At 43.3% G+C, this 144,179-nt stretch overlaps 3 protein-coding genes and 1 pseudogene across 6 annotated transcripts; 3 read left to right on the plus strand and 1 right to left on the minus strand.

The window, feature by feature from the left end:
* Positions 1 to 834: 834 nt before the first annotated feature.
* Positions 835 to 16,439, minus strand: Rad51ap1 (RAD51 associated protein 1). Of its 2 annotated transcripts, none has more exons than XM_041638691.1 (9): positions 16,291 to 16,439; positions 13,606 to 13,661; positions 12,274 to 12,412; positions 9,539 to 9,648; positions 7,639 to 7,725; positions 6,859 to 6,999; positions 5,622 to 5,783; positions 3,195 to 3,332; positions 835 to 2,592 (listed from the first exon to the last, which is right to left on the minus strand). In XM_041638691.1, exons 1-9 carry the CDS (start codon positions 16,305 to 16,307, stop codon positions 2,447 to 2,449), a joined length of 996 nt encoding a protein of 331 aa, XP_041494625.1. In that variant the 5' UTR covers positions 16,308 to 16,439; the 3' UTR covers positions 835 to 2,446. The 2 variants fall into 2 exon arrangements, with proteins under 2 accessions (XP_041494625.1, XP_041494616.1); XM_041638682.1 differs by having other exon boundaries at positions 3,195 to 3,335.
* Positions 1,737 to 2,200, plus strand: LOC121438379 (annotated as a pseudogene).
* A 319-nt stretch (positions 16,440 to 16,758) lies between the features above and the next one.
* CUNH12orf4 (chromosome unknown C12orf4 homolog) lies at positions 16,759 to 61,143 on the plus strand. Of its 3 annotated transcripts, none has more exons than XM_041644175.1 (14): positions 16,759 to 16,898; positions 18,911 to 19,105; positions 22,751 to 22,896; positions 24,454 to 24,635; positions 28,579 to 28,678; positions 28,772 to 28,893; positions 32,563 to 32,669; positions 33,002 to 33,199; positions 34,288 to 34,416; positions 38,667 to 38,741; positions 44,596 to 44,798; positions 56,249 to 56,306; positions 57,143 to 57,210; positions 57,936 to 61,142. In XM_041644175.1, exons 2-14 carry the CDS (start codon positions 18,928 to 18,930, stop codon positions 58,026 to 58,028), a joined length of 1,659 nt encoding a protein of 552 aa, XP_041500109.1. In that variant the 5' UTR covers positions 16,759 to 16,898; positions 18,911 to 18,927; the 3' UTR covers positions 58,029 to 61,142. The 3 variants fall into 3 exon arrangements, with proteins under 3 accessions (XP_041500109.1, XP_041500100.1, XP_041500116.1); XM_041644166.1 differs by having other exon boundaries at positions 16,760 to 16,973; XM_041644182.1 differs by having other exon boundaries at positions 16,762 to 16,919; positions 57,936 to 61,143.
* Positions 61,144 to 101,047: 39,904 nt separating this feature from the next.
* Positions 101,048 to 110,596, plus strand: Fgf6 (fibroblast growth factor 6). The gene is made up of 3 exons (XM_041645314.1): positions 101,048 to 101,393; positions 102,428 to 102,531; positions 110,420 to 110,596. Exons 1-3 carry the CDS (start codon positions 101,048 to 101,050, stop codon positions 110,594 to 110,596), a joined length of 627 nt encoding a protein of 208 aa, XP_041501248.1.
* Positions 110,597 to 144,179: the final 33,583 nt, after the last annotated feature.

Genomic DNA, 144,179 nt, shown 5'->3' on the forward strand with positions numbered 1-144,179 from the left:
CCAAAGGAGAAAAATGTTTGAGGTAGGTTAAGATTGGGTGAGGAAAAGGTAAGACGAGGCTGACAACTGATGGTTATCAATGCTTGTAGCTAGGCAAGTTTTAACACACTGAGGGAGATTTCTATTTGCTGTGTGTCTGAGTGTATGTATGTAAGTGTATGTACCACTGGGATGCAGGTGTCCATGGAGTCCAGAAGAAGATGTTATATCTGCTGGAGCCAGAGTTCCAGGCAGGTTTTGTTTCGAGACAGGGTTTCTCTGTGTAACTTTGGAGTCTGTCCTGGAACTCACTCTGTAGACCAGGCCTGCCTATGCCTCCCAAGTGCTGGGATTAAAGGCATTCACCACCACCATCCAGCTTGTTCCAGGCCGTTTTAAACCACTGGATGTGGACGCTGGAACTCTAGCCTGAGTCCTCTGCAAGAGCAGCAAGTGCTCTTAGGCACTGAGCTGTCTCTCCAGCCTCTGAGGTAACTTTAATTACAAAGTAATAATATGACTCACAAGAAATACCAAGTCCCTCAAGCGAGGGCCAGTAAGTAGTTAATATCACTTAAGAGCTGTTAGTGCTCAAAGCTTACAAATTAACTCGGTATCAGGCAACTCAGTGGGTATGTAGGAGCACCACTGGGGAGGCTGTGGCAGGATGACCTCGAGTTCAGAAACAGCTTGGGCTACATCAGGAAGCCCTGTCTCAAAACCCAGAACCCAAATCATAAGAACACTAACTGAAAACTGAGATTTTAAGGGGGACAGGGGAGCAGATAACGTGGTGAATGATAGTGTTAGTACATATAAGATGTGAGAGGAAAATATACAAAAGCAATAGGCAAATACTCACTTTAATCACAATTCAAAACCGCTTCTGCTTGTGGTAACACTGAGAACTAGGGAAGGCATTGAACATTTTGTGATAAACATTACATTTTTTATTAAAAAGTGATCAGGAACAGTTGATATTCTCACCATAAAAACAATTTACTTTATTGACAATGAATCTCAGCTTCCTGAAAAGCTGCACTGGCTAATACAGGGGTGACAAGTTGACAGCCAGTCTTCCGGGCTCCGGCTAATCTGCAGTGATGAAGACACTGCATTCCCTGGCTTACATTGACCATGGAAAACTCATTTTACCAAAAACGCAGATAGACAGATACATAGTATCAAAGAACACACTTTTAACATTTCCATTTTTATTTAAATTTTGACAATGAAAGTTCATAAAGTGTTTTTAAATTCTATCTGCTGTAGATAACCATCTGTTCCCATGTAGGGGACACATGCTACAGTATAGTCATCATTTTAGTATGTACACAAGAATTCTTACAAAGGAAGACCTGGATAAACAGCAAGCTAGTAACAACCTAAAGAAACATGGAGGTGAGAAAAATTTTAGAAATCCTTCCTGAAGGAGCCCAGATGCCCACTTGCCAGACGCTCTGAACAATTCAGTTAGGGTGCTGTACACCAGACAGAGCTGGGAGACATACCATGAAACTACAGATGTGCCAGGAGTGGCATGAGGAGCCTCAAGAACCCTTTGCTAAAAGACAGAAAAGCTTTGAGACCAGAATCACAAACAGGGCATTGTTCCCGGTCCTGCTCGGCGCCCGCTGCAGCCGCCTTTGTGGCCCACCTCCTCCTCCTCCATGGAGGACTCTGGCAACTCTGTCACCAGAGTCCTCAAACTCGATTCCTCTTGCCCTCGTTGCAGCGGATCACCAGAGTACCCCACCATGTCAGATGTGGCTGTGGATACCAGTTCCGAGACCACCACAAAGAACTTGAAGGAGAAGAAAGAAGTTGTGGAGGAGGCAGAGAATGGAAGAGATGCACCTGCCAATGGCAATGCTAAGGAGGAAAATGGGGGGCAGGAGGCCGACAATGAGGTAGATGAAGAAGAGGAAGAAGGTAGGGAGGAAGAGGAGGAAGAGGAGGAAGAGGTGATGGTGAGGAGGAAGATGAAGATGAAGATGAGGAAGCTGAGGCTCCTACGGGCAGCAGGTAGCTGAAGACGATGAGGATGATGATGCTGACACCAAGAAGCAGAAGACTGACGAGGATGACTAGACAGCAAAGGAAAAGCTAAACTAAGGCCGCCGCCATCTGTTCACCCTCCACTTCCCGTCTCAGAATTTAAACGTGGTCACCTTCGAGTAGAGGAGCAGGCCCCGCCCGCCCACAGCGGGCAGTGCCACCCACAGACGACATGCACTCTTCATCAACCCACCAAAACCACCACAACAGGAATTTGCAACAGGGGAGGAAAAAAACCAAAACTTCCAAGGCCCTGCCTTTTTTTTCTTAAAAATACTTTAAAAGGAAAAAAAAAAGAATCACAAAACAGGCAGAGATCCTTTGTTGGACTCAATAAAGGGCTCCTCCACATACAAGTTGAACACAACAACCGGCTTGCAGGACCAAGGGTCCCATGGGTTCTTTCCTGCTACCGCACTTGGCTACTTGTGGCATTTGGGTGCAAACACTTAACTGGTGCTAGTCTGGAGAGGCCCAAGCGGAGGCTCTGACTTGGGGACTTGGTGGGTGCTCCTGCCAGTGGGCTACTGTTGGAGTTTCTGCTTCCGGAGGCGGCTGCAAGAAAACAGAGGCAAACAAGTGGCTAAGTATTGTTCTGGTCTACAGAGCCCGTCAGGCGCAGCAGCAGATGAGAGAATGCCCACACTGGAGCTCAGGAAGAGCATAGGGCAGCTAAACATCAGAATCCAAAACCCCAACTCCAAAACCTTCAGTCTTCAACTTTTCTGGCTGTGCAGCAAAACAAACATAAAGCTAAAGACAAGTTTGCCAAGGCATTTATATTTGATACATGTTACAATGCTCAAATGTCCCAGGCTTGAGAACTCAGTGAAACTGTGGACCTCAGCAGATCTTGAGGCAAAACTTTGTTGCCAGGGGGAAAAAAAAATCTTCGCTAATGCCCCTTGACTCTGATAGTCAGGGATGTATCTGCAGACTTTTGAAATAAGAATGTCTGTTTACTGCATAGTAAGGAAAACAAATCATACTCAACCTTGATGCCTAATAAATAGTAAGACGATAAGCCGAAACACTAAGACACTGGTTCGGAGAACATGAAATAACATGGGACCCTCTCACACACAACGCCTACGATTAGGAAAGAGTTGCCAATGGCAGCTTTCTAAGCTGATGTCCTCGATAACAAGTTACCATACCTGGGGGGACCCACTTGGGCCTCTTGCCTTCAGCTGAAGGGCTGCACATCTTTGCTGGTTTCCTAACGGCCTCTGAAGAAAGTCCAACTGCCTCGGGTAAGGATGGAGATCGTGACTTGATGGCAGCTGGAGCCACACCTACTAAAGTCATTGAAAAACATAAAAAAAAATTGTCATACAGGAAGATAATATTCAAGTCTAACATATATGTATAAAAATCATCTCATACCTTTCAAAAATTCAAAAGGCACAGATTACAAAAAAAAAAAAATCATTTACTATCAAGTTGAGGCCGTACCTGCCTGAATTCCCAGTCAGTACTCCAGAGGCTGAGGTAGGAGGCAACATGGACTATAAAGTGAGATGGTCTCAAAAGCCCAAACACCACTTACGGCAAGTCTAAGGACATGGTTTTGGATTAGCATTTCTGTGCCAGGCAGTGTGCCAGACATCTTTCACCCTTTATGACAATGCCCACCTCAGGATTACTACCCCGTGAGATAAGGGTTAACAGAGGTTAAGCAGTTGGACAGCTATTGTTGGCGCCCAAATCAGAAATCAGGTTTGACTTCAAAGGTCATTTTCAAATATTGACTCTTCTGCCTGTGTTAGAGACAGTGTTGGAGACAGTGTTGAAGACCTTAGGGTTACAAAGAACACACTACATGGCCAGATTTTTCTCAAGAAACTTATTGTCCTGCACTGCACATCAGTGGGAAGAGGCAAAATGTGAAGAGCTATGTCTACTGCACTGTGCTGAGATCCCAGGAATGCTCAGTAGGAAGGGACCTTGGAATCTTGTGTGTTTATGTGTAGAGGAGATTATCGTAGCGGAATCATGACTGAAGGGGAAGATTAGTGAAGGGACACTTTCTCAACAGAAGAGAGTAGAACACACAGCGCCAGAGCACAAGCTCCTGCACTGGTTTAATGCGGGTGGAGTGGGAGTCAGAAGGGTGGAGAGGTGAGGAGTACAATCAGGGTGTGGTCATGTACCTGTGGAGACCGAAAAATGCAGGCCCATTTCCAAACCTTGTCTGCAGGTCAGAGTTTGGAGACTGACTAACATAGCTGTGTGTCCCAACTCAGGATGTGATTGCTTGGCTCTTTTGAAATTAAGACAGGTGGTCAGGATATGCAAATGTACTTCTGCTCCTCCTTTTGTAACTATGAGGTCACTTGGGGACGGACCTAGAGCAGCTCTTCTACCTAGACTACAGAATGCTAATGATCTGGTGTCTTAAAGTGATAAAGCAACTGTGTGAGTTATCCTTTGTATCATCTCAATAAAGTCTTTTGTTACTCCCCCCCTCCCCAGTTTACACTGGGTATAAAAGAAGCTGTGGAAAAATAAACAAGGATGAATTTCAGTCCCTGGAATGCCCTTGTGATACTTTCTATGTTTTCTGTCTTATTATTTTTATGCATCATATTCTTTACATATATGTCTTCAATTCTTGCGCCCCTACTGTGGTAAGAAGTATTTTTGTCGAGGCTGGTCCTCAACAGTACCCACAGTCATGTAAAAGGAGTCTGGCTGTTCACAATATTAAGTTTTCTCAGAAGTGACTTTCAAATTAAAAACAACTTACTGGGTCATGATGATAAGACACCTGCCAGAAGACTGAGGCAGGAGGATTGAGAAAGTAAGGCAAAAAACTGGTATGAATAAGTAAAACTAATTTTATTAATAAAAGTTTCATTTTGTAATAATCTATTATATAGTACAGGTTCAAAAATAGTCTAACTTTTGAATATAATGAACAGGTGTTCCAGCCAGGCAGTGGTGGTGCATGCCTTTAATCCCAAAATCTGGGAGGCAGCAGCAGGCACATCTTTGTGAGTTCGGGGTCAGCCTGGTCTACAAGAGCTAGTTCCAGGACAGGCTCCAAAGCTACAGAGAAACCGGTCTTGAAAAACAAACAAACAAACAAACAAGCAGGTGTTCCATGTCCAAGCTGTCACAAATTCTCACTGTAAAATAACACTAAGATGTTACAAATGAGTCCTCAAAACAGAGATCATCGTGTCACGCAGAAAAGCAAGGACTTAAGCTCATGCAGGCCTCACTGTTTAAACACCCAAACAGCATGGCCCAGCCTCTGAATGAACAAACTTGGGATTGAGCTCCTGGCCCTCACTGATGTGCAGGTGCCAACATATACTGAGATGTTCTGAATGTCAGTGTTGAGGATCGATGTGGGTGCAGGGTGTTGGCAGGGATGACTGTGTGCTAACAGTGGAGGGCCCACACTCATCGCTCCTGTGGCTACTAGAGCTCTCAACCTTCTCAGCTTTTCTCCCCACCCACAATTCCTTTTAACTAGAGACGAGCATTAGCAAAATATTGCAGGGGACAAAGGCGAAGATCTGGAAACACAACGAACAGGACTCAACAAAACAGGACAAGTTTGGGAGAAGGCTTACCTGAGGTCTCCTTTTTTTGTTTTGATTGCTTTTCTTTCTCTACCACGGGTTTTCTCTGCACTGCTTTCTTCTTCTTTTCTCTGGCTTTACCTTTCCTCACTGCAAAGTCCTCATCACTTCCTTCACTCTCCTCAAAATTAGAATCATTTTCTGAATCTTCACCTAAAACAGACAATTACATATTCTGTCTTTGTCCTAAAAACGGAGACTTCTGTTGCCTCATCTGCAATGGCCTCACCGTCACTCGACACACAAGCATGCTCTTGCCTCTGAAAAAAAAAAAAACCACTACACATCCCACCTCATTCCCACCAGCCTTTTATAAGCCCACTCTTCCTTCTCCTTTGTAGTGCTTTATTTTCTACAGTTCCAGGTCTCAAACCCTTGAATCCATACTTGCTAGACAAGTGCCCTACCACTGAGCTGCCCGAGGCCCCTCAGCTTGCATACCATCGCTCTAAAAACATTACCTGTGTGTTTACCGCCTGTAACCCCTCATTAGAATTTGAGCAGTTTTGCTCCTTACTATCTGCCTCGCAACTAGATTACAGCAAACATCATAAGCACCAATCATTGTTCTATGAGTGTTGATGAACAGGTCTGTTATTTGTTGACAGAAGGTTAAAATCTAAAATACTGTATCTGACTGGTATTAACATATAGAGTTATTCTTTTAAATTTACAATATTATCAAAGTCACCATATTTTCCCTTCACCCTAATTTCTACTAAGTCTGAAAATAACTGATAATAAAATCGTTCCATACCACTTTCAACTCAAAATACTTCCTAAGTTTCTATTAGTTATAGAAAAGCTGAAACCTGTTAGAACCGCCTAAGAGTTGCTTCACAGCCAGTAGCAGCCCAGGCTGCCTCTCCAGCCTCTTCACCAAGATCCCACTGACTGCTTTTCTGTCCTACTGCTCATGCCTTTCCCTCAGTCAGAAGTGTGACTTCATTCCTTGGTTTTTCTAATGTTGCTTGTTTGTCCAGACATGGCTTAAAGGTTAACCCCAGACAGTTTCTCCCTCTGTGGCCGAGCTCAATTTAACTGTTCTATATGAATTTACAGACTTTAAGGTTAACCCTAGACAGTTTCTCCCTCTGTGGCCGAGCTCAATTGAACTGTTCTATATGAGTTTACAGACTTTAAGGCTCAACAGAGTGCTTTGCATACATCCTGTTCTCAAGTTTTTACTGAATTCCCACTGAATTAACTTGAAGCAGGCGTAACTTACCAGTGGCGCTGTCCAGCTCAGTGTCACGAGCACTACTGTTTTCCGAAGGCACCCTACTCCGCTGAGCCTCAGATTTTGATGTTTTCCTTTCCCCTTCAACACTGCCAGAGTCCCCCTCCTCCATCATCTTGTCTAAATCTTCTGCAGACAAAAACAGCAGTGAGAACTCTGGGCAGACTCTATTATCTCTGTTGCCCTTCTCTGCTCCCAATACGACACTACACAGGCCACTGGGATGAAGATCATCAGTCTCTCGGCAATAGACTGGTTTTTCTTTTCTTTTCTTTCTTTCTTTTCTTTTCTTTTCTTTCTTTTTTTTTTTTTTTTTTGAGACAGGATTTCTCTGTGTAACTTTGGAGTCTGTCCTGGCATTAGCTCTGTAGACTACACTGGCCTTGAACTCACAGAGATCTACCTGCTTCAGCCTCTCAAATGCTGGGATTAAAGGTGTGTCATCACTGCCCGGCTTACACTTAGGTTTTAAAAGGGTTATTCTGAGATCTTAAAGAGTCACTGCCAAAGAACTTTGCAGATGGTACTAGAGACACAGCCCTTGAGTGGTCACTTACTATAGATGAAGGGCCTGAGTAGTCATGACTGCCCAGCGGGGAAGAAAGTAGATCTGCAGTCAGAGTAAGACCAAAGTACAGAGAAACAAAGGCCAGGAGACAGAGCCTTGGGACATGGGAAGACTTGTTCTAGCTACAGGCGCAATAATTTAAACAAGTTAGAAAAATAGCACTGTGAATAAAATGAACTGCTATTAACATCAAAACTTACCTGAATTACCACTGGTTACACTGCAGTTAGAGACAGGAGGAGACTTATCCGTCATTTCTGTTTTCCTATCACCTTGCTTGTCAGTGCCTAGCACAGGAAGTAAGCAAAGAACTTCAGATGCATCCTAATCAGTCAGAGTCTAAAAAGGAGGACAATGACCACTGAAACATACGGACACAGACTGGGATGGACCAGCCCAGCGGTTTTACTTGGAGGAGCTAGCACATATCACGAATCTGGGCTCTAACATCAGACTCAGGTTCATAGTCAGATTCCATATATAAACTTGCTTATCACCTTTAGATTTAATTTCCCTATCTATAATTGTGTAAGATTAAATTCAAGTGGCGACTGCTTATTATATGACCACATACAGTCAATAAGTATCACTTGTGTATGGACAAATCCATGCTCATGCTAACTTAAGCTCTGTGGTGCGTGACTGAGAACTGTTCCCATAAGCTCACACATTTGACACTTGAGCCTCACTGGCAGCACCGTTTGGGGTGTGGAGCCTTGCTGAAGGAAGGAAGTCAATGGAGGCCTAGAGACTCTATAGGCTCAGTCCCCTTCCAGGTCACTCTCTCAGCTTCTTGGGTGTAAACAGAAAGGTGATCAGCCAGCTTTCTGCTCCTGCACCTGCTGCCATGTTCCCCCTGCCATTATAAACTCTTAAGGCTCTGGAACCCCAAGCCGAAATAAACCGTCTTCTATAAACTGCTCTCGGTCATGGCGTTACATCACAACAGAAAAACTGTTGATACAAACTCTTTCCAATCATTACAGCCTAAAGACAATGCATTACACAGTAGGTGTGACACCCTGGGTTTCAGCCTTAGCACCATAAAACAAATCAACTCAAGCATGTAGGGGACCTTTAAATGATGATATTGATATGACATTAAGTCCTTATGCTGTGAAGAGCATTATTCAGTGAGTGCTACTTCCAAGAAAAATTCCTGTTATACATTCCAGAGTCTTCTGAGATGACTCCTTGTCCTCTAATTTTAGATATAGTACATGACAATTCATGATTAATAGTCTTCCTAATCAAAATGGTTGATTTTTGAAGAGGTAACTAACAAAGTAAAAGCCACACCCAGATCATCATATTCTACAAGGTTACAGAAAAAAATATTCAAAGGTGAAAAATCACAGAGAAATTAAGAAGTCATACTCTGAAGTCTAGTGAGCGTTTATGAAGGTTAGTGCCTCTAATCTTAATAGATCACACAAATTATCACCATTAGGTCATGGTCAAGAAATTTAGATGTAAAAGATAAGGGATTGGACTGTTAGGATCACCCAGAGCATTTGATCAGACTGGACTCTACAGCATAGCACCATGGGACTGGACTGTTAGGATCACCCAGAGCATTTGATCAGACTGGACTCTACAGGGTAGCACCATGGAATTGGACTGTTAGGATCACCCAGAGCATTTGATCAGATTGGACTCTACAGGGTAGCACCATGGAATTGGACTGTTAGGATCACCCAGAGCATTTGATCAGACTGGACTCTACAGGGTAGCACCATGGGACTGGACTGTTAGGATCACCCAGAGCATTTGATCAGACTGGACTCTACAGGGTAGCACCATGGGACTGGACTGTTAGGATCAAACAGAGCATTTGATCAGACTGGACTCTTACGGTGCAGCACCAAGCTGCCAAGCAGCCCACCTCACAGTCTAAGTCCTAGGCTCCTCTGTGTCAAACAAAGAAATAAACTTGTGGGACACTGATATAATAAAAAATTCAACTCACAGGGGTCCTCTGTCGAGTGTTCTTTTTATAGCTCAAATTGTGTTCTTTTCTCTGTGAAGGCCTACCCTAAAAAAATGATTACAAAAACCATAAGATGCTTTTAAAGATAGTCACACAGAAAATAGACTCACGTTTTTCTTGAGAGTTCTGCACTTGGTTGCTGACTGTTGGAAGTTCCTTCACAGATAAAGCCAGGGCAACTTCTAGGCCTCGCTGGAAGACCTTGTCATCTAAAGCCATCCTAAAATAGATGCAGAAATAACAATGGGGTTTTAATTTCAATTAGAGTACTAATACCATTAAATCTACAAAGTTTCAGATTTTCCTATATTAGTACTTAAGAGAAGCTACTATCCAAAAATGTGACTCGAGACTCCTAAAATGTAGCGAGGCTGTGTTACAGAGTACAGGTGTGGCCGAAGTAGCCCGCTCCTCTGGTGACTACTGTTCCTACCACAGTCCTCTCTTCACTATCAGTTCTGCCTACAAAGCTCCGGTTTAACCTAAGACAGACTCAGTTCAAACATCACTCCCTCCCAGAGAGCTCTTCATCTCATCCATTGATGTGGCAGATGTAATTTTACCTCTGTTCTCCCAATCTAGATTTTAACAAATATTTTGCTACATACTGTGTAAAGACACTATCTGGCTGGAATACTAAAAATACCCTCAAGGAGTCTTCAAGGTGAATTAGGAAGGAGGAGGAATAAGCCATACCAATAATTAGCCCCCAAATGCAGGCTGTAAAGCCTTCCTGCTCAAGTTGACCAACAGTTCTAATGAGTATAACAGGAAAACACAAAGACAGATGAGGAAAAGTCACAAAAGGGAAGAAAACTGAAATGGACCTTAAAGAACTTATTATTTTTTAACTAAGTTATACTGGTGGGGATGAATATGGTCTTAATAATTCTATGCTTGTATGAAACTGTAAAAAGGTTTTATTGAGGTATAATTCGTGTATTATAAAAGTTTTCTTCCTCCTCCTCTTCTCTTGAGATAAAGCACCATGTACCATAAATTACCCTCAAAACTTAGCAAAAACATAACCTTAAATTTCTGGTCTTCCTGCTGAATAAAATTTAAGAATTCTTGCACATAAGGCAGGAACTAGTCCACCGAAGCCACATCCACAACATCCTTTTAAAGACAGTTCAGCAGTTATCTTCAGAGTTTTGAAAGCATCATCACCATCTAATTTTAGAACCTTTCATTATTCACACTCATCAGCAGCCATTCCCGATTACCCTCTACAGTCATTTTGGAAGAGAGAACCTCAATTAAGAAAATGCCCCAACAGAAGGACCTATGAGTAAACCTGTGATTTTTCTTGATGTGGGAGGGTTTAGCTCACTGCGGTGTCATGTCTGGGCTGGTGGTCCTGGGTACTAGAAGAAAGCAGGCTGAGTAAGTCATGAAGAGCAAGCCGGTAAGCAGCATTTTTCCATGGCCTCTGTATCAGCTCCTACCACCAGGTTCCTGCCTTAACTTCTCCCAGTGAGGGACCATGCTGTGCAACTCTAAGCTGAAACCCTTTCCTCCCCATTTCGCTTTGGGCTGTTGTGTTTTATCATGTTAGGAGAGACCCTACCTGGGACATCGTCACCCTTCTCTCAGGCCCACACAACCAGTAATCCATCTTCTATTTGCATAGATTAGTTTATTCTGAATACCTCATCAAATGGGATAATATATAATATGTGGCTTTGTGTCTGGTGTAGAAATAATGAAATTTTTCAGGCTCACTCACATTTCAGCATGTATCTGCAGGTCATTTTTTTGTCTGTGCCCATAACAGAGAACTCATTTATCTAACAATCACTGGCTGACAGACATCCAGTTGTTTACCTATGAACATGTTTTCCTATGAACATGCTATGAACACTGACATGATGGACAAATTTTCAGTTTCCTTGAGTACTACCTAAGCCATGCATAGAACAGGTCTATGTTTAACATAATGAAGAATGCTGATCTATTTTCTTGAGTACCTGCACCATTTTACAATCCCACCAGCAGCAATGGATTCAGATTCCTATTTTGCCACATCTTCATTAACACTTATTAACACCACCTAGTGGGTGAGAATTGTCACACCGCCATTTCTACTTTTGTTTATCTGGCAGCTAATGATGGCATGCATCTTCTTGTTTGTTTGCGGATTACTTCTGTACCTTTGGAGAAATGCTTATTCAGATTTTATACATCGAAATTGGACTTTAGCCTTTTTACTATAGAGCTCAAGTGTTCTTTATATACTTTGGATCCAAGTTACTTAAGTTGTATCTGCAAATATCGTCTCCCACTTATGGGCTGAGTTTGTCTTATATTTAAAATCCCATTCATGACATTTAAAAGTAGAAACAAACAGCATGACATTCTCAATGCTAACTAACTTTTCACAGAGGACCCACGACAGTAAAACATTACCCATCCCCTACTCATATCCTTTCTGTACTATAATTTGGGGGTCCCTTGGGACGGTCTTCTCCTTCTTGGCACCAAATGATGAGATGTCAGGGTTAGTCTAGACACTATAGGGCATTGTTTTGGTTTAAAATGCTTGTCTTAAAATTGCCCTTACTCTTTCTTTTAGCAAAGAATCTTTGTGAGATCTGAAGGGGCAGAAATAGGTGCAGGGTTAGTAACATCATTATTTAATGTTACAAAATGTTATTAATAAAACAAAAAAAAACCCCAGGTTTTCTCTTTTATGTTTGTGATTTATTTTTCAAGCCAGAGAAAGCACTTAATGGCACCTTCCTGTGCCACAAACGGCAGCCCGCCCGCTCAAATTCCCATTTAAGCTGAGGTACTGAATGAACAAAGCTGACGGACCATGTGTTTCCTGTGTCTTACCTCTCACCTTTTTTTAGGGGCTTTCGCTGGTAGGATGTCTTCTTTCTGGGGAGTCTTCAAGTTAGGTTTTGGTTTGTCTTGCTTTAACTCCTTTGGCAAAGTTTTGGATTTTTTGTTTCTAGGCATGGTTGCCTCAATAAAATCATCTATTTTTGTATAAATTTAAAAGAAGAAATATTATTTTCTTGGCAACTAAAATTCATTTACCTACATTTTATGCACAATATATTCAGTTTCTACACCTTAAAAATCAAAACAATTTGTCTCTACTTTTACCATCCACCTCAAGATGAACGGTGCCTGTCTTTAAAAATATCAACTCATCAAAATCCAATTCACTAAAAACTACAAAGATAAATTAAGAAAGTTCATAAGTGTCAGCTCTAACAATTAACTAAAATGCCATAGAACAATTAGGAAATCGTAAGAGTCACCTCACTGAGTGGGAGGAAATGGTTTTAAACTACACAGTGTAGCCCAGGATGTTTACAAAGGTTCATCTCTAGCAAAAAGCCAAGCCCAAGAAAACAGGAAGCACTTCGGCGAGGCGAAGTGGCTCTGCATTAGCAGCGAACATCTGTTGGACACCACGGGCCAACTATGATCTGCTGAATTCTCCCAACCCACTGCTGATTCTCAGCCGTTTCAGTCCGATAAATCCTCAAAACTCTTGCGGTTCTTCTAGGAATATTCAAAAATACCCATGTATGGCACATGAATGTACCTGCAGGATCACATACTTTTTAAAAGAATTTGTTAACATTTATTTCTTTCATATTTCCACATACAGAAATATAACTTCCTGCACATTCTACTTCACCTGATATCATGAACACAACTGGTAATCTATAAGTACCTGGTCACATACCTTTGACAATAACAGAAAGTTAAAAGTTATCTTCTATATTATTTTTTCTCAAATTGCAGACACATTTAATGCAAGAGCTATCTCTGAACAGAGAAATTACTAAAGTGTCTGACTTAAAGGAAACTATGCTGATCTGAGGAAATATATGACTTACTTCTAGGATGAGATTATAGTTTGGTGGCAGAATATCAGTCAGCATGTGGGAGGCCCTAGGACTGGTCCCCAGCGTGAGCACATATGCACATGTGCACACCAACCATACACAGAGGAAAAAAGCATCCTACTAATACACTGTAATTTAAAGAAATGTTTCTCAAACATTGGTCAAAGTTCTAACAGAAACAAACGTAATACAGCAAAGCTTAAGTCTAAGCTTTCAGGTTTTAGTTTCTCTGTATCTAACCCATGAATAATAAACTCTGAGGAAATACATTTCTCAATGTGTGAAGCAAAGTAAAAAGCTCTGCTTACCATCAGAGTCACCACCAGAGTCCTCAAACTGTGAGTAATTGACTGGTTTTTTATTTCTATGATCAAGACAGAAAATTTTCATTAATAATTATACCTTCACCTTAAAGTTATTAATAGTCTTGAGGAAAGGAAAATGTCTTTGGAGTCTCTTAAAAGTACCTCAACCCAAAATATTATCTGCATTTAACACTAAGAACCTTGTTATTAGCTAAAAAGCCAAATAGACATGATGGAAAATAAATAAGTGAGGAAACTCCCAACATAAGGAGAATACAAATAATTTTCAACTAAGACTTATATTCGAATGGCTAGTGGGCATTTATAAATCCCTTTGTGCTCGTTCTTTGCTTACATTATAAAGTATTGCTTCAGTTTTAACCACATTAAAAAAATCTCTCAGAGATGAGTCATGGTGGTTAAGAGTATGTACTGCTCCTTCAGAGGGTCTGAATCTGGTTCCCAGCACCCACGCCAGGAGCCCACAACCCCCTGGAACTCCAGCTCTAGGGGATAACAACCCTTTGGCTTCTTCAGGCATTTGCACTCATGTACATATACTCCCTCACACCCCTAACAATAAAATGAGTATTTAAGAGAAATACCAAATGCTTTTTTTAAATGGGATAAACACTTTAAAATAGTTCGTCCCTACTGTCTTTGTAGGAACTAAGTAGGCAGAAGAAGAGAATATTCAATGTGAAAAGGTTAATTTCCCTCCTCTAGGAAAGAAATGTAAAGCTCTCCAGTTTTCTTTTCTGTTGTTTATGAAATGCACCGTGTCAATGAGGTCATTTATCAGCTGCCTGCTCTTTCAAGCAAAAATAGTTTTGTGAGAGGCTTGTCCTGCTCAGACTTCACATCTGCAAGTGTTTCCTTTGGAGAGGCACTGGGTGTGCCTTCCTGTAGCCTCACACACGTGAAAGGGAGGGTGTGCACGTCACTCTCCCACTCTTCAGAGCTTAAGAATTTGACAGCTGCACGAGATATGACAACATCTTTAAAAACGCTGGGATTGAAAATGAGTAAATAAAACCGAAAGTCTACTAAAAAGATAAGTACACTGAGGTTGAGTTACAACACATGTGTTCATTCTAATTGGTTCACAGAACACAAACTACCTGTCAGAAAACCATTATTTTTTAAAATGGTTTTTAATTATGTGTACATGTGTGTGCCTGTGTACATGTATTGTATGTGAAGGCCGGAAGAGGCACTGATCCCCTGGAGCTGTCTGAAGCGGGTGCAGCAAACTGAGCACTCTTTCAACCAATGAGCCATCGTTCCTGCCCAAAAATGCTCTTTTTAAAAGTCTGTGTATGTGGCAATAGAAACTGCAGTAACTACGGCCATCACAGTGTGCTGCCAGGGCCTCAATTTGCGGTGCCAACAGTCCTATCACCATGGCAGTGCCAAGGACAGAAGCGAGTGTAACAAAAGTGACGGGCTAGCTTGGCTGGTAAAGTTCACTGCTGTGCCGTCCAGATGACCTAACTTCAACTCCTGCAATCAGTGACAAGGTGGAAGGAGAGAGATGACTCCACAGCCATCCACTGACCTCCACAGTCAAAACATGGAATGTGTACCATCATCCCACCCCTGTCACGTACAACACACACACACACACACACACCCCACAGCCACGATCTCACAGGCCTGAGGATTTGGGGCACCCTGGAGGCCTGCAGATCACACTCTGCTACTATCCCAAACAACAGCCTTATGTCTTCGCTATCTGCATGCCTATCCCCTTTCAACTCCACCATGTAAGACACGGGAAATCTGGTCCCACCTTCTAAACATCATTACCATCGCCTCCCCCGTCTCGGTCAACACAGAGGTCATCCACTATGCCGCTCAGGCCATAGTCCACCTGGATTCTTTCCCTGGTTCCTCATCTCCATCCCCACTTGTCAGAAGTACCCAGACTCACCTGTTCCAGCTCCACACGCACACACCACGCCAAATCACAATCTGGTGATCCATCGGCCTTCCTACCACAGCTTCAATGTGTCTCTCAATCCCGGTCAAGCTCAGGGCCTTCGCTTCTATTTCCTCTCACGTTTCCCTAGGGGACTCTCTCACTCTTTTTAACGTAAGGCTTTCCCCCTTCCTACTATGTTACACTGAGGTGGTTTTTCTGCCCCCGCCCCATCTTCCACTAAAGTGTAGCCTCCAGTTCTTAGGACAGGGCAGGACCAGGTGAATCCAGTCAGTTTATTTTTGCTTGGCTGTGCAGTACTGGGTATTGAACCTAGAGCCTCTCATCACTCCACCAGTGGGCCATAGCCTCAGCTAGACTCAGTAATTCTACTAAACGGATGGGCGGCCTGGCACCCCAGCTGCGATCACGGAGTAGATGCCAACGTGACATCCACTACTACCTAGGAGCTGGAAGGTCTAGTTAAACGGGCCTTTCTGCCTGGGGTTTTGGGGGCCAGGTCTCTCTGAACTAGGGCGGGCCAGCGGGCGACAGCTGCAAAGCGACGCCACGCCGAGGGGCGGGAAGCGGGGTCGAGGCCGGCCTCTGAGAGAAGCGGGGGGGGGGGGGGGGGGCTCGCCCCAGACACGGGCATCCCGTCGAGCCGCTGCTCTCCAGCCGACCCGGCCGTCTCCTTCAGCCTTGGGTGACACTGGCCGCCAGCGTCTCCCGCCGCCCCGAGGGACGTCACCAAACCAACTACTCACCTGCTAGGGCGCACCATGGTGCCCTTCCTCACCCTAGACCTGTAGCGTCCGGGCGCAGACGAGCGGCGCTGGCCGTTTCAATTCCCGCCCAAAACCAGACATCGCGCCCCACGCCCCGCGGCTGCAGTCCGCCAATCAGCGCTCGCCTGCCCGAGGCGGCGCCCGCGTGTTGGGAAAAGTGCGCCTGCGCTCACACACCTTTTCCTGTGCCCGCCTTTCCGGATCCCGTCGGCCCGGACCCAGGGTTGGTTTCGCCGCTGCACTTTCGACACAGCGGCGATTTGGTACCGACTCTAAAGTAGAGTATAAAACTAGTAACACTCTTCAAACTTTTATAACGACTAAAGAGTAATGGAATAAAGGAGCTATTGTATAGGAGTTTTTCTTGGGGCTTGAGGAAAGGGGAGCAGAGGATAGCGAATCTGCTGAAGAGAATCCACTGGCTGTAAAAACAAGCAAGAAGTCAGCTGATTTATTGGGCAGTTCGTCGTTGACAGCTCCAGGTGCGCTTTGGCTTCTGAGGAAAGGGGTGAGCCCATGCCAACCGCGAAGAAGCCCCTTCACCGTGGAGGTCCCAGTGAAATTGCAGGCTTAAAGAATCCGAGGAGGTTTGCTGGCGACTGTCTAAAGTGCGGGAGTGCAGCTTGGCGTTGACAGTTCAGTCTGTGCGGAAAACTAACTTTGTAGGTTGCATATTGGTGTGGCAGGATGTAGGCACACCCAGAGAAGGATCCAGAGATGGAAACTGGGTTAAGATTAATTTATCCCGAGAGCAATGGACTCTCACAGGCAAATTAATAACATGAAGCTATGTATTTTTATCGTTTGTGTTCTGTACTTTCCCTCACCTTCCCATACCCACCTCCCACCCCTACTAACTTTCCCATCCCTTTTAACCACCACATCCATACCGGTGCAGTTTCCAGATTCATGGAACTTTTGGTTTGGTTTTGTGACCCCTTTGACTTAACCAGACCAGCTGTGTGAGCATTGGGATGCAACTACTCGTTGGAGCCGGGTGGGGGCACCAGTGGACACAACTGAAGAGGCTGTCTCCCAATTCCCCGAATCTGTCCTTAGTAAGGCGCGCGGGGCAGGGGTGGCGGGGGGGGGGGGGCTCTGAGTCCTCCCTTAGCTGCTGAGGGGCCTGTTCTTATGCAGACCCAGGGCAGGCATCTGAAGCCGAAGTGAGCTTATCACCGCAATGGCAGGGTCTTGCCCAGACATTGGCTCTTTGTCGTCCCTCCTTCTACCTTCTGACTCTTCTATTTTTCCACTCCCTCTGCTAGTGTTTTCCTTGAGCCTTCAGAACGGGTGCTATAAATGTCTTGTTTGGGGCTGAGCGCTCATCCATCACTTCTCAGCACCATGAGTCTCTGCATTCACTGGAAAGAGACCATTCTCTGTTTTTAAGGCCGAGAGTAGCATTATCTACGGGTATCAGTATTTAGACGGTGGTTTGCCACGGCCAATTTTAGTGAACAATGGCATTTAGGTTCCTTCTAGGGCCTATGATCTGTGGGCTTTTGACCAGGATTTCCTCCTATGGAGCCGACCTCAAATCCAGTCAGAGCAAATTGGGTACTCTCACGACAGGTGGGCACATATCACCTGGCAGGTTAAGATAGTCCACAGCTGGATAAGACCATTAATAACATTTCTGCACAGCCTGCACCGTATCTTCCAGGACTGACTGACTCTCTCTCTCTCTCTCTCTCTCACACACACACACACACTTTTTTTTTTAAAAGCAAGGGTACATGATTTAGATAGAGCACACTGTTAGAAGTGCTTTCCTAGCAGTGGGAAGCATAGCTGGGAGGCTGGTCAGTACATCTTTAAGGTATGTTTATTCTTACTCTCTTTACTACGCTTCCTCTGAATAGTGTCCAGCCTGCCTTGTGGCCGACACGGTGTATGGTCTATTCTCCTGTACGTGTGCTTCCTACCTGGAGATTTTTCCCGTGTTCTCCTCCCCCTTTTCCTGTCGCACCTCACAACCGTCATACCTAACATCTTCAAGATTCTACCGGGTCGCTGTTGTGTTTGGCTCCTTTGCCAGTTCCATAAGCTCCACACCTGCACCCCCACCCTGTATCTCTTCCTAAGGATCCTCTTGCTCCCATCTCTGTGCCTTCCCGTGGATTAAGTATTTTTTATTCCTGCCTAGGAATAAAAGTACTTGCCGAGCATATTGGTGCCCTGAAAATAACTTTAAAATAACTTTTCATTTTAAAAGAGGAAGAAGAAGCATTTTATTTTTGTCATGAAGAATCAGTGTGCAGAAATAACAAGAATAACTAGAATAGTCTGCTTGTGGTGGTGCGCACCTATAATCTCAGCACTTGGGGGTTAGGGGCCACTGAGGCAGGAAGATTAAGTGTTTGAAGTTTGCCTGGGCTACATAGTGAGTCCTAAGCTATCCTGGGCTGCACAGTGAGAGCGTGTCTAAAATGAAATGGAAGTTACGTAGAAATTGGAATACTTCCTAATCGCATGGTCTACGTGCTGCTGGGCTGTGTCTTACAGTAGTGGGGCAGCAACCTAACTACTTCAAGATTCACAGTGAAACGTGTTTCCTGTGGACGTTGGCTCATGGCTTTTTTTGTTCATTCTATAGAAATCCCACTGAAGAATATGAAGAAAAACCGAGAAAGATTCTACAACAAGGAAAGGGAATTCGCGTACAAATTCAAGGTGGGAAATGAGCGCTTCGAACTGAGAGTGCCCCTCAGGTTTCCCGTGGACGAGAATGTCAGCCATTTGCACGGACGTCTGATGTTGCTGCACAATCTGCCCTGCTTCATAGAGAATGGTGAGGCCTGGTCTTCTGTGCTCCTTAGTCGCTGCCCTTGGAAGTTTCTTGATAGATCACAGGTTCTTGAACTTGGGATGGGACCTGTAGGATTGCACAACTGAATGTTAGGATCCTGAAAGATAAGGCAACAGGGGGAGGCTCTCAAACACAAGGGACTGAAAGTCCATTCAAACTCAGATGTATAGTGGACTCATGGTGCATACAGCATGCACACTGTGCTGCTGATGCCACCGTGGTCTGCTTCTCTGGTGACTGCTGCCCACAGCATCCTGGCTCCGAGCTGAGACTGTTGTGAGGAACTGCAGTATGTTTGCAGTATGTACAGTTTTCTGTTCTTATATAAATAATGGTTTAATTGTGGAAAGCTTAGAGTTTAGGATTTTCCTCTCTTCATTCCTAACACCGAAGCTTTAAATTATTATGTCTTTAGATTGTATTGTGCTGGAATCTTTGAGGGATTTTTGTTTTGTTTTGATTTGGTTTTGGTTTTTTGAGACAGGGTTTCTCTGTAACAGTCCTGGCTGTCCCAGAACTCGCTTTGTAGACCAGGCTGGCCTCGAACTGAAAGAGATCCATCTGCCTCCAGAGTGCTGGGATTAAACGCTTGCACTACCATTGCCTAGCTAGAATTTTTGAGTTTTGAAACAATTTTTATTGCATTTGCTTATTATTTATTGTGGATGCAGAGCAATGTGTGCCCCAAAGCCTGTGAAGATAGACCATTTGCAGAGTTGGTTCTTTTGTTCCATCGTGTGGGTTCTGGGATCTAAAGCTTCTTTACCTGCTGAGTCATTTCCTTGGCTCCTGAATATTTAATTTTCAAAATTGCTGCTTTAGTTGCTGACTTTAGTTTTATAAAAATTTGTTTAATAAATTTTGATATGAAATTAAGACAGAATTGCAGTTTCTGAAATGCCCTTAAACATGTGTTTGCCATTTTATACTACATGTTCATGAAAAACAGCCTTCTTGTTATTGACAAGTCTAAAATTAAGATAAAAAATATTAAAGATACTCTAAATCCTGTAGTTTAACTCTTCAGCCAAGATTTAATTGTTTGTGTAAAAATGAACAAGCCCATCCATTTCATTAGTACACATCTTTGTTTTAGTCTTCGTGTGTATGTATGTGGGGTGTGTGTATGTGTGTGGGGTGTGTGTATGTGTGTGGGGTGTGTGTATGTGTGTGGGGTGTGTGGGTGTGTATGTGTGGGAGTGTGTAAGTGGGGGGGTGTATGTGTGTGGGAGTGTGTATGTCTGGGGGATGTGGGGAGTTATTGGGTGTAGGATATGGGTGTGTAGGGGTGTGTGTATGTATATGGGGGTATTGGGTGTGGGGTATAGGTGTGTAGGTGGATGTGGGAATATGTGTGGCTGTATGTGTGTGAGGTGTGTGGATATGTGTGTGTGTGTGAGGTGTGTGTGTATGTGTGTGAGGTGTGTATGTGTGTGAGGTGTGTATGTGTGGCTGTATGTGAGGTGTGTGGGTATGTGTGTGTGTGTGAGGTGTGTGTGTATGTGTGTGAGGTGTGTGTGTGTGTGTGTGTGTGTATGTTGAGGTGGACAGTTGTGTCAGGTCTTCCTCTATTGTTGTCCACCTTTTCATTTTTTTTTTTTGATGAAGGGTCTTTCACTGGCCTAGGACTAACCAATTCAGTAAGATTTGCTGGTTAGTGAGCCCTAGGGATCCAGCCCTCCAGTCTCTCCTCCCCAGCACAGGAATTATAGGCTCACACTGCTGTGCCCAACATTTTCCATAGGCCCTTGAGATTGAAATCATACTTAGATGGCAAGCACTTTATTCACTGAGCCATTTCCTCAGCCTTTAATCTGCAATGAAAAGTGGATTTATATACACCACAGTAACAAATTTCTTTATGGTTTTAAACAGTAAGTGTTTGATTTGTGTACCTATTGTCTTAGTTAGGTCTATACTGCTGTGGTAAAGATCATGACCAAAGGGCTACAGTAGCCGTCGTCCATCATCAGGGAAGTCAGGGCAGGAATTCAAGGCAAGAACCTGGAGTGAGGAAGTAAAGCTGAGGTCATGGAGGAACACTGCTTGCTGGCTTGTTCTCCATGACTTGCACAGCCTGCTTTCTTACAGTACCCAGGACCACCAGCCCAGGGGTCATACTGTGCATAGTGGGCTAGGCCCTCGCACATCGGTCATTAATCACGAAAATGCTTCACAGGCCTATCTACATCCAATCTTATGGAGACATTTTCTCATTTGAGAGTCTCTCTTGGATGACTGATATGTCAAGTTAGCAAATCCAACCAGGAATCTAAATATGTGATTCATATAAAACTTGCTGTGGTGAGTAGTGAGTTAGGAGTGAAAAAGTTTAAGAAGCCCTGTGTAGAACACACAACGGAAAATACAAGTTAAGCTTCAAGAAGAAAAACTGTTTGCCAGCACTTTTGGAACTTTTGTTTGTACTGTAATTGTTTATGAAGTAATGTAGTATCTGAATTAGTTGGCATAATAAAAATTAGCTACAGTGCTTAACCTCTGAGTTTGGTTGTGGAGGTTTGCCGGATGTCTCAGCATCGCTTGCATGGTGGAGCTTTGGTTCTAAACTAGTCTCTCTTTTCCTTTGCTCATGGTTTTGAGGCACTAAGGAACAGAAGGGCACCTGCTGCTGAACAACCTTTGTCTGTCTAGCTTACATAGTCATCTGTTTGAAGTTATTTTTAAAGGGCCATGACCTTTTTCACAACTGGGGAACTTTCAAATAGAGGACTGTTGGGTCCTCTAATAGGGTCGTTGGGTGCTTGGATTGTTGTTAAAATGCAGTTCCTAAATGAAGCTGTGTGGAAAATTCTGAAACCTTGTGAGAAAACGCCAAGAAAACAATAATCGTGTGACCCCAGTTTCTTCAAAACACAGAACTGTTCCTAGAATGTGTTTTGTGCTCCTCCCAGGTGTGGCAGATAGGAGTGAGTTTACTTCGGCTCTTGATATCGTACACATCTTTTAGCAAGCACGTTTTCATTACGTGTGGCTCATCTTGTGATTGTACACTTTACTCAGGCGACTCTTCTTAATCCTCAGCGTATAAACTGTCTGATGCTCTGAATAAGTTGACTATTGCATGAGACTTTAATCTGCCCCATTTTTAGGCCCCGTTGTCCCAGGGTCACCTAGACTGGTAAACAGCTAGGTGCATTCTATCACTGTCATCATATAAACTATCAACCAGGACACAGAAAGGGCAGATACTTACCCCATTGGTAGTTCTCAGAAGGTTGTCCCATCCTAGACAAAAGGTATCACTGGGAACTTGTAAGCTTGGAAGAAATGTGAATTATGACTTTTTAAGTTTTTAAAAAAATTACATATTTATTTGTAGATGGTCCCACAGGAACCAAAGAAACACACAGAGGTTTATATTAATTATAAACTGGAACTGGGTGGGACAGAAACTTCTGTCTACATTTATTCACTTTGTTTATATGCATCTCTGTGTTTGTGTGTGCTCATACCATGGCACATGTGTGGCAGTCCGAAGACAGCTTTCAGGAGAGTCAGCTCCCTGCATCCATCATATGAGCCCAGGGACCAAACTCCATTCATTTGGATGTTTGTCCCCTACTGTGTACATCTTGCTGAAGATGGCATTTGTTATCCCTTGAACAGACTTAAAAGAAGCTCTGAGCCAATTTGTAGAAGAAGAATCCCTCAGAGACCATGACAGAGAGGCTGAAGCGTCCTTGGATGCTGTTAAATCAGGTGAAGTAGATCTGCACCAGCTGGCAAGTGCATGGGCCAAAGCTTACGCTGAGGTAAGACAGAGGTCACAGTATATATTTCAAAACTATTACAGACTTTAGGAGGATGTTTTAATTGCTGAAGTCATATGAAACAAAGTGTAGAACCCATTTTTTTTGTAAACCAGTAATACACATCATATGTTCTTGTTTCTGTGCTTACATGCTGTTGTCAATATGTGTCCTGAGGCAGAGTATTTGTGTGTGTGTGTGTGTGTGTGTGTGTGTGTGTGTGTGTGTTGATTGTGCCATCAAGCACTTGTGGAAGTCAGAGAACAATTTAAGGGAATTGGTTCTCTCCTTCCACCATGTAGGTCCCAGAGATTGAACCCAGATAGTTATACTTGATGACAAGAGCCTTTACCCGATGAATTATTTCTCGGTCCCAACACCATTTTTTTTAATGAAATGAAATTTTTTAATGAAATATGTTTGTAATAGTACCTTTGGAAACATGAAGCAACTTTATCCTACATATTTATTGGAGCATATTTACATTCCTTTACAATGTTTGCATGTTTACATTACTCTTTTTGAAGTTCCAGTTGAGCTGATGCCTTGAATCTCATCTGATAGCCTAAGCGAGCCATCCAAGCTCATGTCATTCTCAGCTCTGGGTGCTCCTCTTTTCTCCTTTGTCTTTGTCATTGTTTCTCTGTAGGGTTGCAACTAATATGGCCTATTTCATGAAGTCCAAGATGTCATACACATTATTATTTTATTTACTAACTGTGAATCTTTTTAGAGTATGTTTTCTTCTGATTATAGATTAATTTACACAAATTATATTTATTGTGCTGGATAGTTTTATGTCCACTTGATTTATAAGCTAAAGTCATCTGAGAAGAGGGAACCTCAATTAAGAAAAGGCCTCCATAATATCTGGCTATAGACAAGGCATTTTCTTTGATGGGAGAATCCAGCCCCTTGTGAGTGGTGCCTTTCCTGGTATTGTGGTAATGGGGTCTATAAGAAAGCAGGCTGAGCAAGCAAGCCATGAGGAGCAAGCCAGTAAGCAGCACCCCTCCTCCAGTAAGCATCAGCCCCTGCCTCCAGGTTCCTGCCCTCAGTTCTTTTGATAATGAACTGTTTTTATGGAACTGTAAGTGAAATAAACCCTTTCCTGCCCAAGTTGCTTAGCTCTTGGTGTTTCATCACAGCCTTAGTAAACCTAAGACATTTATAATACATTCAAATACAGCTTAAGGTAGTAGTTGTGAGAAGTTCCTCTGTCCTGGCATAGCTACCATTAGTTTTGTTGCTCATCCCTTTGTGCAGGCACACGTGTGCGTTGTGTGTGGAAATGGAGTCATGGCATACTGACTTTCTTTACTATTGTGGGCACTTCTGTCCCTTGCTCTGTAGGAATATCTCATTCATCCCCCTAGATTCCATCTCTCTGTATTCTTTTTTGTATTCAGACAATCCTACAGTAACATCTACATGTGTGTAAATGCGGCTCTCTGTGTCCCTGTCTGGTGTGCAAAACAACAGTCATAAAATCCATTCTTCTCTAGTAGCATGTTGAGCAGAGATGCCCTGGTGTGACTGAATGTGTGTGTTATCTCACAGACCACCTTAGAGCATGCGAGGCCTGAGGAGCCTAACTGGGATGAAGACTTTGCAGATGTGTACCATGACCTGATCCATTCCCCAGCCTCGGAAACGCTCCTGAATCTGGAACATAATTACTTTGTTAGCATCTCAGAACTGATTGGTGAAAGAGATGTGGAGCTGAAAAAATTGCGAGAGAGGTACTGCTCGTTTCTCGTATTATTATAATTAAATGCTACATTGTGAAATATAATAGCCTGTAGCACAGCCTGCTTGCACTATCATAAAATTGAAATACCAAGCAAAGTGCGTGGAATGAGCTGTCTGCTTTGATCTTTACCACAGCTCTACAATTAGTATCTCCATTTTGCAGGTGAGAAAACCCAGGTGATGTGGGAGTGTCATATATCAATCTGTTGATTTCATTGGTTAAGCAATAAAGAAACTGCTTGGCCCTGATAGGTTAAAACATAGGTGGGAGGAGTAAACAGAACAGAATGTTGGGAGGAAGAGGAAGTGAGCTCAGACTCGACAGCTCTGCTCTCTGGAGCCCCCTCTCCCGGACAGAGGTGATAGCTCTGCTCTCTGAGGCAGACGCATGAAGCTCAGACCCAGGATGGACGTAGGCTAGAATCTTTCCCAGTAAGACTGATGCTACACAGATTATTAGAAATGGGCTAGTCCAGGTGCAAGAGCTAACCGAGAAGAGGATAGATATAATGGGCCAAGCAGTGTTTAAATGAATACAATTTGTGTGTTGTTATTTCGGGGCATAAGCTAGCCAGGCAGCCGGGGTGCTGGGGATGCAGCCCCGCCGCTCCTATACAACAACCATTAGCCGCTCCCCCTGTTCTGTCTCTGCTCAGCCTCCTCTGGTTGCCTTTCTCTGGGTTGTGGTGTCTTTCAATTATCTTGCAAGCTTCCCACCTTAGGAAAAAAATAGAAATAGCCATAGCATTGCCCCAGGATATTTTAATCAGATTTGAATTCTTCTGTATAGTCTTCCTAATACAGCACACAAACCGTGCTTTCTGGGATGCACGTTCCAGAGTGAGTAAAAAGCTGCCAGCATCTTTATGTTAACATGTGGCTTTCCAGGCTGCACCCTCCTGTCCTGTAGACTGTGGTGTAAATCAGCATGTCCTCCTACGTAGTCCATTTTGATTTAGCACATTATTTATTACCTTAAGAGCATTTATTTAAGACTATGGGTATACATGACACCAAGATGAATTTTAGTATTAGTGGTGTACAGTGGTTCTTGTTGTGGAAGCTTAAGACCAAATCACACTTGATTTTTGTGACTGGTTTAATATTAATACTAAAGAAGTCAACTTAAAACGAGATGCTATGTGCTCCTGTCTCTCATTAGCCTCACAGTAGCAAACATTAAGACTACAGTATGTAAACAGTATTTTTTTTTGCTTTGTTTTGTTTTGTTTTTCGAAATAAGGTTTCTCTGTAGCTTTGGAGCCTGCTCTGGAACTAGCTCTTGTAGACCAGGTTGGCCTCGAACTCCTAGAGATCCACGTGAATAATATTTTTTATTTTAAGGGTTATTATAGTTAAGAGAAATTGAAATACAAAATAATTAAAGATGGATTTCTTTTCTTTCATGATGATGAACAATGAACCCAGGCTTTGAGCCTCGTTTGTCTAAGGATTCAGCCAACTGTCAATCAAAAACATGCAAGAAAAAAAGAGTCATGCATATTCTGAGCATTCTTGGGCTTTAAATCTTGTAATTATTCCTAAGAAACAATATAACACCTATTTGCATTGCACTATTGTTGTAAGTGGTCTAGAGATGATTGAACACATGCCAGAGGGTGCACATAGGTTGTATGCGCATGCTCTGCCTGGGACCAGTGCCCAGAGTTATCATACCTGGTATTCTGACAGTCTATAGTTAGCATTTATCTGAAGCAGGAAGACTTTCCTTTCAACTTAATCTAGGCAGTCTCTTAAGTCATTAATTATATGACAAACTCCTTGCATTTTGGATACATTCAAGGTAACATAAATGTACATGAAATTTTCTTTGTTTAATTCTTTGCTTTTTTTATTATGAGAAATTTGCTGCTTTTGGGAACCATATTCTAGATAGTTCTTTAAACTTTAGAAGAAATGGCAATAATACTTTTTATCCACTTGAGGGAACACTTGTAAAATATTAACGCAAATATGTATCTAAGTTTTTAGTAGACATTTTTGTTTCTAAATTAAAAAACTCTTTTATAAGCATAATCTTCACCTGGTGCCTTGTGCTTTCTAATATTAAAGACCAGGAGTGTGGGTGCACACCTGTAATCCCAGTTCTCAAGAGGCAGAGGCACAAGGCCACCAGGACTGCATAGTGAAACCTTGTCTCAAAAAATCAAACAAAAAAGTTTATGAAATCATCTGCATTGTGTATAGTGAAGTGGGAGCTGAACGATAATGAATGAATGATACAGAAGAGGTTGAAGTATTCATATGTATACATTGTATGAGTTTCATTTTTTACATGCATCTGTCCTCCTTAATGTTATGACTAATAATAAACTCAATTTTAAGAACAATTTACTTAACTAGAATGACAGTAAAACTTAGTTTGTGTTCTACTCTATTATATGTTTAAATTTTCTGTATTAACTGTGTATGTATGTGTGTGGGTATGTACATGTTCATATGGATGTGTTCATGTGTGTAGGTAGGTGCAATGCATGTGTGTGTGTGGTATCTGTAAAGGCCAGAGGTCACTATTGGTCACTATTGAGTGTCTTCCTCTGTCTTTGTTCTCCACAATTTTGAGACAGGGTCTCACCAAACCTGAAGCTTATCTATTTGGCCAGACTGCAGGGGTCTGACTTTCTGCCTCCCCAGCACTAGGGTTGTATATGCGCACCACCATCCCTAGCTTTTCTGTGAATACCGGGCATCCAGCTGAGCTGTCTCCCAACCCCTCAAAATACCTCTTAGAGCAAACTTTGCATGTGTTTGTGTTAGAAGATAAGTTTTAGTTTGAGATATTATATAGTCAGAACAGATGATAAACTGTGAAAGTACAGCTCAGTACAGTACAGCTGACCCCTATAACCACCACCCAACCAAGAAATAGGATGTTTACGGCAGTAAAGAAGCCTCCCTCCTGCCTTCCTGGTCACGTTTACTTTCCCCTGTAAACGACTGCTGTCTGTCCTTCCAACACCACTGATTCACTTCTTCCGTATGGAGGCCATTCTGTACATTGTTTCTTTGGGTAAATGAAGATAGTAGCAGTATGTTGTGATGAGGCAAGCAGGCCTGCTTTTTGTTCCCCATGGCTACCGCACGGCTAGCTTAGCCCCGGAAATAATAACACGGAAACTGTATTTATTTTAACACTGCCTGGCCCATTATTTCTAGCCTCTTATTAGCTAACTCTCACATCTTGATTAACCCATTTCCATTAAATCTGTGTAACAGCACAAGGCTGTGGCCTACCGGGAAAGATCCTAACCTACGTCCGTCTGGGGCCAGAGATTCATGGCTTCTGCCTGTCTCTGCTTTCTTCCTTCCAGAATTCTGTTCTGTCTACTCCACCCACCTCAGGGCTGGCCTATCAAAAGGCCAAGACAGTTTCTTTATTAACCAATGAAAGTAACACATAGACAGATGAACCTCCTACATCAGCAGTAGGCTAAAAAAAAAAAAAAAAAAAACAAACAAGTTGTATTGTACATTGCTCTTTAAAAGTAATTGTGTGATTTAACAGTTTGTCTTTTCAAACTTAAATGACAGTTTCTGGGTAGACTGACTTTCAGCATCGAGCTCAAGTCAGTTATCATACACTTACATGGGAAATCTGCTTAGGCTGGGATTAGACAAGTGTTTCCTTTGAGGATATCTGCAAATGAGAAAGGGTTGGGAGTATTAAACAGTCACTGAGAGTGCTTCCGTGTATGCCTGAGCTCAGACCATGATCTGGCTGCATATGTGGTGCAGTTGACACCAATATTTACATATTCATTTTCAACGACTCGGTATTTTCAAGGTATGCAGTTTTAATTCCTGGATATAGTATCTATTATAAAATAAAAATTATATTTTCATTTTATTCAGTGAACTAAAGGGCTGTATACCCTAAAAGCTGATAACTGTGTCTAATTGGTTAATTTTTAGACAAGGTATTGAAATGGAAAAGGTGATGCAGGAATTGGGGAAATCACTCACAGATCAAGATGTTAATTCACTGGCTGCCCAGCATTTTGAATCCCAGCAAGTAAGTGAAATGAAGTATAATGGCTTTAGATACATAATTACGTCTTCTTTCCCTTGTGAAAAAAATTGACCAGTTGGCATGCTCTCTATTTAGGACTTAGAGAATAAATGGTCAAATGAACTGAAACAATCAACAGCTATCCAGAAGCAAGAGTATCAGGAATGGGTGATAAAACTTCATCAGGACTTGAAGAACCCCAACAACAGCTCCCTCAGGTATTGACCATCAGTTGTTCTTACTCATGTATATGATCATCACTATACATATTTATTCTAAAATTGCACGCAGTTGTTTCTGTATGTTGGCATGAAAATTCAAGATTTTATACTTTTTATTTTTTTGAGACAGAATCTCATATAGTTTTGCTAACCTCAAACTTGGCATTTAACTTAGCTTGGCCTTGAATTCGGAGAAATTCAGCCTCGGCATCCCAAGTGGTAGACTTACAGGCAATTTCTTTCATTTCATTAAATGGTATTTCACTTGCTATGACTGGATGAATGCCAGACACTCACTAAGTAGAAAGAGAAAAAAAATCAAGTACAGTAGACCTATTTCCAGAACATGCTCACACATGCTGTAAGCACTGGTGTACAGCCCTGGGCTGGCTTTGGATACGGGCTAAGGGCTGTCTTTATGTAATGTCAGTCTCCCAATAGTCTTGCCTCAAGGGTAAGTCTGTTCCTTTTTCCCTCCCTTCCTCCCTTCCTCCCTCCCTCCCTTCCTCCCTCCCTTCCTTTTGTTCCTATTTGTTTGTCTTGTATACCCACACAGCTCCTTGCCAAGTGCTCTTGACTCTGGCACACGTGAAGTGTTCAGTAAGTATTGGGATGAATGGATGCAGAAAGGCAGGCTGGGAAGTAGCACAGTTGGTAAAGTGAAGATCTAAGTTTGTCCCCCGAGCTCCATACCTGTGCACAGCTTTGTCTGCATGCACACCACACACACACAAGAATAGTTGGTACCATCTTCCCATGGCAGTTTCATTACCTCTTTCCTGCATATGATGGTCTCATTTGCTTCGCTGTGTTTCCAAACTGCTCCTGTCTTCTAGAGACAGCCTAGCTACATTACTTCCTGGCCAGCATTTTGAGAGCGGTGGGGTTCAGGGGTCAGAGCATGCCATGCCCTGGGCTTTCCGTGTATGAATGTATGCACTGATCCAAATGTAGAGCGTGTTGCAGGCAGTGGGTTTAAGGGAACTGAAAAGTTCCTTGCTACAAAAGCCACCTATTCCTTTGCTGCTGTGCTTTCAGGTTCCACGTGTAGGTCAAGTCACTCTAAATCCTGGCCTTTAGTTGCTCTTTAAGTCATTATACCATGGGCAAAATACTTTTACTATTACTATCCTTGGTAGGTGTTTCCTCAAGCAACAGAAATTCTGTTTTCAGCTCATGGAAAACTAGGTTTGTTGAGGGATAAATGACATGAAGTAAAGTCTGCCTATTTTAATGGTGCACAGATTAAGGAATTGAGACTGTCATATAACTGTCACTGCAGTCAAGCTATGACATCTTCCGCTTTGCCTTCATACTCAGCACTATCCCCTCTTGCCATCCCCTGTCAACGGTTCTGTGTCTGTGCTGCAGCTCACTAGCTCTTCCGGTGGGCATTGCCGTGAGCTCTCATTCCAAGTTCATGTTCCCCGATGGCTAATATGATGAACAGTGTTCTTGTGACAACTTTGTATTCATGACTCTCCTTTATGTTTTCTTACTGTCAAGCTGTGAAAGCTATGTTTGTACTCTGGATGCATGTTTAGCATCAGATGTTTGTTTTGTGGATGGGGGCTGCTGCTCTGTGGCTTATCTTTTCATTTTAGTACTCTTGTCTTTAAAAGCAGACTTTGTCATTCAGGTAGACCAGCCTGGCTTGAGCTAGCTTGACCGTCCGTCTTGTGCCTTCTCTGTGCTTCAGTTATAGGTATGTACTGCCATAGCCAGCTCTTCTTCCTCCTGCTTCATATTGTAGACTGGCTGTGCATACCTTTAATCCCAGCACTCAAAGCAGAGACAGATGGGTCTCTGAGTTTTGAGGCCTGGTCTACACAGTGAGTTGCTATGTCAAGAATTAGCTCAATACAGGAAATAACCAGGCCAGCTTAAAGATAACGATTATATTTTTTAATGGTTATAAGGGGAAACTCACGCCACAAGAATGGGAAGTCCGACTTCCTCTGTGTCTGGCGGGAATCACCCAGAGAGAGAGAGAGCGCGTGCACACCTGGTCCCTCCCAGTTTTTCTTCCTGGGCTCCAGGTAGCCACGCCTTAACTAGGTGTGATTGGTTAACAGAGCTTCCCCATCATTGCTACCCAATAAAGACCCTGTCTTGAACGGAGGATATTTAGCTAAGTAGTAATTGTGTGCAGGAGTTAACAGGCAGTCACGACCGAGGCTGTTCATATCTTGTCAGCAGGGCAGCAGACCTTTGAATTTTGTCATCTAGACTCAGTGCCCAGTTGGCTTCATTTTCTGTGGTAGAATTGGATGCTGTTTGTGGTAGCTTGGGCTGTAACTCGGTCTTGGAGGATGTCTCCTCTGCGCACTGCTGCACCATCAGCACCCAGCAGTCTTTGCACACTTGTGCCGTGGAGCAGGTCCTTCCATGCTATTGCTCTTCTCTCAGCAATGGAATCTTGTTTCTTGTCACCTGGTACTAGGCTTACTGTGGGTCAAGTCATCTATCATGGACCTACATCCCCACCCTTGTCTCTCTGTTGTCTGTCCAACACCAGCCTTGTGATCAGCTCTCAGATGTCAGTCGTTCAGAGAGGCTTCTCTTTTTGCCAGTCCCCATGTTTCCTTGGACACATTTAGTGAAGACTAATGGAAGGAGCTCAGGTGTACGAGTTTGTGGCTCCTAACTGTTCTAAAGTGACCCTGCACGTGACCTTTCAGAACTCTGATGTCATTTTCAGATTGATTTCTGTTGATTTTCTTATATGACAGCACCCTTTGTCAAGCACTCATTGATGCAAACAGGCTGTCCTTATCCTCGGAGGACCATGCCACACTTTGCCATTCAGTTTCCTTCATTGCCTTGTGCCGTGGACTTGACCTGAGTAGTTATTATGTGCTCATAGCTCCTCTTGGGGAAACTTTTCCAGTAGTGAGCAGAGCAAAGAAGGAGCTTGTCTAGTGAGAGGAGAGGGCTGGCGGAAATGCAGCCACAGGACACATCAACATGAACCTCACAGTTTCTATTACTTATATGTCCTTTTAATTTTAAAAACTAAAACATGATTTATGACTGCTGTACCCTTACAATCATCATCACTGTGTGTGTAAAAGGTGTAAGTGAGCAAGCATCTGGAAACTAAAGGACAACTTTCAGAAGCTGGTTTTCTCCTCCCATAATGAGTGTGGATATAGAACTTAATGTCATCAGACCTGTGAAGCAAGGCCTCTTACCTGCTGAGCCATCTCTACAGCCCAGTTTTTAATTTTTAATCTTCATTGCTGCCACCTCATCTATTTTATTATTTTTTTAGAATCAGCCTTGGCATGAGAACTAGTATGTATTTTTAAATATGTTCAATATGACTTTTAAAGGTATTAATATTAGTCATCAGTTGATCCCTGAGCCATTTTTAAGCCGCTAGGAAATATTAAGTGGTGATGTGTTAGCTGATATTGTAATGACTGAAGAGAGTAATCTGCATTGCTTACTGTGAGGAAATGCAAGGACAAGTGGGGCTTTTAGAACCTGTTGCTGCTTATGGTCTTACTTGTCACCATGGATTAAGGATGAGTTTAGGAATAAATTAAGCTCTGCTGCCAGCTGTTCAGTTCTCTCCCATTTCATGGTGAACTTATTTTCCTCTAAGAAAAACATTCTTATGAATATGCAATGATACAATCACAATAATTGTATTAATTTCAGTGAAGAAATTAAAGTTCAGCCAAGCCAGTTCAGAGAATCTACAGATGCCATTGGAAGGATTTACGAGGAGCAGAGGAAGCTGGAAGAAAGCTTCACCATTCATTTGGGTATGGAAGCTCTTTTACTAGCTATAAGGAACTTCTGAACTTTTCCTCAGGAGTGCAAATTCCTGCATGTGAGCAGAATATACCCATTATTTCTAATCTCAAGTTATGTCCCTCTCCACGAAAGCCTAGCGTTTGTGTGCTATGTGTTTTGTATTTTAGCTTCTATATTTGCAGATGAATTATGACATCTATTAAGATGGGAAGTTAAAGGGCCCATTTTTAGTTATTATTTGGAACATGGATTTATCTAGAGTCCTGCCACAGAAGTTTGCATCTGTTATAGGATTTTTGTAGCGTTTCAGGATCTCTCTGTGACTGTTGTTCATCCCCAGGAGCCCAACTGAAGACCATGCACAATCTGCGATTGCTGAGAGCAGATATGCTTGACTTCTGCAAGCATAAAAGAACTCATGGAAGTGGTGTGAAACTCCATCGGCTCCAGACAGCCCTGTCTCTTTATTCCACATCTCTCTGTGGCCTAGTTTTACTAGTAGATAATCGAATTAATTCATATAGTGGCATCAAAAGAGGTAAGTCGATGTTGAAATACTTATCCCATTCGGTTTCTCTTTGTAATGACATTTTTGTAGAGGACTCTCACACTGTAGCCCATGCTGATATTGAGCTCAAAGAAGTCTTCCTGCCTCTGCTTTCTAAGTGCTGGTATAACAGATATGATCCACTGTACCCAGTTTTCAAATACAATAATCTTTATGAAGGAATTTTTGGCAGTTTTAAATGGCTGCAGTATTTAAATCCATTGAGTCTCACACATACCCCATCCTGGCCATTTCAGATAAAGTGAACAGCAAACAAAATATGCAGCCCTGACGTAGACAGGAGATTCTGTCCTACCTGTTCCTGCAGCCATTCTGTCCCAAATAAACATACAAAAGCTTATGTTAACTATAAACGGTTTGGCCTATTACTCAGGCTTATTATTAACTAACTCTTACAACTTAAATTAACCCGTAATTCTTATCTATGTTTAGCCACATGGCTTGATACCTTTTCCAGTAATCATACTCATTTTGCTTCCTCTGCATCTGGCTGGTGACTGCATGTCTGCCTTTCCTCTTCCCAGCATTCTCCTGTTGTGATCACTCTACCTATTCTTCCTCACTGGCTACTGGCCAGTCAGCATTTTACTAAACCAATACAAGTAACAAATCTTTAGAGGGGACAAAAGCATTACCCCACAGCATTACTACTTCGACATTCATAAACAGTTCAGGGATGTTAGTCTTTCTAAAGTATCATGTATGGATGCCTATAGAAGATTCCTATTTCAGCCTGAAGTAAAAATAATAATTCAGCTATAAATGCACTTTTCATTTTAGAAGCAAGTTCTGCTGAGCGATCTTAGTTTACCCAGTGTCTCCTGATCCTTCCAACTTAAATGGAACCACCCTTGTTATCATTTACAGAGGTTAGGGATAGATTTTAATCAAAGTGTCTGTTCTTTACTGATTATTGATTCCTATGAGTAAAGTGTTGATGAAAGTTTTGTACTCTAGCTGAATGTGCGATTATTACAAAACAACTCATATTTACAACCTTAACTCTCTCAGATCTGTTTTTCTATACATAATTGATAAATATTTGATGAATCCCTTAGATTTTGCCACAGTTTGCCAAGAATGCACAGACTTCCACTTCCCTCGGATTGAAGAGCAGCTGGAGGTTGTCCAGCAGGTGGCGCTGTACGCAAGAACCCAGCGCAGGAGCAAGTGCAAAGAGGCCCGGGGTCAGTAAGGCTTGCTCTAGTACTAGGGCCACACTGCTGGCCCAGAGATGACCACAGAAGTTCGTAGTGGTGGGACTTGGGAGAGAAAATCTAAGAACAAAACTTAACATCTTTTTTTTTTTTTGGTTGATTTTCTTTCAGGGTCCTTAGTAAAATCCATTTTAATATTTCATTGCCAGAGTTAAAATAAGAGCTTTCAAAAAGTTGTTCTTCTGAGCCAAGCATTCTCAAATGTACAGAATCATTACTACAAAGGGCACTGAATCAAAGTTAAAGTAGAACAAAACAAACTTCTTTGTTCTTATTTTCCTGCCATTCTAGGGATTGCTGCACATATGCCGTTCTGCTGGGTATTCCCCAACCCTGGTCCCCCTTTGAATTTTTGACTTCAGAGTCATTTTGGTTCTAAAAGAAAAAGAAGAAAACCGATGTCTTTGAATGAGTTTCCCCGCTATATTTATGCACAATATAGTATTTTTTCAAATTACTTAGAAATCTTATTGGAAATGTTTTTAAATTTATTGAAGTATACTTAAAAGTCATCCTACTTCCTCCACCTCTGCCCCAACTTCTGAATTTCTAGAACCTTCCAAAATAGTGCCACCATTGAGAAGGCAGCATTTAAATCATGATCCAGTGAGGGATATTTTGTCTTCAAGTCATAGCAACACTAGTTACCTCAAACTAAGCAACATGCCTATCACCTGATAAGCTGCTGCTTGGTTACCTGTGGTGGGAACACGTGGGTGTCTTGATAAGTTCCTCACATATATGGTTCATAGTCGTATCACAACAGTATGCATCAGCTTTCCGAAACTTACTCAACTTGTGGAACAAACTTCATTTCCCTTGACCAGTATCTCCCCATTCTTCCTTTCCTTGTTTTGTGTTAGCTGTTACTCTGTTCTGTTAGCTCAGCTTTTCTAGACTGTCGACTCCTCCTTCTGGACGGTGATGCTGCGAACCATGGGCAGTACTTGCACACTATAGTTTTTCCTACTCATACATAACCTGTACGTTTTCGCCTTTCACCCAAGGGAAGCACTCCAGTGACTTCTCTTTGGCACATCTGAATTGTCCCTTCACTGGTCTCAAACTTTTAGGCTACTGTTAAGCAAAGCAAAAGCTATTTGAGCATGCTGTGTTTCTGACATTTGATCTGACAGGGAAACTACCAGCTGACCCATGGGCAGGTTGAATGCCCACTGAATACACTGGTCAAGGGGGCAAGTCATGTCCTAAATGGAACAGTATATTATGGCGTGACACTTCATCTTGTCACTTTGAATGACAGGCTACTGAAAACTTGTGGATTATTTATCTCTGGAATTTTCTGTTTGATGTTTCTAGACCACAGTTGATGGTGGGTAACTGAAAGCACAGAAAGGACAACTGCAGATGAAAGTGGACGCTGCCCACCTTTCTGTGCTGTCCTGCCTGTGCCTTCCAGACACATTCATGTGTACAGAAGCATGTTGTAGCGAGTTCTCGTTTTTATACACAGACACTTTCCATGCACACTGTTCCATATGCGGCTTTTGCACTAGGACTGCCCAAGAGGTCATCTATCAGTCTAGAAAGCCCCTTTGTGTCTTTGCTGTTGTGTAGTGATGCATTGCAGGTTCTCGTCCCTCTCCTAGTAGCAGGTATTTCTTCTTCTTTTCATTGTTAGTAGCATGAATAACACTGTGCATGAATCATGGAGTAAGCATGTCTGTGGTCGCAGGGCACATGTACTCCACTCATTATTCACAATGCCAGCTCCTGCTCCCTGATTGATCGCTTTACCAACGGTAATTGGGGCTCTGCTGTGGCGACATGTATTACATTTCAGAGCCATGCCAAGGATCAGGAGGAAATCACAAGAAAGCAATCCTAACAAAGGGCTTCGCAGAGAAGTTCAGTGTGGCCTCCCATCCTGTTACCCTCTCCCTCCACCATACTCAGCTTTCCCTTCTCTTTCCCCCTTTGGCTGCTCCTTCCATGAATATTTTTAATGTCATTGTTAGCAGTGACCACACACATGAAGATTGATATAAGTGTGGGAGAAGAGGAGGATTTTGAGTCTTTAGATGAGAGATAATGTGCTGTACATAGCAGGAAGTTTTTAGACCACCTGTAGTTAAGGCAGCCTGCATGCGGCATGGTGTTTTGTTCTTGTTATAGCAGCTACATTGTGATTTAAATGAGTCAGTAGAATGAGTCATTTTTATAAAAGACAGCTCTTTTTTTTTGTTGTTGTTTGTTCATTTGCTTTGAGATGGATCTCAGTATAGCCCCAGCTTTCCCAGGACTCACTTTGTAGCCCAGGCTAGCCTTGAATTGGGGATCTTCCTCCCTCAGACTCATAAAGGCACTTGTATGCTATAGTACAGTCTTGTGAAAAACACTTGCTGAGTATTCTTTTTCTGCACATGTCTACATATTTGTTCATCATACTTGTGACATGATATACAAGTACTTGTTTATTCTATTTCATTCATTTTTTTTCTACTGTGGTTGTTACATTCATTATATTTCTACAGTCCATGATAAAAGCCAAAGATTGTCTTATGAATATTATATATGTGTGTGTGTGTGTGTGTGTGTGTGTGTATATATATATTTAAATAAAAGTCACCTCTCTGTGTTACCATGAAAGACATTATTCATTAAAACATGGACAGGAGAGTGGACTGTGAACTGTTCTGTTTCTTTTTTTTTTCCTTTTTTTGAGATTGTATTTTAATTAAGTTCCCCCCCCCCAAATGCTCCTATATATCCCTCCATGCTTTCCTTCAAATTCAAGGTCTTTTTCCATGAGTTGTTATTGTATGCGTATATGTATTTGTATACATATATATCCCCAAATATAACCTGTTGAGTACATATAATGTTACTTGTATGTAGGCTTTCGGGGCTAACTTTTAGCATTGGACAAACAATTGGTGTGTGTTCCTGGGTCTTGTTTTTTGAAAGGGAGTATTTGTTCATCCTTGGACGGTCAGAATTAGAGCATTTGTTCCTTGCAGTCTTTGCTGTGACCCACTGCTTATCTGAAGCATGCCCATTGCCAGACTCTGCTCTCTTACACAAAATATTTGTTCAGACATTTCAGAGTCTTCTTCTACTTACTCTGCTCACACATTCTCTACTAGTTCTTAAAAATGTGTATGTGGTTATAAGACACAGTGGTGTACGTCACTTTGTTAGCATAGTACTAGGTCACTCTATTAAGTTAGGTGTGTTCAGATAATGTTTTAGAGTTGATGTTTTGGTATATACTGTTTAGTTATTTGAAGGTCTTACTGTTTTCTAATATGGAATGCCATTTCAAAAATAGATTATAAAATAGTTTTAAATTCAATCTGAATAAGTAGATAGCCTCTAAAAGACAACTACATTGAAAGATAGTACTCTTTTTGTATTTGTAAGAGAATTCTCATAAAATCCAGGAGTATCTTTTGTTAAAGTATGTAAATAATGTGTTCAGTCTTAATAATGGATGTTCAGTCAAAATGTCTCTCAACCAACATTTATCCTTCTAAGAAAAATATCATGCCTCAAAAAAAAAAAAAAGAAAAAAAACTACTATTGATTGAAAAAGTCCTGCTTGAAACACTATCACACATCTGCTTGAGATCAGTTGTATATAATATCAGATGAGTGTGCTGGATATAAAATGATTCTTGATTTTGCTAGCTGTCTATCTGGTCCAGAGCAGGTTATATCAGCAACAGTGAGTCAGAATCTAAAAATAAAAATGGCCACACCATAGCTATCTAATGAAGTTATTTTATGTGCAGCTAACTTAGTGCCCTGAACTCTCACAAGGAAGCTAGAGTGTTGGCAAGTCTAATGTGGTTGAGACCATGTGGGGTCAAGGCTGGTCCCACCTCTTATCTGTGTCGCCCAGCTTATGTAACAAGTTACCGAAGCCTTTCTTCTCTTGTATATAAAATGAGGAGATGTGCTCAGTTTCAGTGCACATGCTTAGCATTTGCACGCCCCCGAGCCTAACCATGGGTAGGAAAAAAGGAAGTGAGGGGGAAGAGAGCAGAGGAGGGAAGGAAGGAGAGCACCGTTCCCCACATCCACATCTGCTCACGGAGCTTATGGATTCCTAGGTTGCATGTGAAGCACGGAGCAGAATGCCTGGCACGTGGAGGCACACAGCCCACTTTTGCTATTGTGGTTGTCCTGAAGGAGTAGGGCTAATATATTTTCATATGTGGCAATAATCCTTTGTGTTATATTTTCTTTATGAATAGATTCTGGAAACCAAAATGGAGGAAGCGATGATAAATCCAAGAATTCTGAGAGAAACTATTTAAATATTTTACCTGGTAAGTATTATTTTGTTTTAAATCATTGCTTTCTTATAGTCATACGCATTAAAATAGTAGATTTGAAACATTTATTCTTACGGTGTGCATTTATAAAATGTTTGGCCATATATCCCTTTGAAACAGCACTTGTATCTGTATAATATACTTTCACAGACGTTCTCCAATGTAAACCTCATTTTTATACTAGAAATTACTTACTTCTAGATCCCCAAAATGTTAGTTTCACTTAAGTTTCATGATTTTATATTTCTAATGCATTGTTTCTTAGTTACTAAGGAATGAGCTGAGAGATGTTTTTAGCTCTAAAATATAAGCAGTAGTGAGCAGATATGAACGTGGTTGATCTTGTAGCGAGACCATTTGACGTGGAGTCTAGTTCGCATCTCCCCTCATGTCTTTCTGCCTGTGTCTGTCTTTCCTTCCCTTATTGCTATTGGGCGTACTTAACAGCTGGAGCTCAAGCTCTCCATCTTCCTGCCGGTTCTTAAAGCCATTCACCTACCAAGGCACCACGTGACCCCTTGTGAGCTCTTAAACACAGTGGTGGGTTTTACAGTCTTAAAAATAGCCCTTCCTTGATAGTTTCTGCCCTGTTTTAAGGCAGTTTCTCACATTTCCTTCCTCAGATCTTGAACATGCAGGCCATGTCGCTAATTTAAGAAAGTCATTCCCTTTTCTGCATTCATCAGACTGTGGTCATCGGCCTCCGTTTCCTCCCACCTTCGCATCTCCTGCCCTCGCGGATAATAGTTAGAGTCACCACAAGCTGTTCCACCCCTTTGTGGGGCAGGAGACCATTCATCCATTACTCTTCGTAGGCCCTGAGTCATCACACTGTGGCTTTCTAGGAGTGTGTTGGCTGGTACTGTTTTGGAAGTGCCTGTATCTTTCTTTCCTTCCTTTCAAAAAAGCCTATGAGTTAGTATCGTTATTACCAATAAGCAAGGGGTGGTACGCCTCACATCTGAATTAGGAAAGGAGTTTTAAACCACCCACCACTGACAGCTTCTATATTTCCAGCATAGCCAAATTATTGACAGGAGATGAAAAGTATCTCATCAAAACTTATTATTATCATGAAGAAAACCAGTTGTGTTCATATACTTTTTTCAAAATTTAATTTTTAATTTAAAAATTTTTCATATAGCATGTGTTTACTCCTACTCCTCTTCCCTTAACCCAGGAACAGTTGTTTCTTTGTTATGAACTAGGTCCTTAGCAGCTGATGTCATCTAATTTTCACAACAGTTTTGTAAAATAGCAGTTTGGCCTTATTTCCACATTTTCTGCACAAAGCACCAGGTGAGTAAGTTAAGTGGGTTTGCTGTCTCACCTGGCCAGAGTGCTGGAGAGCAGCAGATTTCCCTCGCTTCCAACCTAGAACCCTTCCTACAGTATCTCAGTCATTTTTACCACTGCCAGCGCCTGGACTGACCCCATTTTATTAACGGGTAAAATGAGACCAGAGGCAAGTCATTTGAGGTCAGACAAAGCAGTGCCAGGTTAGGGATTAGGAACACCTGACTGGCTCACTAAGCCATTCCCCCCTCCCCCTGCTGGCCCACAGCCCAAACCCAGAGTTGGGAGTCCCTCCCACTGCACTAGCAGACACAGCACAGGACCCAGAAGATCACTGCCTATATGGTGACTCCTTGCTGACAAGCAGTCCCTGTCTCTCATAGCATCTCCACATGGTTTCCTTTTTACTTTCTCTTTGACTAGCTCTTTTTATATCTCTATCCCTATCCTTTGTTCGTGTTCTTTTTCTAGTTCATTTGTTTGTAAAGAAGAGATTTTGCCCGGGTCCTATGAAAGGCATCTTGAGGTACCCCTTATATACACTAGTAACTAAAGATGTTAAAGTGCAAAACCATATTATGTACTTTATATTTTATTACATTTATTTAGATGTGTGTGTGTATGTGTGTGTCTATATTCATGTGTGTGCACATATAAAGATCAGAGGATGTAGTAATATTTTATTTGTAATCTAACAGATAAAATTTGCCTAAAGATCAGAGTGCAGAGCTAAGCCACTAATTAGCCACAGAGGCCAGGCCGTGGTGGAGCACACCTTTAATCCCAGCACTCCCAGGGAGACAATACCAGGGAGACAGAGACAGACGGATCTCTGGAGTTCAAGGCTACCCTGGGCTACATGAGAATGAATCTATCTAAAAGAGAAACAGAATTTACACAAAGGTGATCCCAGCTCTTAGAATTGCATGCCTTTAATCCCAGCACTAGGGAGGTGGAGACAGGAGTGATATGGCTGGGCGGAGAGAGGAATATAAGGTAGGAGAAGTCACAAGCCCAGAGCAGTCTGAGGATTCGTAGAGATAGATGGATGTGGTCTGAGGTTTTGTAGAGACAGCAGCAGTCTGAGGATTCAGTCTGAGTATGCAATCTAAAGTTTTGTAAAGACGCATTGAGATGTCGTAGAGGGAGATGCCATCTGAGGTGTCATAGAGACAGCATTCAGTCTAAGGTTCGTAGGGACAGGATTGACCCTCTTGCTCTGAGCATTGGTAGAGGTAAGAACTCTAGTTGCCCGTGGCTCTGCTTCTCTGATCTTTCAGCATTAATCGCTATATCTGACTCTGGGCTTTTATTATTAAGACCAATTAGAATTCTTGCTACAGGAGGACAACTGTGGGTATTAGTTCTTTCTTTCCTCTACCATGCGGGTCCTGGGGACCAAGCTCAGGTCATCGGTGTTGGCAGCAAATGCCTTTGTCTACTGAGCGTCTAACCTGGCCAAAGTACTTCTATAAAATATGTTTTCTCAAACACATTTACTGTCTCATATAAATACTGAAAATAAGTACATATATCTTACCTTTCTGTATTCCTAGATTGATTTATTTTAGATTCTAATAAACAAAATACCATAAGTATTCATAAAAGGAAAATGAATTTTATTTTTTAATGATTTATTTATTTTTATTTTATGTGCGTTGATGTTTTGTCTGCATGTATATCTATGTGAGGGTGTCAGATCCCCTGGAACTGGAGTTACAGACAGTTGTAAGTTGCTATGTGGGTGCTGGGAATTGAACCTAGGTCTCCTGGAAGAGCGGCCAGTGCTCTTAACCACTGAGCCATCTCTCCAGCCTCAGGAAAATGAATTTTAAAGCATAAAGAGGTTAGTAAGTAGCCAGATAGATGAACCTATTTTGTAATATTAAGCCACTGAGTTGTTATTAAGCTTTTAAAGTTATTAAGTTTAATTTCATCTATATAAGGTAATTTATAACATATTCTCAACTGTTTTGATAGTTGAATTTTTTATTAAATTAATTTATTTTTTAAAACGATCTTTTCTCATTTTATATACCTATCCCACTCGAATTTTTATACACTTTAAAATTGTCAAATTTCAATGAAAAGACAAATGAAACATTTATATATGAGTTTTTTTTAAAAAAATTCTACCAACTTCACAAGTAAATAATGACTACTCATCAGTTTCGTGTATTAGTGCTGTGCACCAGAATATACTTACCTTCACATATTTTAAACCGTGTTTCCCTCTAGCACGAGTCCCAATGGGAGGTCGTATACAATTTGTTCTTGATAACACAGTACTAATGTCTGGATAGATGTAACAAAGCCAGCAAGATATTTCTCCTGTGCCTGAATTATCAATCAACTGTAAAGCAGTGGCGGCATCCACAGTACAGTAGGATATTGCCCAAGGTGAATTTCTGTCCTGCAAGGTAGACTATCTTAATGTTGTGAATTAAGATCTCTCTCTATTGGTGTGTCCATCTGCTCAAGTGGTCCTGTATCCCAGCCATTACTAACTGCTGCTTTTCCTTCTGTGGTGTCCAGTGTGACGGCTCCATGTGGGCTTATGGGTTGCTGTAGTGGTCAGTCCTGTAAGGCCTGGGCCACTGTTTATTTGGAAGATTGTTATCTGTCATGTTGTGGGTTGTTTTTTACTCTTTTGACTTTTATGTCTTTTAACTCTTTGGGGGGGGGGCACCACCCAGCTCCCAAATAAAACACATGGAGTCTTATTCTTTCTTATAGTTGCCCAGCCTTAGCTTGGCCTGTTTCTTGCCAGATTTTCTTAACTTAAATGATCCCGACTACCTTTTGCCTCTGAGCTTTTTCTTTTCTTACTTCTGAATATCTTACTTTCACTCTGACTCTGGGTGGCTGGCCCCTGACTTCCTCCTCCCCTTGTTCTTTCATTCTCTTCCTCATTTTTCCTTCTATTTATACTCTGTTGGCCAGCCCCGTTTACCGTTGCTCCTGCCTTGCTATTGGCCATTCAGTTCTTTATTAGACCATCAGGCGGTTTAGACAGGCAGAGAATCACAGCTTCACAGAGTTAAACAAATGCAGCAGAAACAAAAGTCACACACCTTACAATTATATTCCGTAACACTGTCACTTGCCCTGAGCTCTCTGTGTGTCCCCTCTTCAATTTAGGGACTTCTCCAGCAGGTTTGACTTCATAGCTGTGCCATTGTTCTTCCCTGGCTGCTGGTAGGGCCTACTAATATTTTTAAATACAAGTATATTAGGTTTTAAAATAAAATTCTAATATAATTAGAGGCAAAGATGAGGAAATTAGCAAGGGCTAATTGTAGAAGAGTGAAATAAACTTCTGGGCAGACAGGGCACAATTTCCACTGAGATGTGCATATATATATATATATATATATATATATATATACACACACACACACATGGATTTACATGGATTTGTTATGTTACTCATTGACAGAATAAAAGCTGTTGAGATTTTCTTGGCTATTAAGCTATATAAGAAAAATAATGATTGTAAGAAGCCTGGATTTTACAGTTAAGAAACATGATTCCAGAAGTCCATTTGAAACACTCATCTATGCAGTCAACAGATCTTTATGGAGAACTTTTCTATGTGCTGGAGATGGATTATTAAGATAAGGAAGGTTCTCATTAACTGTGAGCCATAAACAATACTCTGTTTAATATAATCTGTGTAAATAGTAGGATGTCATTGTTAAGAAAAAATAAAGCAGAATGGTAGCAAAAAATGTGACAGGTGGAGGGGTCCTGTGTTGGAGAGGATAGTCAAGGAAGGCCTTTCTAAGAAGGTGGCATTTGATCTGAGATGTGACCGGTGGAGTCCACCATATGAAAAAACATCGGAGAAAAGCCTTTTAGCATCAGCCTGGATTGGGAAAAAGCTCCACGGGTTTTTAGGGTTGAACACAGGCTGTGTGGCTTGAGCAAAGAAGAGAGATGAGGCGAAGGGGTGTCAAAGAGAAAGGCCTTGTCTGTGCTGTGTCGGCCTTGTGGGTCATAGTAAAGAGCTGGCTGTTCCCAGCTGCTGAGTGTGTAAGTAAGAGAGTGACCCAGTGTCTTGGAATCATTTTGGACCAGTAAAAGAAGTAGGTTTGTAGTCAGGCAGAAATGGGAACAAAGAGATCAGTGGATGGGGATAGATGATGGAGAAATGGAAGCAAATGCAGTTTCTGTATTTCTGGTCTGAGAGGCTGATAAACAGATTGGCAGTCAAATTAGTTGAGGCATGAGAGAGCAGACTTAGGCTGCAGGGAGGCAGGTAGCCAAGCCACACATTTTCACATGTTAGACTCAACAGTTTATGTTGAGTAAAGATTGTAAACACTCATATACCTATTATCCAAGGGCTTACTTCATACCACTTTGTGACCCTCTTGACACACCGGCTATTATCTCTTATTTTAATTGTTTTCTCTGAGAATAAGAAGCAGTGATTGTATTTGCTTCCTGATACAAAGTCAACACTTTGGCTTCCCCCATGGTTATTTATAAAACTGTGGACGAGTGTGACCCAGGCTTTTGAAATCATGGCTGTGTTTGTTGTTTACAGGAGAATTTTATATTACACGTCATTCGAATCTCTCGGAAATCCACGTTGCTTTCCATCTCTGTGTGGATGACAATGTGAAGTCGGGAAATATCACTGCTCGGGATCCTGCTATCATGGGACTCCGAAATATTCTCAAGGTTTGCTGTACCCATGACATCACAACAATGAGCATCCCTCTCTTGCTGGTGCATGACATGTCAGAGGTGAGCGGAAACCGTGGCCTTCCCGAGCGGCCCACATAGCAGTCCTGTTAACATCTACAGGGTTCCTTCTAATGGGTGGACTTTTGTATCTCCTGTCGGGTCAGCTGAATTCAGTGACTTATAAAACAATGAACAATGCTCCGAAGACTATAGTTTGCTTGATGTTAGTAAGCTTGGAATTCTAGAGAATCTTTAGCTTTCAATAAGAAATGTGTCCTCCAGCCTTTCTTCTACCACCCTTCCCCTCCACTTCCTCTTCCATCTCTGGTTTTGCTTTAAGAAGCAGTGGATTTACCTTCACAGTTACTGTGGGGTGAGTCACAGGTGACTCAGTGGGAGTGGGGTGAGGGAGATGGAGTCATGACGAATTTTCCAGGAAGCAGACTCCAGAGACCAGCATCTGGTCCAGAGGCGCAGATCTGGTTTAGTGTGTATGTTCACTGGCATATATGCATACATTGTCTAGTCAGCTAAGGTCATATTAAGTTACTGTCCAGTGAGTCCAAAGGGCATGTAACCCACGTTATGTGAGGGTATACAGCCAGGAGGGCAGCATGTCGAGGTAGTGTGTCTGTGGACAAAGGGCATGAAGCAGGCAACATCCTGGGCTTTAGCACCAAATTAAAGGGTCTCCAGTTAACTGAGACTGCATTATGAGTCATCTAGTGTTCCAGACTCAGGTCTGCTCAGACAGCCACAGGAGGTGTTGGTGCTTCTCATGTTCCTTATCTCTTAGTGACACCACCTGAACAGAGACTGACCCCTCAATTTACACTTGCCATTGGTCAATGCTAAGATAAGTTTGCATTTTCTGAGTATGCATTAGTAGGCAATGGAAAGAAACTTTAAAGAGCAGAAAGAAGCCGTTTTCTCAAGGATATGTCTTTTTGACAGTACAGATATTACCTTATACAGTTGAGATGGGGCAAAATCGCTTACCTGTCTTATTAGGTGCTGTGATTTACTTGGCATTTTTAGTTGCCCGGAGTTTCTGTTGTTGCTTCCCTTTGGCTGTCTTCCCTCACTCATGTGAAAACTAAGTATAGGGAAGAAGTTGTAGAAATTAAAGTCTGAGATTCAACCTCAAATAAACTAAAGGAACATATGAGCTGCAATCCATGTGTATGCAGATAAGTCCTTTTGTGGGAGTCCACTCTGTAAGCAAATGAGCCTTCTTCAGGACAAGCAGACACAGAGCTGCCAAGCAGGCATGGGCATGGTTTTTGTTTTATTTGGGTGAGGAATGAAGGAAGTGTGGGTATTTTATATATATATTTCATTTATTCATTTGATATAGTCTTGCTCTGTAGCCTTGGCTGACCTGGTACTCATTATGTTGCCCAGGCTAGCCTCAAACTCATGATGAGATCACAAACCTCTTACCTCTGCCTCCACAGTACCAAGATTACTGGGGTTTGAGCCCCTGCACTAACCAGAGGGATTAGTAAAAGTTGTATGCTGTGAAGATTTAGTAAAGGAAGCTTGGTTATTTGATGACTGTTTTGGTTAGGGTTACTATTGCTGTGATAAAACACCATGACCAAAAGCATCTTGGGGTAGAAAGGGTTTATTTGGCTTACACTTCAACATCACTGTTCATCATTGAAGGAAGTCAGAACAGGAGCTCAAACAGGGCAGGAACCTGGAGGCAGAAACTGATGCAGAGGTCATGGATAGGTCAGTACTGACTCTTTCCCCCTGGTTTCTTATGAAACCCAGGACCAGCAGCCCAGGAATGGTACTGCCCACAATGGACTGGGTCCTCCTCCATCAATCACAAACTAAGAAAATACCCTACAGGTTTGCATACAACCAGTTCTAGTGGAGGCAGCTTTTTAAATTGAGGTTCCCTGCACTCAGATGACCTTAGTTAGCTTGTGTCAAGTTGACATAAAACTATCCAGCACAAGACCACAAGTTATTACTAAAATAAAAAATAGTGCAAATATTTTATTATAGAAGGGATTATAGGGAACTAAGCCCCCATTCAGACTGATTGTATTTCAGAAGGCCTCATTTTAACCTTGTAACCTGTATAAACACTGTAATAATCAGTTCCATCTAAGTGAGGATGCTGGGTGATTTCCATCTTACACTCTGGTCTGGGGTCTTTGCTCAGTGAGCACATTGTGGTTTTAGTCCAAAGGATTGTTTTCCTATCCTGCGGTGGCAGCCCCACACTTCCCTATTCTCACTCCCCTGTGTGGCATCAGGAAGATGGACGGTGCTTTGTAAAGCTTCATTCTATGGAGACAGTTTCAGAGATCCTCACCAACTAGTCATCTCCAAAAGGTCCCTAGGGAGTGACACTGCAGTGGACTCCTGCCACAAGGAAACATCCACACATTCCTGCAGCTGGATTCCTGGTTAACCAGCTTATAAAAATGGTTGTACGTAGGTGGGAAACAACCTCAAAAACAGTTTCCAAAAGTCACTCAGTTCAGATTGACTTCCAGACATTTGATACGACAAGGTTCCCTCTCCCACAGTATTACAAAAGCTGCCCTTCAAGCTGGGACAGCCAGCTGCAGAACATTAACTTTGTTTCGGAAGTGTCCAATTTAATTCACAAAAGTAGATTGAGCCACAGGCCTCCCATCTGCTGTATTTAAACATCCTTCAAGGTCGGGAAGTTTATTCGACAAACTCAGATGGCACAGCCCAGGATATAGAGGTGTGGGGTAGGTTTTGTGCAGGGATCCCAAAGTGTTCTCAGATGGTGTTTCTCTTCCTCCGGCAACCAGGATTTCTGGATGTGGGTGCCACACATTAAGGTGTCAGAGTGATGGTGAGGTCTGAAATAGCCCCTGATAGCCCTGACAGACAAGAAAGCTGTGGAATTATTTGCAGCTTAAAAAGAAAGAGAAAATGGAAAACAAGCCAGCTTGGGGTGGGACATGTTGCTTTTATCTATCTGTGATCTAAAGACACTGTCCTGTTGGAGTCAGGCTAACCTAAAGCGGTTGGGTCTGCAAGTCTGGAACCCTGTGTTCCCTACTTTGTTCACTGTTGACTGCTGGAATCCTTTGGGGTTGTGGCTTTTGTAATTGCATTAGAAATGAAGTGGTTTTGAGTACAGCTACATGGTGTATACAAGCATTATGTTCACAGACTCAGCACCTCTGTAACTCATACCCAACTCATACGCAGAACAGAACGTTTCCTGTACCCTGGAAGCTGCTTATGAACTCACAGCTACTTAAGCCCTTTTCCATGTAAAAATATCCCTGATTTTCACTTAAAAGTGGGGTCTAAAGACTGGGGAGATGGCTCACTGAATAAAGGTGCCTCCTACTGAGCCTGACAGCTCTAGAGTGACCTCCAGAACCACATTAGTGGCAAGAAAGAACTGATTCTTGATAAACAGATGAGGGGGAGCATTGAGGAGAGAAGAGTTGACACCTGTCTGAAATGTGGGTCATCAGGTCCATGTCTGGAGTGTTTGGCTCTTGTTCCTCTCATTCAACACTAAGTTTGTGAGGCAAGACCTTGTCTTTGTGTTGTGCTTGTGGGTTCTTCTTTCTCATTGTTATATAGAACATGATGTGGTTCAGCTGTAATAAGTTAGCCTTTTTTCTGCTTAAGGACATTTGGGTGTTTTCTAGATTTTCCTTTTGTTAAATTTAAACCTCCAGTCAAAGTCAAGAAGTTTATTGTACAAACTCAGATGGCATAGCCTAGGATATAGAGGTACAGGTTGTACAGGGTCCCGAATCACTGTTATTGCTGTAATGCTCCTGTGAACACCTTCTACGTCTCTTTTGGCAATTCTGTCATAAATAAACTTAGAGATGTGACTATTAGTTAATGGATATGTTTATGATTACCTTAGACAGCTATGGCCAAATTGTCTTCCAAAGTGTTTGTAAAGCCATGCTGTATTTTAATGTGAAAAGTAAGAAACAAGCTGGGTATGATGGCTCAAGACCTTTAATCCCAGCACTTCGTAGACAAAGGCAGATGGATCTTTGCGAGTTCAAGGCCTGCTAGGCCTACACAGTGAGATCCTATCCACCTCCCCAAAAGAATCAAAGCTGTGTGTTCACCCTCTGCAATGGCTATAAAATTTATTTATAAGAATGAAGTAATAAGGGTGGCGGGGCTGCGTCCCTGGCACCCCAGCCGCCTGCTCGGCTAGCTTATGCCCGAAATAACAACACACAAACTGTATTCATTTAAACACTGCTTGGCCCTTTAGCTCTAGCACTTACAGGCTAATTCTCACATCCCCATCAACCCATCTCTAATAATCTGTGAGAACCGGTCTTACCGGGAAGATTCTAGCCTAGTCCATCCTGGGTCGGAGCTTCATGCCGGGAGTGGGGCATGGCGTCTCTCTCAGGCGTCTGCTCCGGAGAGGAGAGATGTCGAGACTCTGACCTCACTTCCTCTTCCTCCCAGCATTTTGTTCTGTTTACTCCACCCACAGGGCCAAGCAGTTTCTTTATTGGCCAATGACCTTCCTCCATCATTTCCCCTTTTTCGGTTTAAACAAAAAAAAGGCTTTAACTTTAACATAGCAAAATTACATATAACAAAACAGTTATCAAGTAAAAGTTACAATAATCTTTATCATAACTAAGGAAAACTATAACTATAACTAACTATTCTTAACTCCATCAAAGACTCCAGAAAGATATAATATTACCTAAGTAAACAAGAACTAAGAAACTTCAAACTCTAGAAATGACAAAGACATCTCGCTGCCTGGACAGTCACCCAAGGTTCTTTTGTACCGTTGGGGCATCCATCTTCAGCCTTCAGGCCCATGGTATCCAGCAGACATTTCCATAAAGCAGGAAAATTCAAAGTCAGTTCAGTCACTATCTGTTGTGTCCTGCAGAATGTCTCGCAGACTCTTTCATGAATCAGGAACCCCGAAAGATCATCTCACCTTAGGCAAGTTCAGTAGTCCTCTCTCTGCGGGTTCTCTGTGTCCAGTTTATGCAGTAGTCCAGGCAAGAGCAGTTTCTTGCCCAAATGGCTATCAAACTCCATAAGGTGCCTCTTCGATGCCCATCTTCCTCTTGAAGTAGATTGGTGCTGCCAGGAGCAGAGTGTCTCATTGTCATGAAAAGTCCTCAGTTATTAAAACATTAAATGTCCTATTCTGTAATCTTTGAAAGACATGAAGAATGTCTATCTAAAATATATCTCTATATATCTAGAAAATCTAACTAACATGACTACAAGCTTTACTATTATCGATGATTATTCATTAACAACCTATATTTCTTAATTATACAGTACATATTTAAATGAACTACACAATCACAATACCTTAATCAAAATCAGAAACACTTATACATATAACAAAATTGACCTTAAATCTCTATCAATATAGCAAAATCTATACTAATGTAAATTATTCATATCTATATCATATCCCCCTTTAAATGTAAAAGAACATTTATAAACCATATTTGGGAACATGGGCGCAATTTTTTCTCTCCAAACTGCTTCCTGCTGAATGGGGGCGTCGTTAATTAGGTCTTTCATGGTATAACCTGTGTGCTAGTTTCATCTCAGTTGGCAGTTGAGCAAAGCAATTTTCTGAAGGTGTTCACACCAACCCTTCAGGAGGGCGTGGTTCGTCATACCAAATCGGAATAGAAGAAATGAACAGTGTCTCATCCTCTGTGAAAACAAAATAAGAAACTCCTTTCCAAAGTATCATATCCGTAGATCCCAATTCAAAATATCTATGTTGGATTAGTTCAGCATTATTTATAAATAAATATCTTTTAGTAGCTTTTGCTCTTTCCTCAGCATTTAAATAATTTAAAGAAAGCATAATAGCATACAGTATCAAAATTCTCTGTCTATTTTCCATCTTTGTGCAGCTTTGTTTTAACCTCTATTTTGCTTATTTTTACTTTTAACTTTTTGCTTTTTGAGACAGGTTCTCTGTATCTTTGACCTGAAGTAACTCTGTAGACCAGGATGTCTTTGAACTCTCAGAGATCCGCCTGTCTCTGCCTCCCAGGCATTCGGGCTTAAAGGTGTACACTGCTACACCTTGAACTCACAGAGATCTGTTTGTCTCTGCCTTCTAGGCACTGGGATTAAAGGTGTGTGCTACCACACACAACAACTCTCTTCCTTTTTTTTGTTACTTTAAGAACTTTAAATTTTAGTCTGCATATATTTTTAACACACTTCAAACCATTTAGAAATTTTCTCTGTCTTTGAATCTCTCTTTACTGTGTATCTCTCTTTTTCTGACCACATGAATCTTTAATTTACCAAGCAATCTCAGTAGGACTAAAGGCGTGGCTTTGCCAGCTAGATCCAGTCCATTCCTTAGCTTTCCAGCCTCATGGCAGATATACAGGCTGTAGCCATGTTTACTGCAATAACTGTATGGCATTTCAAGGTCCCTGCCAGCAGGTGAGCTACAACAGACAACACTCAAGTCCTCTCTTGGTAGCCGGCCCTCCTGCCTCAAACAGTCAGAGTTTGCCCTGGCAGGATGGGCCAGAAAGCCGGCATTTTTAAAAGGCGCAGCTTTTTCCTGCTATGGCTGAAACCCGAAAAGCATGCGTTCAGCTTTTCGTCAACATTGTTTAAGTGTTTCGTGGCTGGAACTCTTAATGAGCTGCAGGGTTTTGCAGCTAAAGCTGAGTCAGGAAGCCTCTCTTAGATGAGGCGCTTGCTTGCCTCTAGCAAGCAGAGTAGAACCAAGAAATTGCTACCAAGAAACCAGGCACAATGCTTTCATTTTGTTCTAGAATTACTTGCCAAGCTGTCTCAGGCTTCATGTGGAAGCAGTTGTCCACGTGGGCGCCATATGTAGTAATAGGGGCGGCGGGGCTGCGTCCCTGGCACCCCAGCCGCCTGCTCGGCTAGCTTATGCCCGAAATAACAACACACAAACTGTATTCATTTAAACACTGCTTGGCCCTTTAGCTCTAGCACTTACAGGCTAATTCTCACATCCCCATCAACCCATCTCTAATAATCCGTGAGAACCGGTCTTACCGGGAAGATTCTAGCCTAGTCCATCCTGGGTCGGAGCTTCATGCCGGGAGTGGGGCATGGCGTCTCTCTCAGGCGTCTGCTCCGGAGAGGAGAGATGTCGAGACTCTGACCTCACTTCCTCTTCCTCCCAGCATTTTGTTCTGTTTACTCCACCCACAGGGCCAAGCAGTTTCTTTATTGGCCAATGACCTTCCTCCATCATAAGAATGTTTCAAATATCTCAGGGGCACATACATGAGAAGAAAAGAATCTTGTATTCCTTTACACTGGTGCGTGAACTTATATCTCGCTTCGAAGACGTGGAGTGGAACCTAACATGACACATTGAGGCTTAGGCTTGCTTTCATACCTGTAATCTTAACCTTCAATAGGCTGAGACAGGAGGATTGCCAAGAGTTTGAGACCAGCCTGGAATGTGTAGCAAGATACTGTCTCAAAAAGTAAAAAAGAAGCCGGGTGGTGATGGTGCAGGCCTTTAATCCCAGCACTCGGGAGACAGAGGCAAGTGGATCTCTGTGAGTTCGAGGCCAGCCTGGTCTACAAGAGCTAGTTCCAGGACAGGCACCAAAGCTACAGAGAAACCTTGTCTCAAAAAACAAAAAAGAAAACAAAAAGTAAAAAAGAATACAAACAAAAACTCCAGTACTTCAACTTTAACCCTAATCCAAAGATTCAGGTGTCCATGTATGGGCATTACTTTTAGATAGAGGATATTTTTCTTATTAAAATCACAATTGAGAATTAATTTCAGTTTTAACTCTTTAGAATCTATTCTGAGTACAATGCCTATTTATGATACATAGTATAATAGCGTGGCCCAGTTTTCTGCCTTGGTTCCAAATTCCAAAGTGTGTCATTTGATCTGTTAGCTTTTGGTGGATTTCTTTTTTTTTTTTTTCTTTTTTTTTTTGATTTTTCGAGACAGGGTTTCTCCGTCGCTTTTGGTTCCTGTCCTGGAACTAGCTCTTGTAGACCAGGCTGGCCTCGAACTCACAGAGATCCGCCTGCCTCTGCCTCCCGAGTGCTGGGATTAAAGGCGTGCGCCACCACCGCCCGGCTTGGTGGATTTCCAACACTGTGCATTCACTAAGGCATTTTGCCAAGACTTAGTCACTTTGCCAGTATATAGGACTTACATTCCAAATTCTGTTGCTGCTGCCTATCCCACTAGGTCTCTATCCCATCTACAACAATATATTAAAGTTTGTTTCTGGGAGTGAGCTTGTGTAACCACTGGCCACATCCCATGGTAACAAGCAGTGAGTCATGTCTTCTCATGGCCTTCTGAACTTCTGAAGGCTCTTCTTTTAGGCTAAGGGCTTTTTGAGGGGAGTATTTAGTCTTTTAAATTTTGTTTTGCATGTGAGTGTTTGGCCTGCATGTGTGTCTGTGCATCATGTGCATGCCTGATACCCGGGGAGGTCAGAAGCAGGTCACCTGCAGCTGGAGGTTCAGATGGTTGTAAGCTGCCCTGTCAGTGCTGGGAGTTGAACCTGGGTCCTATGCTAGAACAACGGGTGATCTTAACTGCTGAGTCATCTCTCCAGCCCACTTAGGCACTAGTTTTTTTTTTTTTTTATATTAATTTTTTTTTATTAAGAAAAGAAGAAAAAAAACATAAACAAAAAACAAGTTTCCACCTCCTCCCAGCCTCCCATTTCCCTCCCCCTCCTCCCACCCTTCTCCCCCTCCTCCCACCCTTCTACCCCTCCCCCCACTCCTCTCCCCCTCCCTCTCCAGTCCACAGAGCAGACCAGGTTCCCTGCCCTGTGGTAAGTCCTAGGTCCTCCCCCCTCCGTCCATATCTAGGAAGGTGAACATCCAAACTGGCTAGGCTTCCACAAAGCCAGCACATTAAGTAGGATCAAAACCCCGTGCCATTGTCCTTGGCGTCTCATCAGCCCTCATTGTTCGCCATGTTCAGAGAGTCCGGTTTTATCCCATGCTTTTTCGGTCACAGTCCAGCTGGCCTTGGTGAGCTCCCAGTAGATCAGCTCCACTGTCTCAGTGGGTGGGTGCACGCCTCGTGGTCCCGACTTCTTTGCTCATGTTCTCCCTCCTTCTGCTCCTCATTGGGACCTTGGGAGCTCAGTCCAGTGCTCCAGTGTGGGTCTCTGTCTCTGTCTCCATCCATCACCAGATGAAGGTTCTATGATGATATGCAAGATATTCGTCAGTATTGCTCTCGGATAGGGTCATTTCAGGTTCCCAATCCTCAGCTACCCAAGGAACTAACTGGGAACCTCATGTTGGGCACTTGGGAGCCCCTCTAGGGTCAAATCTCTTGCTCACCCTAAAGTGGTTCCCTTAACTAAGAATTGTGGTTCCGTGCTCCCCTATCCACCTTTCCTTTATCCCAATTCTCCTGATTCCCCAAATCCCCCCTCCTTCCCTTCTACCTTTTCTCTCCCCATCTCCCCTTACCCCCATCCCACCCCACCCCCAAGATCCTAAGTGACAGAATAAGAAAACTGGCAAACATCCAACTTATTTATGAGATGGAATTGCTATGTAGATAGATACATGAGAGATTTGGGGAAAACGTTTAGCTGTCTAGCATTTCTTTTCAGACTTATAGTAATGAGCAAGAGCCAGTTAAAAGTATATTGTAATGACAGTGTGACTTGTCAGTACATTAGATTGTGTTGAGATGATAGCCTGCACCTCATAGCTCTGCTGGGATCATGAATTCTTCTAAGTAAGCATCAATGACGTTGTCAGTTCACGCCATTCTGAAGAGTTCAAAGTTCCTAATTTATCTCACAGATATTTGTTTTAGGCAATATATTAATTAATCATGTATATAAGCAGTAAGGAAACATGATGTAAATGGATAAAATGTGATGCTTTTTGGACAAGACGGGCAGGGAAAAGATATGATCGCTTTTCCTTTATACTCATTGGATTCTCTCAGCTCCAGATGCACTGCAGTCTCCCATCCATCGTTACCACTGTTACCCTGATGATCATGTGTCTGGACAGCTTGTGCTCTATATGTTGGTGTCAGCTGGCCATTCAGAAGCCCTCTACTCCCAACTCACAATTAGTCTTTTTCCTGACCTTTACGTGGTGTTGATAAGTTCTTTAAGTTGTAAAACAAAATACAGTCTGGTGGTGCATTTATATATGTAAAACAAGTGCTTCATTAAAATCGTGATGATTCATTCAGACTTTTGCTGTGGGGTTTCAAAAATATTGTTTGCAGTAATAGTTTACGGTAATGCAAAAACTCAGTTATACCTTTGATCCATTCATACATGTGATTTTTTGTAGATTGAATAATCTATTTGATAATATAACTTTAATTTTTTTTAAATTTCATTTTACATTCCAACCACAGTTCTCCCTCCCACCCCTCCTCCCACCCCTCCTCCCACCTCATGGGAGCTGAAGAGAGGGGTCAGCAGTTAAGAGCACTACCTACTTGTGATTTTTAGTAAACATTTATCATCATAAGTATAAGCCCTCGAGGCATGTAAGTGGCCAGGCCTTCCCCTGGGCCCTCCAACTGCCAGGTTCCACCCACAAAACACTCTAACTATCCTAAGGGGGCTGGAGTAGAAAGTTCAAGTTCAGGACTTGAAATCCTATCAGTCCCTACCTTGGAAATCTACACCTTGGAAAGCTCCCCCCTCCTCCCCCCGAGAAACCTTATATAAAATAAACCTTGCCTTCTGCTCAATTCTCTGCTGCTTCTAGCAGAGGTAGCCACACACTACCTTTCAATAAATCTTTTCTCCCAATAAATCTCTTGTGTGAGGTTTATTGTAAGGTGTGACTAAGTATAAAATATTCTGAATTCCAAAAGTTTAAAAAACACCATAATTAAATAGCAAACAAATTTATAATTATGAAAAGATTTGCAGAATGGGAAGATAATTCTGGTAGCAGTGCAAAAAAATAGAATGTAAAGTGTTATGCTCACTAACTTGCTATGGAAAATCACAAGGTATTGGCATAGCCTGGTGTATCCATGTGCATATTGGCTAAAGAGTAAAAATCAAAATGAAGAAAATGTGTACATCTCACTCATTAGGTGTCTATAAGCTACTTGCTTATTGCCATTACTTCAGTGATAATGTATGATACGGTAAATTAAACATTTTAGTTCACTTGCAGTTATTAGACAACTTAACAGAATTATCCATGCTAACCTTAAATGTTTATTTGGTGCAGGAACTATGTCACTAGCTGACTTTAAAATTAATTACCTAGGAACTTTCAAGAATGTGTTCATCTTTAAGTCCTGTTTGCTAGGCTCATTAAGCCAACTTGCATTCCATAAGTATAGTTTATTGGGTAGAAGCTGTATGTCTAAAAACCAAAGAAATAGAGTTGGGTTGATTATCATGTTAGCCTGGATTTATCTGAAACAGGAACACTCCACATTACAAATAAAGATCTGATGATATGGGTTTTGGTTTTTTATAAAAATTTTGCTGAAAGCATATTTTTGTGTGTGTTTTTAGGAAATGACTATACCCTGGTGCTTAAGAAGAGCAGAACTGGTATTTAAGTGTGTCAAAGGTGAGCATAGCCCATGCTCAGCAGTTACTATGTAAACCTCATCCTCTTATTGAAAGAAGAGCAAGCCAAAGGAATGACTCAAAAGTTGCCTCTATTCCTGGTCCTTCAGAAGATGTTTAATCAGTCAAATATTTCATAATAGACTGTGTAATTTTATCTTTATCAGTTACAAAATAAACAGATGTCTAGCCAATCGAAACAGAAGGATATCTGGGTACTGTATTAGTATTTCACGTGGTGCTGAAACAAAATGCCTGACAAAGTCAAATTCAGAAGGGTTGTATTTTGGCTCAGACTTTGAGGTTGCAGTCCATCCCGCAGGGAAGACTGGCTGCAGCAGTACATTTCATCTGAGTCAAGAAAGAGGTGCATGCTGGTGCTCGGGTAGCTTTCTCCTACTTCTGTAGTCTAGGAGCCCAGCCCATAGAGTGGTCCACCCCACAGACATGCAGAGAGCATCCAGGGTGATTCTGGATCTCATCAAGAGGATGGTTCATATAAACTACCACAGATGCTGTTTACACTTTGCTGGTTCTGACTGCTCTTGGTTGCCTTTTATTTTCTTAAAAAAATAGAGTCAAATACTATACTAACTTTTCATAATCTGTTTTATCTTCATTCTGTGAAGGTCATGTAGATCTTTGAGCATGTTGACAAAACTGCTAATCCTCTCTGGCATAGAGAATTGGAGAGTGTGGGTCTTTATCTGTCCTAGAGGCTTAGCCTTTCCTTTGGCCAGTGGCTCCCTGAGAGGTCAAGACATGAGGCCCCACAGCGAAAACCTCTCTCATCTTAGTAAAGGAGTTCTTAACACAGCAACCTGTTGTCTGTTTTAGGTTTCATGATGGAGATGGCTTCATGGGATGGAGGAATTTCTAGGACAGTGCAATTTCTGGTACCACAGGTGTGTTATCTGAACAAATCCCACCCCAGTCCATAGCAGTATCATCTGAGTAACTTCCATTCCAAACTAAGGTCTTCTAAGATATTCCTTAAAGACACAGCCAAGTACCTCCTTAATCCCTTCCATATACATAAAGCATAGCTTCCTTACTTTAAGGGGAGAAGTATATTTGGATGCCACGCGACACTTAGTGTACTCTCAAAGACGTGAGCACCTACCTCCTGCTATGAAGATTGTAGAGGGACACAAGGAAGATCATTAGGAGATGATTCTGAACTCTGTTTTTCAAGACTGAGTCTCACCCTTGCTGACCTGGAACTCACTCTGTAGACCAGACTGGCCTTGACATCACAGAGATTTACCCACCTCTGCCTCCCAAGTGCTGGGATTGAGCCATTGATACCACTGATACCTGTAACTGTTGATACCTTCAACAGTTCTGAATTCTGTTTAGAACTTAGCAAAGCTAGTGGAAAACTAGTGCTGTTGATTAGGAGTTTTTCTAGTAATCAGAATCTTTACTTGATATGTCTGTATGTTGCCAGAGGGTTGGAACTAGAAAAATACACCAATCTATGATTACTAAATCAGTCATGAAAGAATAATTTTCACATAATTTATATCCCTATCTAGATTGAGACCCACATTTTAAATACTTAGAAAAAATGGAAATGTCAGTGATGACCTAACAAGTGCGAACTTTTTCTCTTGTTTTCCTCTTACAGAGCATTTCTGAAGAAATGTTTTATCAGCTGAGTAACATGCTCCCCCAGATCTTCCGGGTCTCCTCAACTCTCACTCTGACATCTAAGCACTAAACCCTAATGTGCTAAACCCTAATGAGAGCGTTTCTCACCTCTCTGGGAGCAAGAACTCTGCTGGAATCCTGTCAAGCAGAAGGTGCCCATTGGAACCTGCAACTCAACCACCTGTTAAGTTATGATGGAAGATATCAAATATTCCAAAAATGTGTGTATTTTGCAGACTAGAGATCAGCTCCCAATTGAAGCATTTTCTCAGAAAACCCTTCATAAAATAATATCTTTTTTTTACTTATAAGTCCTCTCTGTGAATGATAATGTTAAAATGTTTATCAAACATGGACACTTACCAGCATGTTCATTATAATTCCATGGAGCCCTCTTGACTTTCTAAGGCAAGAGTCATATCAAATACAAGCATAATTAGTCATACATTGTCAAATCAGAATTTGAATATACATTGCAAGTATATGTTTCTTTGAAAATGTTTTTGTAGTAATATAAATACACCAGACAAATGTACTTGTTTTAAATTCTCCTGTTTCAAACCCTGGCTTTTAATCTACTCTTTCTAAGGTTGTATAAATTAGAGTCGGAGAAGGCTTTGAATTCTTTACCGCTGTCTCACCTTCCTTCTGTGACCTTACCCCATCTATTAATAACATTTCGTGGGCTGGGAAACTGTTCTTCTTAGCCAGCCTGATGTAAGTTAGTCTAAACCTGCACCTGGCAGCATTACAGTGTTCAGTAACATTGACACCCGGGGTCATTTTCATGGCTCCATTTTCCCTAGCTTCTGTTCTGTATCCATTCTTCTACACCTGCTTCGGTTGCAGAAACTGCATTCAAATTTCTGTCCCCGGTGTTTAGCCTCCTTTATCACAATTGGCTTTTGGTGCACTCTTCCCTCAGAGGCGCTTGTCATGTGTCCCATGTGTAGATTATTTACTGAGAGCCGTGAGTGCACTTTTACAAGGCATCCCAGTAGCACAGACCTTTATAAAGGCAGAAGCTTCTTCACGTCCAGGGCAGCAGGATGAAGTGGAGTCTTTGGGTCAGATGAAGTGGTATTTCTTGACTTCAAGAAAACAAACCAGCCTTCTCTTAAGTATGCCAGAGTATTAGAACTATGGCAGACATTCTCTTGTAGACAGAGTGCTTTCCCATGGAGGGATGTCTCATAGTTTGCCACTCAAGGAAAAGATGTAACACCCAGTCCACACTATGACCATCAGACACTAATTTTTCCAAGTTCTTTGCCAAGGGGCCTGGCACTACTTATGGAGATTCTCCATTTCCTTGAAGAAATGGTCTTTCGAGCACTATTGTTCTTGTTGGGATTAATTCTGATGCAGCGGATAGACAGAAAGCAGAGATGCAGAGGTCAGGATCAGAGACTGTTTCTGTTCATAAGCTGGCAGGTCTAGCTGGGGTAGGTATCGTGGGGCCAGAGGTGCAGCTCTGTGGTAGGACACGTTTAGCATGTGTGAACCCCAACCAGGAGTGGTACCATTCAGAAAGGCCTTAGGATCTTTCTACAGATGCTGTGGGACTTAAGATCTTTAAGGATCCACCAGCTTGAAGGGTGGCACATCCAGCTGTCGGGGTGCTGGAGCTGTTCCATCCACAGAAGTTTGAGGAATGCTACTGACCAGATTTTTTTTTTTAATAACCTCAAGGCTGTTTTACTAAGTCACTTGTAACTTGGGGCCTTCACTTCATGGCAATATAAAGTACAACTTGACCTATAAAACCAAGGCAAATTCATCAAGTATCCATTTTTCAGTTGGTGCTGTAATATATAGTATAGATCAGCCATAAGGTTGGGGGAAAAATCCTACAATGTTATATATCACTGAAGAAAGCACACCCAAAACCAAGCCAGTATTAATACGATTGCTTGCAGTTAAATGGTGAGGATTTTAATTATGCTATAATTAAGGGAACCTGGAAATTTATGTTTGAGCTAAGAACACTAAGGTTATAGCCTTTTCCCAGTCTTCTATCCACTTCTTGGACCCCCGGGGAGCACTTCATGAAGGAGTGTTACTCTGTCACTGTGACAGGATACTGAGATAATCAGCTTACTAAGGGCTCAGCCAGTGGTTACTATTGCTTTGGTTTTGTGGACACACAGTACATTCTGGTGGGAGAGTGTTGTCACAGAGGCCTGTTCACTTCATGGTAGATGAGGAGCAATGGAAGGAAAACCTTCCTTTGACTAGATCACACCTCTTAGCGGTTCTTCCAGTCCCAACTGTACCGCATTCCAGATTCAGATCATCCCAGATGAATAGATCTGCAGCACTTCTAATGACAGCAAGGACACAAACATTCTAGGTGGAGCTGCAGCCAGAGCGATAGTGACCAGTGTGCGGACAGAAGTGACTTCAGGGCTTGTGTCGGAGTGGTGCTGGTGTGCTCAACATGACCCGGGTAGGGAATGTCCGGTGAACATAGTTTTCTGTTTGTATAAACAGTCCACTGTTCCTAAGATAGATGACTGACCGTGAGGTCCTCAAGGCCTTCAAACCGTGCTTTGGAGCTGAGGCCAGATGCCGAGCCCGGGACCTCCATTCCTCACTGCTCCTCCCTGCCCTCCCCACCTGTTCCCGAGTAAAGGGTAGGGAGGCTATAACCTTTCCATTGATCTGCAAGTGTGGCGCCAGCTGGGTCTCAGCACGACACTAGGACCAAAAATGGAAGAAACACATGGAAAAGGAATTCCAGCAGAAGAATCTCGCTGGCCCAGGAGTGAGCAGTTCTCATGTTGACACGGCACAGCCCGTCATTTATGTCACTTCAGTGGCACCCCACTCCTCACTAGAAAACTCCTCAGCACAGACACATTTGCATTCTTGTCTCCGCAGGAGTGGGGGCGGGTGTGTGTGTGTGTGTGTGTGTGTGTGTGTGTGTGTGTGTCAGTGGGGCAGAGAGACAGTCTAGAGACGGCAGCTACTCCAGAGATTCCACTGAAATGGTTGTGTCTCTGTGACTTCTCTCCTGTTCAGCTGTACATCTTTGCCCCCAAAGTACCCACAGCAATGTACCACTCATTTTCGTAAATGTGAAACAATAAAACGATTGTTTTTGCAACACCTACATTCAAAAAATTCCCACTGTCTTCAGAACCATTTAAAAAAATGATTTTTCCGCCCTTGCACCAGCAACCTTCCTAGTGTCCCCATGTATCTGAAATGAGAAACCTTAGCACACAGTTGAAATGCCTAAGCAATCACTTGTTTGAAGGCTTGTCTGTGAGGGTCACGTTCTGATTCCCAGGTGACACATAGTCTTATTGTGTAGGGTTTTTTTGTGTGTGTAATTGTCATGTACTATTATAAAATGGATTTGTCATTGTAGAATTCCAGGAAATTTTGCAAAATCAAAACCAGAACTTTGGCATTTGGTATAAGCTATGGGTTCTTGTCCAAGAGAAATATGTGTTTTGAAGAATATCTCAGTAGTACCCTAAAGCACAGCTAATACATAGAGCTCCAAACAGGCACCACAGCTACAGACAGAAGGATTGGGAAACATAAGTGCCTTCTCTTTTGAGGTTCCCCACAGATCCAGCCTTGGCTTGTGGCTTCATGTTCATAGACACAGCTCAGGTTATTACTGCACACTTGGGATTTTTCTTGCTGTGCTTTTCCTGTTTTGCCATAGGAAAACACTTCCTGGTACTTCGTGGTAAAAGTTGACTGAACTCCATGCCACATACAGTCAATTCTTGTTAATCACGGGTTCTACATCTGTGAACCCACCTACTCACGAGAGTGTAGTGTACCTGCAAAAGTCACCAACAATAGGGACTGGGGGGGAGCCCAGTGGGCAGGAGCACTTGCCATGCAGGCGTGAGGACCTGAGTTTGAAGCTGGTGGCTGTGCGTGGACCCGTAACCCCACTGCTATGAGGAGCAGAGACAGGTTCAGTGAGAGACCCTGTCTCAGCAGAACAGTGCAGAGAATGACAAAGCAGTGTGCCCAGTGCATCAGCATCTGTATGCATACATGAACATGCACAAGCACATACACACGCACACACATGCACAGGGGCAGGGAAAGCCAACAAAGGCAGTAGTTTCATCAAATCTAGATCATGTTTTGTTCTGGTTAGGTCTTTTGTCAAGTTGACATAGATTAGGGTCCTCTGAGAATAGTGAACCTCAACTGAAAAAATGTCTCCATCTGTTGGGCAAGTCTGTGGGCTGTGGGAAGGCTCAGCCTTCTGTGGTGGTGTCACCCCTGTGTGTGTGGTCCTGGGTTGTATAAGAAAGTAGTCTGAGCAAGCCACAGAAAACAAGTCAATAAACAACTTTCCTCTGTGGCTTCTATGTCAGTTCCTGCCTCCAGGTTCCTGTCTTGAGTTCCTACCTTGACTTCCCTTCTTGATAGCCTTGCTTTTGGCCACGAAGTTTTATCAGCAATAGAAACGTAACTAACAAATGTTTAGTAAACTCCCAGTGTGTAGTGAAGATGAGCGGAGGGCCGTTTTTCATCCCACCCAGCTCCCGCAAGGTTAGCTTTACACCTAAAATAACAACACACAAATTGTATTCATTTAAACACTGTCTGGCCCATTATATCTAGCCTCTTCTTGGCTAATTTTCACATCTTGCTTTAACCCATATCTAGTAATCTGTATAGCACCACAAAGTGGTGGCTTACTGGAAAGATTCTAACCTACGTTCATCTCTGGCCGGAGCTTCATGATGTCTTCCTGACTCTGCTTTCTTCCTCCCACAATTCTGTTCTGTCTTCCCTGCCTACCTATGTTCTGACCTATCAGGCCAAGCAGTTTTCTGTATTAATTAACCAATGAAAGCAACAGATAGATAGAAGACCCTCCTACATCACCAGTGGAGTGAAATACAAGGCCTTTGGCAGCACTTTCAATCACTTTGAAGATCCCTAAAGTAGCAAACAAATTGAGTTGGTTAATCCACAATGACACACTTCCTCCAACAATGCCATACCTTCTAATCCTTACAGAGAGTGTCATTTCCTGACCACTCAAATATATGAACCTATGAAGGTCATTCTTACTCAGACCACCACACTGATCATACAGAAACTGAGAGTTAGAAGTCATTAGCAAAACAACAAACAGGTGCTCTCTAGAGACAATTAGCTATCCAGCAGGAATGGTATTGTCATGGATTAGGTGTGACCCATGAGGAAAATGTGTCGATTGGTATCTCTCTGTGTTTTCTCCCATGCTTTCTAGATTTCTCTCATTTTTCCTTTTATACTGAATCCTGTTTTTTCTGTTAGCTCATCATATTCAGAAGTCTCTAATCCAAGCAACAGTATAGCCTTAGAAATCAGGAACACTGCCTGAAGAGTTACATAAACCTGGTTCAAATGCTGGCTCCAGTTTACGCACGGTGGCTTGTTACATTAGGCGTATTACCTACCCTTCTTAAGCATGCTCTTTCATCGGTAAGCTGGATGGAAATTAATAATAGTATCTACCTCACTGAGTAGTTGGAAGGGTCAAATATGAGCAGACTACCTGGCATATAGTCATTCTATAAATGTGTGCTATTATCCTTCCTTCCTGCCTGTTCTTCCAATCTTCCTGCCTGACCTTTCTTCTTTCCTTCCTTCCTCTCATTAGATAGTAGGGATGCTAAGTCACTTAAAACACGATGTCCTCAAGGAGTTGGTGAAAGAACACATGGTAACTCAAAGCACCAGCCAGTGTATGACGAGGATAGACAACCAGTGCAGAATCAGACGTAAGTGCTGTGGGGGTCAAAATAGAAGCATTAGCACTACATGGTCCAAAAGGGATGTCAAATCCATTAAGAGCAGTGGGCTTAGCCCTGTCTTTCTCTGGCACTGAGCATGCCATCTTCCGAAAGCCCTTGTTATTCTCAGTGGGTCAAGCCCAAATCCTCTTGGCAGGCACAGAGGGCACCACCTGTGTCAGGGATGGAAAGTTTCAGATACAAAGGGTTGGGCAGGTTAGAGTGTCAGGAGGAAGTCACAGGGTAAGTGACTAACTTTGGACTTGAGTGGGGCAGGAAGGACTGGCATATTTTTATCAGGTGAACCTCAATTTTAGGCATAACAATAGGATGAAGCAGTTGGGGAATTTAAAGTCTGCCCACATCACCACTACAGCGGCGAAGCAGCTGCCCTGCTTCACAGCCCTGGTTATCTCCAGAGTTCCCTTGTGGGTGATCTGATTAGATGCTTCCTGATTTTCAGATGAGCAACTGAGACAAGAGGATTAAAAGCTAGGAAGGAAGAGAGCAGGCGTCCTGGGGTGAGAGTAGAGAACTAACAGTCAGAATTCACGGTCAACTTGGGCTGCTTTGGGGGCAGCAGTGAGCAGAGAGAAGTGGGATAAAGTGTTTGCTGTTCTTTCCCAGAAGCATCTGGAGAATCTTGACTAGTCTAAGATTTTCTAATTGAATCCCCTTTATTATAAAATACTTCCAAAGTGTAGAAAAGTTCATCAAATTTATGAGCCTACCTACCTACCTATGGACATACTTGTACGCCTAGTCTCTCCATTTGTTAAACCATGCTGTGCTGTGTTTGTGTAAAGGTTCTCTTTTGTTTGGTAAGGGTCTCACTGTGTAGCCTAGGCTTGCCTGGAACTCATAATTCTCCTGCTGAACCTCACAAGTGCTAGGTTTACAGATGTGCACCACAGCCCTTGACTTTGGACTCCTTTTATAAGTGCCATAGATACAGGCCAACCCACTTCCTTTCTTCTTCTTTCTTGCATCAGCTGCTGATAGGCTTTTGTGTTTCATTGTTCTGTGGGTCACATTAGTAGCTTTTCTGGGCTCTTTTTGGCTTGTTTGTGAATATCTAGTCAGCCATAGATTCAGCGGACAACTGATGACCTTGGCTTGGCATCTGGGGCTGGCTGGCAGGAACAGATGACTGACTTTCTGAAATAGATGGCTATCTTTCAGTAGGTCTTATCCTCCAGGTCCATCCTGTAGTGGAAGTTGGGGTGGGAAAGAGACAACTGACACATGATTGCTTCCTACGTTGATTAAAGCAGGTTCAAAAGGTAGGCTAACAGACCCCAAATTTGAATAATCACACGAGAAAAAAACAAGGGCATGGGAAAGAGAGAGGAATCAGAAACAGTTTATATCATTGGCTCAGGCATCTCTCTCCTCAGCACTCAGCACTATATCGATTTTTTGCTTTCTTCATATTCATGGGTGTATCATAGTCTCAATGGAACATTAATGGATGTTGCTGTAAGAAGGGTGGTTGAAAGTTTTGTTTTCTCCATACGACTCAGCTTGCTTTAAGATCCAATGTATACTTAGGTATAACATCTTTTTTTCATCTTGACTGCAGCTTTTTGGGGTGAGGAGTAATGTGGGAGTCCCCTCTGTGTGCTGTGATTACCATTGATGAATAAAGAAACTGCTTTGGACCTATAGCAAGGCAGAACTTAGGTAGGCAGGGAAAGCTATGCTGAATGCTGGGAGAAAGAAGAGCAGAGTCAGGGGGAAGCCATGGAGCCACCGCCAGAGTCAGACATGCCAAAACTTTGCTGGTAAGCCACTGCCACTTGGCGATACACAGACTAATGGAGATGGGTTAAACTAATAAGAGATAGCCATTAAGAAGCCAGAGCTAATGGGCCAAGCAGTGATTTAAATAATACAGTTTCTGTGTAATTATTTCATGGCTAAGTGGCTGGGAACTAACTAGTGGCCTCCCTCCAACAGAGGAGGATACTGGTGATGAAAGCCAGGGCCTCACACATGCTAGACAAGCAAGCACTTTCTTATGGAGGTACCTCCTTAGCCTAACACAGTAGCTTTGAGTACTCTGTGTTATAGGCCCATGGCCCAACTGACTTATTCAATTATTCTATAAGGAAATCTTTATGGATTGTAAAATATAGACATCTTCAAATTTAGTAAATGTGTTCTAAATTTAACTCAAGGGATTACAGCAAGTCTCTCTTCTAAGAAATGCACATCTCCCTTTCACAAATCTTTGCATAAAGCAGGTAGAGGTTTTGAGTTTTACTATTCTGAGGATTCAAAATCAGATTCCCAGCAACCTTGCACTTCCCTGGGTCCTGGTGACCCCACACAGCACTGGAGAGGCTTTGTTGGACACTTGGATATCTTCACTTCTAAGGATCGGTGAGTGAGCCTTTAGTGCTTATTTTCTCTTGGATGATGATGTTCAAATTGCTTTTGCCGTCACTTTCCTATTTTTGGAAGGCTAAGCTTTTGTAAATCGTCCTTGAAAGTCCCTTCATAGGCTATGTGTTGTCCTTCCACATTATGTAATGTTTTGTTTTTCAAAAAGATTTAAGTTTTAATGGGATATATTTTACCATTTCCTTACAATTTAAACTCTGTGTCTTAGTTGAGATGTGTTCTATTATACCCAAGATCATAGAGACATGCTCTCATGAGTTTTCCTTTATGACTTTCAACATCTTTCTTTTTATTGAGTTGGCTCGAATCCATCTGATATTCCCTATTACATATTGTGAGTTATGCACCGCATTATTTTTGGGTCCAGGAAGAAGACTTAGACAAGCTATTGTGGTTAAATATCTTCTAGAACTGATGGGCATAAGTCTTTATGTTCAGAAAAAAAGATAGAAACCTGAACAGAAAATAAAAATGAAATATCTCTAAAAGTTTTATTAAATTAAACAAAATATGGCAATTCCTAAGTACATAGACTTCTGAATAATAATAGCATCTTCTCAGTAGACATCAGAAAATGACCAGTTCTAAGACAGCTGACAGCTGACTTTTTTTCCTAGTGAGGCAGTCATTCTGTCCTTCCCCATCAGTTTGGTTACTAGCCAACTATGACCTTGGGCAAATATGTTATCTCTTTGTGTCTTAGTTGGGGCTTCTGTGACAGAATACCATCACCAAAAAGCAAGTTGGGGAGAAAAGAGTTTATTTGGCTTAAACTTCCACATTGCTGTTTATCACTGAAGGAAGTCGGAGCAAAAACTCACACAGGGAAGGATCCTGGAGGCAGGAACTGATGGAGAGGCCATGAGGTGGTGGGGGAGGCATGAATGCTTACTGCTTCCTTCCCATGACCTGCTCAGCCTACTTTTTTTATAGAACCCAGGACCACCAGCCCAGGGCTGGGACCACCCACAGTGAGTTGGGCCCTCCCCCATTGATCATTAAATGAGAAAATGCCTTACAGCTTGATCTCATGGAGGCATTTCCTCCATTGAAGCTTCTTCCTCTCTGATGACTCTAGCTTGTGTCAAGTTGACACACAAACCAGTCAGTACACTTTGAATCTCAGTTCATGAGTTTACAAGGTAGGATTTCTATCTTTTCCTGTTCTCTATTTCATAGAACCACGCAAGGACAAAATAGATACAAGAATACGTTACAAATATAAAGTTATAAAAATAGGTTTGACTCTTCAGAGCAGAGGTATATTGTAATCTATAGATTTCCACATCTTTGTGGAGGATAAGTTAAAATGCAGATGTGTGAGTTGAGGAAAGAATAGAATTATGCAGTAAATAAATATCATTGTATCTATAGTGTACTGTTTAAGAAAATTACATAATGATAAGGCAGAATGAAAAAATACAGATATTTTACTTCCGTCAAGTAGAAGAGACATATTAAGTTAATAAATATGAATGTGGCTATAAGTTATGATCTGTCACATGAGAAAATAACAGCAGTAATGTAATTGATATGAAGATATGAGCAAATGACATTTAATCTAAGACCTAAAAAAATCTGTAGTGACTACTCAAAGAATAGAAGATGCTTTCTCATTGCCAAGGAATCAAAATGAAAAAAAAAAACAAAACAGAAAAACAAGAAAATAGCTGTAACATGATTAATAAGAACCCAGAGAAGATTTTGAGGTTCAACCTGATGGTCAGAAAATCAAAACAGCCAGTCACTGACTCTTCCCTCTACCTTAGTTCAAAATGGTAATCCTGCCTCCAAGAATCCTTAGAATGAGACTGAGCCTGAGAGCTGTCTCCTCCTGTTTTATATTCCTCTCTAGTGCTAGGATTAAAGATGTGTGCCACTACTGCCCAGTTGTTTTTTTTAAATTAATTTATTTATTAATTAAAGATTTCTGCCTCCTCCCCGCCACCGCCTCCCATTTCCCTCCCCCTCCCCCGATCAAGTCCCCCTCCCTCATCAGCTCGAAGAGCAATCAGGGTTCCCTGCCCTGTGGGAAGTCCAAGGACCACCCACCTCCATCCAGGTCTAGTAAGGTGAGCATCCAAACTGCCTAGGCTCCCACAAAGCCAGTATGTGCAGTAGGATCAAAAACCCATTGCCATTGTTCTTAAGTTCTCAGTAGACCTCATTGTCTGCTATGTTCAGCAAGTCCGGTTTTATCCCATGCTTTTTCAGACCCAGGCCAGCTGGCCTTAGTGGGTTCCCGATAGAACATCCTCATTGACTTAGTGTGTGGGTGCACCCCTCGCGATCCTGAGTTCCTTGCTCGTGCTCTCTCTCCTTCTGCTCCTGATTTGGACCTTGACTGCCCAGTTGTTATGGCAAACTAGTGTAGCTACTGGGATCAAATGTGTTTGTCACCACTGCCTGGTCTGTAAGACTGACCAGGAAAGCTGTTTAACTCTCTGATCTTCAGGCAAGCTTTATTTATCAAAATACAAATGAAATATCACTATATTTCCTCTTTTATCTAAAATAAAAAGAAGGCTATAATTAATATAAGAAAAGCTATATACAATAAGTACAATGACCAAATACAATATATATAGACAATAAATATATCAACAATGTCTAGTCCATTTGCATTTGACAAATTCAGAGAAAATACTTCATATTTATCCTATCTTGGTGAGTCCAAAGTCTTGTACCTACTTTACTTTCTATCATAACTTGCTTTCTGCATCAGGTAAGCAAGGAAAATATAACTATCTAATCTTCAACTCCCTCAGAGACCCAAGAAGGAAATAATAGTAACTGAGTAAGCAGGATGTGCATGCAAGTGACTTCCAAAAAAAAGTGAGAAATGACAGAAACAGCTGGCTGTCTGAACAGTCACCCAAAGTTCCTCTGCAATGTTGGGGGATCTATCTTCAACCTACAGGCCCAGGATTTCCAACAGACTTTTCTGTGAAGCAGGATATTCTGAAGGGCTGTCCCTCCTTGTCTTGACAATGTTTGACAGTCATTTTCTTTTGTGTCCTCCTTGTCCAATTAGGACAGGATACTGTCAGCAGTTGAGGCAAGGGCATTTTTTTCTTGCCCAGTGACTTACGTTTGCCACAAAGAAAGCAAACTCTGTATGGAGTTTCTTTGATGCTCATTCTCTTCTCTAAAGTCAAATGGTGGTGCCAGGAGCATACATGTCTCATTGTCATAAAAAAGAACCTATGTTATTAAAACATCTTAAATGCCATATTCTGTAGATCTCTTAAGTGTTTGAAGATTACCCATCTATCTAAAATATATCTTTGTTTGACCTTGAAAACATACCTAATATGACTACAAGTTCGATTATAATAGATGACTAGTTACTAACCTGCATTTTTTATTATCCTAAACATTTAGTGATAATAACTTTCAAAGATTAGAAATTTTCATTACATTGTTAAATGAGCTGTATACGTACAATACCTTGAACAAGATTAGAAACATATGTACAGTATGTTTTAACAAAATTAATCTCAAATTTGTATCAATATACAAAATTTGTATACAGTATACATAAGTCCAATCCAATGCAAAACTAAAACTAGTAGTTGCTTTTTAAAAGTAGACTCAATAATCTACCTTTTTATCTGATCATATCTATATCCTCCATTTTTTTCTTTTCAGAGTAGATTCAGTAATCTATCCTTTTATCCTATCAAACAGCAGCCACAGAAAAGATACAACTGGGTAGGGATAGACCCCTGGTGTCTGGCCAGAAGTCTGAAAGTGGAGACTCAAGCAAAGAGCCAAGAAATTCTCAGAAAGGAGCCATTGTATAAAAACCCTTATGCTGTTTACGAATTTTTTACATATGCCAAGGTTGCACCTACATGAATCTTCCTAAGCACCCTGCCACTGATGCTCAGAACTGAGCCATGGGATAGGCCACCACCAGACTCCAAACTCTACTGGGTTGCACATATGCGAGATACATTCTAGTGATTTCTGGGAAATCATTGAAAATTCCAGCATTGAAACCATAACCCCCCCCAAAGGTGTGTCTGAATGCATAAGAAAAGGTCACTGTTCCCCAGTAGACTAAAAAACAACCTATAGTCTCATAAAATGATAATGAAACTCTGGACCAGTTGTTTTTAACAAATGCTATTGGGAAAACAGGATCTCTACACACAGATAGAGTATAAAATCAATTCCAAATAGATCAAAGGCACAAAATGTTGGAGGTTAAATTCTGAAATTTCTCATAAAGGGCAGGGAGTTCACTTCAGGATGTAGGGTTATGTAAGGACTTCTTGAATAGGACTCTGGTTGCCCAGGAAACAGGACTAGCAATCAACAAATGGAACTTTGTGATATTAAAAAGCATCCGTACTGCAAAGGGAACTGTTAAGTGACAGAAACAGCCTACAGAATAGGAAACCAAGCTTTGCCAGATGCCCATCTGACAGAGGAGCAGTGTCTTCAATATTAAAACAACTCAAAGAACTAAACGCTAAGGAAACAGACATCCCAGTTAAATAGCATGCTGCAGAACTGAATGGAAAGTTCACAGATAAAGAAATACAATGGCTAAGGAAGACTTTTAAAATGCTCACCATTCTCAGCCATCAGGGACATGAAAACTAAAGCTACCATGAGCTCATCTCAGTCAGAATGGTTAAGATTAAGAAAACAAAATACAACAAGGGCTGGCAAGGTTGGAGAAGAACAGGGAACACTTCACACACTGTTGTTAAGAATGCAAAATGTGCAGCCACTGTGGATATCAGTGTGGTGGCCCCTTAGCAAACTGGAAATAAATCTATCACAAAACCTTATGATAGAGGTAGGTCATTTGTCTATCTGTTGCTTTCATTGGTTAATTAATAAAGAAACTGCTTGGCCTCTGACAGGACAGAAAATTAGGTAGGCAGAGTAGAAAGAACAGAATGCTGGGAAGAAGGCAGTGGATAGTCGCCATGATTCTCTCACTCCAGACAACCGCAGGTTAAGATCTTCCCTGGTAAGCCACCTCGTGGGCTACACAGATTATTAGAAATGGGTTAGATCAGCTAGTCAATAAGAGCCTGGAACTAATGGGCCAAGCAGTGTTTAAAAGAATACAGTTTCCGTGCAATTATTTCGGGTAAAGCTATCCCGGTGGTGGGAAGCGGCCCGCGGCTCCCACAACAAGAATATAGCCAAAGGATTCAAATTCGTATACAGAGACATGCTCATTCATGTTAGTAACCGCTCGGTTCACAATAGCTATGACCTGGAAATAGCCCAGAAGTCTACTAACTGATCAATGGATAGAGACAATGGGGTACCTATACACAAAAGAATTTTATTTAGCTATAAAGAAAAATGAAATCTTCAGGTACGTGAGTGGAGCTGGAAAACATTATACTGAGTGAGGTGAGCCAGACCCAGGACAAATGTTGCATGTCCTTACCATATGTGGATTTGACTGTTAAATCTTTAAGTCTGTGTTTAATTCAGAGTGTCTGTAAAATCCAGGGGACTGGAAAAGGACCATTGGTGGTGAGGGGGGAGGACCTTAAAGGGCAGTGGGAGGTAGAATGCTAGTGATATGAAGGGAGACGTGGGAATAATGGGGAGGGAGATTTGAGCTGTGTGAGGGACAGTAGGGTAAGGTAGAGGAGGAGGTGGGGGAGGAATAAATAACACTAAGGATGCCCGTAGTAGGAGCTGCGGGCTGCGTTCCTGCCACCCAGTTCCCGGCTGCCTGGCTAGCTTATGCCCCAAAATAACGACACACAAACTGTATTCTTATAAACACTGCTTGGCCCATTTCTATTAATGTGTGTAGCACCACGAGGTGTGCTTACCAGGAAGATTCTAGCCTACATCCATCCTGGGTCGGAGCTTCATCGAGTCTGCCTCAGAGAAGAGAGGCTGGCATCTGCCTAAGGCATCTGAGCTCACTTCCTCTTCCTCCCAGCATTCTGTTCTGTTTACTCCACCCACCTAAGGGCTAGCCTATCAAATGGGCCAAGGCAGTTTCTTTATTAGCCAATGACCTTCCTCCATCAGATGCCTGAAAATGCCACAGGTAAATCTACTGTTTTCTAACATTCATAGGTTTTCTTCATATGAAGGAGTTTTGCCGGTTACCATACACAGAGGTAATGTTCCTTCCAGAAGCCATAGGTTGACAAATAAAACTCCAAGTGCCAAGTGTGGAATACCTCCCCTCGGGTTGTTGATCAGGGGTATCACTGAAACCCACAAAACAATAAAAAGGCGATTGCCAGTGCTCTTGGTTGGCCACCAGAACTTGATGGTAAGACATTACAGTTGAAGACCCCACCCAATTTTACCAGAGGACATGGAAAAATCAAGTTGGCACTAACCAGGAAGCTTCCTTGCTGATGTCTGGCTTCCATAGTGTTAGAAGGTGCTATCTATGTAGGCTGCTGAGGGTGAAAGTCACTAACATTCTTAGCCAGCTGTGAATGAGCCACCATAATGACAGCTGTGGCAAAATATGGCTGTGGGAGCAATAGTGGCATCAGTGTTATGGGGTAATCCATGGTTTTCTGTCGTGAAAAGGCAGAGTAGACTGTGCGCAAGTGGGTGAGTGGGCTGTGTTCAAATAAAACAGGTGACTGGCGGGATGTGGCCTTTAGGCCATTATTCTAGTCACCTTTGCTGGAGGGGACTGAACCACCTACAGACATTCATACCACTGCCGTGAGCACCTCACAGTTGCTCTTGATAATGCCTCCCTCCTGTTATCTAGTTGTCCACCTCATGCCCACAGTTCAGCTTCGATGTCTGCTTCTTGAGGACACTTTCCTGGATTCCCAAGCCCTTTACTCCATCATGGTGTGTTTACCACAGTAGAGTATTTACTTGTGTGTTTGTCTTCCTACTGTTTTCTAGATATTTTGAAAGGTTAAAATCTCAAGTCCCACTTTGATCCCTGATGCCCGGCAGAGTTTTAGGCACATGTAGGCCCTTAATAAAACTTTTACGGTTTTCACTGAGGGAAGAGAAAGCCCCTGAGCGTTCAATCTAGACCCTTCCTATGGGATTTTACATTCCAGTTGAAAGAACTTAAGCATATAGGATTCCCTGAAAGTATAACGGAGATGCAATTGATTAATTTACTCATAAACTTTTAAAATTGTCTACTCGGTGCCAGATGCCATGCAGGACACTGGATTACAAAGATGAGCATAAGAAGTTTTCTCTTTTTCACTGGATAGATGAAAGTTACAACACTAAATGCAAAGAGGGTTTGGAATCGGGAAAGATGATAAAGGTTGGGGCTTTCTACAAGGTGGGACTTGAACTTGAAGTGAGTGTGGGATGGGTTGGATAATAGGAGCCATAGGCTTCACTTTGAGGAACTGGCATGTCCAGAGGGCAGGTGCCTGAGTACTCAGGACGGAGAGGAGTGCCCGAGAAGGGGAGATGAGGGCAGAGTGAAAATGAAAGATCATATTCTGGAAGACTCTGAAGATCTGGAACTGAACTCTGAGGGAGAAGTATGGCGACACCTCATTTTTATTAAAGTGAGGTATAATTTGAGAAGCATAACATTGTCTTAAAATATTTATTACTTTGTGTGTGTGTGTGTGTGTGTGTGTGTGTGTGTGTGTGTGTATTATCACATACAGGGGCTTGCAGGGACCAGTAGAGGGTGTCATATCCTCAGCAACTGAAAAAAAAGCAGGCAGTTAAGAGCCATTATGTGGGTGCTGGGAACTGAACTTGGGTCCTCTCCAAAAGCAGCAAGTGCTCTTAAATTCTGAGACATCTTTCCAGCCCCTATAAAATCCTTTTAAAGTGTAAAACACAGGTCTTCTTACTGCACTCACGAAGTTCATTAGCCATCAGCACATTCTAACTCCAGAGCTGATAACATCCTTCCCACTGTTTCTGCAGACAATGCGTGGGATGAGATTGTATTTCCAACAGATCAGTTTGGCAGCAGAGTTGGAATGACCACAGAGGACATAGAGTGGGTAGCAGGTTCAGAGGCTTGGAGACCTGGATAGAAAACAGCACACGCCATTTGCTTCCTAAGTGATCTTCCCAACCCCCCACCCCCAAACAAGACTTATTATGATAGGATAATAAGAGATAATCTGTGTTCTTCTTCTTCTTGTATTTCACTTTCCTCCATTCCCAAAAATATATAGCCTGGTATCTGTGTTTTGTAACAACACCGTAAAAGTAAGACACTGTGGCAAACTTTCTCTGCCGGCCATTCTAGGAATTTTAGGAGAGAGAGAAGGAGAGAGAGAGAGAGAGAGAGAGAGAGAGAGAGAGAGAGAGAGAGATGGGGGGCGGGGATTATTGTGAGGCAGTAGGAGCTGGGGCTAAGAGGTAGCAAAGGTCAGAGGGACGCTCTCCCACTCTTTGGAGAGAAGGTGTTTTCTGGTTATGGGGGGAGTAGGAGCATCACGAGGGGTGGCAGTGTACTAATTCACAGCCATGGAAACCTCAACTAAGGCAAGATGATGGTAGGATAAGGGTGTTGCTGTGACAGACATGACCGTACCATTTTGGGGACGATTGGGGACTTTGGAACTTTGTACAAGAAAAGCTGTTGAGTGTTCAGTGCTTGGTGACCTGTTCTATATGGGCTTGGGAGACAAGAATGTTGAGAACAGTGCAGAATATGGAGGCCTGACTTGTGAAGTTTCAGGAGAAGGTTTAAAGACTCTATCAGGACCATTAGTTAATATATTATTATTATTATTATTATTATTATTATTATTATTACTATTTTCTCATACAATACATCCCAACCACAAATTTTCCTCCTTCCTCTCCTCCCAGGTGACCCTCCACACACTGCCTCTCTCCCCCAGACCCACTCCTCCTCTGTTTGCTTCAGAAAAGAGCAGGCCTCCCAGGGACCTCAACTGAACACAGCATAGCAAGACACAATAAGATTAGACAAAGCCTCATGTGAAGGCTGGGTGAGGCAAACCACTAGGAGGAAAAAGGTTCCAAGAGCTGGTAAAAGAAACACCCCCACTCCCACTGTTAGGAGTCACACAAGAACACCAAGCTAACAGCCATACATACATGCAGAGATCCTAGAGCACACCCATGCAGGCTCCACGGTTGCTGCTTCAGTCTCTGTGAGCCCCCATGAGCCCTGCTTAGTTGATTCTGTGGATTATGTTCTCCTGGTATTCTTGACCCCTCTGACTTCCTCTATCAGGCCTTGTGGATTTCATTTGTTCTTTTGAATTAGTATTCTAAGGTTCTGGTTAGCTGGGGCTGAAGAATCAGCTGTGGTTAATAAGATCCTGGAACAACTAAAGTGAAACGTTTGCTTTGCTGGGATACTCGATGCTGGTCAACTGGAGCTGAGAGATTAGCAGTGACTAAGAAGAGACTAGGATCACTGATACAAAATTTTCTGGGAAGTGTTTCTTAGAGCATACAGAACCTGTGCTCTAGAGGTGGCCAAGGTTACACCTTATGCTGGCAGTTGAACTTGGTAGCTGTAAGCATCACCCAGGTGGTACTGATTTTGAAGGCATGAAGGGATCATGGAGAGTAGCTGAGGCCTGACAAAGGTTAGGAGAGGCCACTGATGAAGGTGGCAACTGAAGGCCCATGACTGAAGGGGTCATGCTGAGAAGTTGAGTTTTGGTACCATGAGGAGAACCTATGAGAAAGTGCAGCCCAGTTGCAGCAGAAGACATTTTGGAGATGCCAGTGCCGTGGGAAGACCACGAAGAATAGTGGAGCGGCTCCGGCCAGAGCCTAGATGACAAGCCGCGTGTGCTGCAGAGGGCAGAGCCGGAGAAGTGGCTCAAGCTCTTTGGAGGAGCCCAGAAGATCGTGAGTAAATCCCAGACACCAGACACTGGATGCTGAGTTATTTACATTTTTGGATTTTGTTTTGATTTTGACTGTGCCATGTTTCTTCCCTTTTGGAATCAGAAAGTATTTGGTTTATTTTTTATTCTATAGGAGCCCACAGTTGAGAGACCTTGAATTTTAAAAGAGATTGACTATTTTAAAAAGGCTGAACTTTTAATGTGTTTGAATTTGTAAAGACTATAGGGTTTTTAAAGTTGTTTATATATTTAATGTGAGATCTTAGGGAGTAATGAGAAAGGAAGAGTTGTGACTTAATAGTGGTATGCTTATGTGTCAATCTGACAAGGGGTCAACTGTGCTGGAAAGTTCTATGTCAAATTGACAAAAGCTAAGGTTATCTGAGAAGAGGGAACCTCAATTTAGAAAATGCCCCCAATAAGCTGGGGTTGTAGGCAAGTCTGTAGTGCCTTTTCTTAATTAGTGATTGATGGGAAGGACTCAGTTCATTGTGGGCCGTGCTCTCCCTGGGCTCATGGTCCTGGGTTCTATAAAAGAGCAGGTTGGGGAAGTCATGAGAAGCAAGGCATTAAACAGCACCTTTCCGTGGCCTCTGCATCAGTTCCTGCCTCCAGGTTCCTCCCTGTGTGTGAGTCCTGCCTTTACTGCCTGTGCTGATCAACTGTCAGATGGAACTGTGAGTGAAATAAACCCCTTTCTCCCAGAGTTTCTTTGGCCATGGTGTTTCATCACAGCAGCAGTAACCCTAACTAAGAGAGTATATAGTAGTTGCTTTTCTCCTTAGTGTGACAGAGTATCTGACAAAGACAGCTTAAGGGAAGAAGGGTTAACTTGGCTCACAGTTTGAGAGGGAGCCGTCCATCATGGTGAAGAAGGAAAGGCAGTGGAACATGAGCCCACAGATCATATCATAACCACAGCCAGGAAGCAAAGGAAGATGAGTGTTGACACTCCTGTGCTTTTTCTCCCTTTATAATCAGTTCGGGGTCCCAGCTCACAGGGTGGCACCACCCAAATTCAAAAGGGGTCTTCCCAACTCAATTAAACTTTTCTTGAAATACCCTCACAGAGATACCCGAGGTGTGTCTCCTAGGTGATTCTAAACACCATCAAACTGATAGTCAAGTTAACCCTCACAAAATGCTTTCCCTCCCTCCCTCCTTTCCTTCATTCCTGGCTTGCTTGCTTGCTTGCTTGTTTGCATGAATAAGAAGGAGCTACTTCACTGAGAACAGGTGGTAGGATGCAATCCCAAAACAAAGAGGAACTCAGATGAAAAAAGATTAGCAAAATGTTTCAGATGATAAAGATGAAAACTAGCAAACTAGGGGAAATGTTAAGCATAAAAACCCTGAAAAATAATTTTAATGATGAAATCACACATATTCATAATGTACAATGTGATGTTTTAATATATGCATACACTGTAGAAGGGCCAAACCAAGTTGACTAATAAGGATTCTTTCTCAGTTGCCTTCTGTGATGAGAACATTTAAAAGCTACCCTTAGCAGTTTCTAGTCTTACAATGCCTGACCTTATTGCCCCATTATTCCAGTGGGGAGCTCTGCTGCTGAGCAGCTCCCCTAATTTGCCAATGAATCTTTGTAAAGTGTGGCCATCGCATCATACAATAGGTAGAAATGTGCTCTTCATGTCTAGCTGAAAAGTCACATCTTTTCTTTGACATCTTTCTAATCCAATCTCCCCTCACACCATACCTGAGCCCACATTAACCCCCATTCTATCCTGGGCATCAGATCCATTCCCAGTTTCACAAATCCTTCTGTAATGATTTGAATGAGAATGTCCTCTGGAAATTCATGGATTTGAACCAGTGGTCCCCAGTGGTTGACACTGTTTTGGGAGGTATGGCCTTGTTAGAGGAAATATTTCACTGGAGATAGGCTTTAGAGTTTGAAGACTCATGCCTTTTCCAGTTGTTCCCTTTGCTTTATGTGTACATACAGTTTAAGATGTGAGCTCAGCTTGATGCTCCAGCTGCCATGTCTGCCTGCCTCCGTGTCTCCCTGCCACGACGGTGATAGACCGTATTATTTAATCTAGTCATCTCTTGATGTATGCTTAGGGTGATTCCATGATATTGGCTATTGTGAGTGGTGTTGCAATAAGCATGGTCTCTCTTTGACACTGTTTCATCTCCTTTGATACATACCCAGAAGCAGGATTGCTGGATCCTGCGATGGTTCTGGTTTAGTCCTGAGGGACACTTCACACTGCTTTCCATATGGTTGCACTAACTGATATCCCTTGACACTACTAATAAAGCATTATTTTCTCAATCACCTCTTAAAATGGTTCACCATTTGTGTATAGAAATATTATCAATTTTATGAGTGGATTTTTATATCCTAAACTGCATTCACTCACTTACGAATCCTAACAGGTTTTGGTAGAGTCTTTAAAATTTTATGGATAAGAAGTCATGTGTAGGTAGAGACAATTAAAGGGAGATAGTCACTAAAAAAGCCTTTAAAAAGGTATGACATTGCAAATAAATACAGATACTTTATGGTATGTAGGAGTAAAAATAAATGATCAACACATAATAAGTGGGGAGATAATGAAAAGAATTTGAGAAGTAAATTGATCCCATAATGAGAACATTAAAGAGACAGAAAATGATGAAAAATAACCAATAAAATAAAATAATTGAGAGATCAATCATGAAAACAGAACAAATATTCTTAAAATTGCTTACTAGGAAAAAGGCATACAGAATAGACTAAGTCTGGGGCTTAGGACGAGGTCGCTGTTCCAGCCCCACCCCGCTTCCTGCTGACAGCATGCCCATGCACCTCAGTTCTTGTCTCTGTCTGATGTGTAGACTGTGGCTCCATCTCTCTCAGGCTAGGAATCTCCTGTTCTCTGTCCTTAACAGTTTATAAATACACTTCCTCCTGTCTGGCTTTCTAGTTGCCTGATGTATGCAGTTTGCATCTTCATTCTGAAAGGCAGTGTCCACAGGGAAGGTCGGTTTCCCTCTTTGTCCTTAGCATCCCACCTCTCCAGGCCTAAAAGATTTGCTGACGACTTGTGCCACATAAGTTGGACCACCAAGAGCACCCTGACATCTAGCTGCCCCTGTCACCGGCCTGTAGGGCATCACTAGTCACCCCTAGAAGGGTCTTTTCTAAAAGCGTAACTTAGAGGGAACTTGCCATCTTGCCTTGGTACAGAGGAACATATGTAGGACCTGATTATGTATCTCCCCTAACCCCATGCTTCCTAATGATTTAAACCCTTACAACATCATTCTCCTATAAATAATTGGACTTCCCTGCAATGTAGTGAGCTCTTAGGGCCGGGGGGGGGGGGGTGGGCAGGCAGACAGTATGTGGGCACAGTTGTAAAAGTATTACAGAATGGGCAGGTGTTACTATTCTGTATACAACACTTGCACCCATTTGTAAATCTCTATCATCTCATGGTTGATGTGCCAGGTTCTGAGTACCAAAATTGTGTGGTCAAGAGAAGGGAGATTTGGGTATAAGAAAAGAGACACCGAATTTCCATTGCTCAGGTCCTGATTATAGGACAAGGGCCCTGTTAAGATCCAGAGAGAGCTCTGGCCATCTCTGCCAGATGAAACTCCCCCAGAATGACCTAAACCAGCTCTTCCCCTCCTAGACAAGAGGAAGGAAAAGTCCCATTCAGAACCACAGAGAAACAAGTCTTCCGTACTGATTATATACAATTTACAGCAGTGTTTCATTTGGTGCCCAGGAGCCTGTAATAGCTGGAATTACCCTTGTTCCTCTTCCTCTTTGCAGGGCCAGAGCTGAGGAGTGCTCTGTGATTATATGTCAGGGATGACATCTCCTTGGCTTGGCTCTGGTTTTGTTTGGTAATCGTGTGTGTGTGTGTGTGTGTGTGTGTGTGTGTGTGTGTACTCGGAATCAAAATGTTCTCTTCTCTTACACTGTTTTTTAGTTCATAAATACTAATTTTAAATGCTTTGCCACGTCACTCATTCTTTGGGGGAAGAAATGAAAGAGGGAGAGAGAGAAGGAAAGACTGAAAAAGAGACCCATGCCTTCCTACTGACACAATGTCCTGTGTAGACAGAAAACGCATGTGCAACTGAAACAGGAAAATAGAAGTGAGCTGAACTGCAGTGTACCAGTGATTAGGGGAGACCGGGAGGTACGAAGCTGGCATAACAGCCTCTCCAGATGAAGAATGCCACTGTCGGGGGACACCTCAGCCCGGTTCTCTCCAGGAGTTTTTGTAGTAGAGGTTCTGGGTGGAAGAACACACAGTATGAAATATGGGAAACCTTAACCTGGGGGTGTAAACTATTTCTGGAAAGGATCAAGTAGTAAATAATTTGTATTTCATAAGCCGTGTGGTTTCTGTTATGGCCACTTCACTTTGCCATCGTACACCAAAGGCAGACAACGACTGTACGTAAGTTAGAGATGGCTCTAGCCCAATAAGACACCGTTTATTAAAATGGGCAAGCAGGAAGATTCAGCTGGTGGGCCATAATTTTCTAATTCCTGTTTCAAGGTACTTAATTTTAGGACCTAGTTCTGAAAAATCTTGGAATTTTTCGAATAAGTTCAGAAAGATAGCAGACAGAGGAGGAAGGAAGAATGGGAGGAGGCGGAGTCCTCAGGCAACTGCTACTCCGAGAGGGAGCGGCCTGAGGCATTTGGGCCCTCGGAAGGCGGGGGATAAACATTAATTTCTGGGTAAATTTAGGAATTCCCTAAATTTAGGAACATGGAAATATGGAAGGAAAGTCATTCTGATCATGAGCTGATGAGTAAAATTGAAATCCTGACATAGAAGAAATTGATACCTCTAGTAGTTATTTCTCTACAGAAACTTTGTGACTTAACCCCTATCATAAAATTCTTAAATATCTTTTTGTTTCTACTGACTTTGAGGATCAGAAATTCAAGAATAGCTTTGTCATATGGTCTGGCTTATGGGTTCTTATAAGGAACAGTTCTAGGTCAGCCAGACTACAGTCACCCAAAGGCTTTACGGGGCCCAGAGGCTCAGTTTCACATACGTGACAGCCAGAGTTGTGGGCCAGATGCCTCGGTTCCTCTCCTTGTGAGCCTTTCCAGGGTGTGCTCGCCTGCTTCTCACTTCCTCAAGAGAAGCAATCCAAGGAGGCAAGATAGGAGCCGGAATGCCCTTCAGGAACTTCCCTGAGAAGTCATCTGTCATCACCTTTCCTGGACTATTCATCACCACACCCAGCACTAAAGAGAGACTAACCAGGGGATAAACCAGGTGGCCAAGACCCGCAGGGCCAATCTTAGAAGTTGGCTTATACCACCATAATAAGAAGAGGTAAAAACTGTTTATTCCAGCCTCCCCAGTCCTAACACATCCCTCTCTTTTTCCAAGTAATGTAAGGTAACAATTTTCCAGTTCTGAGATTAAAACACGGCCATCTTTGGAAAGAGTGTTGGTGCAGTATTTCTGTGTCCATCACACCCATGTGTTATCCCAACATCGTTTACGAAGTCTCCTTGGATCATGGTTAAAAACAGTTGTCTGCACATGAGAGCGTCTATTTCTGGATTGTATCTAGCTGCATTCACTTCCATACCTGCTTTTTCAATATTTTTAATTTTATTTTTAGTGTGTGTGTGTGTGTGTGTGTGTGTGTGTGTGTGCGTGCGCATATGTACTTTCGTGGGATGCCCCTAGAGATCAGAAGAGGGTGTTGTAGCCTCTGAAGTTGGAGTTATAGGTAGTTTTGCACTGCCCATGTGTGCTGGGAGTTAAATTCTAGTCCTCTGCGAAAGCAGCAAGCACTCTTGACTGCTGAGCCATCTCTTAGTTCTGTTTCTTATGCCACTGCCACAGTCTCTTCATTTCTGTCACTTCATAGAAATCTTGAAATCAGGCTGCAAATTTTCAGTTTTGTTCTTTCACAATTGTCTTGGCTCTTTTTTTATTTTTCCTCTTCCTTTTTATAGTTGAGCATCAATTTTTTTCAATATTTTTTTCAAAAAGCCCTGTTAGAGTTTTGAAAAATAGTTTTAATGCTGTCTAATTTTCATTTACAGAGTTTACATGTTTAAGTATAAAATTCAGAGAGTTTAAGAGAATTAATAATTGCGCAACAAACCCTACAATTCAATTTTAATGCTTTTTAATATCGGTTATCACTCTGTGTGTACATGACACATGTGTATGGCCAGCATGCCCGTGGTGTCAGGGTCAACTGTATGGAGTCACTTCTCTCCTTCCACCTTTTTTTCTCTTTTTTCAAATTATTTTTATGTTTTTGTGGATGACTTTTTATTGATTTTATTGAGCTCTACATTTTTCTCTGCTCCCTTCCATGCTTCTCCCCTCCCCTTTAGCCCTCTTCCATGGTCCTCATGTTCCCAGTTTACTCAGGAGATCTCTTTTTCTACTTCCCATATAGATTAGATCCATGTATGTCTATCTTGGTGTCCTCACTGTTGTCTAGGTTCTCTGAGATTGTAATTTGTAGGCTGGTTTTCTTTGCTTTATGTTTAAAAACCACTTATGCATAAGTATATCTGATAATTGTCTTTCTGGGTCTGAGATACCTCACTCAATATGATGTTTTCTAGCTCCATCCATTTCCTGAAAATATCAAGATGTCATTATTTTTTTTTCTGTTGTGTAGTACTCCATTGTGTAAATGTACCACATTTTCCTTATCCGTTCTTCAGTCAAGAGTCATTTAGGTTTTTTCCAGGTTCTGGCTATGACAAACAATGCTGCTATGAACATAGTTGAGCGCATGTCCTTGTGGTACGATCGCGCATCCTTTGGATATATTCCCAAAATATTGCTGTGTCTAGAGGTAGGTTATTTCCTAATTTTCTGACTCCCACTAGCAATGCACGAGTGTTCTCTTTACCCCACATCCTCTCCAGCATAAGTTGTCATCAATGTTTTTGATCTTGGCCATTCTTACAGGTGTAAGATGGAATCTCAGAGTTGTTTTGAATTGCATTTCTTTGATGACTAAGGATGCTGAGTATTTCCTTAAGTATCTTTCAGCCATTTTAGATTCCTCTGTTGAGAGTTCTCTGTTTAGGTCTGTATTCCATTTTTTTCTCGGATTATTTGTTCTTTTGATGACCAATTTCTCGAGTTATTTGTATATTTTGGAGATCAATTCTCTGTCTGATGTGGGATTGGAGAAGATCTTTTCCCATTCTGTAGGCTGCCATTTTGTCTTGTTGACCATGTCCTTTGATTTACAGAAGCTTTTCAGTTTCAGAAAGTCCCATTTATTGTTTCTCTCAGTGTCTATGCTACTATTTAGGAAGTAGTTTCCTGTACCAATGTGTTCAAGGGTACTTCCCACTTTCTCTTCTATGAAGTTCAGTGTGGCTGGCTTAATGTTGAAGTCTTTGATCTATTTGGACTTGAGTTTTGTGCATGGTGATAGATATGGATCTATTTTCATTCTTCTGCATGTTGATATCCAGTTATTCCAGCACCATTTGTTAAATATGCTTTCTTTTTTCCATTTGATGTTTTTTGCTTTCTTTTGTCAAAAATCAGGTGTTTGAAAGTGTGTGGATTAATAACCGAGTCTTCTATTTGGTTCCATTGGTCCTCCTGTTTGTTTTTATGCCAGTATCAGACTGTTTTCAGTACTGTAGCTCTGTAGTAGAGTTTGAAGTCAAGGATTGTGGTGCCTCTAGAATTTTTCCTGTGACTAATATGAAATTTTCTTCTTTGTCTCTTTTGATTGATTTTAGTTTGAAGTCTATTTTGTTAGATATTAGGATAGCTACACCAGCTTGTTTTGTTTCTTAGGTCCATTTCATTGGAAAAATTTCCCAACTTTTTACTCTGAGGTGATGTCTGTCTTTGAGGTTGAGGTGTATTTCTTGTATGGGGCAGAAGGATGGATTCTGTTTTCATATACAATCTGTTAGCCTGTGTCTTTTTGGGGGGGGGGTTCGAGACAGGGTTTCTCTGTGGTTTGGAGGCTGTCCTGGAACTAGCTCTTGTAGACCAGGCTGGTCTCGAACTCACAAAGATCCGCCTGCCTCTGCCTCCCGAGTGCTGGGATTAAAGGCGTGCGCCACCACCGCCTGGCTAGCCTGTGTCTTTTTATAGGTGAGTTCAGTCCATTTATATTAAGGGATATTAATGACCAGTGATTGCTATCTCCTGCTTTTGCTGTTGGTGATGTTATTTTGTGTGGGTTTTCCCTTCTCTGGGATTTGCTGCGGTGAGATCATCAATTGTCTGTGTTTTTGTTGATGTAGCCAACATCCTTGAGTTGGATTTTTCCTTCTAGTACTTTGTGTCAGGCTGGGTTTGTGGCCAGATATTGGTGAAATCTGGTTTTGTCATGGAATATCTTATTTTGTCCTTCTATTAACATTGAAGATTGGCCATGTTCACCCTGGTGCTGGGAACAAGACAGGCTTGTTTGCTACCACTGCTTCTGGTCATCATTGCAACTACGGTGTAATCAGTAAAAAAAAAAAAATAATAATAATACTCCATGCAATTTGGAAAGGTAGAGGAAACCCCATTTTTCTATGAAGATGATGTGACTTTGTGTGAAGATGCCACAGTCAATTAGAACTACAAATAGGTCCATACATCATTCAATATCAGTATACAAAAGCCGTTGGATTTCTACATGCTACTAAAGAATGATCTGAAATAAGGAAATGACCATTCGCCGTAGCAGCCAAAAGATCAGTTAAAGGTGTTAGAGGTAAAGGCACAAGAACTTCATCTGGTTGGGTGAGTGATGATTTAGACTCAGGGGAAGAACAAAAAATACTTCCTCTTCATCAGTTTTCTAGAAGAATTTGTATGGAATAGACATAATTTGTTTCTTAAATGTTTGGTAGAATTTACCACTATGTCATGCTCTAGTTTGGTACATTTGCCATGTTCCTTTGAAAATCACGCTATCCTGCTGTTATTTGATGGGTGTTCTAGGTTTCCATTAAATGATGCTGTTCCTTAGGCTGCTTCCGACCTTGTTAATTTTCAGTCTCCCAGTGCAGTAAATGGTGAAGCCTGTGGAAACCTGTCTCTCTCACTGTGGGACTGTCAAGTTCTTCTTGCAACTGCATTGGACTTTGTTTCTTTTTTAAAAAATTCTACTCTCAATATCTACTAATAATCTAATAACTTTTTGATTATTTGACCCTTTTTCATTATGAAATGACTTTATTCCTTTTTTGGTCAGAAACCTATTTTGATAGTTATTAATGTAGATTTAATATCTGTCTCTTGATATATTTTATGTTCATGTGTATGAGGTTGTACACAGGTGTGGGGGTCAGAAGGCATCTCAGGGGTCATCCTCAGATATACAGGGATGGAGATCAGAAGGCATCTCAGAGGTCATCCTCAGATATGATCTCTGTGTCCTTTGAGACAGAGTCTTTTCCTGGCCTAGAACTCACCAATTAGACTACACTGGCTAGGAACTTTTCTCTAAGCAGCATACATTTTAAAATCAAATATGATGCTGTCTGCCTACAAACTGATCCCCAAAACCATTCCGATATAGCTAGTTGTTTTTCATCCTTACCTTTGTTTCCCTGTATATAACAAAAATATTTTAGTTGCTTTGAGATTTTGTTTGTTGCCAATTTTTTTTCATTTCAAGCACTGTACCTTGTACTCTACTTTATATATATTTTGGGTTAAGTTTAGATCTGTGACTTTGTAATTTTCCTCAAATTTGGAAAGCTCTAAGCAATTATTTCTTGAAATGTCTTTCCTTTCCCACCATCCCCCTGTTAGATAATCAAGTTATGTTACTAAGAGGACACTCAAGGGGTGCTATGCTTAGTTTTATTTTTAATTAAAAGTAACAACAACGGTGATAATGATGGTAATAATAATATAATTTTTGTATGCAGGGTGTTATTACATACTCCAGGCTGGCTTTGAGCAGCCCAGGTGGCCTCAAATCCATGCAATTCACCTGCACTAGTCTTTTCAAGTGCTAGAATTACAGGCATGAGACAACACACCTAGCTATAAAGTGTGTGTGTGTGTGTGTGTGTGTGTGTGTGTGTGTGTGTGTGTAACTGAAGTTTTAGGTTGACTACAAAACTCCAGAGGGGTACATTTGTTGCAACCAATGAACACACCACTGACACACCATCCGCTACAGTCTGTACATGGTGTGCACTGGGTTCCTTCTTGGGTGTCCTATAACCTTCAACAGACAGTACCCACGCTTACATTATCATGCATGGCAGTTTCACCGTCCTCCAGGTCTGTTGCCTGTCTAGTCATGCTTTCCTTCTGCTCCCCTGCAAGCTGCTGATTTCTGTTCTCAGAGTTTTGCCTTTTCTGGAGTGTCACCCAGTGTGTGGCTCTGAATGGTCACTTTCTCACAGAGTTGTGTTCCTTTGCGTCTCAGCCATGTGGCCAGGTGTGCAGTTCTTTTCAGTTAGCAGTCCATTGCCTGGTTGTGCCATTATTTATACCTGTGCACTGACATGTTTTTCAGTCTTGTCAGTTTTTTTTTAATAAAGATGCAATGATAGTCCACACTGAGGTTTTGTAAGAACATGTTTTGAATTTAGTTGGGTTCATTGCCAGATTATATGCATTCCTACCAGCAATGACATGAATCCCTGTGACTCCACAGTCTCACCAGTGTTCAGTGGGATTCCATTATCTAATGTAGGGTTACAGTGCTGTCGTTTACATTGTCATTCCATGGTGACACCCAACGTCAAGCATATTTTCATGTGATAAGTTGCCATACACATGCATACACACACACAGACACTTCCCCATACAACCCTGACATACACATATATGTGTGTGTACTGTATGTTTATATATATATATATTCCATATATATGGTGCATGCACACATACCAGGAATATATGACTTATCTATGTGTATATACACACATATAATATATATACATATATACATACATACACATACCTTCTGTGATATCTGTTAAGGATTGTGGTTCATTTTTTAGTCAAGTTGTTTATTATCTGATTAAATTCTATTTTGGATCACCATCCTTTGTTGGTAATATCTTTTACAAACAGCTCCTGCTGGTCTGTGTTTTGTCTTCTCATTTTCTTTACATTGGCTTTCACAAAATAGAAGGTTTTAAATTAGTAAAGTCCACCTTCTTCCCTGAAGGATTTATTTTGTGTCACATTTAAAGGACAACACCACACAGCAAAGCCCTCAGATTTTCCCCTGTGTTGTCTCCTGGGAGTTGTGTGGGTTTGCATTTCAATCTGTGAACCATTTGAATGATGTGTGTGTGTGTGTGTGTGTGTGTGTGTGTGTGTGTGTGTGTGTGTGTGAAGATTGGAGAGGTCTGTCTAGGCTCAGTTTGCCCCCACATGGGTGTCAAAATATCTTAGCACCATGTGTTGGAAACACTTCTCCAGGGCATCGACTTTGTGTCTCTGTCACTGACTGTGTCCACTTCTGGGCCCTGCTCTCTTCCACCTAGCTGTGTGTATACTCTTCACTGATAGCAGCCCCAATAACGGAAGCTTCCTAGCTGGCCTTGAAGGATAGTAGTGGCTTACCAGCTTTGCTCTGAAACGTTTTGTTGGCTATTTTTGATCTTTTACGTGTATGTTAAAGGTATATAATAAGTTTGTTGATACTCAGAAAGAACACAATTCAATAGAATTTTCACAGAGAGCCAAGTGAGTTTATGGACCAGCTTGAGGAAAATGTACATCAAAGAACACAGTAGTGTTCATCTGTGAACATGGAGTACCTCTCTGGTTCTTCCCTGATACGTATGATTAGAGTTTTTGATTTCCCTCCTAAAGCTCTTCTGAATGTGTTATTTTATTTGTGTGTGAATATTTCACGTGGAAGAGTGATTATAGACATGACAGTGTAAGTTCCACTTGTTCATAGGCAGCATAGAGAAAAGCCATGAAGGGCCAGTGGTCCAGAGGGTAAAAGGGCTTCTGGTGAAACCTGATGATCCTGATTCCATCTCTGGAACCCGCACAGAGGTGAGAGGAGAGAACCGACGCCACAAAGTTATCTTCTGACCTTTAGATGTGTTTCATGACTGCCAGCGCCCCCGTACACACACACACACACACACACACACACACACACACACACACCATTCATATATATGCACTATGTGTACACAAAAATATTATTAATAACAACAGTAAACTTTTGTTCACTAACCTGCATCTTTTGTTGTTGTTAGATTTACCTGTCGAAGCCAAGAAAATTTTTTTTAATTCTTTTGCATTTTTCCCACCATCTACAAACAGCAGCTTTCTTTTCCCTTCCTGGACTATTTGTACTTATTTCCTTTGATCTCACTGCACTGCCTAGGACATCAAAGATAGTGTTGTAAAGCACTGGAAAGTGAAGGTAGCATTGCCTTGTTTGTGCTTAAATTTGCTTTTTGTGTGTTTTTTTTTCTTTTGAGACAGGGGTTCACTTGTAGCCCTGACTGGCCTGAGACTTTCTATGTAGACCAAACTGGCCTCTGACTGACAGAGATCCTTCTGCCTCTGCCTCCCAAATGCTGGGATTAAAGGCAGCATGAAACTGGGATTTTTATTAATAAACTTTACATCTATGTTTATAAAGAATACCGTGGGTACATTTTTGTCATATCTCTATGCGATTTTGGTGTCAGGAGAGTCTTTGGTTCATAAAGTGAGTTTGGCAATATTCTTTCTATTTCTATTTAATGAAACTGTCAAAAGCATTGTTGTTAGCACTTCTTTAAAGACTGGTGGAAGCCAGGCATGTTGGCACACGCCTTTAATCCCAGCACTCTTGAGGCAGAGGCAGGAGTTCTGTGAGTTTGAGGCTAACCTGGTGTGTAGAGAAAGTTCCAGGCTAGCCTGAGCTACATAGTGAGCCCCTATCTCAAAATTTTAATACATAAAAAATAAGTCTGGTAGAATTTGGAAGTGAATCTGTCCAGTCAGGGCATTTAGTTAGAAAGTTTTTTTTATTACTATTTGTTGCCTCTTATGGATCTGTTTACATTATATATATCCTCTTGGTTGAACTTTGATAGGTAATATGTTTATGACTTTATCCATTTCTTCTGGACTTTCCAGGACAAGGAGGACAGCTTTTTAAAGTTTTCCTTAACAATGGCTGACTCTCACTAGTATCTGCCGTGATTGCCAACTTTTTCATTTGTATTTTATTGATTTGTAATGTATTGATCTGGGTCTTCTCACTTTTCATTTGGTTGTTTGGGTAAAAACTGTTGATCTTGTTCATTTTTCGATGATTTCATTGATTTTTATGTTGTTTTTAGTCTCCTTTTCATTAACTTCTTCTATGATCTTTCCAACTGCCTCCAGTGCCTTGGTGTTGGTCCAATTGCCTTCCAGTGCCTTGGTGTTGGAGTGCTCTTGCTGTTCTAAGACCCTAAGATGTTCCTTTCACTTACTCACCTGGTGTCCCTCTGATTCTCACTGTAAGGACTCATGGCTCCGAGGGTTCCTCTTAGAGGAGCTCATACATCCTGCTTTCATTTTCATTCTGATCTACGAGAGTTCACATTTTATCCTTGATTTTTTCAGTGACCTTCTGATCATTCCGTGGTGTATTGTTCAAAGTACCTGTAGAGTTTCTGTGATGTCTCTTATTATTGAGTTACAGTTTTAACCTGGTTTGTTTTTTCTGTGTACAGTGTAGGCATGTGTCTATGTTCCTGTGTATGTGTTCATAGAGGCTAGCGGCCAGATATCTACTCTATCTTCCTCTCTCATTCTCTACCCTGTTATTTTTTATTTTTCCAGACAGGGTTTCTCTGTATAGTCCTGGCAGTCCTGAAAGTCATTCTGTAGATCAGGCTCACCTCAAACTCAGAGATCCTCCTGCCTTTGCCTCCCAAGTGCTGGGATCAAAGGTGTACACCACCAGCCCCCTTTTCTTCCTCTATCTTGGTTTTGAGGCAGGGTCTCTCACTGAACAAGGAGCTCATTAATTGAGCAAGACTACCCCAGGGATCCTCCTATCTCCTCTTCCCTAGACCTAAGGAATTGCAGCTCTGCACTTAGGTTTGGCATGGCTGCTGGGGATCAAACTCAGAACGACATGCTTGTTCAGCAAGCACTGTACTGATGGGCTCTCTACTCAACCCTGTCTTAGAGCTTATCCACCATGATCTGATGAGAAGCAAAAAAATATTTTAGTTATTTTTTATTTTTTAAAACTTGCTTTATGAGCTAAAATGTGATCTATTTTAGGAAATGCTCCATGGCTCACTTAGAAGAATATGTATTCTGTAGCTATTGAAGGGAATGTTCTGTAGATACCTATCAAATCCATTCACTCTGTGGTGATTTTAACTCTGATATTTCTTTGTTGACCTTTATCTGGATGACCTATCAATAATAGAAGTGTAGTATTGAAGCCACCTGCTATCATTGTATGATGGTCTACTTGTCCCTTTATGTCTATTAGTGTTTATTCTAACACACACACACTACACTACACTTGTTACATATTCTCAATAAAGTATTTCTTACATAAACCTGTGGTGGCCTCTTTATCTCTGAGTATTGTTGCTCAGAATACTCTTTTTTTCTATTTTATCAAAAATATATTTTTTCATACAAATTATTCTGATTATGGTTTTCCCCTCTTTTAACTCTTCCCAGATCCTCACTCCCTCCTTTCCTATCCAAATTCACACCACCCCGGGGCTCCTTTGGTGGTGGCCTCTCTTATCTCATTTGACTACTGTTAGACTGCTTTAGCAGACAGTAACAGAAGAAAATAACAATTTAGATGATGATCAAGTGACAGAATTTAAAAACTATTATAATCATGATCAAAGAGTTCAAGGATTTCAAAGAAGTCATAAATAAGTGCCCAAATGAACTTAAGACAGGAATAAGTTGATTGAAATGCAAGAAAACAAATAACTGAAGGATGTGCTGAAGACAATGATTCAAGAAGAGACAAAGACACCAGAGAAAACCCAAACTAAATTTAAAAAGATCAGTAAGTCTATTAAAAGCACCCAGTAGAAAACCTCAACAGAATAGATCATGGAGAGAACAGACTATCAGGACCTGTAGACAAAGTAGAACATTAGCTCAAAGAAGATGATAATTTCAAAACTCAAAATCAGACAATGCAGTAAGTTTGAGACACCATAAAAAGACAAAATTTATAAATTATATATAGTCATAGCAAATGGAGAATTCCAACTTAATGGCATAGAATATATCCAATAAAATCATAGAAGGAAACTTCCCAAATCTAGGGAAAGAACTGCACATTCAAGTATAAGAAGCACACAGAATGCCAACTAGATAGGAACTGGAAATAAACTCTCTCCGTAGCACATGACAGTGAAAACACTGGCTCTTCAGATCAAAGAGCGTGTGTTAAAGCTGCAAGAGAAAAGGTGCGGGTCTGTGTAAGGGCAGACCCATCAGAACGACAGATTTCTCAATGGAAACTCTAAAAGCCAGAAGAGTTTGGAGAATATGCTTCAGACTAATTTACCTGGCAAAATGATATTTTTCACATTTCTCTTCCTGTGATAAGATGCCATGGCAAAGATAACTTATAGAAAGAAGCATTGGTTTGGGTTTGTGGTTGCAGAGGGATGAGAGTCCATCATAGCAGGAAAGCACAGCAGTGCACAGCAGGCATGATTGCAGGAGCAGGGAGTGAAGAGTACACTTTCAATTGCAAGCCTGAAGAAGCGAAAGTGAACCGGAAGTGGTATGAGACTTTAAACTCTCAAAGTTTGCCCCCAGGTGATGTATTTCCTCCAGTAAGGCTGCACTGCTGCTTAAAATCTCTAAACAGTCCCGCCACCTAGGAACCTAGTGTTTGAGAGCCTGAACCTATTGGGGACATTCCTCAGTCGCACCACCACACTATTTATCATAATTGAAGAAAAAAGAAAAACTTTCCACTTTAAAAACAGTGAACTTGTGATAAGTGAACTTATTACAACTTAAGAAAACATCACATGTTAAGAAAACATTAGAGCAACGTGATACCATCAATGAAAGAGCTCTAATACATATTTACAGAAGATTCCATTCAAACACTCCAGGACACATTCTTTTTGGCCATTCATAGAAGTTTCTCTAAAATATATCACCTATTAAAACACGTATCAGATCTTCACAAATGTAGGAACATTGTAATAACTCCACGGATTCTATCTGATCACAATGGAACAAAGCTTGAAATTAATAGCAGAAGAAATGAGAGAAAATACAGAAAATCATGGAGATTGAACAACACACTTTTGAATGATTAATAGGTCATAGGAAGTTCATGAAACAAGTGAAAAAAAGGCTTAGAATTAAATGAAAACAAGAACACAAATTAGCAAAACCTCTGAGAAACAATGAAAGCAGTCCTAAGAGGGAAGTGTATGAGTATCTACATCTAAAGGGGAGAGAAGTAGAGAAATGACTCAGGGACTAAGAGCACTTGCTGTGCTTGCAGAGGACCTGGGTATCGCGGCTCACAAACTTCTACAACTGCAGTTCTAGGGGATCTGATGACTCTCTTCAGAGTCCATGGGCACTGCACACATGTGATACACTTACATGCAGACAAAACATTCATACACATAAAAATAAACAAAAAATCAGAAATAGCTCAAATAAATAATCTAAATGTTTGTCGGAGACCAGTTTTGACAAAAATATCACTTGCTAGGGTAGGGGCATGGGGATCAGAAAAATAGTAAAGAGGACAAAGTCGTAAGTGAAAATAATAAAACAGAAACATAGGATAGTATTGGGAGGGAGTTCCAGTGAATATTGAAATCCCCCACGTTTAATTTTTCACACACTTTTATACCCCAATACCACAGGGGGAGAAGACAAAGGCCTGCTTTAACACAATACAAAGGGCAACTAGAACAGTTACTTGCTTCAATATTTTGAGATATCAAGTCATTAGCAGTGAACCCACCCTGGACCAAGTATCCTGAAGGCAGCCAGTCCCAAGGTCAAACCTCTGTTTCAAAGAAGGAGCAGAAGTATGCTTGAAATTCCTGACCATTTGGTCAGGGTGGAGTGGATCTACCTGTATGGGCCATTACTGTCAAAAGAAACAAGTAACCACATCCTGGTTCAGGATGTGTCGCCCTGGTTGTTGTCAACAATTTTGAGCAACCTCAAACTCTCTGACCTTCAAGACAAGGTGGAAATATGCTCACATTTTTGGGCCTCCACACATGTAGTAATTTAAGAGTTTGGGAAACTAAAGCAAACCAAATCCAAAAGCAGTTGACAGGAAGAAATAATCAAAACCAGGGCAGAAATTAATAAAATGGAAACAACATTTACAAATACAAAGCATCAATGAAAGAGCAGGGTTTTTGAAAAGATAAATAAAATCTACAAATTTAGTCAGTTACCTAGAAGAAAGAGAGAAAAGACCCAAGTTAATAAAATTATAGACACACACATACACACACACAGAGAGAGAGAGAGAGAGAGAGAGAGAGAGAAAACAACATACATCAAAGAAATCTAGAAAATTATGAGTGTCTTTAAAAGTCCTAGTTGGAAAGCCTAAACTAAATGGATGAATTTCCATAAATATCTGACCTACCCAAGTTAAACCAAAATAACATAAATAATTTAAATAGACCCATAGAAAGCATTAAAGAAAAACAACAAAAACTAACCCCCACACAGAAAAATCCAGATGTATTTGTACCAGAATTCTATGAGATCGTTAAAGAAAAATTCCAATCAACGCTCCTCAAACTATTTTACAAAATAGAAATAGGTGGAACCCTTCCAAGCTCCTCTCTGAAGTCAGCGATAGAATAGTCAGGCTGCAGGTAGCTTTTTCTCAAGATTTTAAGGAACTCTTCTTCGCAAGTTTTTCTAGAGTGACTTCTCCAGTTTGCACCGCCACAAATAATGAGCAAGGTTCCTCTGTTCCCACATTGTCGTCGGTATTTCCATTTTTTAACAGTTTGACCTTGGCCGATGTCAAAGCAGCTCTCGTTTCCCCTGAGAGCTAATAATGCTGACCACTTCATAAACGCATTTACTAGCCATTCGTATTCACAACATGGGAAACACAAATGGCTATCAAACACTTTATCAAAGCCTGGGCATAAATTCTACTTCTGGGTATAAACCCAAGAACTTCGCATCCTACAACTGAGAATCTGGCCCATCTATGTTTATTACTACTCTGTTCCCATCAGGAAATAAACTTAAATGTCCACCAAATGATGAAGGCTAATAAACAATGGATCCAGCAGATCTATAGGCAGCAGGAAGAGAGAGAACCTCTGGGGCTGGCTTGGGCTTCCAAAATCTCAAAGCCCATCCCCAGTGACACACTTCCTTCAATAAGACTACACCTCCTAATCCTTTCAAATAATGCCATTTTCCGGTGACCAAGCATTCAAAAATATACGAGCCTATTGAGGCCATTCTTATTCAAAACCAGCACACCCAGTAATGAAAAATGTAGATTCAACAAAAATAGTTTAGTATAAGTAATAAAAAAAAAACTGTGGTGGTGTATGTACATGTGTGTGCTGTATGTGGGTGCACACGCCCATATGTGCTCATGCAGAGGCCACAGGTTGCCAGGTGTCTTACTGATTCTGCGTTCACTTTTTTTCCTTTTTCGGTTAGACTTTCTGGCTAGCAGACCTCCAGGATCCGCTGTCACAGCTGTCACAGCTGCTGTGAACTGATGTGCACCGTGGCCCTGTCACGTCCAGCATGTGCTGTTTCCCTGCAGATGCCCACAACCTCTGACAGCCTTTTAGCCCCTGATCTGTGATGATCCGTGAGCCTCGTGGAGAGATGGGTTATGACGCGGATGTCCCATTTAGAGCTGAGCATGCCATTGTCTCTTGTTCTCTGCACGTTGACCAGTTGTGGGCCTCCATTTTAATCACCAACTGCTGAAAAATGGGACCATCGATTCTTGATTATCTTGACTCTTCTCATCCTCAGCATTGTCTTTAATGACAAAGTGCAAATAACTATTTTCCAGAGTGTGCTTTTCAAATGAACGTGTCTCACCAGCACCAAAATTCCAACCTCCCTTCCGTAGTGGGTTTCTCCCCTGTTTGATCCACAGGAATCCATGGAGTCAAGCCTTCTAGCCAACAGTTACGCGGACTGCTCACGGGCTGTATTTTGTGGCAGGGATTGTGCAGTCCTACACACCCACAAATGAGCATGCCCTGGCTCCCTGATGGAGCTCAGCAGCAAAGCAAATACATCATTTGATTACTGCCAATCAGGTAAGGGCAATGGCAGAGGTGTACACAAACCACTCATGAGATGTGAATCGGGGGAACAGGGAGGCGGAACGCACAGAGTGGCTAGAGGCAAGGGGGAGAATAACAAGGGCTGTTTCTGAAGGTGATGATTGTGATGTGTTTTAGCATGAGCAAAAAGAAGAGTCATGAGACAGGAACAGTGTGCCTGAGAGCCATAGGCCATTTGAGGTAGGTGAAAGCAAAGTTCCCAAAAAAGGGGAGGTCAGGGCATGAGAACCTCCTGTGCCACACTGGGGAGCCTGCCACCAAGGGATGAGGGCTTTACATAACTCTTCGTGGTGGCTGGCAGGGGGCATGCCCGCCTCAGCACGCACGAGGTATTATTAGATGATGATGACCACGGAAGGCAAACCTGAGAAATTGCAAGCTCCAAGCAGAGCCAAGGTCCCTAATGTTGAGAAGTTCCAGAAAGTTATCCGACTCCTCTGCCCCTTTGCAGATTCAGCGGAGGGTGCAGCCATGGTGGTCATCCAACCCTACTCTCTGTCCCCAGCAGCACCAGATGGTCCTGGGCTTTGGCAGAGATCGCTGGGGCATAGTGAGGAGGGGGCACGGAGAGAGGCAAGAGAAAAATGAGACAGCCAAGATCAGATCAGAGACCTGGGAGAATGGATGTCAATCACCGTGAGAGACACAAGCAAATGGAGCCTCAGGCTGAAGGAATGCATCCCACAGCATGCAAACCCCCAAGCAGATGATTTCCGAGGTGGAGCAGAGGAAACACTGTGGTCAGTTACACCACAAAGTGGAACACCCAGGTCTTCCTTGGCACATCCGCACGTCCAGGAAATCAGGGGCAGAGCAGAGTCTCCAGTTGACTGTCCATCAATATTTTGACATGGCAGGACAATGAGAGACTATTCCCAGCAGAGACCCTGTGTCCAGGGAGTTAGAGACCTACTGAGAAAGAAGCCATCCTAAAGGAAAAGGCCACCCCAAGGAGTTGGGCCCATCAAGAGATTTAGCTCTCTGCTGGACAGGAAGCCAGAAAATCAAATCCAAAGGCGGGTTTGTTCTCGGTTGCCTAGAAGAGAGACACGAGGCAGTCACAGTGCCCTGACGACTGTAAGGGAAGACTTGGAGTCAGAGCCTGCGTGTGGGGTTCACACAGATGCCCTATAACGGCCCTAAACAAGCGCGGTCACGTGCTCAGGTACGCACGTGATCTGCCGTGGGTGAAGTTTCACAGAAACTGGTAACAGCATGAAGACTGTGAACTGGCTTTCACTGACACAGGGGAGGCCTGAGGCTGGTGGTTGCTGTGCTAGGAAACTGAAAAGCCCAGCTTTCCTCCATAGAAGAGCCACGGGACAACAGACCTGTCTCCTGTCACAAGTTTCATAAACCCTAAGTGCCCATCTTTATTCAGGTTTAAAACAGGGGTCCCTCCTCAGCCGTCGCCTTTCTACAAGCCCATCCTGTGCTGCAGATGCTCTTGAGTGCCCTGTGCCTTTCTGAGCGAGCGGAAGGGGGGAGCAAAGGGGAGGCGGCAAGGCTCTGAGCCAAAGCAGGGCAAATGCGGAGTGGGAGACAGACAGTACGGATGCTGTAAGCCCAAACTGCCGTTTTGCTGTCTACCTGCCAGTTTTCCGAACCTTCCAAGCAGTCACTTAAATGATGCTTTTTCGGAGCCAACTCCGAAAAGTAAAATAAGCCAAGTAAAAAAAGACAGTCCACGTGCGTGGCTCTTAGGGCCAGCTTGGGCTTTCTCCTGGGGGAGGTGGGGGTGTTGAATCGTATTATGTAAGAAACCAGAGCCTTGAGGGCAGCCAGCACGCTGTGCAGGGGTAGCTCCTCTGAGCAGCTGATACGACAGGTTGGTGTAGCCCAGCCCTTCATCTAAGTCATCCCTCGTTCATGCTGCCCCAGCTCGTGGAAGAAGATACGCATGGATGTTTTCCCATTCACTTCCACTAAGTCTTGGCTCATCAAGCAAGAGTGATTGACAGCCCCCAAAGGCTACTGAGAGCAGCTATGTGGAAGAGGGGTCCGGGGAGGCCTCTTCCACCTGTTACTCTTTTCTTTATCACTTCGTATCCAAAGGGTCCCTAAGCCCCGAGTGAAGGGTCAAGTGCAAATCTGGTAAATCAAGCCGCCCGAGCAGTTGTCAGGTCAATTAGCCGTAAGGGAAATTATGTGGCTCTCTGAGCAGAGTGGAGTTGCTATAGAGACAGGCACAGGAGGTGCATTTAGAGTGGGGCCTCATCACATCACCCGATAAAAATAAGACTAGGGCTTTTTAATAGAAGGAGTTACTTAAGTTTTATATTTAACAGGGGACAACACCGAAGCTATTACTGGTTTTCAGAATATTTTAGGAATCTGAACTGCCAGCTCCTGCAGATGTCGGCAGCCATCACTACATGTGCCGTGGAGGGCGGGCAGCAGCGAAGCGAGGTCCCTTCGCACTTCGAGTCTGCCCTTCCTTGATTGGGTGAGAGATTTCCGATGTGTTTCAGAGAATGGTCTGCTGAGAGCCACACCGTTCAGCAATGCCCCTTAGCAAGTGCTGTGCCTACTTACTACAAAAACCATATAAGGTAATTATTTCACCTTTCAGATGAGATGAGGTCAGAGAGGTACAAAACTTCCCCAAGATCACACAGCCAATAAAGCGTGCCATTAGAATTTAAATTCAGGGGTGCCTCTAACAAAGCCCATTGCTTTATAAAGTGGCATTCCAACTGACATTTGCATAAAAAAGAATGGGAAATGACTTAGACCCAAGGAAGGGCAGGCACCCGTGTTGGGAGACAACAACATTAAGGCTGTGTGGGCCTTAATGAACTTCAGTTTCATTTTGAAAGTGGATGTGTTCCAAGGAATACTCCAGGACTCTGACTTCCAAACCAATTTCTCTGAATTGCTCTGCTTTCTGTTACTGTGACAAATGCCTGAGCTGATCATCTTAAAGATGGAAGGCTTTTGTTTTGACTCATGGTCTCTGTGGTTTCAGCCCATGGTGCTTCATATGGAGAGAGCACATAGTGAAGAAGTTCTGTTGTGTCATGGCATCTGGGGAGCAGGGAGGGGAGGGGAGGGGAGGAGAAATCTTTCAAGAACACACCTCCGATGACCGAACACACCTCCAATGACCTAACACACCTCTGATGACCGAACACACCTCCGGTGACCTAGCACACCTCCAACAGTCTAACTTCCTTCTCTTGGGCCTTATCTCTTATAGACTCCTCCATCTTCTGACAGTATCACAGACTGGGGACCAAGTCTTCAACATAGGGACTTTTAGAGGCCCTTCTGTGTCAAGCCGTCCAGCGAGTGACAGGGATGCTGGTTCTCAAGGTGGGAGGAGTGGGTTAACATAAGATTCCAAGCTGAACATCAGTCACAGCATGCCTCTGCTCTTGCACATGTCTAAGCTTAATCTAAAATCAAGCTGGGAGTCCAGAGTGAAGTTCTTCCACCTCTAGGCTACTCAGGATCGCTCCTGTTCTGTAGGATGCTTCCAAAAGCCCTACTTTGTTTTTCTGTGAAGGCCTATGTAGTCAACTCCATCTATGACCACACAGCTTCCAGGGATCTAAGAACGCATGACAAGGGCAGAACTAAAAGAGACGATAACCAAAGCATAGGTCAACCGAAGGAGAAAGGGACAGATAAGATGCAGAAGCCACAGACTGAAGGCTCAGCCCTAGGCCCGAGCAGGAGACGCAGGACCATGGGGAAAGTACACTGGCATCTCTAAGCCGTGGAACTTGCAGAGGCATTTGTCCAGACTTCCAGCAGCCTTCAGGGAGAGTGTGGCATGCCGATGTGGTGGTATCCAGGTCTTACCTGCACAGGACAGGATCTGGGACCAGCTGCCACCTACCATGACCTGTTCAAAACTATCTTTAGTACTATTGTCACCCTTTTCCCTCCCCAGCATACACCCCTTGCAGTTCCTGGACTGGCATTCCACCAACAGATTAACAACTGGATTGTAGGGCAATGGAGCTAAATGTCAAACTTGTCTCCTCCAGGTGGCCTTTGTTGTCTTCTTTCGCTCTCACAGATGCGAGTCCTTCCTATAACCACTTGGGGGCGTCCCCTTTCACTGCATTCATTTAGTATAGTGGGGGGTGTGTGGTGTGTACGCTCACGTGTGCCATGGTGCACACGTGTAGGTACGAGGACAACTTACAAGAGTCCTCTCCTGCTACCATGTGGGACTCGGCGATCAGACCCAGGCCACGAAGGTTGGTCACGATCTCTGTTTTTTACTGAGCTATCTCACCAGGCCAGGATTCTTTCTATATCCTTTTAAAATAATGTTGACCTCAGGTAAAAGACACCTTCTACTTAAATGATAAATGAGAAGATAAACAGTTTTTGACTGTACTATTAGCCTGGCAAAAGTTAACTGTCAGGGCTGGAGAGATGCCGTTAGAAGCACTTACTGCTCTGGCAGAGAACTTGCTTGGTTCCCAGCACTCAAGTTGGGTAGCCCACCTCACCTGTGACCTCAGCTCTAGGAGATCCAGCACTCTTCTGGCCTCTGTGGGCTCACACACATGCACATACTCACAGACACAGGCACACACACACACACACATAATTTTTTTAAAAAATTAATTATTTTAAGTTGGCTGAAAATATAGGAATTTTCTGAAACATTTGGTAAGTATTTTTTTTAAAAAAAAAAATGACCATACATTGAATTTGAGACCTTCTTGGGATAGAAGAGACTTTATCTAACACACACACACACACACACACACACACACACACACCAAAAAATTTTGTCCTACTGAAATAATCATTCAATGTCTACTTGGTGGATATTAAGGAAAATCTACGGCAAATCTGGCTTCTACTTATAATCAATGTCATGGAAAGGATTTGGACCCGTACAGAGGCTGTAAGCCCCGATCCTGCCACTTACTGCCCGTGGGAAGCCTCAGAAGTTCTCCAAGTCTCCACTTGTGCAATTGTCAAGGGGGAAGGGTAACAATTAGAGGCCAAAGGTGAGCTGAAGCAAGAGAATGGCATGACACCTCATTCACCTCCAGGCAAAAGCCAGAATGGCCAGAACTGTGGGCAGGAAAAGGTGACCCATCCCTCCCTGCCACTACAGCCCTCATTTTGCTGGACAACCCCTGTCCTATATAACCAGTACAGAAGATGTATTGTCCTGGTAGATGGGCTCTCCTCAGCCATGAGCTCTTTCCATGAACAGGTCTTGAGAGTCACTTGTAGGCCAGCATCATCACCTGCCACCACGCCTTCCCTATCTTTCTTTACCCTTTGCCCTCTAAATAAGGAAGCCCGCATGGTGGGGCCAAGGACTGCTGCCCAATTTGGGTCCTGGGTGGCCTCTGCCTCCCTCTTCCCTGGGCCCCCAGCCAACTCCACCCTCCCGCAGAGATGCTCCCTGCTAACTTCATTCCTGCCTCATAGTTGGAATGACAGTGGCTCTCAGAATCCCTGGGGAGTGGAGAGGGTGATGGGGGTCTGGGGAGGCAGCCAGGCCCAGGAGCAGGTTAATGTTACAGCCCTGGGTAAGTGAGCTGGGCCGGCTGACGTCAGGGTGATGAGGGGTGGAGGGGAGGGCCGGGTTGCTGAACTATAATGATAGGTCAAATCAAATAGGATCACCTTGGGACGGAGCCCCGCAAGCTGGATGGAAAGCGTCCCCAAGCCATGGTCCCTACTAGCCGCAGCTCAATCTGGGTCCCTCTCCTCTCAAGCCGAGTGCCTGAAGCAGGCTTTGGTTTCAAGTCAGCAGCCTTCATCTGCCTTCCAAAAATAAGCCCCTGCCGCCATGCCGAGGGGAGAAAAACAAGAAGGGCGGTATTTTTAGGGCCATTAATTCTGACCACGTGCCTGAGAGGCAAGGTGGATGGCCCTGGGACAGAGGCTGTTCATCACTATGTTCCGGGGAGTAGGACGTGTTCAGGGCACGCTGCAGGCTCTCGTCTTCTTAGGCGTCCTAGTGGGCATGGTGGTGCCCTCGCCCGCCGGCACCCGCGCCAACGGCACCCTACTGGACTCCAGAGGCTGGGGCACCCTCTTATCCAGGTCTCGAGCTGGGCTAGCTGGAGAAATTTCGGGTGTGAATTGGGAAAGTGGCTATTTGGTGGGCATCAAGCGGCAGCGGAGACTCTACTGCAACGTGGGCATTGGCTTCCACCTCCAGGTGCCCCCCGACGGCCGGATCAGTGGAACACACGAGGAGAACCCCTACAGTGAGTGTCACGAGCAGACAGCTGGGGTGCTTGCTGGCTTGGGCACAAGCTAAATCAAAAGATGAAGGAGCCTTGCGCTGGTGGGTGGGGCTGCAGTCTGAAGGGAACGAGCTGGGCAACATTTAGATGGCTTGATCCTACCCTGCTTTGCCCAGATAAGGGTGCAGACCTAGTAGATGCAGAACTAGGCATCTTGGTGTTCTTAGACATCATGCCAGGTAACTCCATCCCGGTGGTACTAATTACTCCAGTATTAGTGGCCTCTCTCTGGCCCTGGAGTCAGCCTGAAAAGCCATGACTGTACTGGTTAGAGAGAAAAGTTATGGTATTCCAGCCTAGTTAGACCCACGCATTTCTAACCAGCCGTCCTCTTTGAAAGGGAAGGGTGAGTGGTCTGCCAAGTGCAACTCTTAAGCACATCCTTTTCACTGTGCTTCCCCTAATGTCAGGTGCCTTCCTGGACAGCCTTCCAGCCAAGGCAGAGTTCGGGCTGTAGGGTCCTAGACACACCATCCGGCTCTGTGTAGCTGCAGTGTTTGAGAACTGAGTTGAAGCACATGGAGCAGGCATTAAACAGTGATAATCAAAACCGATTGATTGGTGTGTGTGTGTGTGTGTGTGTGTGTGTGTGTGTGTGTTGCTGAGGATTGAACCCAGGGACCCAGGCATACCTTTGTAAGTACTCTACCATTTTGTGCTCTCTCTCCAGCCCCCATTCTTTTCCACCCAAGTCAATGACCTCAAATGACAGAGTCACTGAAAGCCCAGATTCAAAGCTAATCTTAAATAGATGTCTGAATGCTCCGTGTGATCCTCAGTTCCAGTATAAAGCTTTGCCATGCAGACCCGAGTGTGCTACAGGCTGTGACAAGATGTGGCCAGTGTAGTGACAGGATGTTATAAGGGATCGAGGACAGAAGTGATGGAGAGGCTGAGCCTCTAAAAGAAGGGGGACAACTGGATGCCTCTGAAGAACTTGAATCCTCTCTCCGGTTTACATGAACATGAGTGTGTGTCCTCCGTTTCTTTGTCAGGCCTGCTGGAAATTTCCACGGTAGAGCGGGGTGTAGTGAGCCTCTTCGGTGTGAAAAGTACACTCTTCATTGCCATGAACAGTAAAGGAAGATTGTACACAACGGTGAGTTCCCTGGGAGAGGGGCAGCTCCAGGCTGCAGGAGGTCTGACGCTCACACCCTTGACAATGGCACACACACAGCACAGAGAGCTGAGTCTTTTACTAGAAGGAAGAAGGAAGGGTGGTGAAGGGAGTCCTTGCTAGCAAGGCACCTTAAAGTCCATCCTTCCTCTGTTTCACAGAGAAGCATCTGCATGGCCTGTGATTCTTTCAACCCCACCTGCCAGGACCTTTGCCCCTAAAGAAGCCATAGTTCAGAGAGCCCTTGGGTGTGGAAGAATATGCATTCTGACATAAAGCTGGTAGGGCTCCCGGTGAGGTCTGAGTAGCCGAACTGGAAAGGCTCAGAAAGGCAGGCGCCTGGGCCAGCCTGTGTGTGCTGCCCGTATGACACACCCCTCCAGGAGACACTCCACTGGAGGGTTGCAAGAGTCTGCAGAAGGAGGCTATCTCTCATCTACATTAGCATCTTCAGAGACTTTAGTCTAGGGTTTATGTCCTCTGGTCTCTGATCCCACAGTCTATAAAAGTATTCTTTTGTCATACCTTTCCAATAGGCACTGGGCTCCACTCCTCCCTCTGCACCAGAGATCACTAGGGAGGGCAATTGCTGAGGGATAAATTCTGGCCCTCTGATAAAAAGGGCAAACATAAAATGTGTTTGCCAAAACCTCTGCTTTCTCTGACCTGCTCACTTCCGGAGCTCTCAGCCTGCAACTCAGCCTATTCCAAAATGTGTTAGAAAAACCTTCTATGAAGTTGATAAAATCAAGAGGTCATTTGACAGAAATAAGGAAGCTGGGTCTAACTACGTGGTAGAGTCCTTACCTAGTATGTACTAGGCCCTGGGTTCAATCTAAAAAAGATGAGGAGGAAGAAAAGGAGGGGAGGCCAGTGGCTAAAGAGAAGGATACCTCAGATCTACTAGAGAGGTTCCTCAGGAGAGTATAGGACCTGCTCTTTGCATCCCTTGGGGGACAGAATGAGATTAGGAAGGGGACAGCAGACCTGGGACAAGTGCTAGGTTCCTAGAAAATTATCCTGGCAAAGAAAGTCTGGAAAGGAAGTTGGGCAAAGCATCTCTGCTTCCAAACCTTTTGAGCAAGTGTCTCAAAGTTGGTTTATGGTGTGGGCTAAAGTCAGTACCTCTCCAGCATGGTTCTGAGGACAGCCATGTGCACTCAGCATCTGGAGAACCTGGACCAGGTTTCCAGGACCTGTTTCGGAGACTCTGCAGTAGCCGGATAGAGACTGTCAATCTTTCTGGGTCAGTGTTCGGGGTTTTGTTTGGTTTTAGATCATGAGATGTTTTTTAGCAGAGCAGGTAGTCATGGGTGCTGCCAGGTTCTGTGATATATGGAGAACAAGGAATCACATCAGATCTGCCTGGTGTGAAGCCAGGTCCAGGGGCAGCAGGAAGAGAAGACAGGTTCATTCTTGGATTCCAAGGTACCACTCTCTCGGAAAGTGTCAGGGCAGGAAGCAGTTTGTGACCACCCAAGGTTTTGGTAGCACAGGCATCCTTCTAAGTTCCTCCTCACCAGCCCCATGGCACCCAGGATCCCACCGGCCAGGAGATCTAGATAACTGGGTCTAGGACTACACATGGGCATTTTAGCAGACAAATCTGCCAGAAACCCAAATTAGAGAAACCCTTACTTCTGCCACCATAATTAACAGACTTTTTTTTCTCAATTGGAAAAGAATTCAGTTATGACATGGGAGAGGGCTACAAACATAGAATAAAAGCATCTAATTCCCGCTTGAAATCTCTGGTTCTAATAGAAGCTGAGGATTGGGAGCATAAATGTTGGCTACCAGAGAAAATGTTCCCCAAGGGTAGACCCTCTCACGGCAGCAAATTTCTCGGGTGTGAGGCACCCAGACTCATCAAATTCTAGAGGCGGCTGGAGTGCCCCGTGAACAGCAGTTGCCTTGGGGAAACAGGACCTCTGTGAGGGAAGACCATCCTGTCCCCATATCCAGTAGCCTGGAAGCATGAGCTCTTTCTGGGAGATTCTCTCTAGACCCCAGAGCTACAGCGTGCAGCTGGTCGGACAGCAGTACCCCAGCTAGGGCACCTGATGCTTTGTGTGTGGCTGGGGACCAGATGCTGCTGAGCACCCCTCCCATCCCCCCATCCCTCGGCAGCAGTTATCACAGTCTAAAAAAACAATTGCCAACTGATCCCCGGAGCCAGGAAGACTCCTGCTGGGTGGTGATTTCATTCACACGGTTTTCCTTTAAGCCCCCTGAGCCACCTCCTCCCTCAGTAGCTCAGCTGCTGTAACCTCTAAATGGCATTTCTCATGGTGGGAGAAAGGGGGCTGATGAGGAGGAAAAGGCAGCACCATGTGGTGGAAAAGCAAGGGCAAAGGAAAAATGCCTAGAGGTGGTCTTCCTTCTTTCAGATGAAGGGGTACAGAGCCTAAGCTCTATTAGGTTCTCCCTGCAGATAAGCAGCACCCTGCACTGAGCACATACAGGTTATCTGGGATCCTGTAGTGTGCTTAGAAGCACTGTCTTGCAGTGCTCTGGAGGGGTGTTTGGGCTTTAGCCTCCCTTTGCAGGTGGAGACACAAGGTGACCACAATCTCCTGCTCCTTCCCTGCATTCAGTTGAAGCTATGTGCAGAACCGTCTCTAGACTCTGCAATAAGGCATAGAGAGCTGGCTCTGCAGGTAATGCATTGAAAGCTGGCTCTGCAGATAATGCATAGAAAGAAAGCTGGCTCTGCAGGTAATGCATAGAAAGCTGGCTCTGCAGGTAATGCATAGAAAACTGGCTGAGCCGATAATGCATAGAAAGCTGGCTGTGCAGATAATGCAGAGAAAGGTGGCTCTGCAGGTAATGCATAGAAACTTGCAGGGGAAGCTCATTTGGCAGGCCAGACTGGGACTAGCATTCCAATTGCTGCCCAGTCCTACCCTACAGCTGCTGGACTTACTTCAGGCAGTCACCGAGTTTCTCTCAGCCTGGACTGTTGCCATCTTGGATATAGACTGGAGCAGAATATGAGTGAACCCCAACATCCTCGCTCCCCTTAAAGTCCAGAAAGTCATCAAAGGCCCCTTCCTGTTGAGAAAAATGCATGTTGCACTTTGAAGGGGTTATACCATGTCCACATACTTCTAATCAATAGGATCACAGTGACATGCAAACGTCCCCTCTACTCATGTGACCAGAAGTAATAGGGACACGTGTCCAAAGCATATACGGGATGAAGATCGTTAAAGACAGAGAGGGCTTAGCATTGGATAAAGACAAGAGGATGGGTATGATTGTGCCCCCCCCCACACACACATGCACACGCACACACACATGCACACATAAATTTTGGGGCCATTTTTACCAGAATTATTTCACCAAAGACCCAGGGATGCTTTCTGTTGCACACCACTTTTGCACTGGGAGAGTTAAAGACTATTTCTTCTTAAATGGATTTGGGTATGCTTGGCCCTACATGGAATTCAAGACATTGTCACGCTGGTGCTTGAGAGTGGCAGGCCCAGGAAATGTGACTGGTGGAATTGTTTCATACGTCATAATATATGGTAGCTGCTGCTTTTATTAACACGGTGTTTGCTTGGCTGAGGGATGTGGTTAGGATGTGGCTGGGAGCTGGTCTAGAGCACAAAGGCTTAAGTTCCAATTCCAGCACTGCCTCTGTCAAAAATGTCTGCTGAGTAGAAAGTCAAGTGAAGTGTAGCCTTGATACCCTCAGGGAGTTGGTTCTAGGAGCCCCCCAAGTCCCCAAATCTCTAGGGGCTGAAGTGCCTCATAAATATGCTATAATATCTTCATATGACCTGTGTCCTTCTAGATGTTTTGACATATCATTTGACTACTTTTAACACTTAATGCAATGCAAAGGCTACATCAATTACTATTGTACTGATTTTTCTAGGGAACAATTTATTAGGGAATAAAATGTTTGTGTATGTGCAATACAGATGCAATCTTTTCCCAAATATTTTTAGTCCATGGTCAGTTGACTCTAGGGGTACGGAAGCCACAGATACACACGGTCAGCTGTATATGCACCCACAGCGAGGCAGATGTCTTCAAAAATGGTGGTTCTCAGCTAGACTCATTCTAGACAATGGGGTGTGAGCAATAGCCCTAGTTCTCAACCCAATGGCTCAATCTCCCTTCCTCTGCTCTTCACCCTAAATTTGATTTCCTCTCACCAGCTTGCAAACAACACAGCAAAACCTCTCCCTTAACCACTATCCAGATCAGAAATAAATTCTCCTGGAAACTGGCTGGGCAAGTTCCTCTCTGGAGACACACCAAGTTAGAACAGAGGGAAATCAGGTGGGTGGAGGGGGGCACATCACCACGAGAGACCACTGCTTCTGATAAAATCACCTCCCCCCACTTCCGGGCCCATTTTAAATAAGTTACTTTTGTAAGTGGATAATGCGTGCAAATGATTTAAGAAGGAAGAAAAAGCACAAGAGAGGCTTGCTGCCTATGCATTCCTCCTGAGACACAACCTGTGTGACAGTTCCTTGTGGACCATCCCGTGACTAACCTGTGTGTGCATGAGTGTAAGTCACACTACAGAGGTTCAAGGTTTTTTTTTATGCATGTGAGTGTCTTGCCTGCATACATGTCTGTGTACAACCTGTGTACCTGATGTCCTCAGAGGCCAGAAGAGGATGTTGGATCCCCTGAAACTGTAGTTATAGACAGTTGTGAGCTACCATGTGGGTGCTGGGAATCGAACCCAGATCCTCTGCAAGACATGCATTCAAACTATGCATCTCCATTTGGTAATATGTTTCAGTGTTCAGTGTCAATGTGTAAAAGGTTTACTTGTCATGGCTTACAGCATCCCACAGCGCAGCTTGGTCATAGCAGAGACAACTGCTCTCCTCTTAGTAGAGACTGACTGTTTGGGATTCTTGCTACTAAAAACTGTTGTGTCAACTTTTGTACACATGTGGGAATTGAGTGCCAAGATCTGTTCTTAGAAGAAGAATTTCTGATCATCTGTTATCCCCATTTTTTTTTAAAGAAATTCTAGTAGATACTGTGAATTGCCCTATCTAGAAGTAATAACATTACGTACTGAAGAACACCAAGAATCCCTAGTCTCTGGGCCCTTACCAGTTATGGTATCAAATGCCTTTTCCCCTGCAATCTGATCATTGATCCCTGGGATCCTTCACCCCCCCCCCCCCGTGTGTGTGTGTGTGTGTGTGTGTGTGTGTGTGTGTGTGTGTGTGTATCAGGGGGATTGGAGTCTACTGGGAAAGAAGCTAATGTCCATAGGGCTCAGGTGCTATTTGAGTGCTATTAGCAGCATCTGCCTCAAGGGCTCTAGAGTACTAATGATGGGCTCTCTACCACCCTATTATAGTGACCTGAAGGGAGACCCATGTGTCCCCATTGCTGGTGAGGCTGAGTGCATAGACTTCTGAAGCATTTATCTAATTATTCCCTTATCAATAAATATTCAGGAGTCAGATATTGGAGTAAAAAAACCTGATTGATTAGAGAAGTGACTAGTGACTCCCCCCCCCCCCCGTCTCTCTCTCTCCTTCCTCAATCTGAAAAGAACTGAGAATCTTTCTAAGTCCCTTCCTACAACTTCCTGTGTCTCTCTATATGTCCTGGGTCCTCTAAAATCTCTATGACTAATTTTGGTCAGCTAGTAGCTAACTCCATCCTTTGATTCAAGGTAAACTTTATTAATAGTCTCAGGAGTGTCAGAATACAATTAAAATATCCCACATTTTCCCCTTTTGTCTAAATAAAAAGGAAAGCTTTTAATTCTAACACAGTAAAATTGCATACAATAAGGACACTTATCAGGTAAGAATTATGTTCATAATGTTCAGTCCATTTGCATTTGACAAACTCAGAGAAAATACTCAGTTCTGTCTTGGTGAATCCAAAGTTTTTTACTTAATTCACTTCCTGCCCTAACTTGTGTTACCTTCCTAAAATATCTTTTTAGACCTCAAAACATTTTTTTTAGAAAAACAGTTTAAGCTTTTATGTTTCACAACCTTATAAACTTTACACCTCTTATTTTTCTTTTTTTAATTTGGTAACATGAAAAACTGTAGAACTACAACTATCTAGTCGTCAACTCTATTAGAGACCCAAGAAGGATATAATATTACCTGAAGAAAACAGAAAGTGTAGAGCAGACAACCTCTGAAACTATAGAAACAACAGAGGCAGCTGGGAGTCTGGACAGTCACCCAAGCTTCCTCTGCAATGCCGGGCATCCATCTTTGGCTTTCTTTTGTGTCCTGCTTGTCCAATTTGGACAGCATACTGTCAGTAGGCGAGGCAAGGACACTTTCTTTGTTCAGGGGCTAAGTATGCCATAAATGAAAGCAAACTCCATATGTTTTTTTTTTTGATGTTCATCATCCTTTTTGGAAGTAAATTGGTACTGTCAGGAGCAGATGTGTCTTATTGTCATAAAAAGCTTTATGCTATTAAGATAATCTTAAATGTCATTCTCTAGGTCTCTGAAGTGTTTGAAGAACATCTATCTAAAATACTTCTCTGCTTGGTCTTAAAAACATACCTAACATGACTATAAATTTGATTGTTATAGATGACTAACTACTAACCCACACTTCTTAATTATCTTAAATAGTTTTCAAAGACTAGAACTGCCAGATGAAGCATTTATCTGATTATCCTTTTATCATTAAAAATTTGGGAGTCAGATATTGGGGTAAAAACCTGATCGGTCAGAGAAGCAGCGGAGAAGTGACCAGTGACCCCACCCCCTCTTTCTCCCTCCTCAATCCAAAAGGGCCGAGAATCTTTCTAAGTCCCTCCCTACTGCTTCCTGTGTCTCTCTATATGTCCTGGGATCTCCAAATTACCTCTATGGCTAATTTTGGAGAGCTAATAGCTAACTCTGCCTTCTGATTCAAGATAAACTTTATTGGCAGTTTGGGAAGTGTCAGAGTGCAATCAAAATATCCCGCAACAGACTTCTTTCAGAAATCCAGGTGCCAGGCAGAAGTCAGAGCACCATTGAACTGTGGTTGCTGGTACATGTGTGTATACACGTGCACGTGCCTCTGGCCACATGATAGCCAGAGGGGGACACAGCGCAACCCCCTCTATAGCTCTCTGTCTAAATCCCCTGGGAACCAGGTTCTCTTTCTCCAGAAAAATGGTTGTCATCGCAGATCCCATATGGCCCCAGGGAATGATATGGACTATGGAACTTCACTCACCTTCTGGGCTCCAACTCAAGACTGAGAATGAGGCTTTTTTTCTTTAAGGGACAGCAGACCTTGCATAGAAGAACTGTGGGTGGAGAGAGACAGTACTGGAAAGGACTCAGGAGTTCATTTGTTTCTGTTCCTCCACCCGCTGCCCCACCAGCTCCCTGACACCGCACAGCTTGCCTGGAAGATAACTGAGTCTCTGAGTGAAGGAGACTGTCTAAGCTCACACTATTGGCAAGCAGAAGAGTCACTGGGTGGAGCCCTGAGCCTCCATCCTGTCCTGCCAGGCAGTCTCTCACTATAGTCTTGACAGCTCAGTGTCACCCTCCCTGTTCCCTTCTCTGGAGAGAACACATTCTCACCTGAGGATGTGCGAAAGCACCCCCACCTGGAAGTCTGTTCCGCTATCCCACCGGATCTGAGTATCAGCTCTCTCAGTTCCTGGCCTTGGCTTCCTCCTGATGTTGGAGGGCACGTGAGAGGAACCCTGAGGGCTCTGAAGCGCCTCCCATTCTAACCTCTAATGTTTCTTCCATCCTTGCAGCATATGCCCTGTGGTAGTGTTTTTACAAAGGAAAGGGAGGGAGCACCGAGGAAAGGCCACCACTGTGGGACTCAGCTGGTGTTCTGACACTTCTTAATGATCACCGTGTCTCTGCTGTCTTTTCACTTCGCAGCCCAGCTTCCAAGAGGAATGTAAGTTCCGCGAAACCCTCCTCCCAAACAACTACAACGCCTACGAGTCAGACCTGTACAGAGGGACCTACATCGCACTGAGCAAATATGGACGGGTAAAGCGGGGCAGCAAGGTGTCCCCAATCATGACTGTCACTCACTTCCTCCCCAGGATATAAGGACCCATGGAGGAAGGCTCACAAAGTGACAGCTGCATCTTTTCTGTTGGAATTTTCCACGAGAGAACAATCCTGCTGGTACCCTGTGACTTCTCAGTCCGGATTATCTTGTGCCTCAAGAGACCGGAGCTGGTTTCCATGACCACTGGACTGCGTGGCATGTGACCCACGTGACTGAAGGGTTGCAGTTGGCATCTCAGAATGACAGTGGATCCTGTACGTTGACCTCACCCGAGGAGAGACGGTGCAGATGATACTTGTGACATGTGGTCCCATGCATAAGCAAAGGCCAGGATGGGAGTGTTCCTGTGTCCCTGCGTACTCACGCTTCTTCATGTAGATTCTCAGAACAAAGGCATTTCAAATTGTCTTTCTCCTGACATTTTCACTGTAAGAATCTGCCTGTCAGAGGATCACTTGTCAAGCCAGCAGGATCGAGGTGTGCCTCATTCTGTCTTGTTCTGATCATCCATCCATCCATCCATCCATCCATCCATCCATGGGCATTAACTGCACCAGTTGTCTGAATGACAGCAAACAGCTGTCTTTTATTCTGTAGGGAGGAAGTGGGGGTGTACAAACTAATTGCAAAATAGAAAAAAAAAAACCCCTGGCACCCTGAAAGCCATGCCTACTGGGCTTCTGGGAACACTACGATGCATCGTTGAGGAAGCTAGGAGAGAAGGGGGTCCCCTCCGTGGAAGGAAGGGATAGAACAATGTCTGTAGCCATTTGGGAGATCTGTGGAGACAGAGGGACTGGATGTTCTCTAAAGAGCAACTCTGCCTGAAGGGCCGTGAGCTGTGTGTGGCTCTAAGAACAGGCCAGCACCAGGCTGCCTGCCCGTAACGTTTCCTCACTTTGAACCAGGTTTTATTTTAACCTCAGATGACAAGGATCCTAATAATGGCAACCTCCCTGGCAAGGAAGAGCAGTGTGCAAATTAGGGCATGAAGGAAGTCCAGAGGCTTTGGACTCGCCATGGTGATCCCTCTCCAACTATGTCCAGGAAACTCGCCCAACTTCTCACCCGATGCTCGCACTTCCTCCTCACTTGTCCTAATCTTACGTACACAATGCCTCCTGGATGCGGTAGAATGGGCACTGTGACCTCCAGTGTGTGCCCTCTTCCTCACTACGGTAGGCAAGGCATGATAATCCCAGGACTCAGGCACCCAAGCTGGAGTGGCTCCTCGTTCTACAATGCCTTCGTGCCTCTTGTCCTTTGAGAGTATTTTAGACCTAGCTTCCCCGGGAGACTCTAAATGTGGTCTGCCTAGAGCCTGCAGATTCCTGAACTGTTGGAATGTTCCTAAATCTGATACCACGGAGAGCCAGATCAGTGCACACATATTTTCAGCATATGTTACAAAACGACCTGACACCCTCGGCTACTCTTGGGAGCCCTGACCTGCAAGGCAATCCCTCATCTGTTGCAAATACCTCCGTCTTCAGCATACCTCTCTATTCGCAACCCTCTATAGACAGATCTGGACTCAGGGACTCTGAGCCAAAGATTGAGGAGGGGGGTTGACAATGCGAAAGACAGACACCATTCTGACTTCCTCCTTTTCCCTGTAAGTGTCAGGGGCGGGGGGGGGGGGGGGGGAAGGCAGTAGGTAGGTGAGATAAATTAACAGGTGATAGGAGTTCAGCCACATGGACACCCCCAAGCTCTGGATGAAAACGAGAAAGAACTGAGTCCTGGATTAGGTGTAAAGGGGAGAGAAATCAGTCCAACTTAACTGGGATGTTGGAGTGCAAGTCAGCTGGGAAGGAGAAACCCTCCCTTAAGACATCTTTGCCAGTGCCGTCAACCTCTTCACAGGGTTTCTCAGAAATGGGGTCACTTGGAATTTCAAGCGTGTTCATTCCTGGTGGAACTATAAGAACAGGATGACTGGAGCTGTGGTCTGTGACAGGGTTAGGAGAAGTGTCTTAAGCCTCAAGACGGTCAACTACCAGCCTCTCTTCCTCCTTACCTCCCTTCCTGTCTTCCTTTCTAGATCTTTAAGTCGGCATGCTTTGAGACAGAGTACTCTAGAAAGGTTTCAAGACCCTGGGCAGCTAAATCTTTCCTGCTTCTTTGTTGAGGTTCATGAAGCTGCTCAAACCCTGAAAAGCAGTTTCATCAGCTGTCCACTCTGCCTTTTACGGTTGTGGTGAGAAAGAGGGACGACAGAGTCCCTGGATGGAGCAGGTCCAGTGTTCAGCTGCCTAGGAACAACACTGGCATGAGGATTTCCCATGATTAACATCAGCCATGGTAAGCTGGGGTCTCTAGCAGGCCCCAGGATTTTGCTTTGTCAGTTCAATGCATAGAAGATAATTCCAACTTTTTCTCACATAAAGAAATTCTCTTAAGAGGTTTCTCTCTGACCTGAAGCCCAAGTCAAACCAAATCTGCAGGCCAGTTAAGGAACAAGAGAAGAACTCAGTCAGAGAGAGGTGCCACCAGTCCCTTCTCTCCCGCTGCTGTGCACAGGGGTGGGTGTTATTTCCTACCTGGTCACCTGCCCTCCTTGAAGCTGTTGCTTGTAATCCCCTCACCAATGTATGTTATAGAAACTCAAGGGGGCAGGGCTGGAGAAATGGTTCAGTGTTTAAGAGCCCTTGATGCTCTCCCAGAGGACCTGGGTTCAGTTCCCAGTACCCACGGGATGGACACAGACATCTTTAACTCCCTAATGCCCAACACTCAGTCTCTCTTGGCTCCAAGAGCACTGTACAGACATGCAGACAAAACATGTCATTGTCCCACTGCCTTGTGACACCTCTGTGCTTCCTACTTCTAATACATTTTTACCTTCCATTGGAAGGCAGTAAGCAATCTAATCATTAATGCCCTGTAGTTGCTCTTACAGACTTCTACTGTCACATCCCAGAGTTTTCTCCAACAGACACACTGATCCTCAGACATTCTTCCAAGCCCTTGCTCACAACCATTCTATGGTTTAAGATGAATGGTTTTTCTTTTTTAATCATCTAAATCAATACTATCTGTCTTCTTTTTAGCCATATGAGTTTATCTCTAGATCAACAGCCCAGACCTGAAATCCAGTCCTGTCCCCAGTCCTGGCCTGTGAAGTTTGGCCTTCTTCTCGTATGGCCTCCAGGCCCTTTTCCTGCCCTAAGACCGCAGATTCTCCAGGTTCACACTCTGGGTTCTGAGGAAGGAAGGACACTGAAGAGTCCATGACACTCACTGCCTTTGTCACCAGTGGTGTGGTTACTGGGGTTACCACGTGTGGTTGCTGGCCCTAAGTCTTCAGCATAACATCTCTGCTGAGATTACCTTCTGGCCTTTTTTGGTATGGAGCTAAGCTAGAAGACTCCTTCAACTTTCTATCCTTATGTTTTCCCTTAAGAAAAATCCCAAGTCACTTGTCACGGGACAGGTGGCAGCTCCTCACAGTGGCTCTCTACGAGTTACTCCCATCTTCTCTCTTCACAATGAACCAGCCACCCATGTGACTTCCCTGGAAATGCACCAAAGATAGAAACATTGGGACAGGGCTAGCATCCACAAAAATATTCCAGGTTCTTCTTACATGTGAGTGGATGGAGCTTCTTCGAGGAGCAGGAAAAGAGTGGCTACCCCCAAGCAGATCCTGACTCTAGGGCAGTGTGCAGATGGCCAGCATGGAGCCATGTTTGTATACCTCATGAACTACTGAAACCCCAGCCTCGGACGCAGTCCTCTTTGTCTTCTTGTTAAGGACCTCAGGCTGGGCCCTGGTGCAGACCCGTCCTCAAGCTTGCGGGCAGCGAAGAGGGAATCCAGAAGCTGTTCAGTCAAGTGCTTGTGAAATGTGATGTTTCTATTTTTAATATGTATGTGCTATGCACAAACCATAACAAGTTCCAGCAAGAAGTTAAAGGTCTTTTTATACGTTTCTCTAAATTGTTTGACTCCGCCCCTCCTATTAAAACTGACAACAAATCTCTGGATTGTCGTTGATTTTTGTCTCTATTATCTATACCCCTATCTGGGAGCTAAGAAGCAGAGGTTGGGGTGCTGTAGACATAGGTTTCTGGTGCTGTGGGTGACAAAGGCAGGAAGAACTTGTGGGAAGCCCACTGTCCCTATTACAAATGGGGCATTTGTCCAAGAAAGGAAAAAGACGACCAAATACAGAAGGAGGGTGTAGGTGCCCCTTCCCCTCTGCCTTCAATGTGTAAGCATTTTTTTACGTCTTGGAATCAACTCTCTCACTGACCCACTAAGAATGAACGTCTAGTCCTGAGCTAGGCTAGGTGTGGAGGACACATGAGAAACATAGTATACCTCATCCCTTCTCTCAGAGATGTGCTGTCTAAAACCTAGTGTGGAGCTGGGGAGATGTTGCTGCTCTCCCAACAGACCTGGGTTTGGTTTCCAGAACCCACAGTTCACAAGTGTTTCTGCTCTGATTTCAGGGGATGTAACACTTTCTCCTGGTCCTGTGGGCACCGCGTGCACATGGTACACTGAGATACATGCAGGCAAAATGCTTAAACACATGAAATAAAAATAAATACATCTTTAAGGGAAAAAAACTCACATGGCGGTGATGGAGGAAGGTCATTGGTTAATTATAATAAAGAAACTGCTTGGCCCCCATAGGTTAAAACATAGGTGGGAGGAGTAAACAGAACAGAATGCTGGGAGGAAGAGGAAGTGAGCTCAGAGAGACGCCATGCTCCCAGCTCCCGGGCGCACGTGATGAAGCTCCGACCTAGGATGGACGTAGGCTAGAATCTTCCCGGTAAGCGCACCTAGCGGTGTTACACAGATGATTAGAAATGGGCTAAATTAATATGTGAGAATTAGCCTAGAAGAGGCTAGATAAAAATGGGCCAAGCAGTGTTTAAATGAATACAGTTTGTGTGTTGTTATTTTGGGCATAAGCTAGCCAGGCGGCCGGAGTGCTGGGGACGCAGCCCCGCTGCCCTTATTACAACATGGCAGAAGGTGGGAGGCATTGGTGAGAAGAGATGGAGAAAGGAATTATGTAAACCCCTCTCTCATCCCAACCCCTTCCATTCTCCCCACCAAGTAATTCTTATTAAATATTTCAAAAAATAAAAATAATTTGGATGAGGACAAAACCCAGCACCCAAGAGCACCTTACCTTGTAGATCCTCAAGCCTGCTCTATAGACTCTGATGGGAACCAAGGGGGTTCCAGGAGTCCATATTTATCACATGTACCTAGGCAGCTCTGACATTGAAAATTATTGTCTAGTGAGAGGAGTGGAACTGTAGAACATTTGAGCAAGGGAGCCATTGTTTATTATAAAGTCCTTTCATAGTATTAAGCAAAGATGACAAAGACCAAAGAATGTAAGCTCCTCCCCTACACATGCCCTTCTTGGGTCTCCCACCATTGGTCCTACTATCTCCCTTGCATGTTCTTGCTTCAGCCATCCCCTCTCCCACCTTCTTTTTCCTGTGGTAACCGCCTGGGGAGAAGAATGCATGCCTTCGTTTGATATAGGGTTCTGCATACATCTAGATACTCTTAAAACACAGGGGTGCTTGGCATATTTCCGCATTTTTTCATGCAATTCCGATTTCTAAGCTACTATGTTCAGAAACCATGCTGGACCCTTGGAAGATCATTTTGACAAATTCTACATGGGCTTATTGACTGACGAGGAAGGCAGATGTGAAACAATTCCAGCAAACAGTAATGAGGGTATAGAAGAGGAAATTCCCATGTTCTATGAAACTTAGAACAAGGCCTTGATCTCAAACAAGTGGATAAGAGAACCAATCCTGGAGAAAGATGAACCCTTAAGGGTGTGAGACTGAAGGCAGGGGAGCAGCTGGGGGCTGGAAGGCAGGAGAGAGGGGACGTTCTGGGAGAAGAATATGAGACTCTTGAAGGTCGGGCTACTAGGGAAAGGAGAGAACACGGTACCTTCCTTGATCTAAAATGTGGCCATTGTTTCATATACAAAATAAGAGGAGATCCGGGGGTGGTGTTGATGGGACTTAGGATGGGTGGTGAAAAACTGTGCTATAGAGTTTTTGTGTAACACAATCATATATCATCTTCCTGAGATTCCTATCTTCAGACCTGTAACCTCCTTGCCATGCTAAGTAAGTTTATGCTCTCAGACTAAAAACAAAATTGTATCTTGTATTTTGGCAGTTTAGTGAGAATGTCCCTTATAGGCACAAATGTTTGATACTTAATTTTCAGTTGATGGAGATTTTTGAGGTAGGCTAAGGCGATACGGCCTTGCAGGTGGAAGTAGATCACTGAGTGTAGACTTGAAATCACTTGGGAAACAAGAACACTTTGGAGGCTTCCAATGGAAGTGTCCCAGGTTACAGGAGATGCTGGCTGGATAGAGTAGCAATGGTGGGATGAAGAGACATCTGGCCCACCATCTCAACCACAGCCTGCTCCCAGGATGCTGCTTACAGGCTGAACCTAAGCCTCAAGAGCCAGCCTCCACCATTGACTGAGGTGACCCTGAAGGGGTCAGATTCCTTTTCTGACCATTTATCTTCCTTATACAGGTGAGTGGGGAAGCCAGTCTGCCACTCTCATGGCAGCATGTGTACCTACTTTTGGGACTTCCAAACCAAACAAGTGTTAACATGAATACAGGCACAAGGGCCCTCTATCTGACCTGAAAAACTGATACCCACAGAATGATAACTGCCCTTCCTTCCCATAAGTCTTAGGAAAAAGAACCATGGAGCCAAGGAAGAATCACATAGCAGATAACAATTGCTTGGTTGTTGTGATAATATTCCAGGGATAGTCTACGCTCTATCCACACTCAGTCAAAATATCTGCCCTGTATTCTCTAGTTTTACCTCCACCCCTACCCTAACACACATCCCTGGAGACAAGCAGGGTCTCTTCGCTGGGACAGGCCTCAAGTTAGGATCCTCCTACTTCAGATTCCAGAGTCCAGGAATTCTGAATGTGCACTACCATGTCCAGCTTCTCCTCCACTCTTGTGCAATCAGAAATGCTGAGATTGCACCTTCAAAACATGCATAATTCTCAACTGCCAATGGTGCTTTAACAGATACTTCAACACAAAATTTTGGACACATTCCCATCCCCCACCCCACAAAGAGTTAAAAAAAATCATACAATCAAAATATAGAGGTAGATACAATGAGGTTAAAAAAAAAAGAGCAAGACACCCGACCTCCCCCCCCCCCCCCCACACACACACACAAGCCTGCGTTTTCTGCTAGGTCCTTTACTCAGGAACAGTTTTCTGCTCCTACACTAAGGCGACCCACCCAGAGCGGTGAGTGCCTGCCTACCTGACAGGCCTCAAGGACCCAGGAAAGGGAGCCCGGGCACCTTCAGCTTGTGCTCCAGGGGTGCCTCTACACTCCTGGATCTCGTCCCGCCTGCCCGGTTTTTTCCTTTTGTCCCGGGATCATCCAGGCAGTCCTGTTTAGGTTCTGAGGAGTTCCATCTCCTGGACGGGTGAGTGTGTGCTTTCCAGGGGTGGACTGTCCCAGAAGAGAGCACAGGCCCCCCCTCCCCCAGCTCCTTCTGCAGGGCTGTCTTTCTTACACACGACCCCCCCCCCCCCCCCCAAGCCTGCGTTTTCTGCTAGGTCCTCTGCTCAGGAACAGTTTTCTGCTCCTACACTAAGGCGACCCACCCAGAGCGGTGAGTGCCTGCCTACCGGGCAGGCCTCAAGGACCCCCGAAAGGGAGCCCGGGCACCTTCAGCTTGTGCTCCAGGGGTGCCTCTGCACTCCTGGATCTCGTCCTGCCTGCCCGGTTTCTTCCTTTTGCTCCCGGATCATCGGGCTACCAGGTGGCCCTGTTTAGGTACTGAGGAGTTCCATCTGGACGGGCAACCCACCCAGAGCGGATCTCGCCCCGCCTGCCAGGTTTTTTCCTTTTGTCCCCGGATCATCGGGCTACCAGGCGGCCCTGTTTAGGTACTGAGAAGTTCCATCTGGACAGGTGAGTGTGTGCGATCCAGGGGCGGATTGACCCGGAAGAGACCACAAACCCCCCTCCCCCAGCTCCTTCTGCAGGGCTGTCTTTCTTACACCCGACTCCCCCCCCCCCCCCACACACACACACACAAGCCTGTGTTATCTGCTAGGCCTTTGCTCAGGAACAGTTTTCTGCTCCTACACTAAGGCTACCCACCCAGAGAGGTGAGTGCCTGCCTACCTGGCAGGCCTCAAGGACACCCCCCCCCCCAAAGGGAGCATGCGCACCTTCAGTTTTTGCGGCAGGGTGTCCTGTATTCTACTCGTCCCCGCCATGCCCCCCAAGTTCTCCCTTTTGTCCGCAGGTCATTGGACTACCAGGCGTCTATGTTTTGGTGCTGAGAAGTTCCATCTGGACTGGACGGTTCCTGCTTCTACACTGAAGAGTTACAACCAGAGAGTCAGTCACAGCAAAGACTGGACCAAGACACCAGGCCTCTCCTGGCTCCATTTGAAAGAAGAGATGGGAAGGCGCCAAGGCAAGAATTCTTCCAACAACCTGAAAGGCAACATGACATCACCAGAATCCAGAGATCCCGAAATAAGAAGAATTGTACACCCTACTCTAGAAGAATTAGAAGAAATCGACTCAAAAGTGAATTATATGAAAATAATAGAAGACCTTAAACAGGAAGTGAAAAACTGCCATAAACAATTAGAGATCACAAACAAAAAAGTAGAGGAAATGAATAAAGCGCTCAAAGATACCCAAGAAAACCAAGAGAAACAAGAAAAAGCAATCAAACAGGTAAGGGAAGTGGTTCAAGACATGAAGAATGAAATGGAAGTAATGAAAACACAAACCAAGGGAAAAATGGAGATGGAAAATCTGGGTAAACGAACAGGAAATACAGAGACAAGTACTACCAACAGATTACAAGAGATAGAAGAAAGAATTTCAGATACTGAAGATACCATAGAGAAAATAAACACACTGATCAAAGAAAACAGCAAAGCCAACAAATTCTCATCACAAAACATTCAGGAAATCTGGGACACAATAAAAAGACCAAACCTAAGAATAATTGGGATAGAAGAAGGAGAAGAAGTTCAGTTCAACGGTCCAGAAAATATATTTAATAAAATTATAGAAGAAAACTTTCCCAACCTAAAGAAGGATATTCCTTCGAAAGTTCAAGAAGCATACAGAACACCGAATAGACTGGACCAAAAAAAACCATCTCCTCGCCATATAATAATCAAAACACAAAACATACAGAATAAAGAAAGAATATTAAGAGCTGCAAAGGAAAAAGGCCAAGTTACTTATAAAGGTAAACCTATCAGACTTACACCTGATTTCTCTATGGAAACAATGAAAGCCAGAAGGTTCTGGATAGATGTACTGCAGAAACTAAGAGACCATGGATGCAAGCCCAGACTACTATACCCAGCCAAGCTTTCGTTCACTATAAATGGAGAAAACAAAATTTTCCAGGATAAAAACAAATTTAAACAATACGTAGCCACAAATACAGCCTTACAGAAAGTAATAGAAGGAAAATCACAAACCAAGGAGTCCAACAATAACCACAATAACTCAAACATCTAGAGACCCTTCACCAGCACAACTCAAAGAAAGGAAACACACAAACTCTACTACTAAAAAAGTGACCGGAATTAACAACCACTGGTCATTAATATCACTTAATGTCAATGGGCTCAACTCACCTATAAAAAGGCACAGGCTAAGAGATTGGATACGAAAACAGGATCCAACATTCTGCTGTTTACAAGAAACACACCTTAACCACAAAGACAGGCACCTACTCAGAGTAAAGGGATGGGAAAAGGTTTATCAAGCAAATGGACCTAAGAAACAAGCAAGTGTGGCCATACTAATTTCTAACAAAGTTGACTTCAAACTCAAATCAATCAGAAGAGATGGAGAGGGACATTTTATACTCATAACAGGAACAATTCATCAGGATGAAGTCTCAATCCTGAATATCTATGCCCCTAATATAAAAGCACCCACGTACGTAAAAGAAACATTACTAAAACTCAAGGCTGCCATCAAACCTCACACACTAATAGTAGGAGACTTCAACACTCCTCTCTCACCAATGGACAGGTCAATCAGACAGAAACCTAACAGAGAAATAAGAGAATTAATGGAGGTAATGAATCAAATGGACTTAACAGACATCTATAGAACATTCCACCCAAATAGGAAAGAATATACGTTCTTCTCTGCAGCTCATGGAACCTTCTCGAAAACTGACCACATACTGGGTAACAAAGCAAACTTCCACAGTTACAAAAAAATATTCGTAACCTCCTGTGTCTTATCAGATCACCATGGATTAAAGTTAGAATTCAACAACAATGCTACCCCCAGAAAGCCTACAAACTCATGGAAACTGAACAGTCAACTACTGAACCACACCTGGATCAAGGAAGAAATAAAGAAAGAAATTAAAGTCTTCCTCGAATTCAATGAAAATAAAGAAACAACCTACTCAAACTTATGGGACACTATGAAAGCAGTCCTGAGAGGAAAGTTCATAGCACTAAGTGCCCACTTAAAGAAAACAGAAAAAGCACACATTGGAGACTTAACAGCCCACCTGAAAGCTCTAGAAAAAAAAGAAGCAGACTCACCTAAGAGGAGTAGAAGACTGGAAATAATCAAACTGAGGTCTGAAATCAACAAAATAGAAACACAGAAAACAATCCAAAGAATCAATGAAACAAAAAGCTGGTTCCTGGAGAAAATCAACAAAATTGATAAACCCCTATCCAAACTAATCAAACGGCAGAGAGAGAATATGCAAATTAATAGGATCAGAAATGAAAAGGGGGACATAACCACAGACACAGAGGAAATTCAGAGAATCGTTAGATCTTACTACAAAAGCCTGTATGCCACAAAACTGGAAAATGTAAAAGAAATGGACACTTTTTTAGATAAACACCATATACCAAAGTTAGACCAGGACCAGGTGAACGACCTAAATAGACCTGTTAGTAGCAAAGAATTAGAAGCTGTTATCGAAAACCTCCCTACCAAAAAAAGCCCAGGACCAGATGGTTTCAATGCGGAATTCTACCAGAACTTCCAAGAAGACCTAATACCTATACTCCTTAATGTATTTCACAATATAGAAACAGAAGAGTCATTGCCAAATTCCTTTTATGAAGCTACAGTTACTCTGATACCAAAACCGCACAAAGACTCAACCAAGAAAGAGAATTACAGGCCAATCTCACTCATGAACATCGACACAAAAATCCTCAACAAAATACTGGCAAACCGTATCCAAGAACACATTAGGAAAATTATCCATTATGATCAAGTAGGCTTCATCCCAGAGATGCAGGGCTGGTTCAACATACGCAAATCTATCAATGTAATCCATCATATAAATAAACTGAAAGAAAAAAAACCATATGATCATTTCGTTAGATGCTGAAAAAGAATTTGACAAAATTCAACATCCCTTTATGATAAAAGTTTTGGAGAGATTAGGGATACAAGGGTCATACCTAAATATAATAAAAGCAATATACAGCAAGCTGACAGCTAACATCAAATTAAACGGAGAGAAACTCAAAGCCATCCCACTAAACTCAGGAACACGACAAGGCTGTCCACTCTCGCCATACCTCTTCAATATAGTGCTTGAAGTTCTAGCAATAGCAATAAGACAACATAATGGGATTAAGGGGATTCGAATTGGAAAGGAAGAAGTTAAACTTTCGTTATTTGCAGATGATATGATAGTCTACATAAGCGACCCCCAAAACTCCACCAAAGAACTTTTACAGCTGATAAACAGCTTTAGTAAAGTGGCAGGATACAAGATCAACTCCAAAAAATCAGTCGCCCTCTTATACACAAAGGATATAGAAGCAGAGAGGGAAATCTGAGAAGCTTTACCTTTCACGATAACCACAAACAGCATAAAATATCTTGGGGTAACTCTAACCAAGGAAGTAAAAGATCTATTTGACAAGAACTTTAAGGCATTGAAGAAAGAAATTGAAGAGGATACCAGAAAATGGAAGGACCTCCCCTGCTCTTGGATTGGGAGGATCAACATAGTAAAAATGGCAATTCTACCAAAGGAAATTTATAGATTCAATGCAATCCCCATCAAGGTCCCATCAAAATTCTTTACAGATCTTGAGAGGACAATAATCAACTTTATATGGAAAAACAAAAAACCCAGGATAGCCAAAACAATCCTATACAATAAAGGATCTTCTGGAGGCATTACCATCCCTGACTTCAAACTCTATTACAGAGCTACAGTAATGAAAACAGTGTGGTACAGGCATAAAAACAGAGAAGTCGACCGATGGAATCGTATAGAAGACCCAGATTTTAACCCACAAACCTATGAACACCTCATTTTCAATAAAGGAGCTAAAAGTATACAATGGAAGAAAGAAAGCATCTTTAACAAATGATGCTGGCACAACTGGATGTCAACCTGTAGAAGAATGAAAATAGACCCATATCTATCACCATGCACAAAACTCAAGTCCAAATGGATTAAAGACCTCAATATCAGTCCGAACACACTGAACCTGATAGAAGAGAAAGTGGGAAGTACCCTACAACAGATGGGCACAGGAGATCGCTTCCTATGTGTAACCCCAGCAGCACAGACATTAAGGGCAACATTGAATAAATGGGACCTACTAAAACTGAGAAGCTTCTGTAAAGCAAAGGACACTGTCACTAAGACAAAAAGGCAACCTACTGACTGGGAGAAGATCTTTACCAACCCCTCAACAGACAAAGGTCTGATCTCCAAAATATATAAAGAACTCAAGAAACTAGACTTTAAAATGCTAATTAACCCAATTAAAAAATGGGGCACTGAACTGAACAGAGAATTCTCAACAGAAGAAGTTCAAATGGCTAAAAGACACTTAAGGTCATGCTCAACCTCCTTAGCAATCAGGGAAATGCAAATCAAAACAACTTTGAGATATCATCTTACACCTGTCAGAATGGCTAAAATCAAAAACACCAAGGATAGCCTTTGCTGGAGAGGCTGTGGAGGAAGGGGTACCCTCATCCATTGCTGGTGGGAATGCAATCTTGTGCAACCACTTTGGAAATCAGTGTTTCGGTTTCTCAGGAAATTCGGGATCAACCTACCCCTGGACCCAGCAATACCACTCTTGGGAATATACCCAAGAGATGCCCGATCATATGACAAAAGCATTTGTTCAACTATGTTCATAGCAGTATTATTTGTAATAGCCAGATCCTGGAAACAACCTAGATGTCCTTCAATGGAAGAATGGATGAAGAAAGTGTGAAATATATACACAGTAGAGTACTACGCTGCGGTAAAAAACAATGACTTCTCGAATTTTGCATGCAAATGGATGGAAATAGAAAACACTATCCTGAGTGAGGTAACCCAGACCCAAAAAGATGAACATGGGATGTACTCAATCATAATTGGTTTCTAGCCATAAATAAGGGTCACAGAGTCTACAATTGGTGAACCTAAAGAAGCTAAATAAGAAGTTGAACCCAATGAAAAACATATAGTTATCCTCTTGCCTATGGGAAGTAGACAAAATTGCCGGGGAGGAAAGTGGGATCTTGGGGGTGGGGTGGGTTGGGGGTAAGGGGAGATGGGGAGAGAAAAGTGAGAAGGGGAGGATTGGGGGAACTTGGGGAAACAGGATGATTGGGATAAAGGAAGGCTGGATAGGGGAGCACGGAAGCACAATTCTTAGTTAAGGGAGCCACCTTAGGGCTGGCAAGAGACTTGAACCTAGAGTGGCTCCCAGGAGCCCAAGGCGATGTCCCCAGTTAGTTCCTTGGGCAGATGAGGATAGGGAACCTGAAACGACCCTATCCTATAGCAATACTGACGAATATCTTGCATATCACCATAGAACCTTCATCTGGTGATGGATGGAGATAGAGACAGAGACCCACATTGGAGCACTGGACTGAGCTCCCAAGGTCCCAATGAGGAGCGGAAGGAGGGAGAAGATGAGCAAGGAAGTCAGGACCACGAGGGGTGCACCCACCCACTGAGACAGTGGGGCTGATCTATTGGGAGCTCACTAAGGCCAGCTGGACTATGACTGAAAAAGGATGGGATAAAACCGGACTCTCTGAACATGGCGAACAATGAGGGCTGATGAGAAGCCAAGGACAATGGCACGGGGTTTTGATCCTACTTCATGTTCGGGCTTTGTGGGAGCCTAGCCAGTTTGGATGTTCACCTTCGCAGACATGGACTTTCCACGGGGCAGGGAACCCTGACTGCTCATTGGACTGGAGAGAGAGGGGGAGAGGAGTTGGGGGAGGGGGAGAAGGGTGGGAGGAGGGGGAGGGAAATGGGAGGCTGGGAGGAGGGGGAAACTTTTTTTTTCCTTTTCTCAATAAAAAAAATGTCAAAAAAATTAAAATACATCCTCTTAACAAAAAAAAAAGAAATAGCAAGCGAATAAAAAAAAAAAAGGAGCATGGCTATAAGAAAGGCTTGGACTGAAGAGGACCTGAGGAGTCTCAGGGTTGGCCAACTGAAAGATTTATTGTCTGTATCAAAAATTCATAATTATTTCATTAAAGATACAACATCCCTTCCTTCTTGTTTTGGTGGACACTCTCTCTCCCATGGGTCCTTCCAATATCCTGAGTCAAGGCTGCTCCTGGTCCCCAGGTAACAGATGCTGACTCTTTCCCTGACAGTTCATTGAATGCTGAGGCTAGTCAGCTTAAACTACCACTACAAAATCCCACAGATGGTATATTAGACAACAGACCAACTTTCTGTTCTAGAGCCTGGAGTACAAGACCAGGACCAAACATTGGTATCTAGTGAGTTCTCTCCTACTGGCATGTTTTCTCTGTGTATGCCCACAGCTTTTCCTCTGTGTGTGAGGAGAGTGCCTTTGGTCCGTGTCTCTTTCTCCCCTTACAAGCCCACAGTCCTGACAGATTAAGACCCTACCATATGACTTTGTTTAAGATTAATGACCTCCTTAACAACCCCATCTCCAAATACAGTCACATGAGAAATTAAAGCTTCAACCTCTGAGTTGGTGGGTAAAGGAGAACATCCTATCATGGAGCCTCACTGCCACTTGGGCAAGTGTGACCTCACAACTGATGTCATTTTCAAAGCATTCCAGAAAGGAGTCTGCAGTTGGCACATCAACCAGACTCTGAGAGGATCTGCTGTCAACAGAAATAGCCCCAAACTTAGAAAAGGAAAAAGGGAGAATGCTGTGGGATAATGCTCTTGTACACTGTAAAGATTTGCCACTCGTATTGGTTTAATAAAATACTGATTGGCCAGTAGCCAGGCAGGAAGTATAGGTGGAGTGACAAAACTAGGAGAATTCTGGAAAGAGGAAAGGCAGAGAGATACAATCATCATCCAGAAGCAGAAAAAGCAAGAGGAGGATGCATTACTGAGAAAAAGGTGTCAAGCCACATGGCTAAACATAGATAAGAATTATGGGTTGATTTAAGTTGTACGAGGTAATGATCATGAACAACAGGCCAAACATTTTATAATTAATATAAGCCTCTGTGTGTTTATTTGAGACTGAATGGCTGTGGGACCAGGTGGGACAGAAACTTCTGTCTACAATCTTCTTCTTGTGGATAAGTTGTTACATGACAAGCATGGATTTTTGCATCTAGGGGACATTGGATAGTATCTAAAGACTACTCTGGTTATGGATACAACTGGAATCTAAGAGGAAATGACTAGGGATGCTATTAACACCTTACATCTGCTGAATTGACCAAATTAGCAATGGGGCCAGGGTGGAGAAACCCTGCACTGTGGTGTAACACCCATGTGAAATGGGATGAACTTCTCTATGAAAGACCCTCTCACCGAAGCCCAGACTGGAAATAAGGATCTTGGATGCTAGTGTCCATGTTAGCATGGAAATTTCCATCCTAAGCAAGTCCTACCTGGAATTGCTAAGGGTTACTTGTTGCCGTGGTCTGTCTAGAGTGGAGGGTTCATAGGCTTGCCCTGAGGAAAGAGATCCAGGGGAGATGGAACAGTGTGAGAAGCCAGGGTCACAGGTGAGGAAAGCAGACACTTGCTTTCTTATGACACTAATCACCTCTTTCTGTTTTACCATATGTGGATCAGGCCTTCACCTCTACCCTCCTCCCATGCCATTTCCCATAGGCCAGCAGGACTTGGGTCCTGAACCTATTTGAGATATATCAAATAGGATATATATCTTCCTAAATAACTGTTTCATTTTTAAGAGACTATTTTGATTTCCTTTTGGCATTCTTTAAACTTTTTATTTATGTGTATGGGTGTTCTTCTCTGTGTACCATGTGCATACCTGGTGCCCTTGGAGATCAGAAGAGGACATTGGATCCCCTGGTGCTGGAGTTACACACAGCTGTGAGCCACCATGGGTCCTCTGGAAGAGCCGCCAGTACTAACCACTGATCCATCTCTCCAGCCACCACCCCCACTCCCCTGCACACACCATTGTCCTGCTTATAAAATTAAAACATACTCTTGGTCAAAAATTTCGAAAAAAGAAAGAAAGAAAGAAAGAAAGAAAGAAAGAAAGAATTTGAAAGCTCCAGTATGATAGCTTGACTCTTGAATCTTAAATGTCCCCCAAAAGCACCTCTGCTAAAGGCTTGCTCCCTAGCCTGTGGCTCTGTTCAGAGGTGGTGATGTCTTCAAGAGATGGGACCAGGGCTGGAAATGTAACTTCATGGTAGATCACTCGCCTGACATGCACAAGGGCCTGGATTCTTTTTCTAGAATAAAAAGATAGGGATTTTGTTGTTGTTGTTGTTGCTTGAGGTTTTGTTTGTTTGTTTTTGTTTCTGTTTGACATTTTTCGAAGCAGTGTTTCTCTGCATAACAGTCCTGGAACTCCCTTTGTAGACCAGGCTGGCCTCAAACTCATTGAAATCTTCCTGCCTCTGCCTCCCAACTGCTGGGAATAAAGGCATGTGCCACCACCGACCAGCCAAGATAGGGGTCCTAAAGGGAGAAAACATTCGGGGTTGAGGACTGTGCTTTCAAAGGGGATGCTGTGCTCCACCCTCTTTTCTGTTTCCCAGCCACCACAAAGGGAGCAGATCCCGTCCATGAGCTCCTGCCATTGTGTGTGATGGGCTGAAGCCTTAGCCAAAGTGTATATTTCTTATTTTAAGTTTATCTCAGGTAATTCGTCACCGAGCCAGAAAGCTGACTAAAGCTCCCAGAAATTAAGAAGTAATCGTTACTCACAATCTCCCCTCCCAAAGGTCATTGCGGCTTAGATGTCACAGCTTTCGTCAGCCTTCCATATACAAAACAAATCTGGTCCATGGACAATGACGGCTCAAATGGTGCTGTCTCAGAGCAATTGTATTTGTCTCTTGTAGCTCTTTGTAATTTGGCCAGTGAGGTTAGTGTCCCTGGCGGCAAAATTAGGTAGCCTGGAGACTTGCCTGTCCCCTCATGGCTAGCTGCAAAGCCATGGAGTCTTCTCAAGCTTTAAAATGCAGGGGCAAGTCAGAAACGGTCATTTCCGGTGCAGAGCGAGGTGCTTATCCGTCTTGGTTTCCAGTAAGACTTCTTTCCCAGAAGCCGGGAGGAAGGGAGGTTGTGGCCGCTTTTCTCTCCTCCCCCCCCCCCCCCCCCCCGCAGTCTTCTCCTCTGGACCAATGGATACTGGCCAGGAGGAAAGCAGGTGAGAGAAAGGCTCTCACCTGAGCAGGACTCAGGTGAGAGTCTTGGAAGATGAGCTTGTGCGTGCTGCGCTTCAGAAATGCCTGACTACAACTTTCTAGTTAGAAATGGCTTTGGATTACTCAGAGGCCCTGTCTCTGAAGATCCCTTGCTTACAATGCCTAGGATACAATGACTTTATCATCTGCGGGTTTTCCCCCCTCACTCTGTCCCTCAGAAAGCCAATCATACACTTGCCATTTTTCTCTATACTTTATGCAGCTTCCATAGGCAATGGTACTGGGCAGGACCTCCATCTCCCTTTCCCTGACAAGTGTCCCGAGCTACGTACCTGGGAAATAGGCAGAAACTCACCCCCAGCAGACTCCATGAGTGTGTATAGCTGGGGCAGTACCAGCCTGCACTTCACTCTGAACTCTAAGAGAGCAGAGGTATGCCCTTCCTGCCTTAGGGTTTCACAGGCAGGGATCTCGCTCAGAGTTGTCCACTGCTTCCATCCTCTCAAGGCAGGGGACACATGCCAAGCTTCCCAGCAGGCTCGACTGAACCTCTTCCAAGATCTTAGGGGATTCCAGGTCCTCCTAAGATCCTAAAACAATTTTTTCTAAAACATCACCTTTCAAAATCCTTGTTGTCTGATTCTCACCGTGGGTAAATCCGTGACTTCTTGACTGTGGAACTACAGCCACTGCACACCGTCCTGTGTCCTTCTCTAGCCTTGTCCCTGAAGAATTGAAATATTTTAAATTCATGTATAGCAACCGGGAAGAAAGAAGAGATAAGGAAGGGAGCCAAATTAGGGGGAGAATTGTAGAAAAGAATTATGTTTTTCCATCCTTGGAGGTGTGTGTGCTTTCTGTAAGCACACCAAGTGGGTTGTGTGTTTCTTGGTTGGCTGATAAAATTCTATTTGAAGAACTAAAAATATAAACATTTAATAATGTTTTAGGAACTCCCAAAACTTCCCCCAAATTGTCGTGCCCCCCCCCAACCCCGTGGTTCTTTCTGTGTTTCTCAGATGCTTCACAGAACCGCTTATTTTTCTGAATAAACACATTTCAGTTGTCCGGAGCTCTCTTCCTTTGCCCCAGTCAGGGCAATTCATCCCCAGAGCTGTTAGTTCTGCCCCCTTGTGGCTGTCTCCTAACACTCATCGCTAGAGCCCAAGGATGGCCATTGGAATGGGGCCTTGGATCTGAGTTTACGAAGAAACAGATCAGTCCTTGCCTAGAAGGAGCTCAGTGATGCTGAAAATCAGAATCCACTTGACTTGCTGGAGAGAAGGTGGCGCACTGTGTGAAGAGGGTGGCAAGACTTGTAGAAGAAGTGCACTGAGCTAGGGGGAAAAGGGAACATTCTAGACTGACTCCTAGCCTGTGCTCCAGCCACAGCACAGAGAGTATCCAGCTCAGTGGAAGACTGAGAGTGTGGACCTAAGGGATAGAGAGCAGAGTCAGAGACTTGGAAGTGCCATTCTAGAGAAACCGGGTCCTAGGTAAGCTATGCAAGCTTCAGTTTCCTCTCCCATAGAAATGGGGGTGATAATATTGGTATTGTTCTAGTCAGCTTTAATTCTACTTGACACAGCCTCGAACCCTCTGAGAGAAAGCTTTCATTGAGGAATGACCTTGATCAGATCCATCTGTGAATATGCTGGTGGGGATTTGCCTTGTTTTCAGTTTTGATGCAAGAGAGCCCTGCTCATGGTGGGCGGCCCCACCCCTAAGTGATCTTGGGCTATCTAGAAAAACTGGCTAAGTACGAGCTTGTGACTGGACGAGCCGGCACCATTGTTCCTCCGCAGTCTCTGCTTCAAGCTCCTGCCTAAGTTCCTGCACAGCTTCTCTCAATGATGGACCCTCCCTTCCCCTAAGTTGCTTTTGGTCTGAGTGTTTGTTATCACAGCAACAGAAATCAAACTTGCACAGGCATAGATAATGATTTTACCAAAAAAGATGAGAGCTAATTCACATATTCATGGGACGACTGTTCTTGTCTCTCTCACTCAATCCAACCCAAAAGTTTTTATACACAGGGCAAAAAATTACAAATCTGTTTTCCATAATTAAACCTTTATGTTTCTGTGAAGTAGAAAGCTGTGTGTATTGGAAAAATTAGCCTATAATATACAACAACCATCTGTAATCTAAGCCAGGGGCTTCAGGTAGCCCCCACTGGCATGCACAGTGCAGTATATATATATGAAGTTGCATGATTCACCATGAGTAAGTGCTGCCAAGCACACTTCAGATTCATTCTGTGTTGGATTTTGAGTTACTGTTTTAGTTGTTGCGTGTTGAGATACTATTTATTGTTGCTAAATTTTTCACAGCTCCCCATTCAGTTGTGTGACTCCATGTTGGGCCGTCAGACACAGTTTTGGGGAGGCCTGCCTTAGAGAATGGGTGACACACGTGGGTGAATATCCCGAGAAACACGAGCTGAAGGCAACGCTTGCCGGCCAACCCAAGGAGCCCCAAATTGCCTTTAGATGGTGGCGAGCTGTTGTGGGCGTTTGCCACCAAGCAACATGACTTGAAGAGAACCCCGTGAAAGGGATAAAAGATTGGAAGGTGCTAATTCATTTAGTAAATACTTATTTTTCCTCCTACTCTTTTAAAATCATGCCAGGGTGCTTATGAAGAAAAAAGAACAATGGAGAAGCAGCAGGAGCCTGTGTTCTGGGAGCATCCATCAGTTCACCCCACAGTAGAGAGTAGACACATTGATTGGTCCACCTCACAGTATGAAGTAGACACACCCATTGGTCCACCTCACAGTACAAAGAAGACACACCCATCAGTCCACCTCGCACTACAACATGGGTACACGTCACAGGAGGCTGTCAAGTAGACGAATCAGCTCTCTGGGTGTCCTATCTTTGGTATGGCTTGGATTCTTACCTGGCTGCCTTGCAGAATCAGTAGGTATATCTGATGCTAAAAAGGGCTTCTAGAGGTTTCAGCCACTGTAGGAGCAAGATTGAGAGTGGGTTCGTGGTGTGATGCTCTGAAGTCACCTCACAGGGGACACATCCAGCTGACTCAGTCCTTTCCACCCAGCCAGATAGCATGGCTCTGCCTCCTTCCCTTGCTTCAGAGATCCAGGTGAAGCCAGGGGAGGAGTTCATTCTGTGAGTGCTGGGTGCTGGCAGACAGAGCACACCAAGAGTTCTCAAAGGAAGCCTCATGTTCTTTGGGGAAGATGTTGGGTTGTCACAGTGATTGGGACAGTGATAGACACTGAAAACAACTCTCTCTTTTGTAGGATAGTGATGAAGAATTACTCTGCTCAGCCTTCACGTCACATAGACAAAGCATCTGCTTATGAATCTGAGCCAGAGTCAAAGTTGCCTCCCAGGAGGCACACTCAGGTCACAGGGCACTGAACTTTCCAACTAGTGTGAATGGAGTGGAATTGACAGTTTGTTCTTAAAACTCTGGAGTTATTTACTATTTTGGAAAATGTCATATTAATATAACCATGGTGTCACAATCACAGAGGCATTCTCCCTCACCTCTCTCTCTGTTGCCCAACCCTGTTTCAAATGTAAAAATATATAGGCAATTTTTTGGACTCCAGAGTGTGTTAAACTACTTGCTTTTTCTTTCTCCTGCAGTTAAAGCTTTTAAAAATGATTTGTAGGGGCTGGAGAGATGGCTCAGTGGTTAAGAGCACTGGCTGCTCTTCCAGAGGTCCTGAGTTCAATTCCCAGCAACCACATGGTGGCTCACAACCATCTGTAATGAGATCTGGCACCCTCCTCTGGCGTGCGGGCATACATGGAGGCAGGATGTTGTATACATAATAAATAAATAAATCTTTACAAAATATTTGTATAAGTCATCTGTATCGATCATAGGTTTTATTAATACAGTAAAGACAGCATTATGAAGTTTTGTTATTGAAAGTGCGGTGGAAGTGGCAAGAGAGAGAGAGAACTGGTGAATTAGATCTTGTCACTAGAGAAGATGGAGTCCCATCACCAAGTGATTCTCCACCCTTCCTGTCCTGTCCCTGATGTAAGGTGTTGTCTGGTCAGCAGATAACTGTGTCTGCTCTCAATTTATCAGAGACTGAGCACCCAAAGTAAAGACCTGGGGGACGTACCGACAGTGCTGATAAAAATTTATACTCACATCCAAACCCCGCGTTAACCCATGAGGCTTCTGACAAGACTGAGGTGGATCCCTGAGTCACAGAGTACAGATTACTCCTGCACATTGGTCTCTAACATCAGACCAAGGCAGCCAGTGAGCTGAACTAAATAGCCAGGACTAAATGTAAGCTCACTAGGACCCTTCCTACCCCATGTGGATCCCTTTGTCCATCACCTTGGACCCATAAGCAGTTGGTGGACAGTCAACTAGTCCCAGCTTCACTGGAGTGCTAGCAAGGGGGTCTGAGGATTTTCTCACACACTCTTGCAGTGCACCCTAACTGACTATGTACTGAATTTTGAGTCGTGGGATCCCAGTTGGAGAGTCAGGCAGGACTCAGAGTTGCCTCTCAGGCCTTTTTCTTTGTTACCTTGACCCGTCCTGAAGCCTTCTCCTACCCATCCCATTTAGGTTCCTGGTAGAGGGAGGCATTGTAGGAGAATTACATCATTACCCTGATGCTAGCTTGCTTGCTGGAAGCATCTCTGAGATGGAACTCTTGGCATCTCTGCTGAGTTCTGCCCCATGGGAAGGGCAGAGGTTCTGGGAGATGTCTAGACCCCAGAGCACTGGGATGTCTGGGTCAAGCCACAGGCTCTCAGTGGGGCCTGCACTTGCCTTGCCCCAGGTGAAGGGAATCTACCCGACATAAGCGCAGAGTCATAGGGTCTTGAGAGGAATAGCCTGCCCCTGATCTCTGCTCCTGACCTTGCCTCTGGGCTCTTTCTCAGGCTGCAGGACCATGCTTGTCCAGCCCTGTGCTGTGAAGTCAAGAAATTTTACCTCTAAGGGCAGAATTTAAGGACTGTATCCAAAACCTCCATAATCATTATAAAAACTTTTCAGTGTGATATTTCAAAAATCTAAATGCATAATGTTGTATAATGAAAAAAATCTAAATTTTAAATCAAGATGGCAGGACTTATTGATTTTCTTCTGCTCACACTTCCCACTATTTGCCTTTTGAGGGCAGGGGTTCCTCAGTACCATTATGTCCCCACTCCATGGACCAGTACGGATAGGTGCTCTCTGGAAACCCTGAGTGGGAAGAATCCGTAAAGAGGCAGATACACTGAGAGCACACAGGAGTTAGTCAGAAAATGGTTGGAAAACTCGTGCTCCTAACCAGGACACGAAAGAGCACTTTTTATGTGTTGAATCGAGTGATGAATGGTGCTCATAAATGATTGCGGCAAAGTCAGCTCCGGGTCCTGAACTGCCTGTGTGGAGTGCCAAGTTTTCTTGTCCAGGCAGCAAGGCTCCGCGGTCCTAAGACCCCTTTGGCTTTCTGCCACAGTGACACTCCAGAGACAGACTGATCCCTTCCCCACATGCCCCGCCTCCTGCTTACAGTAGCTGTGAGTAAGACAAAAGGAAGCTGAAGGGTGAAACCCTGTGCAGCTGTGGGAACCTAGTGGCTAGGTGCCTGTTGCTGGCTGGGCCACGAGATAACACACGGTTCCTGTCACCTTTGGTCCCTCTGCTGTGGTTTATGGTAAGCGTTTCTCTTTTGGCCAACAAACAGTTCTAGGAATCAGGGGAACACTAAATCCTTAGGACTGAGGGGAAAAAAACGGACAGATGTTAGTGGGCTGAAATGCTCCCTTCAGGCTGAACCCACCCCAGATGTCACTGCATTCAGAGATGTCTTTAGGCTGTTGATCAGAGTTGTCTTGAAGCATCTGTTCTGGAAGTTTCTAAGCAAAGGAGCTCCTTCAAAGGCGGCACCTCTTCCCATTCAGTCCAGGCCAGCTTCTCTGTTGTCATGCTGTGGTGAGAGAGGAGGCCGAGAACATGCACACACAGCCCACTGGGGAACCAAACCCAGAGGAGACCAGAGAACAGGTGCCAGGCAAACACGGCTTGGTTTTTGCCCTGGTTCTATCCGTTCTTAGATATATACTATTGGACATATCCCTTCGGAGACTCAGTTTCTTTATCTGTAAGATGGATGAGATCATTGAGTATCTTCCTCATAGAGCTGTCCTGTGAATTAAAACTAAGCAATGATCAGTTCAGGTCAGCCATCCTTACAGCCCTTTATGGAATTCAAATAAGTACAAACTGGTCACCAGTAACTCCAGTGGTACGATGTGTATCCTACACTACAGAATAATTTTTTACTCTTATCTTATATAAACAGAATAAGTCATGAAGGCAGTGTTTCACGCTGAGGGTAAGTCTGAAACCTAACATGCATCCATCCTTTTGCAGCGAGACTCTCTCCCTGATGCACATCATCCTAACATAAGCTAGGATAAGACCATTGGGCTCCTTACTCTCCCATGTAGTGTCTGCTTCCTTACACTATCGGAATGCATACAAACAGGACCACTCACATGTGAGCACTCATATCCACAGCAGGAAAGACAGAAACATCCAGTTAGGGAGCTGGGGATGTAGCTCAGCGCTAGATCACGTGCCTTGCTTTCAAGGTGTGGGGTGCGGGTGTCCTGTGTTCATCCCTAACCAGGAAAATCCTCCCACTGTGAAAATTGCTTTTTCTTGCTCTTTTGTTGGTGGGGGTAGAAACTTGGGGTGAAGTACTGTCTGTCACAGAAAGCCTGGGGAGACACTGAAACAATACAGACCCTAAACAGAGTAAAGGTCATATTTGGCAGAGATATTGATGTTTTAATTATCCAGGTTTTAAAAGCTTCAGCTTTGTTAGCAGGCCCAAAATATAGTTTTGACCCCTTGACAGGTATTGGCTGTTGAACTTTGGACAATTTGGTCACCTCCTTGGATCTCGGTCTTTATGTGTCTAATCAAACTTACTAAAGCTCATGTCTGACAAACTACAAAGTTCAGGAACTAGGCAGCATCTTATTTCTCCTGTGATTTTATAAGGTAGGAAGATACATTTTTGAACCACAGAAAAACAACTGGTAAATGGGGCTGGAGAGATGGCTCAATGGTTAAGAGTACTGATTGCTCTTCCAGAGGACCCAGGTTCGATTCCCAGCACCAACATTGTGGCTTACAACCGTCTGTAACTCCAGTGGATCCAACTCTCTCTTCTGGCCTCCGGAGGCACTGCTTGCATGTGGTGTACAGGCATATGTTAAGGCAAAACACCCATATACATAAAATGGATTTTTTTAATTAAAAACAATTGGTAAAGATGGCAATACTTAGAAAGAATCTTTTGAAAGTGCTTATTTTGCCATACATTAGTGTCAAATGACACCGTGGACTGTGTGAGCCCCAAAATGATCTATAATAATGATACTTTTGGCTTTGAATGAGTGAATTTATTGAAAGTGTAACTAGCCAAAGTAAAGGATAAATATCCAGGATGAAAATGGGAGAGAGCACATAAAATATAAAATTCTGCACTTTGAACATCCAGCAGAAATTAACAGGGGAAGCCCCTTTAAGGCAACCAGCTGGAGTTCCCAATCCTGATGCCCCCAGTTTGGTGAAACAATGTCCCTTCAGGTAAGCCTTCCAAAGAAAAGAACAAGGAACAGCAGGAAGATGAGATCACCAAATTGGGCACTCCTAAAATTAGTATACCAGGGAAGTTACCTGGAATTCCTGACTGAGCCTTCTCTCCTTGACTGAACTTATGGCTTATTATTCTTACTTCAACCTTCTACCCTACTGGGTAAGCAACAGGACCGTCTGATGGAGATGGTTTACTTTCTCAAAGGCATGGGGGCTTTGGTCTTGGGCTGTTTTACCGTTCTCTTCCCTCTGTGTCACAGAGTTCAAGACCCATCCCCAGATATGGGGTCTTGGAGGACACTTGACATAAACATAAGGGGTCTGAAGTGGGAGGGGCAGCCCCATTTCCAGAGCCAGCTTCTCGGTGAGTTCAAGCAGCACATAACAGTTTACCAATGCAATGTACATTACATGAGGTCAAATGAATGAATGGCAAGGGAAAGTCTGGTGGTTTGGTTCTTTCTCTGGAATCGGGAGCTAGAATATCTGTCCATGTGTTGTCAATCCTCACGCAGGCACTGTGTCTTCACCTGGGTATATGGGAGGGCGGCAGAAAGCAAAGGACCACCCTCAAGGGGCTTATGATACAAGGATGGAAACAAGTCATGACACAGAAAAAGCAATCATCACCAACACACAGACAGAATGGCACTAATGAGGGGACTCAAAACACAGCTCACCTGTGGAGAGGGCATGGGGCAGGATGGAAGCTGCAGCCTGGCTCTGACAAGTTGTTATAATCCACATCTCTGAGCCTTGGTTTTTCTCACCTGTAAGATGGCCATCTTGGCCATCTTAAGTCTAATGTCACGGACTGATGTCTTATAGAATGAAACTCTGTTTTTCAGAGATCCGAAGGCTGGAGGGCTGGGATGAAGATTCTACAATAGTGGGGTTCTTGGTAGGGGATTTCTTGTTGGTTGCATCTTCAGAGAGAGCTTGAGTCTTCTCTTCCTTTTATAGAAGCATTTTTCCCACTGTGAAGGTTTCACTGAACCCTAATATCCTTACCCAAGCCTAATCTTCAGACGCCCATCACATGGCAGATCAAGTTAACAGATGGATTTGGAGGTGGGGATACAAGCATTCATCCACAACAGAAACCAAGACTGTTTGCTGGAGGGGTTGGGAAGACACAGAGACAGCCCTGGGCAGCACATCACAAACACACACTGAGCTGGCCGGTTTTAGCTTAACGTGACACAAGCTGGATCATCAGGGAGGACGGAGACTCAACTGAGAAAATTCCTCCATAAAATTGAGCTTTATGCAAAATTGTAGGACATTTTCCTTATTAGGGATTGGTGAGGGAAGGCCCAGTCCATTGTGAATGGTGCCATCCCTTGCTTGGTGGTCCTGGGTTCTGTAAGAAAGCAAGTCAAGCAAGCCAATAAGCAGCATGCCTTCATGACCTCGGCATCGGTTCCCGGCTCCAGGTTCCTGCCCTGTTTGAGTTCCTATCCTGACTTCCTTCAGTGACAGATATGATGTGAAAATGTAAGCTAAATAAACTCTTTTTCCCCCAAGTTCCTTTTCGTCAGTGTTTCATCCCAGCACTAGTGACCCTAACTAAGGAACACACTGCGCATGTCTGAACAGTAACTGTTGTTCTGATGTTGTGCAGGCAGAAATGCTTGTGTGGGTCAAAGGTGGACCTGTGCCTTCCTCACTGAAAAATAGGGACATCATCAAGGATCAGGAAAGCGAGGCTAGCCCTAGGACACAGCTGGCTCTGCTCACTCAACTCTCTGGTGCCCCAAGGGCAATATCAGATAATGGTTGACACCGCATCCTACATAAAGGGCAATCATTTAGTAAATGTTTTGGGTAGGTGGACAATTGAATGGTCTACAAAGTTGTTCCTAGAAGTTTCCTGTTTACCTTATTAACCAAGTTACCAAACATGTCTTAATTGAATTATGCTTTTCTTCCCCAAAATAATTGCCAGAGTCCCAAGAGTGTTCACCTGTGCATCTCCACATAAGAAGCAATGTACCTGGAAACTAGGTCTAAGATGAAATCAAGTCCCATCCCCTCCACTACAAGTCTTTTTAGAAAGAGCAGCCCACACAGGGTCCTGAACAAAGAACCGTCATTGGCTGTCTTGAATTCGGATGCTGGGATGAGGCAGGCTAGTCTTCCAACCATTTAGAAATCCCTGATCAGGGGAGGAATGGAGCTAGACAATATAGAAACCGAGGGAAGAAGATCATGCCTGCAGTAATAGCACCATGTGTGTGTAGAGAGGCATAAGAGAAAATATTTCCCAGAACCAGCATAAGGAGAAATTGCCAGCATGTTCACAGGGTGTAGTCCACAGCTATAGGAAATAAAACACATTCAGAGTTTAATTACAAATACAATGATAAATTACAAGAATAGATATCAGAGTATGGATAAATACACATAAATCCAAGATCTCTGACCCCCCCAAAAAAATACAAAAGCAAACAAACAAACAAAAAACTAGGAGTCTAGACCAGACAATTCAGACTAAGAGCCAAAAGAACCAGAGATAAATCAGAGGAGGTAAAGTCAAGTTTGTTAAAGTCGAAAAATGTGGTCAGAATGGTCGCCAGGCTCACTTATGCCTATTGAGCTGGTAAAAGATAAATAAAAAGGACATCCCTGGCTGATAGATGCCCTTCTCCCCCATGAGCTCTTGCATTTGAAAGTTCAGTCCCTAACTGGTGGCACTATTTTGGGAAATACAGGATGTGGGGGTCAAACGGAAGAAAGTACATCGTTGGGGGCTGAATCTCTTTCCAGGCCCCTCTTTTTTATTCTCTGCCTCTTGTCCTTCATTTCTTTTCCTCACCTCACTCTGAGCCCAGGACCAGTGGAGCCAAGGACTACGGACTGAAATCTCTGAAAACACGCCTCACTATGAACTGTCCTTGCCTGAACTTAGTTCTATCAGGTGCTTTGCTACAATTCCAGTAAAACTGAGTAAGGCATGCAACGGCAATCATGCATTGTCAAATAAGGGCGTGTCCTTATGCATCCTTCCGCAGTATCTTACAGACTAGAGAGAAAGGATGCCTTGCTTGCACTGCGGTTCATCCATCCTGTCAAGCCACAGGGATAGCTTGTTACTGTGTGAGAGACCACAGAGGTCTTTGGGGGTTACTATATTAGCCCCAACTGTGTGTTGGCATCACCTGTGAGGATGAGTCAGTCAGCTTTCTATGCCTGTAACGAGACCTGGGACAATCAGTTTATAAACAGAAAAGGTTTTTTTGTTGCATGGATTTGGAGGTTTCCATCCATAGTTGGTCATGCCCGGTGCTCTGGGGCCTGTGGTGAGCAGTGTAGCATGATGGAGATTCCATGACAGAGCGAAATCATCTCACCGTTGAGCACCTAAAGGGAAGAAAAAGAGGCTGGAGTCCCACAGTACCCTTCAAGGGCATGTCACTAGTGCGACTCACAAGGTCACAAGGTCCCACCTCTTAAAAGTACTGCCATTCTCTGGAGATTGATCTTCTAAGATGTGAATCTTTGGAGATGTTCCAGGTAAAAACTATAGCAGCGACTTTTTCTAAATGCTGGTCTTGAGTTCTGTTAGGCTTTGCCACTGCCCAGGGAACATAATCCAGAGCCTGGGGAGAGAGCAGATAATCTTTTCCAATTGCCTCATCCTCTATGCAAAAAAAAAATAAAAATAAAATAAAATCCTGAGATCGTATGTGTGAGGGAGGAGGGCACACCACTTGACATGACTTCAAACTGTGTGGGGACAATGATGTTTTTCAGGCTTGCAGGAGGTCCGTCTGGTTCCCACATGTAAGTGTCAAGGCTACCTTGGAACAGCCCTCGAAATTCCCGTAATCACTTCATAATGAGTTTCGATTTTCCCTTTGAGCTCAAGGGAGGGCTGGAATGCGCCTGGCTTTCTGCTGTCTTCCCTTCTATTTACCCTCGAGTCGCCTTGATTTTGTCCAGCCCTCTACACACGAAAGGGAGGAAAGAACTGTATCTGTCCTAATTTTAGAGATTCCCCCCCAAAAAATAAAAATGGAAGTGTTCAACATTTCTTAACTTATGTCTCAGAGACAAAGGTTTTGCCTGAGTATGTCTGCAGTAACTTAGTCGAGTGCTTGAATTTTTCTAAAAAATTAGACCAGATCATTGCATGATTTTTATGTTTGGCTGTCCTCTTCAGTACAATATGACTTAACCCCTCAGAAGTGGTTAAATACACAAGAGAACTTACACACCCAAGCCAAGACAGCTTATTGAACAATAAAAATAAAAGCTAGGGGCCATGGTACCACACCACTGGCCTAGTGACTTTCTTTTGTTAGACCTCGTTACATTTACTAAACTGGGTCTCTCTGGTAGGGAGGCCTCCACTAATATACTCCGAAGAGCAGCTTCTAACATTGTCTAAATGCTCCCTGAGTTTTGTTCATGTGGTTGCTGCTTTCTTCCTGTCCCTATGAGCTGTACTTGTCTTTTTTCATTAACAAGGAAACGAGAGTTTATAATCTGTCATGTTTCACTCTGTAACAGTCAAGGCCTCTGGCTGCGGCCCCTCTTTCCTCATAATTCAGGCCCTTCCTGAGTCACTGCAGTTCTTAGAATCTGAACCTGGGGTTCACTGCTATCAAAGAAGTGGGGAGAGACAGCGAGAGCCAGGGCAAGGGAAGGGGAGACGAGCCAGAAAGACCCTGTTCCCTTCCTGCTCCCTTGCGTCGTTTTCTTTCCCAGGCCAACTGAATCTGTGCCTGAACAGAAACGTTTTCTGAGAAGTGATCAGCATCCTTGTCCTCCTTCCTGGACCAACTTTGGCAGATGCTGGCCGGAAACAGGCATTTTCTTCTCTTTACGGGAATGGCATCCTTGCTCCTCTTGCCAGAATCAGCATGTCTCTCCTGCCTTCCTCCTTTCTACCCATCATCCCCAGTGCCCAGGAGATGTTGATTATGATGCCTTTTGTGTGCTCTTGTCAATATTGGTCCTACTGAGGGGTTTAAGGTTGCCACCACTTAGGTGAAACACTTGCCCAGTAGTGGGGTGGTCAGTCATGCCAGAAAGACAACACATATGGGGATGGATTTGGGAACCAATAAGGGGATGCTTCCAGGAACCTACTTAGTGAAGAATAATATATTTTAAAGAACATTTCAATTACATGTGCATGGGTGTTTTACAGCATATATGTCTGTGTGCTACATGTGTACAGTGCCCTCGGCTGCCAGAAGAGGGCGTCAGATCATCTGAAACTGGAGGTACAGAAGGTTGGGAGCTTGCTTCCATGTTGGTACTGGGACACAATTGCTCTTAACCACTGAACCATCTCTCCATCACTGAAAAATAACTCTTACACTATCTGCATGAAAACTACACCTAAAGGCAATTTTTGTGCAGTTTAAAATTGCATTGTAAACATAGTAAGTAAATTATACTTTTACAGTCCATGAGTAAGTTGCCTTCAATATTATAGAAATTTGTGTGAAGTCCCATAATCTCTTCTGACTTTTACATTTTATGATTCTTTGAGCTCAATGCACATCTAAAGACAAAAGATTAAAAAATAAAACTAGTGTCAATAAAAAGCCAGGGTCTAAAACTAAGGAAAATTTAAATAAATTTAGGCTTTATATAGCAAATTTCAAAATATTAAAATTTGGGCTGGAGGCATGGCTCAGCAGTTAAGAACCTGAACTGCTCTTGCAGAGGACCTGAGTTTGGCTCCCAGGACACATTCTGGGTGGCTGACAACAGCCTGTTACACCAGTTCTAAGGGATCCAAAACCCTTATCAGACCTTCAAGGACACCTACACTCACAACCAATTACCTGTGCTTGCACGCACGCATACACACACACACACACACACACACACACACAAACAAATTATAAATAAGACAAATCTTCCTTTTCAAATGATTCCTTTATCTATTTTGTTTTATGTATGTGGGTAGTTTTGTGTGCATGTATGTCTGTATACCATATGTGCAGTGCTCATAGAGGCCAGAATAGGGAATCAGATCCTCTGGAACTGAAGTCAGAGAGGGTTGTGAGTTGTCATCAAGTCCTCTGCAAGAACAACAAGCAACATATATATATATATATATATATATATATATATATATATATATATATATTGTCTCATCCTAGTCCCTATCCCACCCCTGCTCTGTCCCCACTTCTCTGTTTCTGTTCAGGAAAAGGCAGGCCCCATGGATAGCCACAAACCATGGCACATCGAGTAGCGGTAAGACTGAGCACCTCCTCATGTATTGAGGGTGGACAAGATCACCCAGTATGAGGAGTAGAGTCCCAAAAGTAAAAGACTCAGAGACAGCCCCTACTTCCAGTGTTAAGAGTCCCGCAAAAAGACCAAGATACACAAATGTAGCATATATGTAGGGTGCCCAGGTTAGTCCCATGCAAGCTGCCTGATTATTGGTTCCGTCTTTGTGAGCCGCTATGGGCTCAGCTTAGTTGATTCTGTGGGATTTCTTGTGGTGTCCTTGACTCCCCTCCTAGAATTCTTCCTCCCCAGTGCCCCCTGCAGGATTCCTGAGCTCTGCCTAACGTTTGGTTGTGGGTCTACATCTCTTTCCACCAGTTGCTGGATGAAGCCTCTCTGATGACAACTGGCCTAGGCACCAAGCTATGAATATAGCAGAATATCTTTAGGTGTCATTACTTTAACTTTTTTTTTTCCTGTCAGTTGTGTTTGGTTCCATCCTAGGTGTCATCCAGCCTGAGTGTCCCAGTGATCCAGGCAGTGCTGGGGTGGGCTTGCTCTCCTGAAATGAGTTTTAAGCTAGACCAGTCATTGGTTGGCACTTCCTCAATCTCTAGGCCACCCTTACTCCAGCACATCCCATGGGCCGCACAGATGAGTGCCCCAATCCCTCCACTGGAAGTCTTGCCTGCTCACAGGAAATGGCCAATTCAGGCTACAGTCCGCTGCTGTAGGAGTCTTAGCCACAGTCACCTTTGTAGACTTCTGTAAGATTCCTTCGTGTCTGGTTTCTACCTGGCCCTAAAATGCCCCCTCTTTTATAGTAGGCTCTTTCATTACTCTCCTCTTTATCCCCCACCCTCGAGTCTGATCACTCGTGTTCCCATCCCCACATGCCACAGTCCACTCACAACATCTCTATTTCTCCTTCTCAGGGAGATCTGGGTGCCTCCCCCTGAATCCTTCTAAAATAAAATAAATCTAAAAGATTAAACTGTTAAGTCCCAGTATAGACCCTTTGAAAAGTTCTAGAAAAGCTGAAAGTTAATGCGAAGTGCTAGCAAATTCAACGTACGTGGTGAAGTCATAGAATTAGTAATAGCCAATGAAGCAAATGAATCTAAGAAAAAACTTAAGTAAGTTAGTGAGTGGGTCGTCATCATGGAGATCTTCGGGACTGGTTGGCACAGAGGCTAGCGTGTGCCCTCACCCAACTTTACTCTGTCTTTGCTCTGCTTCTTTACTCATCTGGCGGGAACTCTCAGACGTATCCCTTGACCTCTCTGAGCCGCAGATACTTCATCCTCAGAGTGAAGGGTTGGCCTGGAAAGTTTCCAAGTCCCTTCATCCTTGGCCATTCTAAGAAACCATCTTCTGGGGCTGCCGGGAGAAACAGAATCCAGGGGCCAGATGTCGCCGGTAGCTCTGGGGCTCTGGAAAGAAACCTCAGGGCCTCACTCCTTAACCAAGGTTCCATGTCTGAACTGGGGCTTCCATTGTCCCTGTTTCTTTCCTGTACAAGCACTAAGAGATGTGAAATCCACCATGACTCAGAGGGGTCCGTGTTCATCAGGAGGGTGTCTTGGAGGTGAACCTTCTCCAAGCCTCAGGATAGAAGTCAGGACTAACACTATGTGTCCCACAGTCATTGGGGTGCTGGCTGAGATCAATTGGAATGGCCTTCACCCAGGAACAGCCAGCAGAGCCTGCAACCTATCATATGAAGTGATGTGTGATGGTCAGAATGGAGGAGCTCCCTCCTATCTGCCCCGCCATCCCTCCTGACAGCTTGCTTGACAACTGTCCCACCTGTGGGCTTTTTCTGCGATGAGACACTTCGCTCGAGTTTTAGCAGATTAGATGCATTAGTTTGTGTTGCTAAGTGCTGCAATTGATTTACTTCCTATCTATTTTTTTTTTTTTTGATTTTTTGAGACAGAGTTTCTCCGTAGCTTTTTTGGTTCCTGTCCTGGAACTAGCTCTTGTAGACCAGGCTGGCCTCGAACTCACAGCGTTCCGCCTGCCTCTGCCTCCCGAGTGCTGGGATTAAAGGCGTGTGCTGCCACCACCCAGCCTTCCTATCTATTTTTTTGTTATTATTTAAGCCAGGTCTCTCTATGTATCCTTGGCTGGC

The sequence above is a fragment of the Microtus oregoni genome, unplaced genomic scaffold, assembly GCF_018167655.1.
Source record: "Microtus oregoni isolate MIOR12 unplaced genomic scaffold, Mior012 000002F_ref0000024, whole genome shotgun sequence".
Classification (NCBI taxonomy): domain Eukaryota; kingdom Metazoa; phylum Chordata; class Mammalia; order Rodentia; family Cricetidae; genus Microtus; species Microtus oregoni.

Coding starts and splice junctions, on each gene's coding strand:
- Rad51ap1 (XM_041638682.1), bottom strand. Junction 12,413..13,605: donor CTCTGGTGGTGACTCTGATG/GTAAGCAGAGCT, acceptor ATACAAAAATAG/ATGATTTTATTGAGGCAACC. Junction 7,726..9,538: donor GCAGAACTCTCAAGAAAAAC/GTGAGTCTATTT, acceptor TTCCTGTGCTAG/GCACTGACAAGCAAGGTGAT.
- CUNH12orf4 (XM_041644175.1), top strand. CDS start 18,928: ATGAAGAAAAACCGAGAAAGATTCTACAACAAGGAAAGGGAATTCGCG. Junction 24,636..28,578: donor CTGAAAAAATTGCGAGAGAG/GTACTGCTCGTT, acceptor GTTAATTTTTAG/ACAAGGTATTGAAATGGAAA. Junction 38,742..44,595: donor CTATTTAAATATTTTACCTG/GTAAGTATTATT, acceptor TGTTGTTTACAG/GAGAATTTTATATTACACGT.
- Fgf6 (XM_041645314.1), top strand. CDS start 101,048: ATGGCCCTGGGACAGAGGCTGTTCATCACTATGTTCCGGGGAGTAGGA. Junction 101,394..102,427: donor ACACGAGGAGAACCCCTACA/GTGAGTGTCACG, acceptor TTTCTTTGTCAG/GCCTGCTGGAAATTTCCACG. Junction 102,532..110,419: donor AAGGAAGATTGTACACAACG/GTGAGTTCCCTG, acceptor TTCACTTCGCAG/CCCAGCTTCCAAGAGGAATG.